The sequence below is a fragment of the Mobula birostris genome, chromosome 10 (genome assembly GCF_030028105.1).
Source record: "Mobula birostris isolate sMobBir1 chromosome 10, sMobBir1.hap1, whole genome shotgun sequence".
Classification (NCBI taxonomy): Eukaryota; Metazoa; Chordata; class Chondrichthyes; order Myliobatiformes; family Myliobatidae; genus Mobula; species Mobula birostris.
Genome location: NC_092379.1, coordinates 22,009,932 through 22,154,110, shown reverse-complemented (window position 1 = coordinate 22,154,110; position 144,179 = coordinate 22,009,932). Strand labels below are relative to the sequence as shown.

General features: G+C 45.4%; 1 protein-coding gene and 1 gene segment (V, D, J or C); one reads left to right on the top strand and one right to left on the bottom strand.

Moving 5' to 3' along the window:
• Positions 1-28,611: 28,611 nt before the first annotated feature.
• Positions 28,612-75,081, bottom strand: LOC140203910 (Ig gamma chain C region-like). The segment is given in 8 exon segments: positions 28,612-29,153; positions 51,311-51,453; positions 53,617-53,940; positions 54,024-54,326; positions 63,262-63,579; positions 63,668-63,970; positions 67,572-67,883; positions 74,972-75,081. Coding segments are annotated over 7 exon segments (1,419 nt in total).
• A 6,274-nt stretch (positions 75,082-81,355) lies between these two features.
• LOC140203908 (uncharacterized) lies at positions 81,356-143,541 on the top strand. 2 transcript variants are annotated; one of them, XM_072270044.1, is made up of 3 exons: positions 81,356-89,020; positions 98,313-98,478; positions 143,350-143,541. In XM_072270044.1, exon 1 carries the CDS (start codon positions 85,276-85,278, stop codon positions 87,112-87,114), a length of 1,839 nt encoding a protein of 612 aa, XP_072126145.1. In that variant the 5' UTR covers positions 81,356-85,275; the 3' UTR covers positions 87,115-89,020; positions 98,313-98,478; positions 143,350-143,541. The 2 variants fall into 2 exon arrangements, with proteins under 2 accessions (XP_072126145.1, XP_072126146.1); XM_072270045.1 differs by lacking the exons at positions 98,313-98,478; positions 143,350-143,541 and adding an exon at positions 91,038-91,533.
• The last annotated feature ends 638 nt before the right edge of the window (positions 143,542-144,179 follow it).

Genomic DNA, 144,179 nt, shown 5'->3' with positions numbered 1-144,179 from the left:
CTTCTACCAAAGAGCATGAGCATACAATTGCTGACACTGTATTCCATCTGTCAGTTCTTTGCCCAGTCTGCTAATCTGCTTCAGTCTTTCTGTAGCCTCTCTAAAAACTACCTGCCCCTCCCCCATGACAAACTCGCCAATAACTTCCTTTCTTCTGTCTCTCTCCCTTCTTGAAGAGTGGAGTGACATTTGCAATTTTCCAGTCCTCCATTCCAGAATCCAGTGCTTCTTGAAAGATCATTACTAATGCCTCTATATTGTCTTCAGCCACCTCTTTCTGAATGTTGTGGTGTGTACCATCTGCTCCAGGTGACTCATCTCCCTCAGTTTCTCAAGAATCTTCTCCATGGTAATGGTAGCACACTTCATGACCCCTGACACCTGGAACTTCTACCATGCTGCTTGTGTCTTCCACAGTGAAGACTGATGAAATGTATTTATTCAGTTCTTCAGCTATTTCCTTGTCCCTCATTACCACCCTCCCAGCATCGTTTTCCAGTGGGCCGATATGACCTCTCACCTCTCTTTTACAGTTCATATATCTGAAGAGACTGTTGGTATCCTCATTAATATTATTGGCTAGCTTACTTTCGTATTCCACCTTTACCTTCTTACAGACTTTTTCAGTTACCTTATGCTAGTTCTCAAAAGCTTCCCATTCCTCCAGCTGTCGTGGCCTTTGTCCGTGAAGTCTGCATTCCAGTTCACGGTCTGTTCAATCGATCCATATTCCGGGTTTTCCCTGTTTTCCCCAGTTCTATTGGGTGCCTTAACTGAGGCACCTGATTCTCGTTTTGGGCTGGCACATAAATACCTCTCAAACCAAGAATTCCCTACTGGACTGTTCCCTTCCCCTTCCTTCTGAAGCCCTGCCTGCATCCCCGTCAAGTTCAACTGCCAGAGTGAGACCGGAGCCTTGTCATGCCAAGATAAGGAACTATTTATTGTTGAGTTTGGAACTATCTCTTTGTGTCCCCGTGTTTTGTGTCTGTGTCAAAGAAGAGTCCCGGCCCTTGGTACTGTTCCCAAGGAGGGGTCCCGGCTCTGTGTTCTGTGTTCCAAGTTCCAGGCGCTGTTTTCCAGTCCTGTCCAAGTCCAGGCTTCGTGTTCTCATCCAGTCCAGGAGTCCCTTGGCAGTTTACCTCGGCAGTTCCCTTGGCAGGTATCCTCAGCAGAAAGGGTCCCGGCCCCGCGTCCCAGAGCCTAACAAAGCCGAGTCCAAGAGCCGAGCCAGAGCTAGTCCAAGAGCCACGTCCTGCCCTGGAGTACCTCACGTCCAAGGCTCTGAGTGCCCAGTTGAAGTCCAATGCTCTGTGTTCCAAGACCAAGCCTGGTCCAAATCTGAGCTTTGTGTCCTCAACTAGTTCTGGTTCCTCAGCCAGCCCAGGGGTTCCTCACCCACCATTGGGGTACCTCGTCCTGACCTGTAGCCACGTCCTGCCCTTGCCAAGATCCTAGTCCCGAGTCCTAGCCCAGACCCGGGTTCCAGTTCTGAGTCCAAGTCCAAACCAAGACCCAGGTTCCGGGTCCTTGTCCAGGTTCTGGTTCCGGAGTTCCGTGTTCCTAGTCCAGGCTCCTCGTTCCTAGTTCCCTGTCCGGGTCCTGTGTTTCTAGTCCAAGTCCCAGCCCTGGCCCTGAACCCTAGACTCATCCAGGGACTGTGTCAATTTCAAGCATTGTCTCTTCCTTACTCACCTTCCTATCTCGATAAACCTAGTCCCTGTGTTGCTTTTGGGTCCGCCATCCATGCCCAGCTTATAACACTAACTTCCCAATAACTTCTGCTCAGTTATATGCCCTCTCTTTGGTTTTATGTTGGCCTTGACTTTCCTTGTTCAGCATGGCTGAGTCACCTTGCCTTCAGAATACTTTTCAAAGTTGCTGGTGAACGCAGCAGGCCAGGCAGCATCTCTAGGAAGAGGTGTAGTCGACGTTTCAGGCCGAGACCCTTCGTCAGGACTAACTGAAGGAAGAGTGAGTCAGAGATTTGAAAGTGGGAGGGGGAGGGGGAGATCCAAAATGATAGGAGAAGACAGGAGGGGGATGGATGGAGCCAGGAGCTGGACAGGTGATTGGCAAAAGGGATACGAGAGGATCATGGGTCAGGAGGTCCGGGAAGCAAGAGAAGGCGGGGGAACCCAGAGGATGGGCAAGGGGTATATTCAGAGGGACAGAGGGAGAAAAAGGAGAGTGAGAGAAAGAATGTGTGTATAAAAATAAGTAACAGATGGGGTTCGAGGGGGAGGTGGGGCATTAGCGGAAGTTAGAGAAGTCGATGTTCATGCCATCAGGTTGGAGGCTACCCAGACGGAATATAAGGTGTTGTTCCTCCAACCTGAGTGTGGCTTCATCTTTACAGTAGAGGAGGCCGTGGATAGACGTGTCAGAATGGGAATGGGATGTGGAATTAAAATGTGTGGTCACTGGGAGATCCTGCGTTCTCTGGCGGACGGAGCGTAGGTGTTCAGCAAAGCGGTCTCCCAGTCTGCGTCGGGTCTTGCCAATATATAAGAGGCCACATCGGGAGCACCGGACACAGCAACTTTGATGTGTGTTGCTTAAATTTACAGCATCTGCAGAATTCCTGTTGTTACCAGCAACTTTGATGTGTGTTGCTTAAATTTACAGCATCTGCAGAATTCCTGTTGTTACCAGCAACCTTGATGTGTGTTGCTTAAATTTACAGCATCTGCAGAATTCCTGTTGTTCTGATGGCATGAACATCGACTTCTCTAACCTCCGCTAATGCCCCACCTCCCCCTCGTACCCCATCTGTTACTTATTTTTATTCACACATTCTTTCTCTTACTCTCCTTTTTCTCCCTCTGTCCCTCTGAATATACCCCTTGCCCATCCTCTGGGTTCCCCCCCCGACCTGTCCTCTCGTATCCCTTTTACCAAATACCTGTCCAGCTCCTGGCTCCATCCCTCCCCCTCCTGTCTTCTCCTATCATTTTGGATCTCCCCCTCCCCCTCCCACTTTCAAATCCCTTACTCACTCTTCCTTCAGTTAGTCCTGACGAAGGGTCTCGGCCTGAAACTTCGACTGCACCTCTCCCTAGAGATACTGCCTGGCCTGCTGCGTTCAGCAGCATCTTTGATGTGTGTTGCAAATATTTTCCATCAGTCTTCACTGTGGAAGGCACGAGCAGTATGGTGGAACTTCGAGAGTGTCGGGAGCAGGAGTGGGTGATGCTTCCGTTACTTGGCTGAAGAGACTGTGGAGGCATGAGTAATGATCTTTCACGAATCAATAGATTCTGGAATAATTCTGGAAGACTGGAAATTTCCAAAAGTCACTCCACTTTTCAAGAAGCAAAGAGGCAGAAGAAAGGAAATTGTAGGCCAGTTATTCTGACCTCAGGGGTTGGGAAGAAGTTGGAGTCGATTGCGAAGGTTGTGGTTTCCAGATACTTGGAGGCACTTGATAAAATAGGCTGTAGTCAGCATGGTTTTCTCAAGCAACACCTTGCCTTAGAAATTTGTTGGAATTCTTTGAAGAAATATCAAGTAGAACAGACAAAGAAGAATTGGTGGATATTGTGTACTTGGATTTTCAGAAGGGCTTTGACAAGTTGCTACACATGAGGCTGCTTAACAAGTTACGCAATCAAGATATTACAGCAAAGACACTGGCATGGATAAAGTGGCTGATTGATATGAGGCAAAGAATGGGAATAAAGGGAGCCTTTTCTGTTTGGCTGCCGATGACTAGTGGCGGGACTGCTCCCTTTAACATGAAATGTCAGAGTCTTGGATGACAGGATTGGTGGCTTTGTTGCAATGTCTGCACATGATACAAGATGGGTGGAGGGGCAGGTAGTTTTGAGGAAGTACAGAGGCTACAGAAGGACGAAGCCAGATTGGTAGAATGGGCAATGAACTGGCAGATGGAATACAACGTTCGGTATTGAACGGTCATGCACTTTGCTAGAAGAAATAAAAGGACAGACAATTTTCTAAATGGACAGAAAATTGAAAAATCTGAGGTGCAAATGAACTTGGGAGTCATTGTGTGGGCTTCCCTAAAGGTTAATTTGCAGGTTGAGTGGGTGGTGAGGAAGGCAAAAGTGATGTCAGCATTCATTTGAAGAGGACTACAAGATAAAAGCAAGGATGTAATGTTGAGGCTTTACAAAGCACTGGTGAGGCCTAACGGAGTACTGTGAGCAATTTTGGGCCCCTTATCTGAGAAAAAATGTGCTGACATAGTGGGGAGTTCAAAGGAGATTCTCAAAAATGATTCTGGGATTGAAAGGCTCGTCACATGATGAGCATTTCACGTGCTCACTGGAATTCAGAAGAATGAGGGGTGACCTATTGAAACCGATCAAATGTTGAAAAGCCATGTTAAGAGTGGATGTGGAGAGGATGTTTCCCATGACCGGAGAGTCTAAGACCAGATGATACAGCCTCAGAAAATAGGGGTTTATTTTAGAAGATGAATTCACTGCCACAGGCGGCTGCGGAGGCCAAGTCTCGGCATATTCAAGGTAGAGGTTGATAGATTCTTGATTAATCAGGGTATGAAGAGATATGGGTAGCAGACAGACAATTGGGGTTGAGAGGGAAAATGGATCAGCCATGATAAAATGGCGAAACAGACTCGATGGGCCAAATGGCCTTGGGGTAGATTAGGATTAGTGAGCAAGGCTCTGTGTGTGAGAGATTATGTCTCATGGATTTCCTCTGTTTAGTCCTGCTCCACCTTCCATAAGACCATAAGGTTTCTCTCTTTCTGTTCCCATTAGTTCATTCCTCATCTATTAGGGCATAGTAGGTTAGTAGGAATGGCTCCAGGGGCAGTGTTTTGCACTCTGTGTGGGATGTGGGAAGTCTGGGAGACTCCAGTCTCCCAGGTGAACACATCTGCTCCAGGTGCACTGAGTTGCAGCAACTGACAGAATGTATTAAGGAATTAGAGCTGCAGCTCGATGACCTTCAACTCATACGGGAAAATGAGGAGGTGATCGACAGGAGGTACAAGGAAGTAGTTACCCTTAGTATGGGGAAGACAAATAACTGGGCGAATGTCAGGCAAAGAAGAGGAAATGGACAGCTTCTGCAGAGAACACCTGTGGCTGTTCCCCTCAATAATAAGTATTTAACTTCAGATAATATTGGGGGGCTGACCTGCCAGCGGGGAGCCAGAGGGACCGGGTCTCTGGCACTGATCTCGTGATGGGGCGCAGAAAAGCAGAGAGGTGAAGAGGAATGCAGTGATGATAGGAGATTCCTCAGACAGCGGGACAGAGACGAGGTTCTGTGGGCACGATTGAATGTCCCAGGCTGCAACTATCAGGACTGCTAAGACCGTCCAGTATCGGGAGGACTGTGACGGTATCAGTCACTACTCCCAATCCCATTGATTCATCGGTCAGTTCAACATCCAGAATCAGAATTAGAATCAGGTTTATTATCACCGGCATGTGTCGTGAAATTTATTGACTTAGCAGCAGCAGTTCAATGCAATACATAATATAAAAGAAAAAATAAATACTTTATACTTTATTGTCACCAAATAATTGATACTAGAACACACAATCATCACAGCGATATTTGATTCTGCACTTCCCACTCCCTGGAGTACAAATTGATAGTAAATATTAAAAATTTAAATTATAAATCATAAATAGAAAATAGAAAATGGAAAGTAAGGTAGTGCAAAAAATCCGAGAGGCAGGACCGGATATTTGGAGGGTATGGCCCAGATCCGGGTCGTAATGAATAAATAAATTTCAGTGTATGTATATTGAATAGATTAAAAATCATGCAAAAACAGAAATAATATATATTAAACAAGTGAGGGAGGGTTCAATGTCCATTTAGGAATCGGATGGTAGAGGAGAAGAAGCTGTTCCTGAATCGCTGAGTGTGAGCCTTCAGGCTCTGTACCTCCCACTGATGGTAAAAGTGAGAAAAGGGAATGGTCTGGGTGCTGGGTGTCCTTAACAATGGACGCTGTCTTTCTGAGACACCACACCTTGAAGATATCCTGGGTACGTTGTAGGCTCATACCCAAGTTGGATCCAACTAAATTTACGACCCTTCTTTCGGTCCTGTGCAGTTTGTCGAAGATGGCGCCGGTAACTGGCGACTTTGTGTCAGCTGTCCCGAGCAAACTGCCCTCTCCACTGTCCTGTAACCGAGAAACCCTTCTAAAACTCCAATTTAGCAAGATCAAGATCAACAGCACTCTGGCGAAGATACTGACCCAGATGGAGACCACCGTGCCAGACCTGCTTCTTAAACTCCGGACCGCACCTGGACCCGACCACGTTCCCGGAGACCCGCGGTCTGCTACCGTGCCGGAGCGCTTGGAGACACGGCCCATTCCGACCAGCACCTCTCCGGAGCAGACGACCACACAGAAGTGTCGGCGGAGACCTCAAGGTGCCCCAGACGATTCCCCGGAGCGACCACCGTAAAGCCCCGTTGGTGGCCATCCACAGCTGCTGGAAGATGAGACCTCCACCGTCAAACTCGGAAATCGAGCCCGAGGCTCGGCTGGAGTGGAGGCCTCCGCAACCGTGAGTCGGTTTACAGACTTGTTTCAGCCAGGAGCCCGGCCATCCGGGATTAAGTGTCGGCTTCGGGGTCCGACCCAATCGACAGCCCTGGCCCCCAGCAGCTGGAAGTGGCAGTGAAGACTCCCCCACTCGGCCCGACCTGGAGTGTCCAACGACGCGACCAGCCGATCGATCCCCGCAGGATGCCTCCACCTATCTCAAACAGCTGACAACAACACACTGCATCGATGGAAACCTGGAAAGATGCACTATTTACCGAGGAAGCGTGGGAAAAGAGCTGGGCTGCTGGTCAGATTGAAGTTGAGGGGCTTCATGGTCCCTATGCCCACCATCCTACTAGCTAATGTGCAAGCCATAGAGAAGAAGGTGGATGATCTTAAAGTGAGATTCACCTACTGCAGGGAGATGAGGAACTGCTGTGTATTCTGTTTCACTGAGACCTGCCTCTCCCCTGCCACACCCGACTGTGCCATCTGACTGGAGGGATTTTCGGTCCATCGGATGGACCGCATGGCGTCTTCGGGCAAGACGAGGGGAGGTGGTGTCTGCCTACTGATCAACACTGGGTGGTGATCGGACACAGTGGCACTGACAAGCTCCTGCAGCTTCCACTGCTTCATTAGGCATTGAATTCACAGAGATTCACCACTCTCTGGGATAAACAGTTCCTCCTCATTTCCATCCTAAATCTACTCCCCCAAATCTTGAGGCTGCGTCCCCAAGTTCAATCCCATCAGTGTGATTGTACCCTGCCTGTTCTTGAGTTTCACTCAAATGGACTCAGTTTCTGACCTCGCCATTATGTCTCCTCTGCGTGCAGCTGCGATATTGTCCCTGACTGTTAATGCAATACCCCCACTTTATCTCCTCCTCTATCTTTTCTAAAACTTCAAAAACCTGGTACATTAATCACCCATTCCTGCCCCTCACTCAACCAAATTTCAGTAATGGCTACAACATTGTAGTTCCATGTACTGATCCATGCTCTCATTTCATCACCCTTAACCATAATACTCCTTGGTATACCCTGAATTATTCTACACCTTCCCATCCTATGTCACCTCTTTCGAATGATTTCATTTAATTTTTTGCCAACACAGGCACACCACAATTTTTTTGCCAACACAGGCACACCTCGCCTTCTGCCAACCTGCCTGTCCTTTCGATACAATGTGTATCCCTGGATATCAAGCTCCCAACTATAATCTTCTTTCAGCCACAATTCAGTGATGCCCACACTGTCATACATGCCAATCTGTAGCTGTGCTACAAGTTAATCTATCTTATTCTGTATACTGTCTGAATTCAAGGATAACACTTTCAATCCAGTATTCATCACCTGTTTTTGATTTTTGGCCCCCTTTTGCATCCCATTGACTGCAGTTTTGCCCTGTCATCAGCCTCTACTTGCCAGCAGTCTCACTAAAGACTGCCTTTGTTTGAAAATCAACAACTCGATCCTCAGCCTTATCTCTACATTTAATTGATTATCAATTAAAATTAGAAACTGCAGAGCCTTTTAAATTTTTAGGAATTTGGTTTGATAAAAAACTCACATGGTCAACATGTATTAAAGAAATAAAAACCCAAAGTAAGAAAGTAAGGTTAATCAGTGGGGCAATGAGGACAACACCAGTGGTGGCAATGCAGGTGGAGTTGGGAGAGACACCTCTGGAACTGAGAAGATCACAGCTTGTGTTAACATATTGGGTAAACGTACAAGGGCCTGGAGAAAATCATCCAAGTTAACAGGTTTTAGATCGATGCTGTGAAAAGGAAAGAAGGAAATTAAGAGATTTTGCACGGACTATTGAAGGGAAAGCAGAAATGACAGGAATTAGTAATAAGGCCCTGAGTGATACAGTGTCTTTTCCTGGGCTGACTCCATGACTGTGTGAAGCACCAGAGGTGGATCCTAAATTATTCAGAAAGAGATGGAAAAGTAGAGAAGTCTACTTAAATCAAGATATAGTTGAATGTTATGTAAATAATAATAATTCGGGATATTTACAAATTTACACAGATGTTTCAAAAACGGTAATACTGTTGTTGATTAGGGGTAGGATTGGTAGTGCCTGATTTTAACATGAAAATGCAGGAGAGGATAAATGATGATTTCTCAGTGTATACAGGTGAAATGACAACTGGACTATTGGCTTTGCAGTGGGTGGAGAAAATGAGACCATGCGAGTTGTAATATTGTCTGATTCAAGCACAACAATCCAGAGTCTAAAAGATTTGCATTCAGTGGGAAAACCAGAGGTTGTATGTGGGATAATACAAACCTTATTTCAATTTAAAATGGTATCCAGAGAGAAGTGGGGTAGTTTAGGAATGCAGGAAAGAGTAGGAAGGAGGAGGTTATAATATCGAGACTGAGGTTTGGGCACGCAGGGTTAAAGTACCATACATCAAAGTTGCTGATGAACGCAGCAGGCCAGGCAGCATCTCTCGGAGGAGGTAGAGTCGACGTTTCGGGCCGAGACCCTTCGTCAGGACATTGTACGGGGTTAAAGTACATTGTTTTTCATAAAGAAACACAACAATGGGACGTGTGAATATTGTAATCAACAAGACATAATCAACAGGGGATGGACAATTTAAAAGTTATCTCAATACGATTTAACATTAACAGCATTTTGCAGGAAGGATCAGAGGATTATTGCTTTAAATAATAGTTCTATTACTTCAGAGCACAGATCTTTTTATATAAAAATGATATATAAATGATAGTGGGTGAGGATCTGGGGGACAGTGACCACCGCTCCCTGGCCTTTATAATTATCATGGAAAAGGATAGAATCAAACGGACAGGAAAATTTTTAATTGGGGAAAGGCAAATTATGAGGCTATAAGGCTAGAACTTGCAGGTGTGAATTGGGATGACGTTTTTGCAGGGAAATGTACTATGGACATGTGGTCGATGTTTAGAGATCTCTTGCGGGATGTAAGGGATAAATTTGTCCCGGTGAGGAAGATAAAGAATGGGAGGGTGAAGGAACCATGGGTGACAAGTGAGGTGGAAAATCTAGTCAGGAGGAAGAAGGCAGCATACATGAGGTTTAGGAAGCAAGGATCAGATGGGTCTATTGAGGAATATAGAGAAGCAAGAAAGGAGCTTAAGAAGGGGCTGAGAAGAGCAAGAAGGGGGCATGAGAAGGCCTTGGCAAGTAGGGTAAAGGAAAACCCCAAGGCGTTCTTCAATTATGTGAAGAAAAAAAGGATGACAGGAGTGAAGGTAGGACCGATTAGAGATAAAGGTGGGAAGATGTGCCTGGAGGCTGTGGAAGTGAGCGAGGTCCTCAATGAATACTTCTGTTCGGTATTCACCAATGAGAGGGAACTTGATGATGGTGAGGACAATATGAGTGAGGTTGATGTTCTGGATCATGCTGATATTAAGGGAGAGGAGGTGTTGGAGTTATTAAAATACATTAGGACAGATAAGTCCCCGGGGCCTGACGGAATATTCCCCAGGCTGCTCCACGAGGTGAGAGAAGAGACTGCTGAGCCTCTGGCTAGGATCTTTATGTCCTTGTTGTCCATGGGAATGGTACCGGAGGATTGGAGGGAGGTGAATGTTGTTCCCTTGTTCAGAAAAGGTAGTAGGGATAGTCCGGGTAATTATAGACCAGTGAACCTTACGTCTGTGGTGGGAAAGCTGTTGGAAAAGATTCTTAGAGATAGGATCCATAGGCATTTAGAGAATCATGGTCTGATCAGGGACAGTCAGCTTGGCTTTGTGAAGGGCAGATCGTGTCTAACAAGCCTGATAGAATTCTTTGAGGTGGTGACCAGGCATATAGATGAGGGTAGTGCAGTGGATGTGATCTATATGGATTTTAGTAAGGCATTTGACAAGGTTCCACACGGTAGGCTTATTCAGAAAGTTAGAAGGCATGGGATCCAGGGAAGTTTGGCCAGGTGGATTCAGAATTGACTTGCCTGCAGAAGGCAGAGGGTGGTGGTGGAGGGAGTACATTCAGATTGGAGGATTGTGACTAGTGGTGTCCCACAAGGATCTGTTGTGGGACCTCTACTTTTCGTGATTTTTATTAATGACCTGGATGTCGGGGTAGAAGGGTGGGTTGGCAAGTTTGCAGACGACACAAAGGTTGGTGGTGTTGTAGATAGTGTAGAGGATTGTGGAAGATTGCAGAGAGACATTGATAGGATGCAGAAGTGGGCTGAGAAATGGCAGATGGAGTTCAACCTGGAGAAGTGTGAGGTGGTACACTTTGGAAGGACAAACTCCAAGGCAGAGTACAAAGTAAATGGCAGGATACTTGGTAGTGTGGAGGAGCAGAGGGATCTCGGGGTACATGTCCACAGATCCCTGAAAGTTGCCTCACAGGTGGATAGGGTAGTTAAGAAAGCTTATGGGGTGTTAGCTTTCATAAGTCGAGGAATAGAGTTTAAGAGTCGCAATGTCATGGTGCAGCTCTATAAAACTCTGGTTAGGCCACACTTGGAGTACTGTGTCCAGTTCTGGTCACCTCACTATAGGAAGGATGTGGAAGCATTGGAAAGGGTACAGAGGAGATTTACCAGGATGTTGCCTGGTTTAGAAAGTATGCATTATGATCAGAGATTAAGGGAGCTCGGGCTTTACTGTTTGGAGAGAAGGAGGATGAGAGGAGACATGATAGAGGTGTACAAGATAATAAGAGGAATAGACAGAGTAATTGCCAGCGCCTCTTCCCCAGGGCACCACTGCTCAATACAAGAGGACATGGCTTTAAGGTGAGGAGTGGGAAGTTCAAGGGGGATATTAGAGGAAGGTTTTTTACTCAGAGAGTGGTTGGTGCATGGAATGCACTGCCTGAGTCTGTGGTGGAGGCAGATACACGAGTGAAGTTTAAGAGACTACTAGACAGGTATATGGAGGAATCTAAGGTGGGGGCTTATATGGTAGGCAGGGTTTGAGGGTCGGCAGAACATTGTGGGCACACACACAAACATATTTAGTGAATCAGACGTCCCACCTTCCTGTTTCTATCCTTGCCGCCGTTGGTTAAAAGGACCGACGGTCCTCCCACCCATCTTTCACGGGATTAGAGAAACATGCAGACCGCCTGTCGCTATTGGTTGATTGGTGGTCCGCATGTTCCCACCCATTGGTTTGCGCGCATAGCCGTCATTCGACGTGCTCTACCATTGGTCAATTTTTTTTTAAAAACGTGCTGAGATTGAATCGCATGAAAACATTTCGGAAAGGTCCATTTTGTTCACAAAATTAAAGTGGATGGTTCATCAAAGCTGTAAAATTTTGGAGGTTATAAATTTTATGATTGAACACAGAAAACTTTGGGAACAAATGCGTAGCAGCCTTATGCCTGCACCGAATGGTGATGTTTACCGGTCATTGCCGTATAAATTATTATTTCCGTACGGTATCTCTGAAGCCTCGGGGAACATTGGGAACGAATTTGCTATTTCACGGTCACATGCTTTGATGTTTTGAAAAAAGAAAACGATGCTTAATGGCAGTTGCGATCGTCTTTCAAATAATGAAATGGAGACACTACGTACCCAAGCGCCTCTGCGCGTAGAATAAGCTCTATCTCGAATGGAACTGGAGACGAAGTAGGGTTGAGATCTTTCATGTGGACTGAAAGACAGAGGGGAGGTGACCGGGGTAAAGAGGCGAGGGAAGGGGTAGAGCAGGTGCTGTCAGGTGATAGGGGCTGCCAGGTGAGCGGGTGGACGGGCAGATGGGGAATGGAATAGTGGCAAAAGGCTGAAGATAATGGAATCTGATGGGAGAGGAAGGTGGAGCATGAACTAAAGGGAGGGAGGTGCGGAGGGCAGAGGGGAGTAGTGGGGACGGGAACCAGTGGGATGAGTGTGTGGGTTGTGTCACGGACTGGTATGGAAACACCCTTGAATAGAAAAGCCTACAAAAATTTATGGATACAGACTAGGCCATCACAGGTAAAGCCCTTGTTGTTACTGTGAACGAAGTCACCAGAGAGACAGTGAAGCTGGTGGTGATAGAAGTCTTTATTCAGCAAAACAAGCAGCAGGCATCATACTCAGACTCTCTTGGAAGAAGAGGCCTGCCTGACCCAATATTACATGACATTTTTATATGCTAAATATGAAACGTAACAGCAGGACAATTCTGTAGTTACAATGTTATTTAGCATACTCCCTTTGAATTACATATAATTTTCAAATACCTCCATCTTCACATCCACACTCCATGCACATAAAATGAATGTTAATTCCCACTGACTGTGGACCACATTCATGCACAAGCAGGTATCTGTGGTCGAACTTATCTGAGGGCAAGGAGTTATAGTGAGAGGGACAGAGGGAGAAAAAAAGAGAGAGGAAAAAAATCAGTAAGTAAGAAATAAACAAACAAACAAATAAGGGATGGGAGGTAGGGCATTAACGGAAGTTAGAGAAGTCAATGTTCATGCCATCAGGTTGGAGGCTACCCAGATGGAATATAAGGTGTTGTTCCTCCAACCTGAGTGTGGCTTCATCTTGATAGTAAAGGAGGCTGTGGATAGACATATCAGAATGAGAATGGGACGTTGAATTAAAATGTGTGGCCACTGGGAGATCCTGCTTTCTCTGGTGGACAGCCTTGCTTATCCTCTGGGCTCCCCTCCCCCTTTCTTTCTCCCTAGGCCTCATGTCCCCTGATCCTCTCCCTTCTCTGGCCTCGTATCCCTTTTGCCAATCAACTTTCCAGCTCTGAGCTCAATCCCTCCCCCTCCTGTCTTCTCCTATCATTTCGGATCTCCCCCTCCCCCTCCCACTTTCAAATCTCTCACTATCTCTTCTTTCAGTTTGCCCTGACGAAGTGTCTCAGCCCGAAACGTCGACTGTACCTCTTCCTATAGATGCTGCCTGGTCTGCTGCGTTTACCAGCATTTTTTGTGTGTGTTGCTTGAATTTCCAGCATCTGCAGATTTCCTCGTGTTTCCGTGGTGTCTCAGGAAGGCAGCGTCCATTATTAAAGACCTGCAGCACCCAGGGCTTGCACTTTTCTCACTGTTATCATCAGGTAGGAGATACAGAAGCCTGAAGGCGCACACTCACCGATTCAGGAACAGCTTCTTCCACTCTGCCGTCCGATTCCTAAATGGACATTAAAGCTTTGGACGCTACCTCACTTTTTCATATACAGTATTTCTGTTTTTGCGCATTTTTTAATAATCTATTCAATATACGTAATTGATTTACTTGTTTGTTTATTATGTTTTATTTTATTTATTATTATATTTTTCTCTCTCTGCTAGATTATGTATTGCATTGAACTGCTGCTGTGAAGATAACAAGTTTCACGTCACATGCTGGTGATAACAAACCCGATTCTGATTCTGATTCTGAACTGGAGGTGATCAGGGAGTTTAAGGTAAAGAACCCTTAGGAACTAGTGATCACTATGTGATTGAGATCAACTTGAAATTGGATAGGGAGAAAGTAAAGTCTGACATAGCAATATTTCAGTGGAGTAGGGGAAATTACAGTGGTACGAGGAGTTCGCCAAAGTAAATTGGAAGGATCTGCGAGCAGGGATGTCAGCAGAGCAGCAATGTCATGTGTCTCTGGGAAAAATGAGGAAGGTGCAGGACATGTGTATTCCAAATATGAAGAAATTCTCAAATGGTAAAATAGTACAACTGTGGCTGACGAGGGAATTCAAAGCTGATGTAAAAACAAAAGAGAGGGCATACAACAAAGCAAAATTATTGGGAAGACAGAGGATTGAGAAGTTTTTAAAAACCTACAGAGAACAACGAAAAGAATCATTAGAAGGGAAAAGATAAAATATAAAAGCAAGCTAGCAGTAATATCAAAGTGGATAGCGAAAGCTTTTTCTAGTATGTAGAAATTAAAAGAGAAATAAGAGTGGATATAGGACCGCTACCAAATGAGGCAGGAGAAGTAATAATGGGGAACAAGTAGATGGCAGGTGAATTAAATGAAAATTTTGCATCAGTCTTCACTGTGGAAGACACCAGCAGTATGCCCGATGTTGTAGTGTGGGAAGGAAGAGAAGTGGGTGCTGTTACTATTACAAGGGAGAAGGCTGAAGACCTAAAAGATCATAAGTCACCCAGACCAGAGAAACTGCACCCTAGCATTCTGAAAGAGGGAGCATTAGAGATTGTGGTGGCAGTGGAAATGATCCTTTCAAAATCATTGGACTCTGGCATGGTGCCAGAGGACTGGAAAATTGCAAATGTCAGTCCACTCTTTAAGAAAGGAGGAAAGGAGAGAAAGGAAATTATAGACAAGTTAGCCTGACCTCAATGGTTGGGAAGATGTTCGAGTCAATTGTCAAGGATGAGGTGACGGAATACTCGGTGACCAAGGACAAGATAGGACAAAGTCAGCGTGGTTTCCATCAGGGAAAACCCTGCCTGACAAACCTGTTGAAATTCTTTGAGGAGATTACAAGTAGGATGGATAAACGGGATGTAGTGGATTTCGTATATTTGGACTTTCAGAAGGCCTTTTACAAGGTGCCACACATGAGGCCGCTTAGCAAGTTAAGAGCCCATGGTATTTCAGGAATGTTACTAGGATGGTTGGAGCATTGGCTGATTGGAAGAAGTCAGCGAGTGGGAATAAAAGTGGCCTGGGCTGGTTGGCTGCCAGTGACTAGTGGTGTTCCGCAGGGGTCAGTGTTGGGCCCACATTTTTTATACTGTGTATAAATGATTTAGATAACGAAATAGATGGCTTTGTTGCCAAGTTTGCAGATGACACAAAGACTGGTGGAGGAACAGGTGGTGTTGAGGAAACGGGTATGATGCAGAAGGACAGACGGATTTGGAGAATGGGCGAGAAAATGTCAAATGAAATATAATACTGGAAAATGAATGATCATGCACTTTGGTAGTAGAAATAAATGTGTGGAGTATTTTCTAAACGGAGAAAATCCAAAAATCTGAGATGAAAGGGACTTGAAAGGCCTTTTGCAGAACACCCTATAACCATATAACAATTACAGCACGGAAACAGGCCATCTCGGTCCTTCTGGTCCATGCCGAACGCTTACTCTCACCTCGTCCCACCAACCTGCACTCAGCCCATAACCCTCCATTCCTTTCCTGTCCATATACCTATCCAATTTTGCTTTAAATGACAATATCGAACCTGCCTCTACCACTTCTACTGGAAGCTCATTCCACACAGCCACCACTCTCTGAGTAAAGAAGTTCCCCCTTGTGTTACCCCTAAACTTTTGCCCCCTAACTCTCAACTCATGTCCTCTTATTTGAATCTCTCCTACTCTCAATGGAAAAAGCTTATCCACGTTAACTCTATCTGTCCCACTCATAATTTTAAATACCTCTATGAAGTCCCCACTCAACCTTCTACGCTCCAAAGAATAAACACCTAACTTGTTCAACCTTTCTTTGTAAATCAGGTGCTGAAACCCAGGTAACATTCTAGTAACTCTTCTCTGTACTCTACTCAGTGCTCTGATTTATAAAGGCCAGCACCAAAAGCTTTCTTCACCACCCTATCCACATGAGATTCTACCTTCAGGGAACTATGCACCATTATTCCTGGATCACTCTGTTCTACTGCATTCTTCAATGCCGTACCATTTACCATGTATGCCCCATTTTGATTACTCCTATCAAAATATAAAGGTTAACTTTCAAGCAAGTCAAGTCAAGTCACTTTTTATTGTCATTTCGACCATAACTGCTGGTACAGTACACAGTGAAAACAAGACAACGTTTTTCAGGACCATGGTGCTACATGAAACAATACAAAAACCACACTGAACTACGTAAAACAACACAAAAACTACACTAGACTACAGACCTACCCAGGACTGCATAAAGTGCACAAAACAGTGCAGGCATTACAATAACTAATAAACAAGACAATAGGCACAGTAGAGGGCAGTAGGTTGGTGCCAGTCCAGGCTCCGGGTATTGAGGAGTCTGATGGCTTGGGGGAAGAAACTGTTACATCGTCTGGTCGTGAGAGCCTGATCGCTTCGGTGCCTTTTGCCAGATTGCAGAAGGGAGAAGAGTTTGTATGAGGGGTGCGTGTGGTCTTTCATAATGCTGTTTGCTTTACGGATGCAGCGTGTGGTGTAAATGTCTGTATTGGCGGGAAGAGAGACCCCGATGTCCTGAAAACTGTGCCCCCTGGTAGGTGATGGGTGGGAGTGACAAAAGGCTGAATATAATAGAATCTGGTGGAAGATGAAGTGAGGCCTCAACAGTGTTTTATAAAGTCTCAACATTATATCCTTGTTTTAATATTCCAGTCCTCTGGAAATGAATGCTAACATCACATTTGCCTTCCTCACCACAGACTCAACCTGCAAAATAACCTTTTGAGAATCCTGCTGAAGGGCTCTCAAATTCCTTTGTGCCTCAGAGTTTTGTATTTTCTGTCCACCTGGTCAAAAGTTAAAGCTTTAATTTCTTCTACCAAAGAGCATGACCATGTATTTGCTGACACTGTATTCCATCTGTCAGTTCTTTGCCCAGTCTGCTAATCTGCTTCAGTCTTTCTGTAGCCTCCCTAAAAACTACCTGCCGCTCCCCCATGACAAACTCGCCAATAATTTCCTTTCTTCTGTCTCTCTCCCTTCTTGAAGAGTGGAGTGACATTTGCAATTTTCCAGTCCTCCATTCCAGAATCCAGTGCTTCTTGAAAGATCATTACTAATGCCTCTATATTGTCTTCAGCCACCTCTTTCTGAATGTTGTGGTGTGTACCATCTGCTCCAGGTGACTCATCTACCTCAGTTTCTCAAGAATCTTCTCCATGGTAATGGTAGCACACTTCATGACCCCTGACACCTGGAACTTCTACCATGCTGATTGTGTCTTCCACAGTGAAGACTGATGAAATGTATTTATTCAGTTCTTCGGCCATTTCCTTGTCCCTCATTACCACCCTCCCAGCATCGTTTTCCAGTGGGCCGATATGACCTCTCACCTCTCTTTTACAGTTCATATATCTGAAGAGACTGTTGGTATCCTCATTAATATTATTGGCTAGCTTACTTTCGTATTCCACCTTTAACTTCTTACAGACTTTTTCAGTTAACTTATGCTGGTTCTCAAAAGCTTCCCAGTCCTCCAACTGTCATGGTCTTGTCCGTGAAGTCCACATTCCAGTTCATTGTCCGGTCCTTCGATCCATATTCTGGGTTTTCCCTGTTTTCCCAGGTTCTATTGGGTGCCTTAATTGAGGCACCTGATTCTCGTTTTGGGCTGGCACATAAATACCTCTCAAACCAAGGATTCCCTGCTGGACTGTTCCCTTCCCCTTCCTTCTGAAGCCCTGCCTGCATCCCCGTCAAGTTCAACTGCCAGAGTGAGACCGGAGCCTTGCCATGCCAAGATAAGGAACTATTTATTGTTGAGTGTGGAACTATCTCTTTGTGTCCCTGTGTTTTGTGTCTGTGTCAAAGAAGAGTCCTGGCCCTTGCTCCTGTTCCCAAGGAGGGGTCCTGACTCTGTGTAAAGTCCCGGCCCTAAGTCCTGTTCCCAAGGAGGTGTCCTGGCTCTGTGTTCTGTGTTCCAGGCGCTGTGTTCCAGTCCTGTCCAAGTCAAGACTTTGTGTTCTCATCCAGTCCAGGAGTCCCTTGGCAGTTTACCTCGGCAGTTCCCTCGGCAAGTGTCCTCAGCAGAAAGGGTCCTGGCCCCGCGTCCCAGAAAGGGTCCCGGCCCCGCGTCCCAGAGCCTAACAAAGCTGAGTCCAAAGGCCGAGCCAGACCTAGTCCAAGAGCCACGTCCTGCCCTGGAGTATCTCAAGTCCAAGGCTCTGAGCGTCCAGTTCAAGTCCAAGGCTCTGTGTTCCAAGACCAAGCCTGGTCCAAATCTGAGCTTCGTGTCCTCATCTAGTTCCAGTTCATCGGCTAGCCCAGGGGTTCCTCGTCCTGTCCTGTAGCCATGTCCTGTCCTTGCCAAGATCTTAGTCCCGAGTCCTAGCCCAGACCCGGGTTCCGGTTCTGAGTCCGAGTCCAAACCAAGACCCAGGTTCCGGGTTCTTGTCCAGGTTCTCGTTCCAGAGTTCCATGTTCCTAGTCCAGGCTGCTCGTTCCTATTTCCCTGTCCGGGTCCTGTGTTTCTAGTCCAAGTCCTAGCCTGGGCCCTGAATCCTAGTCTCATCCAGGGCCTGTGTCAATGTCCAGCGTTGCTTCTTCCTTACTCACCTTCCTATCTCGATAAACCTAGTCTCTGTCTTGCTTTTGGGTCCGCCATCCATGCCCAGCTTATAACACTAACTTCTCAATAATTTCTGCTCAGTTATATGCCCTCTCTTTGGCTTTATGTTGGCCTTGACTTTCCTTCTTCAGCATGGCTGAGTCACCTTGCCTTTAGAATACTTTTTCCTTTTTGGAATGTATAGGTCTTTTGCCCTCTGAATTGCTTCCAGAAATTCCAGCTACTGTTGTTCGACCATCATCCCTGCCAGTGTTCTTTTCCAATCCATTATAGCAATCAACTCCTCTCTCATGCCTCTATAACTTCCTTTGCTCCACTGTAATAATGATACATCTAACTTTAGCTTCTTCTTCTCAGATTTCACTAATCAATTCCAGTTCATTGTAGAATACCCAATACAGAATAGTCAATCTGCCTGCAAGGATATGGGACCTCTCAGGCTCAGGCGTAACCTATCTCTTTTGTACGTGTTATATCTTCCCCAGAAAAGGTCCTGATAATCCATAAATCGGAACCCATGCCTCCTGCACCAGTTCCTGAGCCAGACATTCACCTGCAAATCAGCCTATTCTTACCCTCATTGACATGTGGCTCAGGCAGCAATCCAATGATTACTACCCTGGAGGTTCTGTTCCTCAGCTTTGTACCTTGCTTCCTAATATCTCTCTTTGGGACCACCTCACCTTATTTACCTATGTCATTTGTGCCAATATGTACAAAGACTGTGATGAGAGTCCTTGATGAGGATGGTTTGGACTCAATTGCTGGGGTATCTTTGTGCCCAAAACATCGTTACCAATTAGCAGGACCATCCAGAATCCTTAAGGAGGCCGCACCAGCTATCTGCACTGCGAAGAGTCAGAGTCGAAATTACGGAAGCAGGGACTGTTGGGGGTGCCTCGTAACAGGACCTATTATGTACGCTGATTCCTGCCGACCCTGGCTACTTGGAGAGGCAGTGATGAGAGTTGTGGAAGAGAGCAGGATCTCAGATATCTCTATCAGGCACCCAGCACCTCTCCTGGAGTCCGAATACTTCCCAGTCCATGAGGTATTGTCAAATACCCAGAGCAGTACGCAAGTACAAAAGTCTTCTCAGCGGGGCAGCGGGGCTGATGGTGGTGGGGCTAAGGGGCTGATGCAGACAGGTTTTAATTTAGAGATTTGGAAGGTGGGATTGATCTTTGGAGTTTTGGGGAGCTGCAAAGTTTCCCTTGTCCTAATCCATTTCTGCTTGCAGCGTTGGATGAAATCTTCAGCCTCAGGGACCCCGACCTCTACCTCCTTGTGTGTAAAGAGAGGCAGAGGATAACCAAACTTACTTGAACGGTGACAACCCATGCGCGGAATGCTGTAAGGTGTTGTAACGGCCCACATCAATGGTCTATATTCATGAGTGGTAGGAGATAGTGATTTCTGACCATCATGCAGTTGAATTCCCTATAATTAATGCATTGTTGCAGGCTCCCATCGTTCTTTTGTGCAAAGAAGAAGCCTGTGCCAGCAGGTGTGGTGGAGGGCTGAATGAAGCCTGTGGCAAGAGCCCCCTTGATATAATCTTCCAATACACTTCTCTCTGGGCCCAAGAGCACATACAATCAACCCCTTGGGGGACAGGTACCGGGCAGCAGGTCTATCGCACAGTTGTGGGGTTGGTGTGGTGGAAGAGTTCATGCTTTTCCCTTGCTGAAGACCTCCTCCATGTCCTTGTAGATGGAAGCACTTTCGACGGGTTTGGGTGTGCTAACCCCTCGGGACCTTCTTTCGAGGATGACCCCCTTGTTTTTTTAGGTGACAGGGTGACTCAACCAACTTCAGAGTCTGCTCCCTGGGCTCACGAAGCTCATTTGTGGAAACAGGCCAAATTAGAGTCCAAATCCCAATCGGAATCCTCAGGCGACGGCAGCAAGACTTTACACAGGGTACGTTCCCTCCAGCAAATAGGCTTCAAAGCTCGGCATAATGGAGTCTGTTCCATTACTTGAGACCTGGTGACTGTGTTCTTAAGCTTAGCTGCAAGTTCCCCAGAATGTTGGGGCGTCTCTTTGGTCCTCTCTTCCACATGATCCCATATCCTCATCTTCAAATCCACAGTGTGTTGCTGGATCCGCCTGGAACCGAGTGGGCAACCGTCCAAGACAGTTACAGGCATGGGTTAGCTCGACTTTTGCAGTGAGAGATAAGTTACAGAACCTGGGCCTGTGTACCTCCCTCTGCAATTAGATGCTCAACTTCTTAACTGGAAGACCAATCTGTGCAGATTGACAATAATGTGTCCTCCTCGCTGATGATCAACACTGGGGCACCTCAGGGGTGTGTGCTTAGCTCACTGCTCTACCCTCTCTATACCCATGACTGTGGCTCAGCATTGCTCAAATACCATCCATAAATTTGCTGATGATACAACCATTGTATTGTTGGTAGAATCTCAGATGGAGGTAAGGGGGCGTACAGGAGCGAGATACACCAACCAGGGGAGTAGTGTCACAGCAACAACCTTGCACTCAACATCAGTAAGATTAAAAAGCTGATTGTGGACTTCAGGAAGGGTAAGACGTAGGAACACATACCAATCCGCATAGAGGGAGCAGAAGTGGAGAGACTGAGCGGTTTCAAGTTCCTGACTGTCAAGATCTCTGAGGATCTAACCTGGTCCCAACATATTGGTGCAGCTACAATGAAGGCAATACAGTGAATATACTTGAAGAGATTTTGTTTGAAGAGATTTACTTGAAGAGTTTGAAGAGATTTGGTCTGTCAACAAAATCACTCAGAAACTTCTATTGATGTACTGTGGAGAGCAGTCTGACAGACTGTATCACTGTCTGGTATTGGGGGGAGTACTGCACCGGACCGAAAGAAGGGTCGTAAATTTAGTCAGCTCCAACTTGGGTACGAGCCTACAAAGCACCCAGGACATCTTCAATGAGCGGTGTCTCAGAAAGACAGCGTCCATTATTAAGGACATTCAGCACCCAGGGCATTCCCTTTTCTCACTTTTACCATCAGGTGGGAGGTACAGAAGCCTGAAGGCTCACACTCAGCGATTCAAGAACAGCTTCTTCTCCTCTACCATCCAATTCCTAAACGGCCATTGAACCCTCGAACACTCCCTCACTTGGTTAATATATATTATTTCTGTTTTTGCATGATTTTTAATCTATTCAATGTACACATACTGAAATTTATTTATTTATTACGACCCGGATCTGGGCCGTACCCTCCAAATATCCGGTCCTGCCTCTCGTTTTTTTTGCACTACCTTACTTTCCATTTTCTATTTTCTATTCATGATTTATAATTTCAATTTTTAAAATTTACTATCAATTTGTACTCCAGGGAGCGGAAGCGCAGAATCAAATATCACTGTGATGATTGTGTGTTCTAGTATCAATTGTTTGGTGACAATAAAGTATAAAGTAATTATTTTTTCTTTTATATTATGTATTGCATTGAACTGCTGCTGCTAAGTCAACAAATTTCACGACACATGCCGGTGATAATAAACCTGATTCTAATTCTGATTCTGGATGTCGAACTGACCGATGAATCAATGGGACTGGGAGTAGTGACTGATACCGTCACAGTCCTCCCGATACTGGACGGTCCTAGTAGTCCTGATAGTTACAGCCTGGGACATTCAATCATGCCCACAGAACCTTGTCTCTGTCCTGCTCTCTGAGGAATCTCCTATCATCACTGCATTCCAGTTCCTGAATACATTCTCTCAGTTGCTGCAACTCGGTGCACCTGGAGCGGATGTGTTCACCTGGGAGACTGGAGTCTCCCAGACTTCCCATATCCCCACAGAGTGCAAAACACTGCCCCTGGAGCCATTCCTACTAAACTACTATGCCCTAATAGATGAGGAATGAACTAATGGGAACAGAAAGAGAGAAACCTTATGGTCTTATGGAAGGTGGAGCAGGACTAAACAGAGGAAATCCATGAGGCATAATCTGTCACACACAGAGCCTTGTTCACTAATCCTAATCTACCCCAAGACCATTTGGCCCATCGAGTCATTTTATCATGGCTGATCCATTTTCCCTCTCAGCCCCAATTGTCTGTCTGCTACCCATATCTCTTCATACCCTGATTAATCAAGAATCTATCAACCTCTACCTTGACTATACCGAGACTTGGCCTCCGCAGCCGCCTGTGGCAGTGAATTCATCTTCTAAAATAAACCCCTCTATTCTGAGGCTGTGCCATCTGGTCTTAGACTCTCCAGTCATGGGAAACATCCTATCCACATCCACTCTTAACATGGCTATTCAACATTTGATCGGTTTCAATAAGGTCACCCTTCATTCTTCTGAATTCCAGTGAGCACGTGAAATGCTCATCATGTGACGAGCCTTTCAATCCCAGAATCATTTTTGAGAATCTCCTTTGAACTCCCCACTATGTCAGCACATTTTTTCTCAGATAAGGGGCCCAAAATTGCTCACAGTACTCCGTTAGGCCTCACCAGTGCTTTGTAAAGCCTCAACATTACATCCTTGCTTTTATCTTGTAGTCCTCTTCAAATGAATGCTGACATCACTTTTGCCTTCCTCACCACCCACTCAACCTGCAAATTAACCTTTAGGGAAGCCCACACAATGACTCCCAAGTTCATTTGCACCTCAGATTTTTGAATTTTCTGTCCATTTTGAAAATTGTCTTTCCTTTTTATTTCTTCTTCCAAAGTGCATGACCGTACAATTCTGAACATTGTATTCCATCTGCCAGTTCATTGCCCATTCTACCAATCTGGCTTCGTCCTTCTGTAGCCTCTGTACTTCCTCAAAACTACCTGCCCCTCCACCCATCTAGTATCATGTGCAAACATTGCAACAAAGCCACCAATCCTGTCATCCAAGACTTTGACATTTTATGTTAAAGGGAGCAGTCCCACCACTGGTCACCAGCAGCCAAACAGAAAAGGCTCCCTTTATTCCCATTCTTTTCCTCTTGCCACTTTATCCCTGCTACTGTCTTTCATGTAATACCATGAGCTCTTAACTTGTTAAGCAGCCTTATGTACTGCACATTGTCAAAGGCCTTCTGAAGATCCAAGTACACAATATCCACCAATTCTCCTTTGTCTGTTCTACTTGATATTTCTTCAAAGAATTCCAACAGATTTCTATGGCAAGGTGTTCCTTGAGAAAACCATGCTGACTACAGCTGATTTTATCGTGTGCCTCCAAGTACCCGGAAACCACAACCTTAGCAATCGACTCCAACTTCTTCCCAAGCCCTGAGGTCAGAATAACTGGCCTACAATTTCCTTTCTTCTGCCTCTTTGCTTCTTGAAAAGTGGAGTGACTTTTGGAAATTTCCAGTCTTCTAGAATTATTCCAGAATCTATTGATTCGTGATAGATCGTTACTAATGCCTCCACAGTCTCTTCAGCCAAGTAGCAGGAGCATCACCCACTCCTGCCCCCAACACTCTGGAAGTTCCACCATACTGCTCATGCCTTCCACAGTGAAGACTGATGGAAAATACTTGTTCAGTTTGTCCATCATTTCTTTGTCCCTGATTACTACGTCTCCAGCAATGTTTTCCAGTGGTCTAATATCCATCCTCACCTCTCTTTTACACTTTATGTATCTGTAGAATCTTTTGGTAACCTCTTCAATATTATTGGCTAACTTACTTTTGTATTCGATGTTTTGCCTCTTTGTTTTTGTAAATTGCCTTCTGATGTTTCTAAAATCTTCCCATTCTAATTTCTCACCAGTTTTTGCTCTGTTATATTAGCTTCCTACCATAGATATTGGGTTTGCTCATCTATAGTTCCCAACATTTTATTTTTAATTGTAACCCTTCTTGAATTGCTGAACTGAACTGAATTCCTGCTCCCTGTGCAAGGTTTCAGCAATGTACTAATCTATGATATGTTCAGTTTTCAACTTCACCTGCACATGGTACTGGGAATAATCTAGTGATGACCACTGTTGGGGTCTTACATTTAAACATCTTTTCTTTCTCCCTATATTCACTGCACAGCAGTACATCCATTTTTTCTTCCTATTCTCATTTGATCCAATGTGTGCAACCACTTCTGTTTGCTCACCCTCCTCACTGAGAATGTTCTGCAATCGCTCTGAGACATCCTCATCTGAATAATACTCTATTTGTAATTCCTCATCTCACCTACCCAGCTGATCAAGATCCCACTGTAATTGTTGCTAACCTTCTTCTCTCCCCACAATACCATCTGTTTTCGTGTCAGCTGTCATCTAATACTCAGGAATATGGGATCGATTCCCATCAATGAGAGGCTTCCTTCATCCAGGTAAGAGCAGTCATTTGGATGAGATTGAAAGGAATAATTCTCAGTCCGTCGCTGTGGGAATGCCCCCAAATGCAGTATTGTGCAAAAATATACTTGGATCAGATTTTGGAGAGCCACAAAGTCGTGGAGATTCCCAGTGTCTGGAACACAGGGTGCAGAGCAGGAAGTGAGGAACATGGCACAGATTTGGATATTAGTCTGGTATCCAGGCCTTGGAGAGTCTCTCCCTCTTACACTGTGATCTCTCTGTCCTTGTCCTTCCTGCTTCTCTCTCTCTCCTTCCACCTTCCCTTAGCTCATTTCAAACTTTTCAAACCTCTAATCTGCTGCCTCATTTCTCCCTCCCACCCCACAGAGCACAGGGTCAGATACTGGCTCTGACAAGCTGCCTGCACTTTGTACAAGCTGCCTGCCTTCTTATCCACAGAGTCAACCTGCGTAACAGCTTTGAGTGTCCTCTGGACTCGGACCCCAAGAGCCCTCTGATCCTCCACACTGCCAAGAGTCTTACAATTAATACTATATTCTGCCATGATATTTGACCTACCAAAATGAACCACCTCACACTTATCTGGGTTGAACTCCATCTGCTACTTCTCAGCCCAGTTTTGCATCCTATCAATGTCCCGTTGTAAACTCTGACAGACCTCCACACTAACCAGAACACCCCCAAACTTTGTGTCATCAGCAAACTTCATAACCCATCCCTCCATTCCTCATCCAGGTCATTTTTAAATATCACGGAGTAAGGGTCCCAGAACAGATCCCTGAAGCATACCACTGGTCACCGACCTCCATGCAGAATGTGACCTGTCTCTAACCACTCTTTGCCTTCTGTGGGCAAGCCAGTTCTGGATTCACAAAGCAATGCCCCCTTGGATCCCATGCCTCCTTACTTTCTCAATAAGCCTTGCATGGAGTACCTTATCAAATGCCTTGCTGAAATCCATATGCACTACATCTACTGCTCTTCCTACATCAATGTGTTTAGTCACATCCTCAAAAAATTCAATTAGGCTTGTAAGGCACGACCTGCCCTTGACAAAGCCATGCTGACTATTCCTAATCATATTATACCTCTCCAAATGTTCATAGATCCTGCCTGTCAGGATCTTCTCCATCAACTTACCAACCACTGAAGTAAGACTCACTGGTCTATAATTTCCTGGGCTATCTCTACTCCCTTTCTTGAATAAGGGAACAACAACTGCCACCCTCCAGTCCTCCGGAACCTCTCTCGTCCTCATTGATGATGCAAAGATCATTGCAGAGGCTCAGCAATCTCCTTCCTCGCCTCCCAAAGTAGTCTGGGGTACATCTCATCCGGTCCCAGCGACTTATCCAACTTGATGCTTCCCAAAAGCTCCAGCACATCCTCTTTCTTAATATCCACATTCTCAAGCTTTTCAGTCCACTGCAAGTCATCCCTACAATCACCAAGATCCTTTTCTGTAGTGAATACTGACTAGTGAACCCAAGCCTGTAGACCCCAGCCTCCATGTCTGAAGACCAAGACCCCAGCCTGCAGTCCCAAGCCTCTAGACCCCAGCCACGTCCTGCCTGTAGTCATGTCATGTTCTTGCCTGGTTCTGGAGCCCGAGCCCGAGGCAAGACCCAGGTTCTGGCTCCTTGTCCAGTCTCTAGCTCGGGGCCCAAGCCCAAGTCTGCGTTCTTGTCCCTGCTCCTTGTCTGTACCCTGTCACATCCCTAATCTAGTCAAGTCCTGTTCCTTGCCTGTGTCTTGCATTTGGGTCCATTCCCAACGCCCCCATTGTGACAACCACTGAGAGACCTGACACCTGACCAGGTTCATTTCCCAATACCAGATCAAGTACAGCCTCTCCTCTTGTAGGCTTGTCTACATATTGTGTCAAGAAACCTTCCTGAACACACCTAACAAACTCCACCCCGTCTAAACCCCTCACTCGAGGGAGATGCCAATCAATGTTTGGGAAATTATAATCTCCCGCCACAACAATCCTGTTATTATTACTCCTTTCCAGAATCTGTCTCCCTATCTGTTCCTTGATGTCCCTGTTACTATTGGGTGGTCTATAAAAACACCCAGTTGAGTTATTGACCCCTTCCTATTCCTAATTTCCACCCACAGAGACTCCGTAGACAAACCCTCCATGACTTCCTCCTTTTCTGCAGCCATGACTCTATCTCTGATCAGCAGTGCCACACCCCCACCTCTTTTGCCACCCTCCCTATCCTTTCTGAAACATCTAAAGCCTGGCACTTGAAGTAGTCATTCCTGCTCCTGCATCATCCAAGTCTCTGTAATGGCCACAACATCTTAACTTCAAGTGCTGATCCATGCTTTAAGCTCTTCCACTTTATTCATAATACTCCTCACATTAAAATAGACACATCTCAAACCATTGGAGTGAGTGCATCCCTTCTCTATCACCAGCCTATTCTCTCTTTCTCACTCTCTCCAAACTTTCTCTATTTGTGACCCAACCTCTCTTTCCCCCGTCACTTCAGTTCGGTTCCCGCCCCCAGCAATTCTAGTTTAAGTTCTCCCCAATAGCCTCAGCAAACCTTCCCACCAGAATATTGGTCCCCCTTGGATTCAAGTGTAACCCGTTCTGTTTGTACAGATCACACCTGCCCCAGAAGAGGTCCCAATGATCCAGAAATCTGAATACCTGCCCATTGTCTATTCCTGGAGTACATTCCTTCAATATCTGTGCCTTCCTCCAATGTCTGTCCCTTGGACTTACTCTGCTCAAATAAATGCTGGTGTTCATCACTGAGACAGCTGTTGTATTCTCTTCTATTCTTGGTTTGCATTAAATAGTAACCGTTTATGTTTTCTGCTTTGAATGTGTTTACCCCAGTATCTGTTGTATTTTCCTGCACTGGCATATTTTTTCAGAATGCTCTCTCCTGCTGACATTGCATTAAAACATGTACATGGTCGATCTCCAGTTCTGAGTCACCTGTACTTGTACCAACAGCTCCACACTCTCTGATGGTGGATGCTGCAGGATGCACAAAGTTTCCTTCAGCTAAACACCGAGCAGGCCAAAGCCTTTGGTCCCCACAGTGAGTTCTGTTCCAGGGCACTGATGCTGTTGAGTCACTTTTCAGTGATGTGAGAACAGAAATTCAGGCTGACTTGGCAGTTCACTGTCGTACAGAGGGACAGAGCTGCTGCCTTTCAGCTGAGACATTGAAGGGAGATTGTGTGTGCAATGGAGAAGCTCCTGTACTCACATTTTTCTGGGGCATGGAGTGGGGAGAATTCGGATAATGTGTTGAAATACGGATTGAGACACTCATTATGAAACATTCCATCAACATCTTGCTCTGGGATGTATAACAAGGTTCTGATAAACTCTTCCAATGAGCCTCTGTGCTTTCCTGAGTATCTTTCTCGGGGTGCAGCACCCCAGTGTTCCCACTGTGAGAAATCCCTTATGAACATGAGCAGTACGTGTGGGGCTACACTCATATATTACTGGCTGGAAATCTCTCCGATATTTGTCCCGGGATGCATTACCCACTCGTACGTGGAGGCAGATGGAATCTCTGCAGTGATGAGGGAACTAAGATGGGCTGAATGGCTTCCCTCCGTTTTATCAACTCCAGTCACTTCATGTTCTCCTTTTCTTTGTTTTTAATGAATACAATTTCAAATCATGACATGACATAAACTCCAGTGGAAAACTGGAAGAAAAGCTATAGGCAATGACTTCCACAACATTTGATTTACAGAATTTGACAGAACATCCTCCACCACACTCCCCCTCCCCATGTCAACTTCTTGCTCCATAACAATAACAACCACTTCCTCAACTCCCTCTTCTCCATCACTAAACACACCCCCATTCCCCTGCTCCCCATTCCCAAGCCTTAACCCTGCCTTCCTCTCCCCTCCTGTAAACCCCCTCCAGTGTCACATATCCTGCCATTTTCCCAATGTATCATCCACCGCTGTCCCTCCGCCCACCGAACCGGCTCTGTGCCCCCATTTCCCATCTGGCATCCCCGGTACATTTAGAGGTTTATTTCCTGAAATGAGCAGTTGCAGTGCAGTAGCCTCGGATTGCCGAGTGAGTGAGATGGAGACTCCATTTCCAAACATCGCAGCCACACGGGGATCTCTTGACTGAATGTGGGGCGTGTGTCTGCTGGTCACTGCTGAACCTGAAATACAGACAGGAGAGTATGATATTGTGTGTGACAAGGTGCAGCACAGACATTAACCTGTGAGGACCACATTGATGATGTACAGGTCATTGCAGAGGCTCAGCAATCTCCTCTCTCGCCTCCCACAGTAGTCTGGGGTACATCTCATCCGGTCCCGGCGACTTATCCAACTTGATGCTTTCCAAAAGCTCCAGCACATCCTCTTTCTTAATATCTACATTCTCAAGCTTTTCAGTCCACTGCACGTCATCCCTATAATCATCTGCTCTCAGGATGAGGCTTTTCATTCTAGGACAAGGGAGATGTCCTCCTTTTTTAAAGAAAGGGGCTTCCCTTCCTCCACTATCAACTCTGCCCTTAAACGCATCTCCCCCATTTCACGTACATCTGCTCTCACTCCATCCTCCTGCCACCCCACTAGGAATAGGGTTCCCCTGGTCGTCACCTACCACCCCACCAGCCTCCGGGTCCAACATATTATTCTTCGTAACTTCCGCCACCTCCAATGGGATCCCACCACTAAGCACGTCTTTCTCTCCCCACCCTCTGTGCTTTCCTCAGGGATCACGCCCTACGCGACTCCCTTGTCCATTCGTCCCCCCATCCCTCCCCACTGATCTCCCTCCTGGCACTTATCCGTGTAATCGGAACAAGTGTTACACATGCCCTTACACTTCCTCCCTTACCACCATTCAGGGCCCCAAACAGTCCTTCCAGGTGAGGCGACACTTCACCTGTGAGTCGGCTGGGGTGATATACTGCGTCCGGTGCCCCCGATGTGGCCTTTTATGCATTGGCGAGACCCGACGCAGACTGGGAGACCGCTTTGCTGAACACCTACGCTCTGTCCGCCAGAGAAAGCAGGATCTCCCAGTGGCCACACATTTTAATTCCACATCCCATTCCCATTCTGACATGTCTATCCACGGCCTCTTCTACTGTAAAGATGAAGCCACACTCAGGTTGGAGGAACAACACCTTATATTCCGTCTGGGTAGCCTCCAACCTGATGGCATGAACATCGACTTCTCTAACTTCCGCTAATGCCCCACCTCCCCCTCGTACCCCATCTGTTACTTATTTTTATACACACATTCTTTCTCTCACTCTCCTTTTTCTCCCTCTGTCTCTCTGAATATACCCCTTGCCCATGCTCTGGGTTCCCCCCTCTCATTTTCTTTCTTCCCGGACCTCCTGTCCCATGATCCTCTTGTATCCCTTTTGCCAATCACCTATGCAGCTCTTGGCTCCATCCCTCCCCCTCCTGTCTTCTCCTATCATTTTGGATCTCTCCCTCCCCCTCCAACTTTCAAATCTCTTACTCACTCTTCCTTCAGTTAGTCCTGACGAAGGGTCTTGGCCTGAAACTTCGACTGCACCTCTTCCTAGAGATGCTGCCTGGCCTGCTGCATTCACCAGCGACTTTGGTGTGTGTTGCTTGAATTTCCAGCATCTGCAGAATTCCTGTTGTTTGCGCCTATAATCACCAAGATCCTTTTCTGTAGTGAATACTGAAGCTAAGTATTCATTAAGTACCTGTGCTATTTCCTCCGGTTCCATACACACTTTCCCACTGTCACATTTGATAGGTCCTATTCATTCACGTCTTATCCTCTTGCTCTTCACATACTTGTAGAATGCCTTGGGATTTTCCTTAATCCTGCCCGCCAAGGCCTTCTCATAGCCCCTTCTGGCTCTCCTAATTTCCTTCTTAAGCTCTTTCCTGTTAGCCTTATAATCTTCTAGATCTCTAACATTACCTAGCTCTCTGAACCTTTCATAAGCTTTTCTTTTCTTCTTGACTAGATTTACTGCAGCCTTTGTACACCACGGTTCCTGAACCCTACCATAACTTCCCTGTCCCATTGGAATGTACCTATGCAGAACTCTACACAAATATCCCCTGAACATTTGCCACATTTCTTCCATACCTTTCCCGAGAACATCTGTTCCCAATTTAAGCTTCCAAGTTCCTGCCTGATAACCTCCTAATTCTCCTTACTCCAATTAAACACTTTTCTAACTTGCAACACACATAAAAGTTGCTGGTGAACGCAGCAGGCCAGGCAGCATCTTCTAGGAAGAGGTGCAGTCGACGTTTCAGGCTGAGACCCGTCGTCAGGACTTTTCTAACTTTTTCCTTTTTCTCGCCAATACTATTGTAAATGAGATAGAATAATGATCACTATCTCCAAAATGCTCTCCCACTGAGAGATCTGACACCTGACCAGGTTCATTTCCCAATACCAAATCAAGTAGTCTCTCCTCTTGTAGGCTCATCTACATATTGTGTCTAGAAACCCTCCTGAACACACCTAACAAACTACACCCCATTTAAACCCTTTGCTCTGGGGAGATGCCAATCGATATTTGGGAAATTAAAATCAACCACCACGATAACTATGTTATGATTACACCTTTCCAGGATCTGTTTCCCTACCTGCTCCTCGATATCCCTGTTATTATTGGGTGACCGAAAAAAACACCCAGTAGAGTTATTGACCCCTTCCTGTTCCTAACTTCCACCCACAGAGACTCCGTAGACAATCCCTCCATGACATCCACCTTTTTTGCAACCGTGACACTATCTCTGATCAACAGTGCCACGCCCTCACCTCTTTTGCCTCCCTCCCTGTCCTTTCTGAAACATCTAAAACCCGGCACTTGAAGTAACCATTCCTGTCCCTGAACCATCCAAGTCTCTGTAATGGCCAACATATCATAGCTCGAAGTACTGATCCACGCTCTAAGCTCATCCGCTTTGTTCACAATACTTCTTTCATTAAAATAGACACATCTCAAACTGTCGGTCTGAGCGCGTCCCTTCTCTATCACCTGCCTTTCCTCCCTCACACACTGTCTCCAAGCTTTCTCTATTTGTGAGCCAATCGCCTCTTCCCCAGTCTCTTCAGTTCGGTTCCCACCCCCGAAAAATTCTAGTTTAAACTCTCCCCAGTAGCCTTAGCAAACCTCCCCGCCAGGGTATTAGTCCCCTGGGATTCAAGTGCAACCTGTCATTTTTGTACAGGTCACACCTGCCCCAAAAGAGGTCCCAATGATCCAGAAATCTGAATTCCTGCCCCCGCTCCAATCCCTCAGCCACGCATTTTTCCTCCACCTCATTCTATTCCTATACTCACTGTCACATGGCACAGGCAGTAATCCTGAGATTACATAGAACATAGAATAGTACAGCACATTACAGGCCCTTCGGCCCACAATGTTGTGCCGACCCTCAAACCCTGCCTCCCATATAATCCCCTACCTTACATTCCTCCATATACCTGTCCAGTAGTTTCTTAAACTTCACGAGTGTACCTGCCTCCACCACTGACTCAGGCAGTGCATTCCACACACCAACCACTCTGTGAGTAAAAAACCTTCCTCTAATATCCCCCTTGAACTTCCCACCCCTTACCTTAAAGCCATGTCCTCTTGTAATCAGCAGTGGTGCCCTGGGAAAGGGGTGCTGGCTATCCACTCTATCTATTCCTCTTAATATCTTGTACACCTCTATCATGTCTCCTCTCATCCTCCTTCTCTCCAAAGAGTAAAGCCCTAGCTCCCTTAAACTCTGATCATAATCCGTACTTTCTAAACCAGGGAGCATCCTGGTAAATCTCCTCTGTACCCTTTCCAATGCTTCCACATCCTTCCTATAGTGAGGCGACCAGAACTGGACACAGTACTCCATGTGTGGCCTAACCAGAGTTTTATAGAGCTGCATCATTACATCGCGACTCTTAAACTCTATCCCTTGACTTATGAAAGCGAACACCCCATAAGCTTTCTTTATTACCCTGTCTACCTGTGAGGCAACTTTCAGGGATCTGTGGACATGTGCCCCCAGATCCCTCTGCTCCTCCACACTACCAAGTATCCTGCCATTTACTTTGTACTCTGCCTTGGAGTTTGGCCTTCCAAAGTGTACCCCCTCTAACTTTGCGGTCCTGCTTCTCAACTTCCTTCCTAACTCCCTGTAATTTGTTTTCAGGACAATATGTACCACGACCTCTGGCTGTTCTCCCTCCCACTGCAGGATATCGTGGACGCGATCTGAAACATCCCGGACCTTGGCACCTAGGAGGCAAACTACCATCCCAGTTTCTTTCCTGCGTCCACAGAATCGCCTGTCTGAACCCCTAACTATAGAGTCCCCTATCACTACTGCCTTTCTCTTCCTTTCCCTACCCTTCTGATCCACAGGGCCAGACTCTGTGCCAGAGGCATGGCCACTGTTGCTTCCCCCAACAGTAATCAAACAGGAGTACTTATTGTTCAGAGGGACAGCCACAGGGGTACTCTCGAGTACCTGGCTCTTCCCCTTCCCTCTCCTGACTGTGACCCACTTGCCTGGCTCCTGTGGCCTTGGTGTGATCACCGGCCTATAACTATTTCTATCACCTCCTTGCTCTCCCTGACCAGACGAAGGTCATCAAGCTGCAACTCCAGTTCCCTAACGCGGTCCCTTAGGAGCTGCAGCTCGACACACCGGGTGCAGATATGGCCGTCCGGGAAGCTGGCAGACTCCAGGACCTCCCACATCTGACACCGAGCACAGAACACCGGCTTCACACACATACCTCCTTTCTACAATTAACACAGGTAAACCTACCTCACCTCATCCCGTTACTGCCTAAGCCCGTTGAGCTTAAGCCCTCTCACTCCGCTGCCCGCTGGATATGGCAGTCTTTAAACATTTCCCGCTCTACCGGCAGACATCACGCGCCTGCGCAGTCTTGCCTCTCTTTACCCTGAGTAGTAAAACGCCTTCGCTCCAGAAATCCTCAGCCGTTCCACTCGCAGCCTTCTTGCTTAGAAAGTAGTCTACACTTTATCATATCTGCCACTTCTTTGCCCATTTTTAAAATCTAAGTATTTCTGTAGCCTCTCTGCTTTCTCAACTCTATCTGCCTTTCCACCTCTCTCAGTATCATCCACAAACTTGGCCATAAAAGCCATCAATTTTGTAATCCAATTCACTGACATTTTACATGAAAAGATGCAGTCCAAACACAGACCCTTGTGGAACATCACGAGTCACCAGCAGCTAACCAGAAAAGGCTCCCTTTATTCCTACTTTTTGCCTCCTACCAATCAGAGAATGTTCTATCCAGGTTCGTATCTCTCCTGTAGAACTATGGGTCATTTGGCAACACACACACTGTGCTGGAAGAGTTCAGCAGGCCTGGTAGCACCTACAATAAAGAGTAAACCATCAAAGTTTCAGACTGATGAAGGGTCTTGGTCTGAATCATTGTTTGTTAACTCTTTTCCATAGATGTTGCCTGGCATGATCCTGCCTTTAGAATATTTCTTCTTTGGGGTCCATCTGTATTGTGCCTTTCAAATTGATCCCAGATAATCCAGCCATTTCTGCTGTGCCGTCATCCCTTCTAGTGTCCCCTTCCAATCAATTTTGGCCCACTCCTCCCTCATACCTCTGTAATTCCCTTCACTCCACTGTAATACTGACTTTAGATTCTCCTTTTCAAATTAATTGCAGGGTGCATTACATCATATTATGATCACTGGCTCCCAAGTGTTCCCTTACCTAAAACTGCCCACTCTATTCTGGTTCATTGCACAACGCCCAATCCAGAGTAATTGCCAAGTGGGCTCATTCACCCCTAATCTAAAAAAAAACTCGTAGGAATTCGACAAATTCTTTCCCTTGGGATGCGGCACCAAAATAATTTACTACAGCTTGGGCCATTTTGGCTGCACTGGTGAGCCAAACCAGCTACAAAGTAAATCAAAAACACCCAAGCACCAATCCCTACCACCTACACCATGTCCATATCCCCCCTTCTTCCCTACATCCACTTGCCTCTCCAAACATCTCTAATGTACTTGCGTCTACCACCACACTAGGCAGCGCATTCCAGACATCCTCCACTCTCTGCATATAAAACTCACCCCTCATATCCCCTTCGACCTACACCCCTTTACCTAAAATTCATTCCCTCTGGTATTACATGTTTCAACCCAGGGAAAGAGATACTCTCTGTCCACACAACACACACAAAATGCTGGTGCAACGCAGCAGGCCAGGCAGCATCCAAAGGAAGAAGTACAGTCAACATTTCAGGTTGAAACTCTTCGTCAGGACAGGAGGGGGAGGGATGAAGTCAAGAGCTGGGAAGTTGATTGGAAAAAGGGATACAAGGCTGGGGAAGGGGGAGTATCATGGGACAGAAGGCCTTGGAAGAAAGAAGAGGGGAGGGGAGCACCAGAGCAAGATGGAGAACAGGCAAGGAGTTGTTGTGAGAGGGAAAGAGAGAAAAAAATTATAATAATGATAATAAATAATAAGGGATGGAGTAAGAAGGGGAGGAGGGGTATTAACAGAAGTTAGAGAAATCAATGTTCATGCCATCAGGTTGGAGGCTACCCAGACGGAATATAATGTGTTGTTCCTCCAACCTAAGTGTGGCTTCATCTCGAGAGTAGAAGAGGCCATAGATTGACATATCGGAATGGGAATGGGACGTAGGATTAAAATGTGTGGCCACAGGGAGATCCTGCTTCCTCTGGCGGACAGAGTGTAGGTGTTCAGTGAAGCAGTCTCCCAATCTGCGTCGGGTCTCACCAATATATAGAAGGCCACACTGGGAGCACGGAATACAGTATATCACACCAGCAGACTCACAGGTGAAGAGTCATCTCACCTGGAAGGACTGTCTGGGGCCCTGAATGGTGGTGAGGGAGGAAGTGTAAGGGCAGGTGTAGAACTTGTTCCGCTTACCAAGGTAAGTGCCAGGAGGGAGATCAGTGGGAAGGGATAGGGGGGATGAATGGACAAAGGAGTCGTGTAGGGAGCGATCCCTGTGGAAAGCAGAAAGTGGGGGGGGGTAGGGAAAAATGTGCTTGATGCTGGGGTCCCATTGTAGATGGCGGAAGTTATGGAGAATTATATGTTGGACACGGAGGCTGGTGGGGTGGTAGATGAGGACAAGAGGAACCCTATCCCTAGTGGGGTGGTGGGAGGATGGGGTGAGAGCGGGTGTGCGTGAAATGAGAGAGATGCATTTGAGGGTTGAGTCGATGGTGGAGAAAGGGAAGCCCCTTTCTTTAAAAAAGGAAGACATCTCCTTCATCCTGGAATGGAAAGCCTCATTCTGAGAGCAGATGCGGTGGAGACGGAGAAATTGAGAGAAGGGGGTGACACTTTTACAAGTAACAGTGTGGGAAGAGGAATAGTCCAGGTAGCTTTGAGAGACGTGGGCTTATAGTAGACATCATTAGACCCAAACTCTCTGTCCACTTTATCGTTGTCTCTCATAATCTTGCAAACCTCTATCAGATTCTGCCACCCCTCAGCCTCCAACGCTCCAGAGAAAACAACCCAAGTTTATGTGGCCTCTCCTGCTTGCATGTTCCCTCGAAACCAGGCAGCATCCTGGCAAACTTCTTCTACACCCTCTCCAAAGCCTCAACTTCCTTCCAACGGTGGGGCAACCAGAACTGCATGCAGTACTTCAGTGTGGTCTAACCTGACTTTTATAAAAGTTGCAACATAACCTCCTGACTTTCGAACTCAATGCCTCGAATATTAAAAGCAAGCATTCCTTAAACCTTGTTAACCATCTTATTGACCTGTGTAGCCACTTTCAAGGAGTATGAACTTGGAACGCAAGATTTCTCTGCTCAACAACACTGTAAAAGGCCTTGCTGTTAAAGGTGTACTGTCTCTTTTCATTTGCCCTCCCGGGGTGTAACACCTCACATTTATCTGGATTAGACTCCATTCTGCCATTTCTCAGTCCACATCTGCAGCTGATCAATGTTGTGCTGTATTCTTTGCCAGTCTTCTACACTGCCAACAACTCCACCATTCTTGGTATCATTCACAAATTTACAAACCCACCCGTCCACATTTTCATCCAGATCATTTATATACATTACAGACAGCAGAAGTCCCAGCACAGATACCTACGGAACTCCACTAATTACAGACCTCCAGCTTGAACAAGTCCCCTAAACCATTACCCTCTGTCTTCTATTCACAAGCCAGTTCTGAATCCAACAGCAAATTTGCTACGGATCCCATGTATGTTAATCTTCTGGATTAGCCTCCCATGGGGGACTTTGTCAAATGCCCTCCTAAAATCCATGTAGACAACAACCACTGCCCCACCCTCATCAATCTGTCTTGTCACCTTGTCAAAAAACTCTATCAAGTTGGTAAGGCACAACCTACCACGCTTAAAGCCATGCTGTCTCGCCCCAATTAGGCCATGGGTTTCCAAATGCTCAGATATCCTATCCTTATGATTTTTATTGGGCAATTTCCCTTCAGTTGAAGTGAGATTTACTGGTCCATAGTTCCCACAATTCTCCCTTTTTCCCTTCTTAAATCGAGGTACAATATTAGCCACTCGCCAGTCTTCAGGGACCTCACCTGTGGCGAGAGAGGACACAAAGATGCTGGTCAAGGGCCCAGCAAGCTCACCTCTTGCATCCTTCAATAACCTGGAGTCAATTACATCTGGCCCTGAGGAGTTATCCATCTTAATCCTGATCAGGAGGTCCAACACTTCTTTCTCCTTGACCTCTAAATGCCCGAATGTATTTATATACTCAGCACTGATCTCCTGGTCCTCCATATCGTTTTCCTTGGTAAGTACTGAACCAAAGTACTCACTTGGCACCTCACTCACATTCTCTGCATTCAAGCAAATGTCCTCTCTCCCCATTCTTGAGTGGTCCCACCCTGTTCTAAGTTATCATCAGATTCACCTTAATCCCACTTGCCAAGGACTTTTCATGGCCCTTGCTGGCTTTCCTCATTCCCTTTACTTCCTTTCTCGTTTCTTTACACTCCTCATGTGCTTCCTTTGATCCAAACATCTGAAACTTTACATACTTCTTTTCCTTCTTGACTAAATTCATCACCTCTCTGGATATCCAAGGTTCTCTTATATTTCCATCCCCATCCTTCCTTCTAACAGGTACATACCTTTCCTGTACTCTGTGCAATTGCTCTTTAAACACCCTCCATTCTTTAAGAAGGGAGGAAGGCAAAATAAAGGAAATTATAGGCGAGTTATCCAAAACTCAGTGGTTGGGAAGTGTTGAAGTCTCTTTCTTTAGGATGAGGTTTGGGGTATTTGGAGACGAATGATAACACTTGTCAAAGTCAGCGTCGTTTCTGCAATGGGAAATCTTGCCTGACAAATCTGTTAGAGTTCTTCGAGGAACTAACAAGCAGGCTGGACAAAGGAGAGGCAGTGAATGGTATTTACTTGGATTTTGAAAAGTTATTTGATAAAGAACAACACATGAGGCTGCTTTACAAGATAAAATTGAATGGTGTTACAGGAGAGATATTGGCATGGACAGAGGAATGACTGACAGGTGGGAGGCAGCAAGTGGGAATAAAAAGGCCCTTCTCTGGTTGGTTGCCATTGACTAGTGATGTTCCTCAGTATTGAGACCGCTACTTTTCACATTGTTTGGTTATGATTCAGATAATGGAATTAATGGCTCTGTAGCAAAGTTTGTGGATGATACAAAGATAGGTGGAGGGGTAGGTAGTCCTGAGGAAGCAATGCAATTGCAGTAGGACTTAGATAAATTGGAAGAATGGGCAAAAAGTGGCAGATGGAATACAATCTTGGGAAATACATGGTAATGCATTTTGGTAAATGAAACTATAGTGCAGACTACAATCTAAATGGGGAGAAGGTTCAAACAACAGAGGTGCAAGGGGACTTAGGAGTCCTCATGTAAGACTCTCAGAAGTTTAATTTACAGGTTGAGTCTGTGGTGAAGAAGGCAAATGCAATATTAGCATTTATTTCATGGGAATAAAATATAAAGGCAAGGAGATATTGCTGAGGCTTTAAAAGACACTAATCAGGCTGCACTTGGAGTATTGTCAACAGTTTTGGGCCCCTTATCTCAGAAAGGGTGTGTTTTCATTGGAGAGAGTCACGAGGATAATTCCAGAAATGAAGGGGTTAACATATGAGGAGAGTTTGGCAGTGTTGGGCCTGTACTCGCTGGAACTTAGCAGAATGCAGACAGATCTCATTGAAACCTAGTGAATGTTGAAAGGACGAGATAGGGTGGAGTAGAGAGGATGATTCCTATGGTGGGAGTATGCAGAACAAGAGTGCACAGTCTCAAAATTGAGGGGGATCTTTCAGAACAGAGGTAAGGAGGATTTTTTTTTAGCCTGAGAGTAGTGAATTTGTGTGTTGGCGTGTGGCCAACTGGTGAAGGCATCTGTCTAGTGATCTGAAGATCACTGGTTTGAGCCTCAGCTAAGGCAGTGTGTTGTGTCCTTGAGCAAGGCACTTAACCACACATTGCTCTGCGACGACACTGGTGCCAATCTGTATTGGCCCGAGTCCCTTCCTTTGGACAACATCAGTGGCATGGAGAGGGGAGACTTGCAGCATGGGCAACTGCCGGTCTTTGATACAACCTTGCCCAGGCCAAATCCATGGTTTCACGAGACTACAGATGCCTAAAGTGAAACTGTGGAATGGTCTGTCACAGACTGCAGTGGAGGCCAATTCTGTGGGCATATTTAAGGCACGTTGATATTTTCCTGATCAGTCAGGGCATCTAAGGATATGGTGAGAAGGCAGGTTTATGGGGTTGAGTGGAATCCAGGATCAGCCATGATGGAATGGCAGTACAGCCTTGATGGGCAGAATGGCCTAATACTGCTCCTGTCTCACGGTCTTATGTCTGATGTGGACTTGCCAGAGAAAAGGTGTTCCCAATTAACGCTTCTTCGTTCTTGCCTAATGCCCTTGTAAATTGCCCTGTGTCAATTTAAATCTCTTCCACAAGGACCATACCTATTCTTGTCGATAACTATCCTGAAAGTTAACAAGTTGTGGTCATGATTCCCGAACTGTTCACCCACTGAAAGGTTAATCACCTGGCCAGGGTCATTCCCCAAAACCAGGAACAGTATGGCCAACCGCCATAAAAAACTCAGAAACCTATTGACCATTGAAAGGCCCAGATGGGGTTGATGCAGAGAGGATGTCTGCGAGAGTGTCGGGATGTAAGTATACACAGGCCATTCCCACCGGAGGCTGTTTGCGGAGGGAAGACAGAGAAGGGAAACGTCAGAGAAAATGTCAGGTAGACACAGTGAACCAGACCTCCCACCTACCTGTTTCTATCCCTGCAGCCATTGATTAAAAGGTCTGCTGGTCCTCCCACCTGTCTTTTATCTGGTTAGAGAAACATGCCGACCGCCTGTCTCTATTGGTTGGAGGTCTGCATGTTGCCACCCTCGCTTTTTATCTCCATCGGTTTGCCTGCAGATCCGACACACAGCTTGCCTCACCATTGGTGACATTTGTTTAAAATAGTGGCAGGGGCTGAATGGCACGAAAATTTTTCAGAAAGGTCCATTTCGTTCATAAAATTAAAGTGGAAGTTTCAGCAAAGCTGTAAAATTGTGAAAAGGACAAGACTTGTGATTGAACACAGAAAACTTTGGGAACAAAAGCGCAGCAGCTTTACGCCTGCGCTGAACGGCGATGTTTACCGTTCGTTGCCGTTTAAATTATCAACATTACATCCTTGATTTTATATTCTAGTCCTCTACATCACATTTGCCTTCCTCACCACCGACTACAAATTAACCTTTCGGGTATCCTGCACGAGGACTTGCAAAACACTTTGTGTCTCAGTGTTTCGTATTTTCTGTCTATTTTGAAAATAGTCAACCCTTTCATTTCTTCTGCCAAAGAGCATGACCATACACTTCCCGAATTGTATTCCGTCTGCCTCTTCTTTGCCCATTCTTCTAATCTGCCTATCTTTCTGTAGCCTCTCTACTTCCTCAAAATGACCTGCCTCTCGACCTGTCTTCATATCGTCTGCAAACTTTGCAACAAAGCCATCAAGCCCAACATCCAAATCGTTGACATATAATGTAAAAAGAATCATTCCGAACAAAGACCTCTGTGGAACACCACTAGTCACCTGCAGCCAACCATAAAAGTCTCCCTTTATTCCCACTCTTTGCCTCCAACCAATCAGTCACTGCTTTAAACATCCTGGAAATTTTCCTGTCGTACCATGGGCTCGTAGCTTGTTAAGCAGCCTCATGTGTGGCAGCTTGTTGAAGGCTTTCTGAAAATCCAAGCACACAACATCAACTGATTCTCCTTTGTCTATCTTGCTTTTTATTTCTACAATGAATTCCAACATATTTGTCATGAAAGATTTTCCTTTGAGAAAACCATGCTGACTTCTGCCTATCTTACCATGTGCCTTCAAGTACCCCAAAACCACAACTTAACAATCAATTCCAACATCTTCTCAACCACTTAAGTCAGACTAACTGGCCTATACGTTCCTTCCTTCTGTCTCTCTCCCTTCTTGAAGAGCAGAATGGCACTTGTAATTTCCCAGAATTCTGGAACTATTCCAGAATCTAGGGATTCTTGAAAAATCACAGTAAATGCCTCTACAATCTCCAAAGCTACCTCCTTCTGAACCCTCGTGTGTACACCATCAGGTCCAGGTGATTTATCTACCTTCAGACCTTTCTATTTCTCAAAAATCTTTTCCGTAGTAATGGCAGCTTCACACACGTCATGACCCCGATGCCCGGATGTTCTATCAGACTGCTCATGTCTTCCTCAGCGAAGAGTGATGCAAAATATTTATTCAGTTCCTCCTGCATTTCCTTGTCCCCTATTACTACCTTTCCAGCATTGATTTCCACTCTTGCCTCTCTTCTACACTTTATGTATCTGAAGCGACTTTTGGTGTTTCTTTAATATTATTGAGTAGCTTACTTTAGCATTCCATCTGATTCTCCTTATTGACTTTTTTAGTTGCCTTCTGTTGATTTTAAATGCTTACCAACCCTCCAAATTCCCACCAATTCCAGCTCAATTATATGCCCTCTCTTTGGCTGTTATGTTGCCTTTGAGTTCCCTTGATACCATAATTGTGTCATCTTGCCTTTTGAACACTTCTTCCTCTTCAAATCCCCGTCTGAATCCTCAGGCAACAGCAATAAGGCATTACTGAGGGTTATTTCCCTCTTGGAAAAAGACTTCAAGGGTCAGCGTAAAGGAGTCTTATCCCTTCCTTTGGAACTGGCAGCTGGATTCCATAAGCTTGGCTGCAAGTTCCCCAGACTGTTCAGGTATTTGCTTTGTCCTGTCCTGATCGAGAGGACATGACTAGATAGTGTTTGGACTCACAGAGTCCTATTGACTGGAAATGGCTTGTTTGTCCTTGAGGGCAGGACTTGGTCTCTAGGAGGTCTCAGGTTACCTCACACTGAAGGCTGCCCTCTAATTAGTTCTTGGTCACAGCAGTGTTTGCGTCTCGGAATACCATGGTGCAAATAAAACCTCTTACGATGAATGGACGAAGCAATGATTCTGCCCTTTCTCCAGTCCACGGATGGGTTATACTGGGACAGCCCAGGGTACCTGAGGATCAGTGATATGAGTGAAGAGTCAATAATGTGGAAGCTAGTGTCTTCCACATGACCCCTATCCTCATCTGTAAATCCACAATCTGTTGCTGGATCTGCCCGGAACCGAGTGGGCGACCGTCCAAGACAGTTGCGGGCATGTGTTGGCTCAACTCTCACAGCGGTATGTCGAACCGATGGGTGGTTCTTAAATCCAGAAAATAACCCACTGTCCCAGAGTCCAGGCAGCTCTCACCTGCCTTAAGTTTTTACCCCGGGTGAACTCTGCCTTCAGCATGAACCCAGAGTCAGTTGTACTGGGAGTAGTGACTGCAACCGTCACAGTCCTCCTGATACTGGATGATCTTAGCAGTCTCGACGGTTGCAGCCTGGGACACTCGGCTCACCAGTGACATACTCCCCCACAGTAAAAGCAGCGACTCTGACACCGGGACCTTTCATCAGCGGAGAGCCCAGCACAACCGACCTGCATGAGTTCGACTGGATCTTGAGCAGCGACGGGCTGGTTATGGTCCGACGTTGTGGGGTGGAACTGTGTTGCATGGGGACTGGGCTCAAACTGGCTCACTTTGATTTCCTGAAGTGGTCCCACTTTCGCTCTGCCAGACGATTGTTGAGACAGACGGACTGGTCACTCAAAGCCTCGAAGATCTCAGCTGGCTCTCCCAAGACGAGGCATCCTTTAGTTCTTCTGTGGTGGTAGAGCATGGCCATGGCCTCTCCATTCCAACCACTCTTCTGGGACAAGGTCCAAAATTCGATTGCGTTGTCGGCCGTGGACCATCCCCCCTGTCGAATCTTCATCAGCCGGTCTGAGTCTCAGCTGGCTCCAGTGAGGTGATTAAACACCTTCCTCATGGCAGCCATGAATTCCTCTGAATCCGAGCAGATCTCAGACCGATGTTCCCAATGCGCAGTGGCCAAGGCCAGGACTTTTCCAGTCCTGGAGAGAAAATGAAGGCCACCTTTCCTCGCTCTGAAAGGAACTGGGACAGCTGTAGTTCAAACACGAGTGAGCATTGGCTGAGGAAGCCACGGTAAGAACCCGAGTCACTGTCGAACCTCTGCAGGGTTGGGAGACCTGCTGGCTCCACAGAAGCACCAACTGGCTCTCCCGAGTGACCTTGGCTTCCTCCCTGAGAAAGTTGATGAACAGGTACCAGGAGGTCGTTAATCTCCAGGCCTTGTCTGGAAATCCTTTCACTGTGGCTCACCACAGTGAACGAAAGACTTTGATATTGCACTGGGTCCATGTTGGCTCAATCGTACTGAGGTGAGAGTCCTTGATAAGGCTGGTTTGGACCTAATTGCCGGGGTAAATGAAGCAAGGTTCTAGTCAGGGTATCAAATCAGAGCTGAGCACAATACTAAGCTGGATGATAGCACAAAGCAGCTTACGATTGAGCGCTGAACTTCTGTTCAGTTGTTCCTTCAATACTCAATTCTTGGCACACAAACATGATTATCAATTAGCAGGACCGTCCTGATCCCTTCAAGGGGCCGTGCCAGCTATCCATACTCCCGGAATCTGGTGCAGTTGGGAGTGTCTCATAACAAAGACTTCTGGCTGTTCATGCTCGCCATTGAGAATGCCATGGACACAATCTGTGATATCCCTGATCCTGACAGCAGGGATGCAGCATACCATCTGTGTGTCAGTATCGCACCCACAGAACCTCATCCTGATCCTCTGTCTGAGGAATCTCCTATCATCACTGCATTCCTCTTCGCCTCTCTCCTCTTCTGAGCCACATCACCTGACTCAGTGCCAGAGACCCAGTCACTCTGGCTCCCCTTCAATATTATATAAATTTATAGATTTATTATTGAGGGGAACAGCCACAGGTGTTCTCTGCACTTCTTGTACATTTGCCCTCCTTCTCCTGACAGTCACCCAGACACCTGTCTCCTGCAACCTTGGGGTGATCTCCTCCCTGTAGCCCCTGTCTATCACCTCCTCATATCTGCCACTTCTTCGACCATTCTTCTGATATTTCTTAGTATTTCTGTAGCCTCTCTGCTTCCTCAACTCTGCCTTCCCCTCCACCTCTCTTTGTATCATCTGCAAACTTGGACATAAAAGCCATCAATGCCATTATCCAAATTATTGACAATTGACATGAAAAGAAGCAGTTGCAACACAGACCCTTGTGGAGCACACTATTCACTGGCAGCTAACCAGAAAAGACCCTCTTTTCTTTGCCTCCTGCCAATCAGCCAGTGTTCCATCCATGCCAGTGTCTTTCCTGGAATACCATGGCTTCTAACACACATAAAATGCTGAAGGAGCTCAGCAGACCTGGCAGCATCTGTGAAAAAGAGTCAATCATCAATGTTTCAGTCTGATGAAGGCTCTTGGCCCAAGATATTGTTTGTTTACTCTTTTCCATAGTTACCGCCTGGCGTCATCCCACCTTTAGAATATTTCTTCTTTGGGATGCATCTATCTTGCGCCTTCTGATTTGCACTCAGAATCACCAGCCATTGCAGCCCTGCCATCATCCCTGCAAGTGTCCCCTTCCAATCAATTTTGGCCTGCTCCTCTCAGTGTCTTCTGCCCTATCCACAACTCCACCAGCCTTGGAATCATGCACAAATTTACCAACCAACCTATCTACACTTTCATCCAGATCATTTATATACATTACAAACAACGATAGTCCCAGTACAGACACCTATGGAACTCCACTAATCACAGCCCTCCAGGTTGAACATGTCCCTTCAACCACTAGCCACTCTCTTTTATGTGTAAGCCAGTTCTGAATCCAAAAAGATGATTAGACAATAGACAACAGACAACAGGTGCAGGAGTAGGCCATTCAGCCCTTTGAGCCAGCATCACCATTCACTGTGATCATGGCTGATCATCCACAATCAGTACCCTTTTCCTGCCTTCTCCCCATATCCCTTCACTCCACTATCTTTAAGAGCTCTATCTAACTCTTTTTTGAAAGAATCCAGAGAATTGGCCTCCACTGTCTTCTGAGGCAGAGCATTCCACAGAACCACAGCTCTCTGTGTGAAGAAGTTTTTCCTCAACATTCTAAATTGTCTACCCCTTATTCTTAAACTGTGGCCTCTGGCTCTGGACTCCCCCAACATGGGGAACATGCTTCCTGCCTCTAGCGTGTCCAATCCCTTAATAATCTTACATGTTTCAATCAAATCCCCCCCTCATCCTTCTAAATTCCAGTGTATACAACCCCAGTCGCTCCAGTCTTTCAACATATGACAGTACCGCCAACCCAGGAATTAACCTCGTGAACCTACGCTGCACTCCCTCAATAGCAAGTATGTCCTTCCTCAAATTTGGAGAGGAAAACTGCACACAGTACTCCAGGTGTGGTCTCACCAGGGCCCTGTACAACTGCAGAAGGACCTCCTTGCTCCTATACTCAATTCCCCTTGTTATGAAGGCCAGCATGCCATTAGCTTTCTTCACTGCCTGCTGTACCTGCACGCTTACTTTCAGTGACTGATGAACAAGGACTTCCCCTTTTCCTAACTTGACACCATTCAGATAGTAATCTGCCTTCCTGTTCTTGCCACCAAAGTGGATAACCTCACATTTATCCACATTAAACTGCACCTGCCATGCATCTGCCCACTCACCCAAGCTGTCCAAGTCACCCTGCATTCTCATAACACCCTCCTCACATTTCACACTGCCAGCCAGCTTTGTGTCATCTGCAAATTTGCTAATGTTACTTTTAATCCCTTCATCTAAATCATTAATGTATATTGTAAATAGCTGCGGTCCCAGCACCGAGCCTTGCGGTACCCCACTTGTCACTGCCTGACATTCTGAAAAAGACCTATTAATCTCTGCTCTTTGTTTCCTGTCTGCCAACCAATTTTCTATCCATGTCAGTACCCTATCCCCAATACCATTTGCTCTAATTTTGCACACTAACCTCCTATGTGGGACCTTATCAAAGGCTTTCTGAAAGTCCAGGTACACTACATCCACTGGCTTTCCCATATCCATTTTCATAGTCACGTTCTCAAGCATGATTTCCTCTTCATAAATCTATGCTGACTTGGACCTATCCTGCCACTGCTATCCAAATATGTCACTATTACATCTTTTATAATTGATTCCAGTATCTTCCCCACCACTGATGTCAGACTAACTGGTCTACAATTGCTTGTCTTCTCTCTCTCTCCTTCTTTAAAAGGTGGGATAACATTAGCTACCCTCCAATTTGTAAGAACTGATCCTGAATCTATAGAACATTGGAAAATAATTACCAATGCATCCACGATTTCGAGAGCCACCTCCTTAAGTACCCTGGGATGCAGACCATCAGGCCCTGGGGATTTATCAACCTTCAGTCCGATCAGTTTACTCAACACCATTTTGTGCCTGATATGAATTTCCCTCGGTTCCTCTGTTACCCTAGGTCCTCTGGCCACTATTACATCTGGGAGATTGTTCGTAACTTCCCTAGTGAAGACAGATCCAAACCACCTGTTCAGCTCGTCTGCCATTTCCTTGTTCCTCATAATAATTTCCCCATTTCTGCCTTCAAGGGCTCAACTTTGGTCTTAACTATTTTTTCCCTCTTCACATACCTAAAGAAGCTATGACTATCCTCCTTTATATTTTTGGCTAGTTTACCTTCGTATCTCATCTTTTCCCCCCATATTGCCTTTTTAGTTATCTTCTGTTGCTCCTTAAAAGTCTCCCAATGCTATGGCTTCCCACTCATCCTTGCTATGTTATACTTCCTCTCTTTTATTTTTATAATTTACCACGTATCCCATGCATCTTAATCTTCTGGATTAGCCTCCCATGGGGGACTTCGTCAAATGCCTTGTTAAAATCCATGTGGACAGTATCCACTGCCTTGCCTTCATCAATCTGGCTTGGCAGCTTGTCAAAAAACCCAATTAAGTTGGTAATGCACAACTTGTGCCACAGAAAGTCGTGCTAGCTCTCCCTTCTTAGGCCTTGGGTTTCCAAATACTCAGATAATCTTTCTCCAAGATTTTTCCTTAGCAATTTCCCTTCAATTTACGTGAGACTCACCAGTCTATAGTTCACAGGATTTTGCCTTGTTCCCTTCTTAAGTAGAGGTACAACATTAGACTCTATGGATTTCAGCGAGGCATTTGATAAAGTACCCCACGCAAGGCTTACTGAGAAGGTAAGGTGGCATGGTATCCAAGGGGACCTTGCTTTGTGGATCTAGAACTGGCTTGCCCACAGAAGGCAGAGGGTTGTTTAGACAGGTCATATTCTGTATGGAGGTTGGTGACCGGTGGTGTGCCTCATCTGGGACCTCATCTCTTCGTGATTTTTATAAATGACTTGGATGAGGGATGGGTTAGTAAATTTGCTGATGACACAAAGGTTGGGGGTGTTGTGGATAGTGTGGAGGGCTGTCAGAGTTTACAGCAGGACATCAATAGGATGTAAAACTGGGCTGAGAAGTGGCAGTTGGAGTTAAACCCCGGTAAGTGTGAGCTGGTTTATTTTGGTAGGTCAAGTATCATGGCAGAATATAGTATTAATAGTAAGACTCTTGGCAGTGTGGAGGATCAGAGGAATCTTGGGCTCCATGTCCACAGGACACTCAAAGCTGCGACACAGGTTGACAGTGTGGTTAAGAAGGCATATGGTACGTTGGCCTTCATCATCTGTGGGATTGAGTTCAAGAGCTGAGAGATAATGTTGCAGCTGTATAGGACCGTGCTCAGACCCCACAGAGTACTGTGCTCAGTTCTGGTCACCTCACTAGAGGAAGGATGTGGAAAATATAGAAAGGGTGCAGAGGTAATTTACAAGGATGTTGCCTGGATTGGGGAGCACGCCTTACGAGAATAGGTTTAGCAAATTTAGCCTTTTCTCCTTGGAGTGACGAAGGATGAGAGGTGACCTGATAGAGGTGTACAAGATGATGAGAGACATTAATTGTGTGGATAGTCAGAGGCTTTTCCCCAGAACTGAAATGGTTAACAAGAGAGGGCACAGTTTTAAGGTCAGAGGAGATGTCAGGGGTAAGTTTTTACACAGAGAGTGGTGAGTGTGTGGAATAGGCTGCCGACGATGGAGGTGAAGGCGGATACAATAAGGTCTTTTAAGAGGCTGCTGGATAGGTCCATGGATCTTAGAAAAATAGAGGGCTCTGGGTAACCTACGTAATTTCTAAAGTAAGAACATGTTCGGCACAGCATTGTGGGCCACAGGGCCTGTATTGTGCTGTAAGTTTTCTAAGTTTCTATGTAACATTAGTCCTGAGGACTTATCCATCTTAATCCTTTTTTGGAGGCCCAACACTTCCTCTGCCTTTACCTCTAAATTCCCTAATTTATTTACACACTCAGCACTGTTCTTCTGGTCCTCCACATCTTTTCCCTTTGTAAATACTGAAGCAAAGAACTTATTAAGTTCCTCACTCACATTCTCTGCATCCAAGCAAATGTTCCCCCCTTTATCATTGAGTTGTCCCACCATCTCCTGAGTTATCCTCTTGGTCTTGATGTATGTATAAAACGCCTTGGGATTCTCCTTAATCCAACTTATCAAGGACTTTTCATGGCCTCTCCTGGCTTTCCTAATTCCCTAATTCCCTTTAGTTCCTTTCTGGCTTCTTTATACCCCTCATGTGCTTTGTTTGATTCAACCTTCTGAAGCCCTACAAACTTTATCTTTTTTTCTTGACTAAATTCATCACTTCTCTGGACATGCAGGGTTCCCTTATCTTTCCATGCCCATCCTTCCTTCTGACAGGAACATACCTTTCCTGCATTCTGCGCAATTGCTCTTTAAACACACTCCACATGTCTGATGTGGACTTGCCAGAGAAAAGGTGTTTCCAATTAACTCTTCTTAGTTCCTGCTGAATGCCCTTGTTCCCTTACTGTTCACCCACTGAAAGGTCAGTCACCTGGCCAGGCTCATTCCCCAACACCTGTAACAGAATGGCCCCCTCCTTTCATTGGACTGTGCACATACTGATTTAAGAAACCTTCCTGGACGCACATACACTAAGATAGTCCCAGTTGATATTAGGGAAGTTGAAACCCTCCATGACGACAACAAAAATATTATTTTTATACTTTTGGTGAACCTAATTACATATCCATTCCTCAATGTCCTGGTGGCTTTTAAGGGGTCTGCAGTACAATCCCATTAGTGTGATTGCACCCTCCTTAAAGAACCTGGTACATTAATCACCCATTCCTGCCCCTCTCTTGACCAGGTTTCTGAAATGTCTATAAGATTGTAGTTCCACAAACTGATCCATGCTCTAATTTCATCTTGGCTAAAGGATGGCTGCCATTGGGAGCTGAACGTCCAAGGATATATGGTGTATCGGAAAGATAGGTTAGTAGGCAGAAGGGGTGGTGCGGCCCTGTTCATAAGAAATAATATTAAGTCATTAGAAAGGGGTGACATAGAATCGGAAGGTGTAGAGTCTCTACGGGTTGAGTTAAGGAATGGCAAGGGTAAAAGGAACCCAGTGGCAGTTGTAGACAGGCCTCCAAACAGCAGCCAGGATGTGGATTAAAAATTACAGCAGGAGAAAGAAAAGACATATGCAGTATATTGGACAAGTAGATGCAGTGAAAATTACGACTGAGAAGGTGCTCAGGAAGCTGAATGGTCTGAGGTTGGATAAATCTCCTGGACCTGATGGAATGTACCCTCGGGTTCTGAAGGAAGTAGCCTTTCAATACCTTTCCTGACATCTAACTTCTGGTCAGGTCCTTCCCCTACTGACCTGGGGTTCTGGCTCTCAGCCCCTGCAAGACGAGCTTAAACTCTCCCAAGTAGCATCAGCAAAGCCAGGATATTGGTTCCACTCCAGTTCAATCAACGTGAATATTGAAATTCACGATGACTATCTCAACATTGCACTTTTGACATGCACTTTCTGTCCGCGGTTGTAATTTGTAGACCACATCTTTGCTATACTGTTTGCAGGTCTGTATATAACTCCCATCAGGGTCTTTCACTCTTCCAGATTCTGAGCTCTACCCAGAACGATTCTACACCTTCCGATCCTGTGTCACCTCTTTCTAATGATTTAATTTAATTTTTTACCAATACTGCCACACCACGCCTTCTGCCTACCTCCCTGTCCTCTCGATACAATGTGTATCCTTTGAAATTAAGCTCACAGCTATAATCTTTCAGCCACAATTCGGTGATGCCCAGAAAGTCAATATGTAGCTGGGCTTCAAGTTCATCGAGTTTATTCCATACCCTGCGTGCATTCAAATATAACACCTTCAGTCCTGTATTCATCACATTTTAAATTTGCGTCCTCTTTTACATTGCAACTCATCCTGTTAACTGTAATTTTACCTGATCATCAGCTTCTTCTTAGTAGCAGTCTCACTACACACTGCTCCTGTTTGTAAACATAACGATTTGATCCTCATCCCTATCACTTCATTTCCCATCCCCCTGCCAGATTTGTTTAATCTCTTCTGAACAGCTCCAGCAAACCTGTCTGCAAGGATATTTGTCCCCTGTGGATTCAGGTGTAACCTATCCCTTTTGTACAGGTCATAACTTCTGCTTATCAAGGCCCAGAGGCTCGGAGTAAAGAGGAAAGGTGTAAAGTCCCAGGGGTTGTGAAGGCCTCAGACTGCGTTGTCTGTTGATTGTGCTGTCGTTGGGATTGCAGTGTCAGAGAATGCAATGTGAGATAAGGAAGCTGAAAGTTTGTGTTTCATGGGATGTCTCTGTTAGTCAATTAGTTACCTTGACAACGGTGACTAAGGTGCTGTAGAGGAAACTGATGATGAACAGAATGACAAAGGCAACAACTGTAAGCACATTGTCATCTCCATCCACGTGTCCCTGTTCTTCCTTCCCCTCCTCTCCTGTCAAGTCTGTGCAGGTTTCTGAAAGAATAGAGAAAGTGAGAAGGTTAGTTTCTTGTCGTTGTTTCTTGAAGATCAACATGGCAATAAAGTTGAGTAAACTTGATGACTTGTTTCTTCACAGCATGTCATTTGTAACCTGTGAGCCCCTGGACAGAACTAAATGAACTAGTTTCTCTGAATCAACTATGTTCGCTCTGCTAAAAATATTGACCAGGTCTTCACTTAATGTTCATTAACCATCATCCCAACTTGTAATTTGCTCTGGGGTGTGCATGTATGTTCAGCAGTCCCTCCAAGACAGTTTGTCCAAAGACCTGGAGTTGGTTCCTGCCTATTCATTTCATCGATTATTATCTCTGTAGTTAAAGCTTTCCAGATGCTGACAGGTCTGCCAGCCTTGTGTGAGTGGCAAAAATTAGTCATCTGTGTTTCTACCCAATATCTAAACCATGAATAAATCTAGTGAATAGTGTCATCACTGAACACATTGCTGCAGGTCAGAGGACATCACTGTCTACATATTGTCCCTTCTTTCTGTAACTCTCCACTTTCTGAATGAGTTCACCAATTGTCTTCACACAGTTGATAAAATACCTTTCCCTGTCTATTAAACTTTGAAATTGTGGACCAATCCAAAATTTTCTATCATTTGCACAGTGGAAACGATAGTACACATTTACCAAAATCTACTTGAATGTCTGTCTGTCTGTCTGTACAATGAAGGACAGAACCAACCAGGCAACACTTCCAGCCCCTCAGGTTTAAGTCACACAATTTTATCCCAAAACATACCGGCACGGAACACTGGCAGCCGAATGCTTTCCATACCTTCGTTATTGAACTTTGATTACACAAACACAGGCTGACTTTTAACCTGTCAAGTAGTCTACACAAGTTTCCAACAGGATCAGACCTGACACAAGGAAGTTTTAACAAAATCCGCAGGATCTCAGAAATGTTGGTAATTTATTTTGATGTACTTAGTCATGGAATATATATTTCCATTTTGAGCCAATGAGAAAGGACTTGCAGGTAACCTTCCTTGTTTCAGAGACGTAAACCACACTGTTGGAGGATCAACCATCAGTTGAAGGTTGACAACTGGAGTTGTTGGCCACTCTGTCCATGGGAATCTCTGCTGCAGAGAACCCAGTGACCCAACTTCTTTCCGTCTCATCTGGTGGGGAAGGGTAACTTCAGAGGGTTCATATTGGGAATGGACTTTTTCATTTGCATGATGTTTTCCTGGAATATTCTGTTCTTACACCATCGAGGCCAATGTTTACACCACTAGTGATCTCTCCACATCTAAAATGTAGAAGTTTTTACTTTTGGAAATGAAAGATAAATTGTGGAAAGTGTTCAGTGGGTTAGAGAACACTTGTGAACAGAGAAAGGGATAACACTGAGATAGCATCACAAGTGTACTCTGTACCATTGCTTCAGCACTAGTTCTGTGCCTGGCTGAGTACTGTGCATCTCTCTGGTTTACTGGAACTCAACAACTGTCTGATGTCCAGTTACATTCCACAATGCCTGCTCCAGTGGAACTCAGTTCCTCCAGTTCTGCTGACAGATAGACTTGCTTCATGTCTCTGAGACGTTGGTGTGGAAACATTGACCCTGCAGTCATTATTTCATCATTCCCTCACTGACAAGGCCAGCATTCCTTACTCTGCTCCAGCAGGTCCATCAGAGAGCAATGAAGAGTTTGATGTGAGACTGATGGATACGGGTAAACAGGGTAGGAAGGCCAGGGTCCTTCACCAAAGAACATCAGTGAAATAGTTTGTAATCTAAAGCTACAATCTTTCACAGTCACCTCTGGTTGTGTGTTCACGCCATTGTCCTGAGGCTTGGGAACAGACTGTAGGTCAGTGATCCTGGTACTAGTACTGAGTGGATGCTACACTCTTGCACATCTGTCTGAGATGCGACAGAGGGGCCCAGATGGGTATTTACTGATGGACAGACAGACCTTGTGTTGGTAGTTTAGAAGAGAGTTAAGTTTTGAAAGCATTGGATGAATTCTGATTCTTTCCCACTCTCTGCCTCTGCATTATTAATCCACTCACACAACTACAACAATGCCAGACTTGCCGTTACCTATTGACCTTGCTTGTCCCTGGGTTGTGACTGTGGCAGAGGATGTCAACAGTGGAGTGAATCTCAGAATCATACCTTGAATGTTTTTCACATCCTGCCTGACACTGGTCTTGGAGGGGGGATGAGACACTGTGCATCTGAAAACTGAGCCTTCCTTCCACTCCTCTGTGCTCACAGTCAGGACGTAGCTGGCAATGAAAGTCCCTGCCTGTTCCAGAGCAGTTGGTCTCACACTGGTGTTGGAAGAGATCAGAGAGTCCCCTTTCTCCCAGGTGACGTTTATTTGGTCCGGGTAGAATCCAGAAGCAACACACTCGAGGGTGACCGTGTTCCCAATCTTGGTCTCTCCCTCTGGCGGTGGCAGCAGTCTGACTTTGGGACCTTTTGTCTCCAGTGGAACTGATGGGCAAACAATGGAAATGTCAAACATTTTTACTGAGGTAACCAACGTTGTCCATTTTAATCGCTGACCTCTTGCCCACCTTTGGTACTTTTTGTCCGTGCTGATACTGGTGAGGTTGCAGAAGGTTGTTGGGCAGAGCAAGTGTACTCCACCCCACTGGTCCACTCCTCCACACTGGCCTGGAGTTGGCTGATCACTGTGTCTTGGGTTCCTTCCTCTCTCAGTTTTTTGGTGACATTTGCTTTGATTTTCTCCCTCTCATTCACCTTCCAGTGGATTTGGACCTGGCTCAGATCAGCACCCACAATCATACACACCAGAGTAGCGGTCTGGTTGATCCACATCTCTTCAATGGAGGGATTTTGGATAAAGACAGACAACTCTGTAGATTAGAAATAGAAAATTTACAAACTGGACAATATCTGCCGTCAGCTGGCTTGACAACTTCAGCTCAGACTTATCCTGTGCAGAATTGTACAACGGAATGAAATCAGGTTTGTTTACAGAGTGGGTTGCTCATCTCTGCTTACAACCTCTGACTGAGAAAACAAAATCAAACATCAAGGAGCTTATTTCATCGGGACCCAGTTGGGTCACAGCTTGAACTGTGGGACATTTGCCCAGCTACATGACATTTAGCTGCTAGAATGCCAATAAAATGTGCTATTGGAGCTGTGAATTGCAATGAGAAATGCAGTTTCTGATCAAAGACAGCATTTCCTGCAATCTTCTTGTCTCAGTGCAGGTGAGAGTCTGTAGATCCATTTGTGACATTGACCTGAATCAATGAGCTGCCTCATATCTGTTCAGACTGATCCTGGGATTCCTCCAGATTGAAAATTCTGATACTGACTTTCGAATCCCTCATGAAAAATCTCTCTTTTCATCTCTGTCACTTGCCTGCCCCAGTCAATGATCTCACTTTGTTCCATAGACATGGCTTTGTGTCCCATCATCCACATCATTAGTAATATCAGTGAATAGTTGCAGGGCCGACAAAGATCATTGCAGGGCACTGCTCACGATTAAATCCTGCTGGGTTCAGTCCCCTGTCACATGACACAGTGATAATGAAGTTGTTGATGAATGATTGCAAACAATTTCAGTCCATTAGTCTACAGCAGATCCAGGCATGGTGTGGGGGCAGCCACCTCAGGCCAGCATCGGACAGTCACTGGAAGAGCTGAGCACTGTGATCAGTAGACACGAAATAGCACACCTGGATTTGAACCACGACATCTTGAAGATCTCTCTGAACAATGACCACTAACATATCTCCTGTGGAACCAGAGGAGCCAACACTTGACCACTGTGATACCACCATCAACAACGGTTACCGTGCCAGCACATGGCCACACTTTGGTGAGGCCAATCACCTGGCTGTACTTCAACTCCCAGCATATAGGCAGAGACTAAAGACCACAGTGCTGGTAGTAAGGACCAAGAAGATATGGTCAAGGAAGTCACAAGTGCGCTTACAGGAGTTTGAGCTGGTGAACTAGACAATATTCAGAGACCTTTCTTCCAATCTGATGAATATGCCACAGTTGTCACTGATTTCATCAAGACCTGTGTGGATGAGTGTGTCCCTTCGAGAACATCCCGGATATCCCAAACCAAAAGCTGTGGATGGACCTGGAGATTTGTACTCTGCTGAGGCCTCGATTTATGGCAGTCTAGGCTGGTGACTCAACATAGGACAAGAAGCCCAGATACGAACTGCGGTAGGCTACTGGTTAAGATGGTGCCAGAGTGCAATGCTCCCTCAGTCAACGTCTTCCAGATAGCTCACAAAAATATCCTTTTCTGGTCCTTTGCGTCTGTTTTTCTCCTTAAATATGTTTCTCAGACTGTTAGATTTCGAGACTGTGATTTAGATTGGATATTGTTTCAGTGATCCAGTGCTTTGCTATCTCCAAAAAGATTCCGAGTATGTACTCAGATGGCTTTGATGCAATGAAACTTCAAGACAGCGTGTGAGCCGACGATTGACTCCATTTCGCCATTTAAAGCATCCATTAAGTGAGCGACAGTTTCATCGCCGATGCCTGTCTTTTTGTGGCTATCTGGAGAACACAAATTTCAAGTTGTATGTGGATACAGGCTTTGATAATAATGAACCTTTGAACAATTCCAATTGAACTTAGAGAAGGAATCAGATCCCTTCAGCTCTGGCAGACTTTTCAGGCCATTACTTCCTACAAGGTGAAACCAAACAACATGAATGGCAGTGATGCTTCATTCCCAGATGAGCTCAACGCCATTTAAGCACACTTTGAAATGGAGAATGAAACTACATGTGGGTAAATCCCTGCAGTGTCTGGTGACCCTGTCATCTCTGTCTCGGATGCCAATGTCAGAGCAGCTTTCAAGAGGGTGAATCCTCACACTGAATCAGGCTCTGATGCTGTGCCTGGTACGGAATTGAAAACCTGTGCAACCAACTGGTGGGAGTGTTCAGGAACATCTTCAATATCTCACTGCTGCAGTCAGAGGTTCCCATCTGTTTCAAAAGAGTGAGAATCATACCAGTGCCCAAGAAGAGCAGGGTGAGCTGCCTCCATGACCATCGCTCAGTTGCACCCACATCTACTGTGAGGAAATGCTTTGAGAGGTTGGTCACGGCCAGAATCAACTCCTGCTTAAGCAAGGACCTGGACCCCTGCAATTTGCCTGTTGCCACAATAGGTCTACAGCAGATGGAATCTAACTGGCTCTCCACTCGGCCTTGGATCACCTGGACAATAACAATACCTGCTGAACGTCCGGATGTTGTTTACTGATTACAGCTCAGTGTTCAACACAATCATAACCTCAGTTCAAATCAACAAACTCCAAAACCTGGGCCTCCAGACCTCCCTCCACAACTGGATCATTGACATCCTCACTGGGAGACCACAGTCAGTGTGGATCAGAATGAGCATCTCCTCCTCACTGACAATCAACACTGGAGCACGTCAAGGATGTGTGCTTAACCCACTGCTCTACTCTCTCTGCACCCACAACGGTGCGACTAGGTAGAACTCAAGTGGCATTTATAAATTTACTGTTGAGCTATTGTGGGCTGAGTTTCAGGGTGATGAGGAGGCATACAAGAGCAGGATAGATCAGTTGGGTTCATGGCGTTTCAACAACAACCTTACTTTCAACGTCGGTAAGACGAAGCAATTGATTGCAGACTTCAGGAAGGGGAAGTCATAGGAACACACATCAGTCTTCATTGAGGGATCAGCAGTGGAAAGGTTGAGCAGTTTCAAGTTCCTGGGTGTCAAAATCTTTGAAGATCAATCCTGGGTCCAACACACCTATTTCTTTATTTGCATAGTTCTGGTCTCATCCTTTGTCTCTTCTTCTAATCCTCTCTGTCTCTGTCTCCACTGAACTCACAAGAAGAAAACAGGAGGAAGTGCAGACCACCAGATTCCATCTTCTGGGCTGAGATTTCTGGGAATTCATTCCATCTGAGGGAAGAAATCTCTGCACCACAGTTTCAAATGTCCTGCTCCTTACTTTGTAACTCTGTCCCCTTGTTCGTTGCTGTATGACAGGTGAAATTCTCCCAACATCTACCCTCTCGTGCCCCTTTTACATCTGATATGTTTGTCCAGAAATCTGGATTCTTCTCAACTGCAAGCAATGCAGACACAAACTGTCTGGTCTTGGTCATTGTCTGACAGTCACAGAGTCACAGAAAAGTACAGCACAGAAACAGGCCCTTTGGCCCATCTGGTCTGTGCCGAGCCATTTGAGCTGCCAAGTCCCATTGACTTGCACCCAGACCATTGCCCTTCATACCCCTCCCATCCATGTAACATCCAAACTTGTCTTAAACATTGAAATTGAGCTTGCAAGCACCACTTGCTCTGGCAGTTCATTCCACACTCTCACAAAACTCTGAGTGAAGAAATTTCCCCTCAGGTTTCCCTTAAACATTTCACCTTTCACTCTTAACCCATGATCTCTAGTTGTAGTTCCAGCCAACCTCAGTGGAAAAAGCCTGCTTGCATTTACCCTATCTATACCCCTGATAATTTTCTATACCGCCATCAAATCTCCCCTCAACCTTCTACGTTGCAAGGAATAAAGTCCTAACCTGTGTAATCTTTCCTTATAACTCAGTTTCTCAGTCCTGGCTGCATCCTCTTAAACCTTCCCTGTACTCTTTCAAGCTTATTTACACCTTTCCTGCAGATGTGACCAAAGCTGAACAGGTAAAGATTTTTCCTCCTCATGTATATGAAGGATGTAGGTAATAAAGTCAATTCAATTCAATTCAATTCAAATTAGGCCTCAAGAATGTCTTATACAACTTTAACATAACACCCCATCTCCTGTACTCAGTACTTTGATTTATGAAGGCCAGTATGCCAAAAGATTTCATTATGATCCTATCTACCTGTGCCTCCATTTTCAATTAATTATGAACCTGTGTTCCCACATCTCTTTGTTCTACTGCACTCCTCAGTGTCCCATCGTTCACTGTGTAAGACCTACCTCAGCTGGTCCTACCTAAGTGCAACACCTTGCACTTGTCTGCATTAAATTCCATCAGCCATTTTTCAGACTATTTTACCAACTGGCCCAGATCCCACTACAAGCTCTGATAGTCTTTCTTGCTGTCCACAACACTTGCTGTCCAGCATCACTCTTCCTTCAGTTAGTCCTGACAAAGGGTCTCGGCCTGAAACGTCGACTGCACCCCTTCCTAGAGATGCTGCCTGGCCTGCTGCGTTCACCAGCAACTTTGATCTGTGTTGCTTAAATTTACAGCATCTGTAGAATTCCTGTTGTTTACATTCGTTCATTCTTTTAGCCGTTCTTATTTCTTTCTTAGGTGTTTTCTTCATATTTCTTACACTCCATAAGTACCTCATTTGTCCCTACCTGCCTATACCTGCTGTGCACTTCCTTGTACTTCTTAACCAGGGCCTCAATATCAAATATCATCCTTGCCTTTTCTTCTGACAGGCACATACAAGCAACGTGCTCTCAAAATTTCACTTTTGAAGGCTTCTCACTTACCAAGTACACCTTTGCCAGAAAACAGCCTGTCCCAATTCACGCTTACCAGATCCTTTCTGATATCATCAGAACTGGCCTTTCTCCAATTTAGATTCTGAACCTGGGAACGAGATCTATTTTTTTCCAAATTTATTTTGAAACTAATGGCATTATGATCAGTTGATGCAAAGTGTTTCCGTACACAATCTTCTGTCACCTGCCCTGTCTCATTCCTGAATAAGATATCAAGTATTGCACACACTCTGTTGGGATTTCTATCTACTGATTAAGGAAACTTTCTTGAATACATTTGACAGACTCCATCCCTTTTGTAGTCTGGGTGTCCAAGTCAATTTGTGGAAAGTTGAAATCACCTCCTATCGCAACCTTGTGTTTCTTGCAATAGCCTGTGATGTCCCGACAATTTGTGCCTCTAGGTCCTGCAGGGCGATCTATAATATAGCCCCATTAACAGAGCCATACTTTTCTTAGTCCCCATTTCCACCTGTAAAGTCTCAGAAGAGGAGTTCTCCAGTCTCTCCTGACTGAACACTGCCGTCACATTTGCACTTTAATCCCTCCCATTCTGTGCATCTAAAAAATGGAACCCCAGAATATTGAGCTACCAGTCCTGCTTCTCCTGCAACCAAGTCTCACTAATGGTCACCATATCATAATTCCATGTATTGATCTCTGCCCTGAGTTCATCTGCCTTTCCTACAGTAATACTTGCTTTGAGATATACGCAGCTCAGAACATTACTCACACCATGCTCAACATCTTGATTCCTGACTTTGTCTAATGTCTCAACAACATCTGCCTCCACAACGTCTCCACAATCTGTTCTGACACTCTGGTTCTCACCCCCTGCAACTCTAGTTTAACCGGCATCCCCTGCCACCCCCACCATGCAGCACAAGCAAACCTTCTCACTGGGATATTAGTCCCCCTTCAGTCCAGATGCAAACCGTCTGCCCTGACAGACAGATGTTTAACTGTGCCATTGCAACAGAACAGTTCCCAACAATGATATGTTTCATTTAGTTAGTGACACACAGACACCAGATGAGGAGCAGAAATGTTAGTGGGGACAAGGAGCCCTCAAACAGTGATCCAACATCTTTGACACCGATATGACGTTTGGTCACTGGTTTCAACTCTCAACTCTTTGTCAGATTGCCGTACATTCTAATCTCTCTGACCATCAGTTGACAGCTGATCAGTGGGAGACCCGATGCAGGAAGGGTTCAGACACTAGAGAAACAAAGATTACTATTTCTCCCTGACTGTGTGTCACGTGCCACGCCTCATGTTGAAAGTTCCTTTTTTCTCATCACCAAAAATCACAATGAATACATTTTCATGTCATATTTATTGAACTTGGATCGGTACATTGACACGTACAAGGATTTAATACATTGTGCAGTCCCACTCAGGGCTGAAATCCATTCAAATGTGGCAGAAGAAGGTCTAAGAATGTACACACAAACTCAGAGATTTGTGGTGAATGATGTTTGTAGTTTAATTTGGTTCTTGATCTTAATTTCATTCTTAATTATGTTAAAAGGTCCAGATTTTAATCATGTTTTAATCAGCTAAATAATCCTCTGTGATAATTAATAGTCATAAAACTAACAAAACTGGGGTTTCATGGATTGAATCACACAGTATTACACACAAGATTTAAAACTATCAGTCAGAACGAGTGAGACATTGACCAGGGTGGGTTTGCTGTGAGATTTATTGATGCTTCGGAACAGGTTGGTTGGGAGCGACTCATGACCCACCACACAGGAGAAAGTGGTGCCGCTATTCCACTCCTCAGGAGAAACCTTCAGCTGACTGGTCATTGTGTTCCAGCCATTTCTGGGGTCCTTGGTCACTGGCTGGTTCACAAACCCTGTATTCAGAAGGGTGTCATTGGCCATCCAGGCCACATAGATGTCTGCAGGAGAGAACTTGGTGATCAGACACGTCAAGGTCACAGTCTGATCGGTGTCTACCTCATCTGATGAAGGGAGGAGGAGGTAGACATGAGGACGAGTCAGAACACCACCTGGAACGGAGAGAATCTCAGTTAGAATGAATCTTCCAATAATTCCCTACTTACCCGACACATTCTGGTCTTCACCAACATGAACAATTTCTAAATCTGAGGGGCTTCACTTGATCTGAAACTGAAGGCTTTTCCCTTTCTGCTCATCGTTGGGATTTGTGGAGTGGAAATCTTGGACCTGCTGCATTTTACAGCTTCCAGTGAGGTTAGTCTATTCAGTTTAATCAATGGGAGTCGCTGAACACAGCAACTCGACAGAAAGTGGAACTCAGCCCCTGGACTTGCATCATCCTGTGCTGTTTGTTCCATCTCCCCTGGAGCAGGGGTGGCAGTCTAAGCTGTGTACGTGTGAGAAGGAGTGAGAACCTGTGGAACTCTCTCCCACAGAAAGCACTTGAAGAATTATCATCTAACATATTCAAGAATGGGTTGAATATACTTCTTCGGGTGAAAGTGTCAAAGGATATCTGGAGAAAACAGGAACAGGGATTGAATTTGGATGATCAGCTGAGACCAGATTGAATGGTTGAGCAGTGCTGGATGGTGATTAATCTGTCCAATTTCTAAGATCAGACTCACACTGAATTCTGTCCACACGTACCTGTGTCCTTCCTGATGGATTTCTTCACCGGTGTTGGCAAACTCTTGTCCTCTATCACACACGAGTACTCAGCCCCACTGTTCCACTCTGCAGCAGGGACTGTCAGACTGCTGGTGATCACCTCTTCACCTCCGTTGCCGTCTGGACCCAGAGTCCTCACCCCATCTTCCCTCTTCCTTCCGTCCACTTGCCAGGTTACACTGAATCCCTGTAAATCACTGTGAACCACCTCACACAGAATGGTCGCTGTCCTCTTTGTCCAGATCTCTTCGAAGGGAGGTTTGCTTAAAGTTACTGAGAGGGGGGTATCTGAGCAGTCAACTGGGAGAAACGTCACAATTATTATTTCAAAATTCCCAAATGGATGAGTTTGTCTCTGACGACCAACATTTCCTGTTCATTCCTGGTCAATGATTTGCCAGTCCCATCAAGATGAGATGAGACCAATCTACATTGGTGAAGAAAGGAATCTCCCCTTTTGAGCAGACAGGGTAATACCCTGAGCAAACGTAAATGAACAAGATTGGCCCGCAGATTGTCTTTTGCAGTTTCATGGTTACTTAAACTGTTACCAGAGACTTATTAAAACAAATACAGAAAATCCCCTGTATTTCAGAATGTGTCGGTGGAACAAGAAACAGAGCAAAATTTCACATGAAAATCTTCCAGAAAATACACTTAATATTTCAAAATTTCTGAGAAATATTTAGTTTTTGTTACAAATATTAAAATGCACTCTTTTTGTCTATCAGGTGTAACTAACATTTGCTGCTGCTTTGTCAGAATGTAGTGTGTTCAGGCCGCCCTCCTGAGGCTTCTACACATTGTCCAGGCTGACTATTCCCACACAGGAGCAGAGGGAGAGCTGCTCTGCTGGAAATTCAGTCACATCTGAGGCACTGATCGGAGGCCGGGATTAGGTTCAAAGGTAGAGGGAAGGAGCATTTTGAAGACGAGTATCAGCGAGTTGCAGAGAGTCTGTCGAGTGAAATGGTCTGGATTCTCCTCCAGTTATGAAAGTATTTTCTGGGATACTCTTATTTCTATGGTGAAAGTGTGGATTATGTTGGTTGAGAGTGGAAAACAAACCGTTGATTGGCCGATTTAAGTGCCAAGAGAGATTAAAAAGATGAAGGCATTGAGGCTGAGTCAATGGACAAACCGGTATTCAGCTCACTTCTCGATGAGGCTTCACTCGCCTCAGCACTGAACTGACTCTGCGGCTGCGGCCTGCAGCCATCGGCACTCAGCTCAGCACTGAGCCTGGCTCCACGGCCGTGGCCTGCAGCCATCGGTCTCCTGGACCGGTTGCAGTGCTGAACTGGCAACGTGGCTGTGGATTTACTTCAGGGGGCTCTGCGGTTCAGTTTCTGTGGATTGTTTGTTTGAATTTTTTTATTGTTTGCACAATCTTTTTTCACACATTGGATGTTTGACTCTGAATTCTATTGTGTTTCTTTGTTTTGTGACTGCCTGGAAGAAGAGAATCTCACAGTTGTATATGGTGCACATACTTTGATAATAAGTGTACTTTGTACTTTGAACTTTATCAGTTCACGCACTTAACTAAACCTGGGCTGCACCATGATTAGGTGTTTACCTTGAATTCATAGCCTAATGTGAACAATTTCAATAATGGGATGCATCCCAGGACCCTACCTTGGACGTTCTTCACTTGCTTCTTGATACGGGTGTTGGAGGGGGGATGAGTCACTGTACAGCTGAAGACTGATTCTGTCTTCCACTCCTGTAAACTCACGGTCAGGAAGTGTCTGGCACTGAAAGTCCACCCCTGCTCCAGAGTGGTCGGTGTCGCGCTGGTGTTGGAGGTGATCACGGTGCTGCCTTTCTCCCAGGTGACATTTATTTGGTCCGGGTAGAATCCAGACACGACACACTCCAGTGTGGCTGTTTTCGAATTCTTGGTCTCTTCCTGAGGTGGAGGCAGCAGTCTGACCTTGGGACTTCTTATCTTGACTGGAATAGAAAAGAAAACAAAGGAAATGTCAAACATTTTGACTCAGGTAACTAATGCTGGCCATTTAATCACTGGTCTCTTGCCCACCTTTGGTACTATTGGTCCGTGCTGACACTCGGGAAGATGAAGGAGATTCCTGAGCAGAGCACTCGTACTCCACCCCACTGAACCACTCCTCCACACTGATCTGGAGTTCGCTGAGCACTCTGTATCGGGACCCGTCCATCTCCGCTTGATGGGTGTGAATTCCTTTAGTTTTCTCCTTCCCGCCCACGTGCCAAGAGATGTGGATATCTTTGGGATCTGTACAGATAACTGTGCACTTCACGGTAGCAGACTTGTCGATCCACATCTCTTCAATGTCGGGATTTTGAATAAAGAGAGACAATTCTGTGGGTTAGAAATGGAAATGCTCAGAATCTTACTGGAGATATTTCCATTGGTTGTGTTAGGTCCAGGCAGATCATCAGTACTTGACAGCTGCATTTAATGCAAACAGAATAACAGGAACACCCAGGGCTGAGTCACGTGCCTCATATTCCTATACGTTTGATTGAGAAAAGAAATTCAGAACAAAGGATGTGCTAACGAGGTTTAGAATCCCTTTCTAATAACTATACCAATCGGTTCACTGTGAGACGGAGCTCTGTGAGACAGAGAAGCATGCAGATTTCTCAGCAGAGACACAGCTCAGTATATTCTTTGCTTGGAGACTCGGTGTCATTGATTAGTAACAGTGAACACTGTGAATCAGTGACAATCCCTTTCTCCATCTGGGCTGAGCCTGGGATTCACTCAGTTTAATAACTTCACATCCCGACATTCCAGTCTCACTGTGGCTGTGCCTCTCCTCATCTCTGCAGCCTTCACCACCCACACAAACTTCAGACAACATTGTATTCTTTCAACTCTGCTCACTCATACACTGCACTACTTCTGCTGGTGCCTGTGGTTTTAGCATTCTTGCTGACAAACACTGAAGCCTCTGTCTCTCTTGAAATGAGCAGCCATGGTCAGAGTGTATCTATAAGTTAGGGACTGATGAACTGGCAAAATGGGTTCAAATCCCAACCTGGTGGATGGGAGTTTAAATTCAATTCATCAATGCTTTTTGGAGTAAAAAGAAGACTACGGAGGTATTTGTAGTGTTATTTTCTGTGGTAACTTCCAGAGAGAAGTCTCGTCTGGTCTGGCTGGTTTGCGACTCCAGACCTGCAGCAACACGGCTGGAGCTGAATCACCATCAGGAATGAGGCAGCAAGCCCTCAGTTCCAGAGAGATCAGTGATTGATGGGAAATGATAAATGAATAAAACAGCTCTTTGATCAAGTGTTGGGTCACCTGTCCTCTGGGTTAGTGTCAGTTTTGTGTGATTGCGGTCAAGTGAAGTTGTTGAGGTCGTCTCCCACTGCACGATCGTCAGTTCACTTACATTGCAGCTCCCTGCACTTTGTGTTCACCATTTACACACTCGGTCACCTTCAGGCACGTGGGGTGTTTCTGCTCTTTGACATTTAGTGTGCAGGCTGATTGTGTTTGTGTCATGGCTGAGACCTTCAATGAGACTGTGAGTCAGTGTCTTTGTCTGAAGAAAGAGCAGACGTAACACACACAGTTCCAGTCTAACTGGCCCGGATCATCCGACAAGGTGTGATGTGTATTTCTTCACCTTTCTCATGTCAGTAAGATTATGAGCAATTTTCTTTTAAAACAGAAAGTCCGTGGGTATAGTCCAGATGACCATTGTTGTCGAGTAATACCACAAATATGCAAACCTAGGTGTATACTGAATGCTCATTGAATTGTGAATCTTAGTTTAATCAGCACTGTGATGTTGTTAAACATGTTTTCTGCAGGTTTCTCAGTTATGTCCCATATCAGCACAGTCTTGATGTTCAGCAGTCCCTGGGAAATGCGGTCCCCTCATAAAACCTGACCGTGTCAAGTTCGCTCCCCTTATTACTGAATGCTGGTGTTATTCCACAAGAAGCATATAATTCTGTCAATGCTTGGGTAATTCTAACAAAACATCCTCCTTTGTGACATTCCTTAGAGTCACTGAATTTCCCTCTTGGACTGAATTCACTGTCCGGCACGTGGATCAATGTAACTTTAGCAATTTGTCTGATCCAGGATTTACACACAAAGCATGTCAGATTGGACAGGAGACTGGTTAGACCCCTGAGTCTTCTCTCACCAATTTGTCTTGTTCCCAGAATTATCAAAGGGTCATCCGTCCTTTGACTGAGTCAGCCCCGTTCACCTTCATCACCTCGTGCCTCACAGCCATTGGGTGAAAAACAGGTTCCAGTTCTTGTTGACTGGAGTTAGACAAGAGGGAATCTGGCCAAGGAAACTGGAATTGGGATCTGAGTCACACTGAAGCAACAATGTACACAAATGAATGAGTGTATGGACAACCAGAAACACAAGAGGTTCTACAGATGCTGGAAATCTTGAACAACACACTCAAAATGCTGGAGGAACTGGGCAAGTCAGGCAGCATCTGTGGATGGAAATAAGCAGTCGACATTTTGGGCTGAGAGATTTCACTGGTACTGGAAAGGAAGTGGGCAGAAGCCAGAATAAGAAGGTGGGTGGAGTAGGGAGGAATACATTCTGTCAGATGAGAGGTGATACCAGGTGAGGGGGAAAGTGTGTGGACGGGAGAGAGGTATGAAATAAGAAGCTGGTAGGGGATAAGTGGAAGAGATAAATGGCTGAAACAGAAGGAATCTGACAGGACAGTGGACCATGGAGGAAAGTGCAGGAGGAGGGGAACCAAATGGAGATGATGGGCAGGTGAGGAGAAGTGAAGGGATGAGGGGGTGTCTAGTATGGGGAATAGAATAAAATGGAGAATAAAGGAGTGGGGACTATTACTGCAAGTTAGGGAATAAGCATTCATGGGATCGGGTTGGCATATGAAGTGTTGCTACTCCAACCTGAATTTGGCCTCACCATGGCAGTAGAGGAGGCCATGGACAGACATGTCAGGATGGGAATGGGAAGTCAAATTGAAATAGGTGGCCACGAGGATATAGAAATGCGATTGGAGAGGTAGTCAGTTTGAATCGTGTTTTCTTCTCTCTCTGTTAAACTTCAATCCCAATGGATACCAGAGGCAGGTCTGGAATCCAGTAAATGGAGTGTAATAAAATTCAATGACGAATTGTAGACAGCCAATCACTTTATTTCACAATTTATTGCTGAACAATGATACTGTTGGGTAGAACCATCGGAGAATGTTGCATTGAGATTACTCTGTTGAAACAACATTGCCACTGGCTTCGAAAGACAGTCGGGACCTGGAAACGGAAGATTCATAGATTTAATTGTTAGATATTTTCACCTCTTTTCCCATGCTTGGGAAAAAGGGAGCCCCACATATTCCCACTCTGTATCCTCTGTATATCACATCCTGTCAGGATGAGGTTTTGTCAGCCATGATAAATGAATGTGCTCTCTGAACCTGGTCGAGGATCTGAGGACACAAGGTCACAACATTCACTTGAGGATTGGGCATCAATTCAAAATTAATCCCGCCACCTACATTTCAGTGAGTGGACAATTGACAGAAGAGTCTCTCAGGAAACACTGGAAATAGACTCTGGAGACTGAAACAAATACAAAAATGCAGAGATATTTTTTTGAGGAACTAACACTGAGAGGACAGTGAAAAGGGAACAGGGAGATTTTCTCTAGAAGGTAAAACATGGGATGTGAGCTTTGCTCACTAATTTATTTTCATTATAACTACAAACATAGACAACTAAAATTATTGAGACGGAATGGACAGGTGACCTGATCTTACCCCTTTCCTGCCCAGTAGATGGGGTTAAAGCTGCTGGTGATATGAGTTGATTCAAGGTGCAAAGATCATCTGTACATCACTCAACTAGATCGACAGTAGGGACAGGAATTGGGTGGGAGTATTAGTTCAGTATTTTAGTACTCTAAGTTACTTAATTTTTCTTCTGATATCACTTACCCCCTTGATACATCATGTTGACCTGACCACTGAAATGGGAAGGTGCGTGATTCACTTCACAAGTATATTTCTGTTCCTTGGTCCATTCCTGCACAGGCACTGTCAGGTAAGTGATTGTTTCAAATCTACCACCTGAACTCGAAGTGGAAGGGAGAATGATCCCTTTTTGGGCAGATCCAGCTTTTTTCCAGGATACTTCAACGTTGTCAGGAGTGAATCCAGATATCACACAGGCCAGGACAACATTTGCTTGACTGTGGATTGCCTCCCGGGATGGAACAAGGGAGCTGAGCTTCGGAGCTATAGCAGTAGCTGTAACACATTTAATATCTGTCAGTACATGATTGCTTTGCCCATGTTTTTGACTTCATTCTCCCTCATCCCAGGCAAGTTCCCCAATTCCAGCCCTCTCAAGAATGTTGTTAATTTACAGCTGATCTGATGATCTGATGGCTCACACCAGTGAGTGGGAGGGCTGGGTGTATAACTTGGGCCTCCCAGCAGTGTGTCCCACTGTGCTATGATAATGCGGAGAGGTGGGTCATGGGGTTGAGGTGCAGACCTGCCATGATCTAATTGTTTACTGGAGAATGACTGATACCAGCTCCTGTGAGCAGGAGTACATGGTGTGGGACTGTTTCCATTGGCAAGTTTGGGAAACACAATTTTACTTTTAATGAGAAAGGAGAACAGATGGACAGAAGGAAATTATTTTGTTGTAACTGCAGAGGCTTGTTCAGATCTGTGAGAAGCTGGTTAAAGAAGGGCAGTGGAGTGGATTCCTCCATCACATTCACAAGGGATTGCTTTTACCAGAAGAGGGGCAGCTGCAGGGTGGGGGGGGGGGGAAGTGCAGGAGGAGTGGGGTAAAGTTTAAATTGTTGTTCTGTGTGCAGGGGCATGATGGGCCAGCGGTCTCTGTATGTGTACAGGAGCTGATCTGTAGGGAGGGTTTAGTGGGAGGCGGTGGTGGAGAGGCTCCTGAAGTTAGACAACGGAGTGGATACAATGGAGGCAGATCCTGATACAGAGTTTCACTGCCCATATTGACTTTTATACATTTTCTCACTGTTGTTGTAAGAGCAGAATAAAGGAATTCATTGCCATGCTGCTACATTATCTGACAAAGCTTCCTACTCCAGATTTATGCTCTGACATCAGTGCAGCTTTCAATATAAATTATTTCTGATACTAACGTTGAGGTTGATGTTTCTGCCACTCCACTGTCACAATCTTGTTTGGCTTGTACCCTGCCTTGCAGGAGCAGACTTTATTCTTCCAGTCCGCCGCAGAGACTTCGAGCAAGCTGCTCATCGTGTACTTTGAATTTTGCCCCAACACCGCCGGGTATTTCTTAGTTTTTCAGCATGTCGTACCAGACATTTAGCCATTCTTGTCTGGCACGTGGTGTCAGAATTAACCAGGTCACGTTATGAACGTTCCTGACTTGACTCTTACATATTTCTTATGAGGCCAAGTGGCTATCTCAACACTCAAGCCAGAATGATGAAGAGCATGCTCGGGAGTGGCCTAACCAGGATTCGAACTCGGGAACCTTCGCTCCAGAGTCCGGTGCTAATCTCACTGCGCCACCAGCCGGCCTGGAATTTCCTAAGTCCAGCGGTGATGTCCCTACTGTTAGTGACCAGGTCTGACTGATGCTCCCAGGCTGATCATCCTTGACCAGACAGAGGAGCCTGATGCCTTAGTCACATTCTATGTTGCAGGAAGGAGTGATGAAGACTGAAGGCTAGGACTTGACCTCTGAAATGGAAAGAAATTCACAAATGGTTCTCCGAGTACATGCATTACTGGCAGAGAAAGGAGACGTTTTGTAAAGCAGTAATTTTCAAAATGTTTCACCCCATTAAGACCGATGTCACTTTAACACTCAGCTGTGAGTCTGTGTCGCTGAGGTAGGAGGGTGTGGATCAATCCCACAGTGGCAACTTGGACTCACAATCCAGGCCAACACTTCAGTGCAGGACTGAGGCAGTGACCCAATGTCCAATGGGTCAGATCTCAGTCAAAATACCAAAATGACAATCTGTCTCTCCTCCAAATACAATCCCTGATTCTGAGAAGTCTGGTAGCACCTAATCAGCAGAGTTTACAAAAAAATTCAGATTTAGAAGTAACTTATTGGAATAATTCTGATCTGTTCAGTGTTGCTGGTGATGAGAGGAGTGATCGGTGTGGATATTGTGGTACCCAGTCTCCAGCACCATGTGTGCAATATAGTGGAGGTTGGGAAATAAACTCTGCTTCTGAAATTCAACTCAACAGACGACATGATACAGCTGACACTGTCTCACATATTTACCGTGTGTGACTGAGCAAGAATTCCAACCCCACTGAGTCTGTGGAAACTACTGGCTAACCGGGAGGGAATGGTAACGTGCATCAGAAAGGACAGAGGAACTGTGGAAATACATTAGCCCAGACTCTGTGGAGAAGTGTCGGCCAATACAACCGACAGTGACGATGAGGCTCCTGGGCAGATGGAGAAATCTCAAACTGCCGTTAGATGTAGTTGATATTCTCAGTGAACGACCAGCCCAGAGAGGAAATGCAGGTTGTAGCAATTCCCAACCACTTAAGGTGTAAAATACACTTGAAAGCACTGTTTCTTAATTCATTTCACTGGAAAAAGAGGCGCGTTGATTTACTAAGGTAGTTAAAGGTGCAAAGATCAATTTGCTAATTGACCAATTGACAGCTTTGACAAGTGTATATGTTAAGGAAATGTGGTTTGACCAGTTGTCAGAAGTACCTTGAGCAGTGTTGTGGACAGGGTTTGCTCTGATCTACCTACGTGACATCATTTACCTCATGATTGACTCTGTGGATGACAGATTGTTGCTGGTGGATGAGGTTTAAATCACCCAAAAAGACTGTGTGGACACAGCAGAACATGCAGGAACTCTGGGAGTAGGAGATTAGCGGGAGAGTATGTGTCAGACAGTGTGAATTGCAGTAGATGAGGGCTTTGTTGTCCAACAGTAAGATGGTCAACAGACACACACAGGCTTCAGATCGATTCTGCTATTGGAAGTGCAGCAAACTCAACATTTGGAGTGGAAGTGGAGTGGTGGGAAGGTCACAATTTCATTTGGGGGCAAAATAATGAAATATTCACTTCACAGTAATCACTCTGGGACAAAGGGCAAAAAATATTGAAATCTGGGCTTCAAATAGAATAGGTGTAAATAAATAAATATAACAAGTAAATAGGAATGAATATTATTTAACTGGTCAATAATAACATCTGCATTGTTTGGAACCATTTCCAAGTGACACTGGGGACTGTGAGCTAAGAACATTTGCCTTCCTGAGCAAATACAGGTGATTCAGGTTAACAGGACAGGCAGAGCAGTAAAATGGTCCCTTTCTCATACCTTTCAACACTGAGCCTGAAACAACCAGTAAAATGCTGATGTCAGACTCCCCATCGGGGACACAACTTCTGTGAAACAGCGGGACAAGCTGACCTGTGCTGTGGGTGAAGTGTCACAGGAGAGAAAGCACAGGGCACGGTGCCAACTGGACCATGTCCACACAGACCGGGCTGAATGGTGCTGGTTCAAACCTGCTAGGACTCTCCCCACACTCCTACACTGGGAAAGGTGGGACCTCACTGGGTTTCTAGATGCTGGCGGCTTGTGTTGAGGTGTATCAGGGCCTTAGCATTAAATAGCCTCAGGCAACACCCTGCTGGGACTCTGGGTCCAGAACACCCTGATGCTTGGAAGTTGTGGGGAGGGGTTTGTCTTGTGTTAATGCTGTCATGTAATTTAACAGGTTCAAAATGACTTGGAAACATTAAAATTAATGTAAATTCCTATGGCAACAATTAACTTTGCATATTTTGTTTAAAATAATAAATCTGAAATGCATTAAAACATAATAATCAGACAGAAATCATTCCTGAATAAATCCCTACCCAAGGCCCAGAACCCCCAGTCAGATGAATGGGAAATGTGATCCTTTGTCAGGTCCGGCCAATGAGGGAAATGTGGAGGTGGATTTCCTAGTGTTACCCTGGGAATTCCAGTGGGACCCAGTGCCATGTGGTAGAGTGTGGTAACAGCTCTGGAGGCATATGTCACTCAGTAAATCCTGGGTTACAGTGGTCTGTGGAACTGTGAGATTGACTCTAGTGTAAGTGGCTGAACACTAGTTGTCTCCTTCAGACTGCCAGCCACAACCAGCACTATTTCACCCACAGTAACCTCAGCTTCCCAGGTACACAGCAGCTCAGGAATGGGCTGGTCAGCTGATGTCTGAGGAATCTCACTGCTCCTTATCAATATCAACCCCTGACAACAGAGAAGTTGCTGGACCAAAGACCTGGGACCATCTAGATTGCCTACAACCAACTCGTGTCTGTCTATTCATTTACTGCACAGTCAGAATTCAGATTTGGAGTTCCCAGTGGTGGGGAGCTTTAGGAATTGTAGGCTAAAAGTGACCATTCCCTTCCAACATCACCCAGACTAGATAGTCATGTTGTAGTTCAGTTTGTGGGAACAAGATGCAGACAAGTTGGAGGTTTAGTCCCCCCATATGCAGTGACACACTGCAGAAGTACTTGCTGGGTTGGGAAAGGCTCTGGGATGTTCTGGGGTTGTAGAAGTCAATGAAAAATAAATTGTTTTCATCAAAATAAATTCAGTAAAATAAAACTGGAAACCGTAGTTGCCAGAAATCAGACTGACAGATTTTGGTGAAAGGTCACTGAAGTGAAACATTAACTCTGTTTCTCACCCCACAGATGTTCCCTGAGCTGCTCAGTGTCGGCAGTGCAGGAGGCACAATAATGTCAGTCGGTGAGATTTGCAGCTGAGGATTTTTTACATCCCGGGACCAGCAGGTGGTAAGTACAGTTCTGTCTAGATCAGTGTTCCTCTGGATCTTTATAAAAACACCCATCAAACTGACTGCAGGGTGCTGGGGTGAAGAGGGGAACTGGATCTGGGTGGGTCACAGGGTGTTGGGGTGAAGAGGGGAACTGGATCTGGGTGGGTCACAGGGTGCTGGGGTGAAGAGAGGAACTGGATCTGGGTGGGTCACAGGGAGCTGGGGTGAAGAGGGGAACTGGATCTGGGTGGGCCACAGGGTGCTGGGGTGAAGAGAGGAACTGGATCTGGGTGGATCAGCTCAGAAGAAATTTGCAATGAAATAACACTTGGGAATTTGCACGAAATGATCGATGGTGAATCAGTAGATTGGGGGAGACTCGGTTGGATTTTAGTCTGTATTGTAGTAAGTGGATGGAACATCGGGTAGTATGAACAAAAGGTGGGCAATTTTGTTTATTCATCCTTTGGGATCTGAGCTTTTCCAGGAAAGTCTGAATGAATTACACATCTGAGCTGCCATTCAGAGGGCATTGGGAGACAAACACATTGATGAGTCAGGAGTTATAAATAGGCTCGAAGGGTAAGGATGAGAGATCTCCTTCCCTGAGGGACATCAGTAAAACTGAAGGGTTATCGTTACTAATGACTAGATTTAAAAACAATACCAATTATTAAGTTGTTGGAAATCTGACCACAGATCCAAATCTGTTGCAGATTATTATGAACTGAGTTTAAATTTGTCAGTTTTGTTGTGGTGGTATCCGTGGACTGTTCATCCATCCCTCTGCACTACTCATCTGCTTTGATGTACTGCCCTGTTTCCCATCACACTGAATCCAACCTTGTGCCTGTCCATTGGATCACTGTGTCCACGGAGTCCTGGACAATACTTCTCCTTCAATAACATCACCAGAACAGACTGTCTGATTGTTCTCACCTTGCAGTTTGTGGATTCTGCTGTGTGCAGAGTGGCTCCACATTCCCGACTCTACAACAGGGCTGTACTTTGAAACTACTTCATTGCCTGTGAAGAGCTCGGGGACACCATGAAAGGTGCTCTGTAAATGTCAGCACTTTATCTCACAATCACTTTTACTGAATCACCAGCAACAGTGGTTAATGGAGGTTAAACAAACCCAGTCGGGGGATGGAGGAGGGCAAGAAATTAGAGCAGTTGCTCTGTCTGTGAACTGAGAATAAGCAGTTCATTTGAACAGTAAAGTTCAACTCGTGTCCCGTGAGTGTGTGATGGGACAGGTTGGGGGAAGCTTCACTCTGTGTCTAACCTCTGCTGCCCCTGCCCTGGGAGGGATGGGACAGTGCAGAAGGATCTTTGTATCTAATCCATGGCTGCCAGGACAGGACATGGGAGCTGTCATCTGCATTTAACTCATGCTCTGTGTACTCTGGGTGCTTGTTGGAATCCCTTCGAGGAAGAATTTCCCAGATTTACAAGATAAATACTGATTCCATTGAATGACAGAGCAGAGAGTGAGGCCATTCATCCGATAGTGTCTGTGCTTCCCTTTAGCTGAGCAAACCCAACAAACCCATTGGTCTCTCTGCTCTTCCCAGTATCCCGACAAAAGGTAGATCTCCTCCTGTTCCCTCTCTACACTCACAATTGGCCAATACCATCATTCAGGCAGTGTGTTCCAGATCACAAACCTTCAACAACAAACCTTCCCTTATATGCTCGCCTATTACACATTATTGACTTGAACGCTTCCCTCCCCACCCCACCTGCACCACTCCCCACTCCCCCACCCACTAATGCAAGACTGTGTGAAGGAATTGTGATTCCAATTCCCTGCCTTACCTTTCCCGCACCACTTCCCCACTGCCTTCCCAACTCCAAAATTCTTCCCCACCGCACCCCACCTCTTTACCCATCAGGGAATAAAACTAAAACCTTAATCCCATCAATTAATCCTGGGATATCGCCGATACTTTTGCCGTATCCCGGGACGGACCTCACTCCGGACATTACATGATGGGACTGACACCCACCTGTACCCTGGGGATATTGAGCCATCAACCAGATCATACATGTGTACACCATTCCCTCAGATTATGTCTGAATCCCATTACCTTCAACATGAAAGCAGCCGACAGTAAAACCCGATCCCAATAACTGGACACTGAACAGATCCATTGTTGTCGCTGACAGGGAACAAGTTCAACTGCACTGAAACGCTCAGCCCCTGACCGTGGCTTCAGTTGGTGCTGAGGATCAGAAGCCAGACTTGAACCAAACACTGAGCTCACTCAGCACAGTCGGCCGGTGTCAAGACACAGTCTGGTGACAAGATCCGACCCCATTCCCCTGAGCCTGTTCCCGGTCGGTGGACAGTTCACTGGTGGGTGGGGTATGTACCCTTGTACTGTTACTGGGCTCTAGAGAAACCCGCCGGTTCAGGGAGATTCATGTACTTGCTTTAGATATCTCACTGATTTCGGGTGAATCACTGAATTCGCCAGAACCGTAAATAAATAAAATACCAGTGCGTGAAGATACAATTGAGAAGTTGGTCTTACCTGAAGTCACTGTCAGCGAGGTTCCTCCGCCCCAGTGGTCAACATAGTCACGGTGCTCCGTCTCCCCATTCACCCAGTGCAGTAACTTCACTTGCCTGTCACATCCAATAATCTCAGCAAAATGTCAACATGATCCCTGTCCGGACCGGGAGCAGCCGCTTCCTGGATTTCCATCCCAAACTCCGTCCTTGTCTCTTCCTGGTGTGTGAATAAAAGAGGCATTTTCACAGTTTTCCTGTCTGCGGACACCGGCTCCCGCCATCACCCAGAATGAGAGTCGAATCCTTTTTGGCTTTATTTGTCCAGAAATGGACATTTGCGCCCAGCAGTCCGAGTGAATCTTCATGGATTTGACTCTGGGAGGCAGCAATGCGGAATCCGTGGAGACAGACTGCGCTGCAGACGCTCCTTTGTCGGGACCAGTTTCTGTTCAGCTCCCCATCACCGTGGTCCATATCACGGTGCTTCACCGCAGGTCACAAACCGTCTTCATCACATCCAATCCGAAATCCAGTGGATCCCAGAGCCGGCCAGCGGATTTATTAAACCCTCCCGCTGTGTTCGGGTGTCCCACACAGCGGGTCTCAATCTCGGCCATCCCAGTGCTGAAGTGGAGATGATATAACCCCCCGGGACCTTTCACTGGGCTTCCACTGACAGCTCCTCCTCGGTGGTCCCGTTCCCTTCCGGACACATCTCCAGTGGAACTTGTACCCACTCCCGGATTATCCACTCGGGATCTGATTTATATCCACGGGTCCCGGGGTAAAGGCCGGTGGAAGCGCCCGAAGAGCCCGATTTAAAGAGCTTTGTTGCGGTAGGTTTGTGTATGGAGGGAGCCGCCATCTCTCACACTGTGCCACCCAGCATAGTCACAGTGATACACCGCCGTACGATAACCTCCGCCCCTCTCACTGTCTCCCAGCACAGTCACTCCTCAGTCAAACCGCACCAGAACACCAAAGTGTCTCTGATCATTAATGTTCCTCACAGCCCGACGTGTAGACGAAGGACCGACACCTGACCAGGTCGATCGGTGATCCCATTCCCACTTACAGCGCTTGGCTCCGAGCTGCCCTCTGAAGTGATCCGCTGAGCCCCTCGATCCATCTGGCCAGCATCTCTTCTCGGGACTCCCCGCTGACAACCCGCCTTCCATTGCGTGGACGAGCGGATGTGGCCCAGAACGACCGAGATACAGCTGTGGCGATCACTGCTGTCCTTTCCCTCAGCGCCCGAAGGACAGGCGCTCTCGCTGGGTTTTTGTCCCGGTCCAGTCTCGGTCTGTCTCACTGTGTATACGCACAGTAATAGGTGGCCGTGTCGTCCGGTCTCAGGTTGTTCATTTGCAGGTAGACGGCGCTGCTGTCCTTGGAAATAGTGAACCGGCTCTCGACTCCAGTCGCGTAGTATGTGTCACCATCAGAGTCAATCGCTGCCAGGCACTCCCGCTCACTCCCGGAGACCTGTTTCGCCCAGCCCATGCCATAGCTGCTGAGGCTGATCCCACTGACCGCACAGGTCAGTCTGTAGGACTGTCCGAGCTTTACCACCGCTGACTCGGGCTGTGTCAGCACGACGGCGGACCGCACGCCTGTCAATAAAAAAGAGCAGAAATTAATAAAATGTTCCACGGGCAGAGATTCACAAAGCCTCCGAGAAACAGCCGGCCCCGGGAGGGCGACAAGCCGCGGGACACCCACCTGCCAGACAAGACAGGAGGAGACAGAGATAAGGAACGACCCCCATCGCCCTGAACACTGAGCCGGACTTGGACACTGTTGAGATCGGCGACTGCAGCTCAGGCCGTCTTTGTCCGGAGCCGCAGTGAGCGCTGTTTAAATAGGGACGTGGGCTGTGAGTGAGAGAGGGAGCCGCGGTTTGAACAGGCTCTCACACACTGAAACCAGAGGCGCGGCTTCCTGTCCCCACCCACAGCAGCGATTTCAATTCCCCAAAAGATGTTTGTCTCTGCAACAGGCGGCAGGTCAGCGGCCGTGACCAGAACCGGATTAAAGATCTGTCACACTCTGTTCGATCCATCAATTTCAACGATGAACAGTTTGTGTAAACTGAAACACACAGAATCCCAGCGAGAGATTATCGGTCAGTGGACAGATACCCCAGGGACTGAGAGACTAGTCAGTGGACAGATATCTTCTTGAGAGACAGGGACTGAGAGACACCAGTCGGTGGACAAATATTCTCCTTAGAGACACAGTCTGAGACTGTCTTTGCAGGAAAATGTATGGAGCAACAAAAAGAGTTACCACACAATATTCTCACTGCTCCCACACCGCGAGAATCAATGTTAAACAGGCATTCCTGGTGGAAATGCGTGTAATTTACACTTATAAGGTATTTTCTCTTTCAGGGACCTGGCACCATAAATTTTAGTGCCAAGCCCTCAGCAGTTCTCCCCACAAAATCTCTTTGACCTGTTTCAGCCGGTGAGAGGAACAGGGTGTTTGATACAGGGAACTCGGGAGCTGAAGCCACACAACAGAAGTTGTTGCTGGTAACAGGATGCTCCCCAGTAGGTTGGCAGACAAGCGCTGCTGAATGGTCCGTATTGAAAGGTCTAGATCAGCAAGGTGGGTAATTCTCTTACCCACCTGGTGATGGGAATACTGTGTGCTCCAAATCTTGCATCCTCAGTAAAGTATAAACCACACTGTTTGAATAATTAATTAAAGCAAAACTCCCCCCCCCCCCCCGGGTGATTTGTCATCACTCAAGAGCTTTCATGACTCCAGGCCAAACCAGAGCGGTTTCTGCAGACAATGAAGTACTTTTGAAGTGGAGTCTCTGTTGTCACGGATGGAAGGTGGGACCCAAGTTTCATAGAGCAATCTCTCTGAGACAGCAATGAGGTATAAAGAGATCTGACATTCTGTGATGCTGGTTGAGGGATCAATGTTGGGACAGATAGTGGAGAATTTCCAAACCTTTTATGTCCACCTGACACACCAATCCCAACATGGCACCAATCAAAATGGTGAAACTTTTTTTTCCTCCAAGAGAACCACAATCTTGTCAAAGAGTATAGTGGTGTGTGTGCCTCAGTGAACCAGAGATCTATGTTGGATTGAATCAGGGTCTTCTGATTTAGCTCTAGGTAGGGTCACCCATGCCAAACATGTCAAAGGGTAGAGACAAAACAAAGAACTATTCACCGTTCCTCCAGGTTTGGAGTTTCAGCTCAGGGTTAGGGAACCTGACTCATCATAAAGAAAATTGTAATTGTTAGGAGATGCTCCCAACCGTGCCAGCTTCCAGGATTTAGACTCTCCAACTCTCCGGAGTACAGATAGCTGGTAGCAGCCCCTTTAAGGTTCAGGATGATCTCGCTAATTGATAATCATGTTTTGGGCACCAAGAATTAAGTATGAAAGAACACCTGAACTGATGTTCAGTGCTCAGTGGTAAACCCTACTAGTGATATTGTCTAGCATTTGTTTTGTGCTCAAATCTCGATCCAGTTTGATACTGTGTCTCGATCTTTGCTTCAGATACTCCAGCATTTGGGTCCAAACCATCCTCATCAAGGACTCTCATCACAGTTATGGAACCAGCAATGAAAAATCCTTCTACATTTGAGTGTGATGGTATTCCCTAGTCACCACCCGGGACTTGCATGGCTGACGGGAGTGAAAACAGAGAGGAAGCTACGAGCATGGTGAAGGGAGCCATGAACTTTGCTGAGACCAAGACCAAAAATGTTTTTTGGAATTGTGAAACCATGTACAACACTGGCAAGCTCACACAAATAACCACTGTAATGTGTCATTACAGCCAACATACACTGGGGTCAGTGAAAGCAGATGGACAGGGTCTGGCAGACTAACGGCAACAACTGGTGAAACAGTTTTATATTCAGGAAGGGAAGATGGTCAGCATCATGATGGTGTAGCTGTCATTTTGAAGAAAGGCATTGAGAAGTGCCCGCTGGAGTGAAAGCCAATCAACAGTCGGCTGGTGAGAGTCCGGCTGAGAGTGAAGGAAGTGAACATGACTGTGATCCAGTGCTATGCGCCAAATAACAATAGTGACATTGAAGAAAAGGACATCTTCTACAAACAGCAGAGGTAGAGTTAACACCACGCCATGACATAATCATCATGGGAGAGCTAAATGGCAAAGTGGGAAATAACAACTCACACTTCACTAGGGTCATGGGTACATAGGGATGTAGAATGATCAATAACAATGGTGAAAGACTGGTGGAATTCTGTGCCATGAACAATCTGGTCACAGGAGGGACCCTCTTTCCACACCATGAAATAAACAAACTGACATGGAGCTTACCCAATGGACGTGACAAGATCCAGATTGACCATTTGATGATAAATGGTATGTGGAGACGATCCTTGCAGGATGTAAGGGTGAAGAGGAGCAGATACAGGAAGTAATCACCACCTTGCTGTAGCAGTGATGAAACTCATGCTGAGAGGCACTGGGACTAAAGCACATGTACAAAGATGTTTAGATGTTGAGAAACTCAAGGACACCAGTGTGAGATCTGCCATCACCATTCAGCTTAAGGAGGGATTTCAGACATTGGCGGGGATGTGTCAGTGTACAAGCTCAACAGGATGTGGAAATAGATTGTGTCAGTGTTCAAGGAGATCAGTGAGGCTTGTCTACATTACAGAGCTGGAAAAAAAAACAAAGCATGGATACAGCAGGAAACATGGACAACCTTAGAAGAAAGATGGAAAATTAGGAAGAAAGTGTTCAATGCAAAGTCAACATGAATTAAGGTGAAACTTCAATTGGCATTCACTGAAGCTAGCAAGAAAGTGAAGAGCTTCTAAGAATGGATAAGAGAGTCTACATAGGAGACCTTGCAGTGGTGGCCACAGCAGTGCCAGTTGACGTGATCAGGAAAATATATACAAGATTTCAAAATTGATATGTGGAAAGTTCCAAGCCAGATCCAGTAGCCTCATAGAGGTAAGAACGGTCTGCTTTTGACAAGAGCATGAAGCACGATGGACAGGGTATTTCAGAGATTTACTGAGTAGACACAGAGGACCCTGACATCAATGCAGATCCACCCAAGAAAGAAGAGATTGTTACTGTGATTAAATCATTAAGAAACAGCAAAGCTACAGAACATGACAATTTGGAGCTGAACTGTTCAAAGCTGAACCAAAAGTTGCAGCAGTCATCCTGCAACCACTGTTCATTATAATCTGGGAATGGGGACAAGTGCCCACGGACTGGACAAAGGGAGTTAGGATCCCCAAGAAAGGAGCACTAAGTGATTGCAACAACTGGTGAGGTATCACACTTTTTTCTCACCAAAGTCATTGTCCAATGGATTACAGATGCTGTAGATGTGTGCTTGAAGAAAGAGCAAGTTGGCTTCAGGAAGAATGGAGGCTCTGTCAACCAGATATTCATGCTGTGTAACATCATGGAACAGTGCACAGAGTGGCAGAGACAACTGTACATACATTTCATGGACTTTGAAAAAGCTTTTGACAGCATCCACAGGGAGAACCTCTGCTGAATTCTCAGATCATACGGGATCCCTTCCAAAATTGTCCAGCTTATCTTGAGTTTGTATGCTAATTTCACATTTGGAGCAGGTAAAGTTCCAGTCATTGCATTACTGGAATGATGTGGATGCTTTGGCGAGGGTGAAAAGTAGATTCAGTAGAGTGTTGTTTGGATTGGAGCATATTAGCTGCGAGGAAAGGTTGGATAAACTTGGACTGTTTTTGCTGGAGCATTGGAGACTGTGGGATGGACTGAGAGAAGTATGTAAATTTATGAGAAGCATAGATAGTCACAGACTTTTCTCTAGAGCAGAAATATCAAATGCCAGAGGGCAGAGATTTCAGATGAGAGAGGAAAAGTACAAATGAAATTTGAAGCAAAATTGTGGTCGATATCTGGAATGTTGCCAGAGGCATTGACAGCAACAGATAAGACAACAAGATTGATCAAGGAGAAACCAAGTGGTCCCAGTAAAGCCTAAACTGGTCACTAGTGATTAGGTTATTTGGTGAGTAAGTGCCACTTTCCAACACTGTCGACTATGGCTTCCATCACTTTACTAAACATTGAGTAGACAAATTCGGCCATTATTGTCAGATTAAATTTGTCCTGTATTCAAGAATGGACATACTGGGCAATTTTTCCCATCCTCGTGTAGATGTCAGTATTGCATCTGTACTGGAGCAGTTTAATTGGAACCATCTGCCATGATCCGGTCTGCCAACTCCGCATTCCAGTTCACTGTCCGGTCCGTGGACTCAGGACTCTGGGTCTTCCAGCTGCCTCTCGTTTCGGTTGGATTAATCATAGGCATCTGCTTGGGGCTTGGAATATAAGTAGCCTCAAGACCCCAAGACCCCAGCCCCGTCCTGTAGCCATGTCATGTCCTTGCCTTGTTCTGGGGTCTGAGCCTGGGGCAAGACCCAGGTTCTGGGTCCTTGTCCGGTCTCTGGCTCAGAGTCCAAGCCCAGGCTCCTAGTTCATGGTTCCTAGTCCTGGTCCCACCTTCCCAAGCCCAGGCTCCTAGTTCATGATTCCTTGTCCAGGTTCCCTGTCTAGTCCATGTCCTAGCCCTAGTCTGCATTCTTGTCCCTGCTCTTTGTCTGTATCCTGTCATGTCCCTACTCTAGTGAAGTCCTGTACCTAGTACTTCAGTGTCTGTGCCTTGCATTTGGGTCCGTTCCCAATGCTCCCCATTGTGACACCATCAGTTTAATGGCATTGGGCCAGAGCACAAATTTCCTGCTTGCAGCATAAATAAGTACCACCTTCAATCTGAGACAATCTCTGTTTTCCTCCCATAGAACCCGATATTTAAGATTGGTTGAAGTCAGGTTCATGTTGTTACTTCCCAGAGGACAGATGTCTCCATACTTGCATGGACCCCTTCTCCCTTCAGACTTTCAGCCCATGAGTCAATCCGCTTTTCCAAAAATACAGGAATTGTTTATTGGTATTGACCCCTGAATTGTTTATTGGTATTGGCCCCTGAATCAAAAAAGTATTTCCATGCCTTGAGCAGCGAGGTTATTCTTTCTAGCAAGCCTATTTCCTCTGGAAGGCTCCCTGCTTGGATTAAGTCAAGCCATTTCTCCGACAGGAAGCTGAGAGGGAAGTACCCCCTATATCGCTGCCCAGTTTCATCCACCTGTCAAGAATGAGAATATGAAATGTGTTTCTGGTAAATCAACAGCTGCACACAGAGATTCTGTTCAAATTTATCCCGTGCACTGAGTGTCAGAAGGAGATTGCTCAGCCCTTCCGTCTATTCCCTCCAAAGCTGACCTACGTCCGATCTCCATTTACCCTCCTTGGCTCATATTTTAATAACTGAACTCAAACAAAATTCTATTAATTTTGATATTTCAACTGACACCTCCCACCCGCCCACCCAGTCTTGACCATTTCCCAGGGAGAGTTCCAGATTTCCAATGCCCTGTATATCTTGAAGTAACAGATGCTTCTTTTGCACCATTCTTGAATGTTTTTAAACTCCCCAATTACACTGGCCTTCAATTTTCCACACTCCAGGGAACAAGAGACCAGACCTAATATTCTATCACAGTCCCAGCAGCACTTCACTGTGCCTCACCCACACAACTCCTCTCCAAGGAAAAAACATCCTTCCTGAGGGGTGATGTCAACAATCACAGCCAGTGCTCCAGATGTGGTCTAGTTTGATCTCTACTCCATAGCAGTGTAATATCCACCCATGTGTATCCCTATTTTCCCCATTAACTGTAGCACACTGAGACATTCAGCTTAAATTCATCCTTAGGATTAATTAGAACCCACACCCACCAGGGATCTCTCACCCAAAGTAAACCTTCCACATTCCCTCTCTGTCCATTGGGATTGGTTATTCCCTTATGGAATCTGTGTCAGTCAGCTGACACAGCAGAAACAAGACCTCTCTTGAAACACGAGCTCACCAAACAATAACCTCTGTGACTGTGGACAGTTTACCTCCTTATGTTTCTCAGCACACCTGAGTATTTTCATATGTTCCTGCCTTGACCTACCATTGGCTTGTATTTATTGTGTGTGTGTCGTCGGGGCACCGTCATGACAAGCTTTCTCGGTATGCTTATCGTACGGCGTGTATTGGGCATCTGAAACTTGGTGGAGCCCATCCCCCTCCAGGATTTTTTTTATGAGGTCGAGTTGTTAGCTCGACACTCGACCGTGCAAGGGAGCCGGCCGGATTCGAACTCAGGACCTCTCACCCTGAAGTCCAGCACTGATGCCACTACTCCACCAGCTGGCCATTCCAGGTTGTTCAAACTTTCTCAGCTTACAGCCGCAAGTTGAACGTCTCACAGCTGGCTATCCCACTCCAGCTCCCACTGCCTCTGTCCCATTCTGAAGTGAGATATGGGGCATGCTCCACTCTACTCTCTCTACACCCATGACTGTGTGGCTCGGCACAGCTCAAATGCCATCTTCACATTTGTCTGTTGTTGGCAGAATCTCAGATGGTGATGAGGAGGGGTACAGAAGTGAGATCGATTGGCTGGTTGAGTGGTGTCACACTGACGACCTTCACTCAATGTCGGTCAGAATAATGAATTGACTGTGGCCTTTGGAAAGGGAATGTGGGGAGACACACACCAGGTATCATTGAGGGATCAGCAGTGGAAAGGGTGAGCAGTTTCAAATTCCTGGCTGTCAACATCGCTAAAGATCTATCCTGGGTCCAACTTATTGATGAAATGACAAAGAAAGAACATTAGAGGTTAAATTTCATTAGGAGTTTGAGATGATTTGGTGTTTCATCAAATACTCTAACAAATTTCTACAGATGTACCATGGAGAGCATTGGATGTGGTTGCCTCACTGTCTGGTACAGACAGGCCACTGCACAGGATCAGAAAAAGCTGCAGAGAGTTGCAAACTCAGCCAGCTCCATCACGGGCACCATCTTCCCCAGCACTGAGGACATCTTCAAAAGGCAATGCCTCAAAAAGCCACATCCATCATTAAAGACCCACATCATACCGGACATGTTCTCCTCTTATTACTACCATCAGAGAGGAGGTACAGGAGCCTGGAGACACACACTCAACATTTCAGGAACAGCTTCTTCCCCTCTGCCATCAGATTTCTGAACAGACACTGAACCAACTTATGAACACTACCTCCTATTTTTGCTCTGGATTTGCATGAGTTATATATACATGTATCTCATTGTAATTTATGATTTTTATGTGTTGCACTGTGTTGCTGCCACAACACAACACATTTCGCGACATATATCAGTGATATTAAACCTGCTTCTGATACTGATGGGAGTGAAGGCAGAAACTAGTTGATTCTGACGATCTGATATACCTGACCATAGGTGACCGGTGTGACAACAGACCAAGTTATCAGAAGATGCCGATAAGAGAGAGACAAATGGGGGAAACATTCAAAATGCTAATAAGAGAGAGACGAGAGGGATTAACAAAAAGGAGACACAGTTCCGAGTATTGTCAGAGACCGGTTGCTTTGAACCTGAACTGTTTGAAGTTTGATGGACAGGCGATACCCCAGCAAGGGTACAAAAGGAACAGGTTCGCTAAGGCAAAACACACACCACAACACCACGACACCACGAGACCCTGGAAGTGCGGTGTGCCCCCACAAGTTGGTGGGAGTTTTGGAGGTCTGGTCGTGGGACCAACCATAGACGCACAGGGTGAGACGGTACGATCGGCAGGAACCTGGTGTGTGTGTCCACCCTTGCCTGGGTGCCGGGTTCACCGCAGAAGAACGATTGTATCTGGAACGGAGGGGTCACAGTTGGTGACCTCAGAAGACATTAAAAAGGGCTTGCGCCGAAAGCTAACTGTGAGGAATATCAAAGGTCTGTTGAATCCGATTTGAATATCAGCATTCGCTCTCTCTCTCTCTCTCTCTCTCTCTCCCCAACGGCATGACGGCGATTACTGTGAACTGAAACTGAACTGAACTCTGTGTCACTGTAAGACTGATCATTTTACCCCTAGACTGCGATAGAGCTTGATTGATCCTATTATCCTAGTTCTGTGCACATGTGTCTTTATTCATTACTAACCTGTTGCATTTATATCCTTACTATTAGAGTACTGTGTTACTTATTTATTTAATAAAACTTTCTTAGTTCCAATAATCCAGACTCCAACTAAGTGGTCCATTTCTGCTGGTTTGGCAACCCAGTTACGGGGTACGTAACATAAGTGGGGTTCTCGTCCGCGATTTTGAATGCTAAATTTGGGACGGGGTAAATTGATTGGGTTAAAATTCCCGAAAGAAAGAAAAGGCAAACAGCAGAAATGGAGATTGAGGAATTTCTAAAGGTGCCGACCTCGGAGGCATTAGAGGATGCCAGGAAAGCGGAATTGGCAGCTGTGGCCAAACGATTGAATCTTTTTAAGGGGAAGTCGACAATGAGGAGAGAGAAGATGCACAGAGCTATCATGGAGCATTATGTGTCGAAAGGTGTGTTTCCCCAAGGGGAGCTGGAGGTGATATCTATTGGAAAACCTGGTGGAGACGCAGTACAGGTGCAGCTTGAAAAATTGAGACTTGAGCACGAGTTCCGGGTACGGCAGCTAGAACACGAAGAGAAACAGTTAGAACGACAAGAGAGAGAGAGACAGTTAGAACGGCAAGAGAGAGAGAGACAGTTAGAACGGCAAGAGAGAGAGAGACAGTTAGAACGGCAAGAGAGACAGAGGCAGTTGGAGCGAGAAGAGAGGGACAAACAGTTGGAGCGAGAAGAGAAACAGAGGGAAAGGGAATTCGAGCTGGAGAGGATAAAGATGAGGGCAGCGCAGGGGCCCATGCCGAACCAAGGTGGAGGGTTTAGGGCGACCCAGGAGGTTAGGCTGGTTCCCCCATTTGACGAGACCGATGTTGATCGATACTTTCTACATTTTGAAAAAGTTGCTGTAAGTCAGGACTGGCCGAGGGATAAGTGGGCTGTTTTGCTTCAGAGTGTACTTAAAGGAAAAGCCCAACAAGCTTACTCGGCTTTGTCCGCAGAAGATGCCCAGAAGTATGAGGTGGTGAAAAAGGCCATCCTCAGGATTTATGAGTTGGTCCCGGAGGCATACCGGCAGAGGTTCCGGAATGCGAGGAAGCAGTGGGGCCGCACGTATTTAGAGTTTGCCCATGAGCTGCAGACTTATTGTGAGCGTTGGTCCGCCTCGAAAGGGGTCAACGGGGATTATGACAGACTGCTACAGCTAATCCCGATTGAGCAGTTTAAAGGTTGTGTCCCTGAAGGTATGAGACCCTACCTAGATGAGAAAGAGGCAGACACTTTAGCCGCAACTGCTAAGTTAGCGGATGAGTACGCGTTGACACATAAAACGAAGTTTGCCCCGAGTAAAGGCTACCAGAAGGGTAGTCAGGACGGCGGGGAGAGTTTGCCAGAAGTGTCAGAAAGTAAACTGGGGACTAGTGAGAAGGATAAGGTAGACTGGGAGCAGTTTGGTAGGAAGTCTCCTGGGGTCGTATGTTATAATTGTGGGAAAGTCCGACACTTTGCGTCCAGGTGCTTTGCCCCAAAGAAGGAGGTGGGGAAAGGCAAAACGGCGGTTCCGACTGGCTGTATTGAGCTGGTAAGCAAACCACTAGGAGAGAAGAGGTCTGACAAAGTTCAGGAAGGGCGCGAGAGGTTTATCTCGGCCAGATTGGTGTCGGTGAAGGAGGGGTTAAACCCGGTTCCAGTACGGATCTGGAGAGACACTGGAGCTTGTCAGTCACTGATCTTAAGGAGTGTTTTAGACTTTAGTTCAGAGACCGAGACTGGGGAGGTCAGGGTGATAAAAGGCATTGGGAAAGGGACTGAAGCAGTACCTTTGCACCAGATACACCTAAAAAGCGACTTGGTCTCCGGACTGGTCATGATCGGGGTGAGGCCCGAACTACCGATGAGAGACGTGGAGGTCTTACTCGGTAATGACCTCGCCGGCGGAAATGTGTTCTCAGCAGTAAAACTGACAGGCCAGCCTGCCAGGATTGAGGCCCCGCCCATGGACTCACAGGTTTATCCCGTTTGCGCAGTGACTCGGCCTGTGTCCAGAAAGGCTGCCGAAGTAACTATAGAATTGGCTGAGACGTTTTTACCAGCCTTGTACCGGGGGGAGGGGGGGTTTAGAAAGTGAAAAGAAGGAGCGTAGTGAAACAAGAGGAAGTGAGGGAGTTGAGGCAGACTTAGCATTAGCAAGGAAGGGCTTTGTACAGACACAGGAGCGAGACGAGGAGCTGATAGTTTTGGCGGAAACACTTTCTCTGAAGCAGAATTAAAAAGGGAGCCAGTAGGCTATCGTGTGGAGGAGGGAGTGCTGAGGAAGAAAGGGAGACCAAGTACCATGCCCGCAGATGAGGAATGAGGGATGGTGCCAAAAATTTATGGGGATGAGATTCTTAACCTGGCCCACAAGATACCCCTCGGTGGACATTTTGGGGGGAGGAAAACAGTCGGCGGAATCATGAAAGAGTTTTACTGACTGCACAGGAGGAAGGATGATATTGACTATTGCAGACGTGAGCTGATACAGTTACAGGCTTTTGATATGCCAACAGCTTGCCACGATAGGCGAACAAACTTAGTCGGTGTTATCACAAAAATTAATGAGGCTAGGGTGCCACCTGATAAGGGGAAAACCCATTTTGAAAAGATAAGTATGAGGCCGACCAGATGGAAGATGTCTATTGTTTTGACCAGTTTTGCTGATAAGGTCTCTCCCTTAATCCCCGAACAAAGCGACCCATTAAGAGAGCTAATTAAACGGCACGCACACGTAGTTCCAGATGTCCCGAGGTGATGCAAAGAGCTGGGACATGGAGTTGTTGTCACATCAGGTCAGCCTAGTGTGCAACTCCCCTATAGAATGATTAATTCAGTGACAAAAGGGCTAAAGAACACAGAAGTGTATATTGGCGATGTAGTGGTCTGGAGTGACACGTGGGAAGAGCACATTGTGGCACTGTTTAAACGGGTGTCTAAAGCCAGCCTGACAGTGAACCTCGCAAAAAGTGAATTCGGCCACGGAAAAATCACTTATCTGGGATTTGTGGTAAGACAGAGGCAGCTGGCACCGATACAAGTTAACGTGCAGGCTATCTCCGATGTCCCAACCCCGACAGACAAGAGAGCCCTGAGAAGATTCTTGGAGATGGTGGGGTACTATAGGAAGTTTTGCAAGAACTTTGCGGATATTACCCACCCTCTTACTAAACTCTTGCCAAAGAATGCTAAGTTGGTATGGGATGACCCTTGTTATCTGTGTCCGGGACGAAAACCACTGAGAAGTTACACTGATCACAACTCATTAGTATTTTTGGCCACTATGAAATTTGTTAAGTTGGAGCCTGGTTTTAGAGGATTATTAAAATAACACATATGAAAGGAACGGAAAATGTGATTGCTGACTGTCTGTCAAGGTGTTGGCAACTTAAAATTCTCTGTATTAGCCAAATAGCTGATGAACATGTATACTTGTGTGTATCTAATACTGTATTCATGCCTATAATTTTTACCCCGGTAAAAATCCTTTGAAGGGTAGGGGTGTGACAACAGACCAAGTTATCAGAAGATGCCGATAAGAGAGAGACAAATGGGGGAAACATTCAAAATGCTAATAAGAGAGAGACGAGAGGGATTAATGAAAAGGAGACACAGTTCCGAGTATTGTCAGAGACCGGTTGCTTTGAACCTGAACTGTTTGAAGTTTGATGGACAGGCGATACCCCAGCAAGGGGATAAAAGGAACAGGTTCGCTAAGGCAAAACACACACCACAACACCACGACACCACGAGACCCTGGAAGTGCGGTGCGCCCCCACAAGTTGGTGGGAGTTTTGAAGGTCTGGTCGCGGGACCAACCATAGACGCACAGGGTGAGACGGTACGATTGGCGGGAACCTGGTGTGTGTGTCCACCCTTGCCTGGGTGCCGGGTTCACCGCAGAAGAACGATTGTATCTGGAACGGAAGGGTCACAGTTGGTGACCTCAGAAGACATTAAAAAGGGCTTGCGCCGAAAGCTAACTGCGAGGAATATCAAAGGTCTGTTGAATCCGTTTTGAATATCAGCATTCGCTCTCTCTCTCTCTCTCTCTCTCTCTCTCTCTCTCCCCCCCCATGGCACGACGGCGATTACTGCGAACTGAAACTGAACTGAACTCTGTGTCACTGTAAGACTGATCATTTTACCCCTAGACTGCGATAGAGCTTGATTGATTCCTATTATCCTAGTTCTGTGCACATGTGTCTTTATTCATTACTAACCTGTTGCATTTATATCCTTACTATTAGAGTACTGTGTTACTTATTTATTTAATAAAACTTTCTTAGTTCCAGTAATCCAGACTCCAACTAAGTGGTCCATTTCTGCTGGTTTGGCAACCCAGTTACAGGGTACGTAACACCAGTCTGGGCCCAACTGCTGCCACTGAGAAACAACAGTTCCTGAGAAAGAGTTTGGGATTGGGTGATGGACAGAAAGGTGAAGGGAAAATAAAGAGAGAGGAACATACAGAGAGAGTGAAGGAGGAAGAGGATAAGAGACATGAAGTGGAAAAGAATGAAATGGGGAGGAATTGATGAGGGGAGGTGAGGGAAAGTGGAAAGACGAAATGAGAGAGAATGTCGATATGCAGAACGTGTGGGAGGAACAGGAGAGTGGAAGCCTCAGGAACAGATAAAGAGAGTGGGAAAGGAACATGGTGAAGGAAAGGAAACGATAAATTTTGTTTCTCTCCTGTGACTCTGGTACAACACAGAGTTAAATGAAACATACAGCACAGGAGCAGATTCAGACCAATTATTTCATGCCATTGTTTATTGTCCACACAAACCTCCAGTCACTCCATCTTTGTGCAACTGGGTTAATTTCTCCTTCTGTTCCCTTTCCCCACATTCACTTCTGTGGGAGAGATCCACATCCTCTCCATCCTCTGGATGAATAATCCAAGTTGGAGATTATTTACAATAGTTGTAATCCCCCTGAAGACTTTCGCCTCCACCCTATCAGGTATTTTTATCATCTGTGACGTGAAAATATGCTTTACCCTTCAACCTTCTCATGACCCTCCTATCCAGGGTGTATTTGAGCAACTAAACCTGTCACATATTACTAATGAGGCCAAAAATGACCCCTTTTTTTCACAGGAACAAGCCCAAAAGTTGAACTGAGAACATTCCAGCATCAAGGAGACAGATTCCCTGCTGGGAGAATTTCATGGGACTGCATAGGAGGAGAGTGCAGATTGCTTTTTGTCCAAGTTAAAGCATAGTTTTTCATGCCTGCATTAAACTGAGTGAAACTTCATGAACCCTCAGTTCTGGTTGCTCCATTGAAAGAAGGATGTGGAGGCTTTGGAGAGGGTGTAAAAGACATTCACAAGTATGTTGCCTGGATTGGAGAATATTAGCTGTAAGGTGTAGTTGAACAATCTTTGACTGTTTACTCTGGTGCGTAGGCTGAGAGGCAACCTAATAGAGGCTTAAAAAAGTATAAGAGTCATCAATAGGGTCGACAGTCAGAGTCATTTTCCCAGGGTAAAATGTCATTTCCAAAAGGACAAAGATTTAAGGTGAGGGGTGTAACATTCAAAGGAGATTTGTGGGTTATATTTTTACACAGAGAGTGATAGGTGCCTGGAATGCACTGGCAGGAGAGGTGGTGAATCAGCATGATAGTGCAGTTGAGATACATTTGAAAAGGCACAAGACCATTCAGGATACGGAGGGATATGGATTCTGTGCAGATAGTTCGGTTTAGATTAATTGGGCATTGTGGTTGTCACAGTCATCATGGGCTGAAGGGCCTGTTCATGTGCTGTACTGTTCTGTGTTGTAGGTTTACTTGAAGCTCAGTAACATTTGTTATTAATAGCTGACAGATGTCTGAAACTCTGCGATAACATTAACACTCAGTCCTTACACTTCCTCTCAGGTTTCACAGGCAGGTTTAATTTGAGCAGGGGGCCCTCCCAGTGGAGCTGTGTTACTAAAAAGAATAAACACACTGCTTTACATATGGAAATACAATTCTAATGTTGTGCTTTGCACCAACCAACAGGTTCACGTTTACCACACAGAATGAGACAAAATGAATCAAAACCAAAGGGGAAAATATGCAGAGACAGCAAGACCCTCTCCTCATTACAGAGCATTTGTCACATGTCAGAAACAGGCTCACTGTAATGATGATTGACTGTTACTGATTGATTTATTGATTACGTTATAGGAATGAGCAGTTCAAATGTATGTACACCTGCATTTTATGTTCTGAAGCAGTTGGGAGACTCCCACCAACAACTGAAAGTGTGTTTTCTCAGACTGAGCACAGAAGTCCATCCTGATGACTGTAGTTCAGGTGATCAGATGATTGTGAATTGGCAGCAATAAAGTGGAAAATAAGGAGAAACTAAAAGACGTCACAGACTGCCTTGTCAACATTCCATCAATGGGCAGAGTCCCGGTGTGACAAACTGGAGCTGATGTCTGCTGATGAGAACGCAGGCTGCCCGGTGAATCAAGTTTAGACTGAAACAGCAACACAGACAACAATCACTGTGGATCACTGTGGGAGCTGGGGGGTGGGGGGTTATTATTGACCTGAAAACTCTCAGGCCCTGAAGATCAAGGATAATAAACCTGCGTATTCAGGGAGGATGAATAATCTGGCATTGAAAGTTTGTCAGCTGATGAGGTCTGCAAGTACATATATATATACTAAACCTTTCTTTCTGACATCTGGACAATAAAATGTGTAGTTTTATTCCTATAAGAGCCTTGGACCAGTAGCTTGCTATTTGATTTTTCTGTTTACCTTAAATAAAATAACATTACCTGAATTGGATTTGTGTCTCCTTAAACTCTGAATCAATTCTGATTGATAGATCTCACAATACCTGCAAATAACTGTGCTGAGGAGGGTAGTGTGATGATACTACCTTATTATTTGGGGAATTTTGCCCTTTCAGTTGTTGGATTGGACTGTATGATTGTTATTTGGCTTGTAGTTTAACTTTTTTATGTTTGTTTGTTTTTAAATAATTACCTATATACATGTAATTGTTCAGTGGGTTGCCATTGCCAGTGTATCTCCTGTAAACTCTCAGTTTCAGTGGCGGGTGTCACATTGCTCGAATAGGGACTATCTCACTGGTTAATTTAAGCAATGGGATGTTAACGGAATGTCTGCTACCAGTATTCAACAGTCATAAGCAATGGGTTTTAATGTCCCTTCTTGACTGCTGAAGAACTCTGGGTTACAAAAACATCAGGACCCAACTCAAGTTTAAGTTTTGATCAATGAATCCATCAGATAGGCTGGGGAACTCAGCATTCAGGGCGGCATGGTAGTGGTGAAGTATGTAAAGGGTTAACATGGTCTGTTAAGCATAGCAGGCTGTTTTCTCTGAAAGAATCCGTTGATGATCGACAGATGTGCTATTCAATGCTGATCAATATTTCTTCTCGAAGTTAGCCAGCTAGTGTTTCAGGGTCCTTGTCCTTGTGCAATTTGGTGCAGAGATAAGACCAGCCTGTTCTGTGTATGAGACCTTTTGCCTATTCTGTAATTTATCTTTCAGGAATGTCATGTAGCAGATAAGTTTGACTCCAGCCTGTCATGTGTAGGGGTATCTGAATGAATATACCCATGTTGTAAGGGGAATTGTGAGTTAGTTGGTGGACTGTTCCTGTTTGGATGACTAACTGAGTAAGCCCCGGGTGCTTTAAATAAAGAATTTGGACTTATACGGTCTCTGAGTGACTTTATCCAGATTCCACTTCCACAGTAGTGTAGTGGTTAGCAGAATGCTTTCCTGTGCAGGTGACCTGGGGTTCAATTCCTGTCGCTGCCTGTAAGGAATTTGTAATTTCTCCCCGAGAATGTGTGGGTTTCCACCGGGTACTCCAGTTTCCTCTCACAGTCCAAAGACATACCAGTTGGTACTTTAATTAGTCATTGTAAATTGTGCTGTGATTACACTAGGATTAAATCGGGTTTCCTGGGCAGTGTGGCTCGAAGGGCCAGAAGGGCCTATTCTATACTGTTTGCCAATAAATAAATGAATTAAATAATTTACATGAACTTTACTGATTTTTTGCCATGAAATCATTCTAAAATTATTCTGGAGTTTCCTTTCACTCTCCTTCATATGGGAGTTCAGTCCTACTGTCAATTACTCTGTCTGAGGGGCTTCCTCTACAAAGCCCACAGATTCATTCTAATGAATTTAAACCTGCAGTACTGTGTCTTTCTCTTCCTCTTTAATTTAAATCTATCTTATGGATGTCATTTCGGTTCCCTGTACTCTTCCATCTCTCTGTGTCTGACGTCTCAGTGAGTGAGTAAATTGTGGTGCAAACCATTTCAGCACATCATCCTATTGGACTGAGGCATTGCTTCCAGATTCCTCCTCTGACCAGACACTTCCTCACCTGCCATTCCCTCTCCTTCTATGACCTGACGTCTCATTTATGCTCCTGTGAAACACCTTCTGATGATTTCCTATATTAAGGCCACACTGTAAATGCAAGTGGTTGCTTTTGGATAAAATTGTCCAATTGTTTTGCATTGCAGACCAACCATGTCCACAAATGAGCCACAAAAGTTCTTGATGATGAACGGGGGCTGAGTCCCAAGGAAGTCACATTTTGTATTAGAATGTGCAAGTGTGCAGAAAATAAAATCAGAAAACAGTGAGGTAGACAGTGTCTGGGAAAGAACATCAATCACTGGGGATTCAGGTCTGCATTCCCCTTCAGATTGCAGTGGGGTCACACTTACCTCTCTTGATGGTTAGTCCCGGGGACACTTACAAGGGCTTCCGTACTCGGTCTGTACTGTTTCCTGTGCAGATAGAGAGACACAGCACAGAAACAGGCCCATCATCACACTGAGTCTGTACTAACCATTAACCACCGAGTCTGTACGAACCATTAACTACTGTGCCTGCACTAACCATAAACTATCTGGCATGTGATTTCCTTTCTTCTGCCTCTGTGCCTTCTTTAAAAGTGGAGTGACATTTGTAATTTTCAGTCCTCTGGAACCATTTCAGAATCTAGTGATTGTTCAAAGATCATTACTAATGCCTCCACAGTCTCTTCAGCTACCTCGCTCAGAGCCCTGAGGTGTTGTCCATCTCATCCAGGCTACTTAAGTGCCTTCAGACTTTTCAGCATCCCAAGCACCTTCTCCTTAGTAATAGAAATGACACTCACTTCTGCCCCCTGACACTCTTGCATTTCTAGCATTCTGCTGGTGATTTCCACAGTGAAGACTGACACAAAATATTTACTAAGTTCACCTGCTATTTCTTTGTCCCACTTTGCTACCTCTCCAGCACAATTTTCCAGTGGTCTGATATCCACTCTGGTCTCTCACTGACTTGATACATATCTGAATAAAATGTTGGCATCGTCTTTTATGTTATTGTCTTGCTTACCTTCATATTTCATCTCTTCTGTCTTTATCTCCTTTTATAGTTGCCTTCAAATTTAAGTTCAAATTTATTATCATTCATCTGGGCATGAATGCCCATCAATACAGACAAACAAAGCAGCATTTCTGCGGAGCCAAGGTGTAAAACACAGTACCAACAGTCATAACAGTGCAAGCTACATATAGCACATGCCAGATAGGAAGCCTTCTGTTTGTTTTGGCTATATTATATGCCCTGTCTTTTCCTTTTTGCTGTCCTTGACTTCATTTGATAGCTATGTTGTCTCATCCTCCCTTCAGAATACTTCTTCATCCTTGGGATGCAACTTTTCTGTGCCTTCCACATTTCTCCCAGAAACTCCAGCCATTGCAGTTCTGCCATCACACCTGTTACTGACCCCTTCAAATCAACTGTGGCCAGGTCCTCTCTCATGTGTCTTTAATTCCCTTTACTCCAGTGTAATACTGATTTTAGCTTCTCCTTTTCAAACTGCAGGCTGAATTTCATTATATTATGATCACTTACTCCTAAGTGCTCCTTTACCTTAAGCTCCCAAATCAATTCTAGTTCATTACCTTGCACCCAATCCAGAATTCCTGTTCCACTTTTGAGTCAACCACAAGCTGCTCTAAAAACAATCTCATAGGCATTCTACAAATTTCTTCTCTTGGGATCCAGCACAATCTTCATTTTCCCAATCTACCTACATATTAAAATCCCCATGGGTATTGTAACTTTCCCCTTTTTACATGACTTTCCTGTCTCCCAATGTAATGTGTAGCCGTCATCCTGGCTGCTGTTCAGAGGCCTGTGAATAACTCCCATTAGGATCTTTTTACCCTTGCAGTTTCATAACTCTGCCTACAATGATACTACATCTTCCCATACTATGGCACCTCTTTATAGGGATTTGATTTCATTTTTTTTTAGATTATGAGAACACTCAGTCCTCTTTTATTGTCATTTAGAAATGTATACATGCATTAAGAAATGATACAATGTTTCTCCGGAGTGATATCACAGAAAGCAGGACAAACCAAAGACTAACACTAACAGAACCACGTAATTATAACATACAGTTACAGCAGTGGAAAACAATACCATAATTTGATGAAGAACAAACCATGGACACGGTAAAAAAAAGTCTCAGAAGTCCCCGAGTCGATCGACTCCTGAGTCAACTTCGAGCCTCTGACCAGCCCCTCCGATACAGCCTGCTGAGCGCCATCCTCTGCCAAGCGCCTTCAAACTCGCCCCGGCCACTGAAACAAGCAAAGCCGTGGATTTTGGGGCCTTCTGCTCCCGCGATTCTGGTTACCACACAGTAGCAATGGTAGCGAAGCGGGAATTTCAGAAGATTTCCAGATGTTCCTCCGTACTCTCACGTCTGTCTCCATCAAATCAGGATTGTGCACGGTCCCCTACTTGACAGATAACAGATATTCATCAACGGAACCACCTCATCCCCTCTGCCTACCTGCCTATCCTTTTGATACTATGTGTATCTTTGGATGTTAAGCTCCCAACTAAGATCTTCTTTCAGCCACGACTCAGTGATGCTCAGAACGACATACCTGCCACTCTCTAAATGTACTACAAGACCTTATTCCATATAAGCACAAAATAATCTGCAGATGCTGTGGTCAAAACAACACTCACAACACGCTGGATGAGCTCAGCAGGTCGGGCAGCATCCGTGGAAAAGATCAGTCCACGTTTCGGGCTGGAACTCTTCGTCAGGACTGGCATGTATCCCAGCGTGTTGTGAGTGTTACCTTATTCCATATACTGTGTGCATTCCAATATAACACCTTCAGTCCTGTATTCATCACTCATTTTGATTTTGGCCCCTGTTACACTTTCACATGACTTCAAGTGCCCCATCCTCAGCCCTATCACTCTGGTTCCCATCCCCTGCCAAATTAGTTTTAACCCTCTCGAACAGCTCTAGCAAACTTGCCTGCAAGGATATTGGACCCCCTCGGTTTAGGTGTAACCTGTCCTTTTTGTACAGGTCTTACATTCCCCAGAAGAGATCACAATGTTCCAGAAATCTGAAACACTGCCCCTGCACCAATTCTTCTGCCAACTCATCCTATTGTTACCCTCACTGGTGCATGGCACAAGCAGGAATCTAGTGATTACTATCCTGGAGGTCCAGTTCTTCAGCTTTCCATCTAACTCCCTATATTCTCTCTTCAGGACCTCCTCCCTTTTCCTACCTATGTCTTTGGTACTAATATATACCATGTCTTCCAGCTGTTCACCCTCCCCCTTTGGAATGCTCCTGACCTGATCCGAGACGTCCCTGACCCTGGCACCTGTGAAGCAACACCATCTGTGTGTCTCTTTCACATCCATAGAATCTGCTGTCTGCTCCTCAGGGGATTCCATAGTCAATAACTGCTGCACTCCCCTTCCACACCCCCATCATCCCTTCTGAGCCATTGGGACAGACTCAGTGCCAGAGAACATCTTGCTGTGGCTGCGCACTGGTAGGTCATCCCCTCCAACTGTATCCAAAGCAGTATACCTATTATTGAGGTGAATGGCCACAGGGGTACTCTGAACTGGCTACCTATTCCCTTTCCCTCTCCTGACAGTCACCCAAGTATCTGCCTCCTGCAACTTAGGGGTGACTACCTCCCGGTGGCTCTTATCTATCACTTCCTCATTTTCCCATTTGAACCAAAGGTCATCAAGCTGCAGCTCCAGTTCCTTAACCCAATTTCTCTGAGGAGCTGCAGCCCAGTGCACTTCATGCCGATGTAGTTCTCAGGGAGACAGGAGGCCTCCCAAAGTTTCCACATCTTACAGAAGGAACATCTCATTAACTCTGGACCCATTGTCAGAGAACTGGCTGTGTACTAACAGAAAAAATATGCTTACTATTAACTTACTTAGAACTGTGTTTGCCCAAACCAGTTTTCAAGGAAGCCTGTTTCATCAAACCTGACCACTCTAACACTGTTCACTCACACAATGGCCACTCCACTTTCACCTTGCTTCTTTTTATTCATCCCTGCCGAGTGCCTAATCGATTGTATTGACTGCAGTCCCAAAAAAACCTGAGCACTTTTTAAACCTTGCACTGTGTCACCCTCGAATGACCTTTCACATGGATTGCAGCCCACCATAAAGTTCCAAAAGCATCTGATCTCTTTTTAAACCTTGCACTGCATCACCAACGAATGACATCTTGTGCTGGTTATGAACCATTGTAAAGTCCTGAAAACACCTGAGCTCTTTTTAAACCTTGCGCTGTATCCCCAGTGAATGACCGCTCACACTGATTGTAGTCCGCTGAAAAATAAGTGGTAAAGTCAAGAGTGAAGGTTATCAAAGTTATAGTGGGATCTTGTTCCGCTGAATAAGTGGACTGAAAAGTGGCAAAAAGAGTTATATACAGGGAAGTTCAAGGTGTAATACTTTGAAAAGTTAAACCAGGTAGGACTTCCACAGTGAACAATAGGGTCCTGAAGGGTGTTGTGGAACAGACAGGTCTTGGAGTGTGGGAAAACATTTTAACTCTGTTTTCTAAGTGTTCTTTTAAGTATGTTTTTATTGCGTATCCGGTGTTTATTCAGATATTGACCACGCCTTTACAATGCATTAAGTGTCTGTTACTGAGTGTGTGGGATTGCTGTGGTATTTGGGATATAACGATTGAATGAAACCTGTGTACTCTTAACCCCTCGAGAAAAACGAATGTAGCTAAGCAAGAGAGATAAGAGTAATTGATTTATTAGCTAGAGTAATGCTGTTAACGCAGAAGGGGGCTATAAAGAATGTTGTGTGAAAACGAAAAATGGACAGTCAGTGACAGACTTACACAGCCTAGTCCACTGTCTGTCTCAGCTTTACTTTGCAAATTAAAGTTTAAACATCTCTTGAAGAATCTTCGGCGCTTCCTTGTCCTTTGTAAAACCACGACAAAACTGGTGTAGTCGAGCAGGATCGGGAGGAGACCCGTGGAAGAATGAAACAGCAAATTGAGGGCGCTTCCCGGTCCCTGGGGGACCTCCACAGAGCTAACAGAATTCAGAGTGCACCCGAACAAAGGTAAGTGCTTCTTAGCCACAATTTGGACTAAGAATTCTGTTGGTTTTTGGGGAGATCTCGGGGACTGAGAAGTGTGAAACAACTGCCGAAGGGTCTCTCCGATTCAAAGAATCTGGCAGAATTGAGGGTTAAAAAGGAGGCTCGGAGGATTAATCAAGAACACTGCAGTGAGGGGGGTAAGTATGAATAAAGTAATAAGAAGTTAAGTGAGGAAAATTCCACGTGCTGTTGGTAAGTCCCTCTGGATGCCGCTTCGTACGAGACGAAGGTCTGAACGGACAGGGAAAGAAAGAAAAGAGAAAATCCTCATGAATACCGCCTTAAGAAAAGTTAAGGGTCTGAATAGGCGAGGTGCAAAAAGAAGGTTCTGCAGATACTGCCCGAGAAAGGGGTCTGCACGGGCAGAACAGAATAAAAGATAAGGATAGCTTAAGTAGATAATTTAGACGCGGGTGAGAAGAAACCATAAGGCTAGAAAGAAAATAGGTAACAGAAAATAGTATTACTTTGGTATGAGACGCCAAGAATACCTTAAAAAGGGGAAGAACAATATGACAGGGAAAGGAACAGCAGTAGAAATATTGAGTAGAATATTCCCGGTGTGTCAAGGTAAGATCGTGGAAATTTCAGAAAAATGGGAAAAAAGAACCAAAAAGCTGGTCACGAAGTGGCCGAAAGAAGGAACATTTGATGTAAGTTTATGTCAGGAAATGGAGGCGCTGACTAAAAATTATAAACCAAGAGATAAATCTGAAAAAGGGAGAAAAAAAGAAAACAGGAGATAGAAGTGTTAAAACTCTTTAGGATGGAGGGAGAAAGATTGAGAAGGAAAGGACGAATATCAATAGCAAGTAAAGAAGACACTGAGAAACAAGAAAAGCAGTTTGGTAAATCACAGGAGAAACCGAATAAAGAGCCGACTCTATACCCAGACCTGAGAAATGTAGAAACCCCTCCCCGTTATTAGGAGAAGGAGACTCTTAAACAGTGCCCTGTATTAACAGGAGAACTAGAACTGGAGGGAAAGTTTAAAGTCTGGGAGGCCGAGGAGGAAAGAAGGAAATATGAGGAGGAGAGAGGGGCACTGTGGAAGGAGATGCAGGAAGATAAGAAAAAAGTAGAACGAGAAAGTAAGATAATAAGAGAGCGTATCAAAGAGTTGCAGGAATTGAGGCTGAGGAAAATTCAGGAGGAATTCCTGTTATAGGAACACAACACTGAAAAGGCTGAAAAAGAAGATGATTTATCAGAAGAGCAAGAGTCAAGTAATGAGTATGAGGGTATAAGAGAGTGTAGACAGGGGAGAGAAGAGGAGTTCTTTGAAGGGGAAAAACAGAGAGAGAGATAGAGGGGCTGTGTTGGGGGTGTAACCAGCCAGGACATATGAGAAGAGACTGTCCACTCAGGTTATGGCCCGTCACGTACCAACAGGGGCCGATGAGAAGGGAACCGCAGGTTAGCCAAGGACCAGCCCCCACAGGCTCAGGTGGACGCGTGAACCCCTATGCAAGATGCTAGGGGTACCCAGAGAACCCAGGTGGGAAGGGACATTACCCAGTGATAACAAGGGAGGCGGAAGAGGAACCCATTGTTCAGGTTATGTTAGAAGGGCAACTGACACCCATGATGATAGACACCGGAGCCACGTATACCTGTGTACAGCCACAGTATGCACTTCACCTTCCCATGTCAGGAAAATTTTTTAAGACTGTAGGGTTCTCGGGGAAAACACAGTTAACACAATATACAGCTCCAGTACGGTTGGGGATGGGCAGTAAAAAAATAGTTCTGCCAGTATTAGTGTCCAAAGGAACCCCGATGAATTTGCTAGGCAGAGATGCACTATTAAAACTAGAATTAAAATTAGAATGCACTGGAAATGGGTTGAGTGTGGAAAGAGCGAATACTCAGTTACTAGTGCGGGAAATCAAGAAAGCTAATGTTTTTTGGATAGGAGACATAGAAGATCAGATCGGGGAAACCTGGGAAAAATGGAAAAAGGGCGTGCAGGCCATATTGCCCAAGGTGGAAGTGCCTAAGTCTGAGTTACATTGCACAGTAATTTTTGACGAGACTCAGTAAAGAGTTAGAGGAGAGATGGCACAAGGGGACATGTACCCGGCAGCACCTAAGAGGAGAGGCTATAATAATTGGAAAGCAAGGGGCAGCCCTACAAGTCAGGTGGAATACCTTCTTGGAGAAATGGTATAGAATACCGGAGGCTGTGCCCCACATAACATTGCTGGTGAATGAAGGATACCAGTCTCTAGACCTAGGATCCGTAGTAAAACGCGCTAGAACCGTAATGGTTTGGAGGAAAATCATGCCGGAGGTATGGGCATCGGGAGACAATAACTACATCAAAATAATGGTAGATATAGATATGACAGGAACTATAAAGGAGGTCGAAGTAATTCCTCAGCTGCACATGTCACTGTTGTAAAAGGAGAAAGGTCAGGGAAAAGATAACAGGGTAGATCAGTTACCATCTATTCTGTGGTCGCAACATGACATGGATGTAGGGAGAATAAAAACAGCAAGTCCGGTAGAAATAAAACTGAAAAAGGGAGCAGTTCCACCCTGAAGACCACAATACCCTCTAAGACCAGAAGCAGAGGAGGGAATAGCGCCCACGATACAGGGGTTGCTCGAAGCAGGCGTACTTAAGAGGATAGATAGTCCGTGTAATACTCCGCTGTTGCCCGTCTTAAAAGCGGACAAATCCAAATGGAGACTGGTACATGATTTACGAATGGTAAATGAGGTAGTGGAGGACTGGCCAGCCGTAGTCCCCAACCCACACACGCTTTTGACTAACGTTCCGCCAGAATCAAGCTATTTTTCAGTGATTGATTTGTGTTCAGCTTTCTTCAGCATTCCCCCGGCCGATCAGTGTCAGTATTTATTTGTACTTACACACAGAGGTAACAAGTATACCTATACCAGAATGCCACAAGGATTTAAGCACTCACCGCACATTTTTAATCAAGTATTAAAGGCAGACTTAGAGCGTATACAATTGGAAAGTACATTAATACGGTATGTGGATGATTTGTTAATTTGCTCCGAAAGTGAGGAGCAGTGTGAACAGGATACCGTAACCCTTTCAGAAAGACTGGCGTATGGGGGACATAAGGTATCCAAAAAGAAGTTGCAATTCTGTAAGCAACAGGTAGAATACCTAGGTAGGGTAATCTCCAAGGGAATGAAGGCGATAGCGCCGAGTCAAATTGTGGCAATAGCTAAAGCTCCTAAACTCCAGACAGTAAAGCAGATGATGACGCTTTTAAGACTAACAGGATACAGTTCAGATTGGATTGGGGAATATGCTGAAATCGTAATGCCATTAAGGAAAATAATGAAGGAGGCAGGACATACAAGTGTGAAATGTGGCTTACAGTGGAACGAGGAGGCAGAAATAGCGTTTAATACTATTAAACAGGAATTGCAGTCAGCCCCAGCGTTAGCTTTGCCTGACTATGAAAAGGACTTTCATTTGTATGTATCCAGCCGGCAGGAAGGCTATGCCGCAGCGGTTCTAACACAAGAGGCGGGCACAGGAAAAGCAAAACAACCAATAGCATACTATAGTGCGAAATTGGATGAAGTGGCTCGGGTACCCCCCCCCCCCCCCTTTATCAGGGATTAGCAGCATTATACTATGCCTATGAAAAGGCATCATCCATGACCATGGGCTACCCTGTGATCCTGTACACACACCACAAGGTAACAGAATTACTGGAAAGAGGTAAATTTGTGTTGACACTAGCCAGAATAACAGCATATCAGATGTTATTGACATTTCCAGATATAACTGTACAGAGATGTACTACCAGTAATATAGCTGATTACGTCCCCTTGGGTCATGAAGGAGAAACCCATGACTGTGTAAGGGAAACAATGGTATTTGCCAAATCGAGAGCAGATTTACGATCCGAACCACTGGAAGAGGAAGATAAAAAGGTTTTGTTTGTAGGTGGCTCCTGTTATAGGGATTATGATGGAAATCATGCAGGTTTCTCAGTAGTGCAGCAGGATCAGACAAGTTTAAAAACTATTAGAATGGAAGCTTGCCCCCAACCGTGTTCCGCTCAATTAGCGGAAATCAAAGCCTTGACAGCAGTGTGTGAAATGATGGAAGGTGAGAAAGTAGACATTTATACTGATTCGGCATATGTGCATGGGATGGATCATTGTGCAAGGAGGGACGTGATAAGGAAAATAAAAAAGGAGGGTTTTTGGTCACCTTATTTACAGGCTTCAGTAGACCATGTGCTGTCGCAGTGCGAGGTATGTTCACCGAATAATGTTCGGAAAGGAATTATAACCCCAATAGGTCATATACCAGTGCCCGAAGGGCCATTTAGACATTTAGTGATTGACTACGTAGACATGATAAGGACAGTAAGAGGGAAAAGATACATGTTAGTAGTAATTGACAGATTCAGTAGATGGGTAGAGGCAGTACCCTCGAAAGATCAAGGGGCAGGAACAGTGGTAAAATTCCTGACAAACGAAGGAATCCCAAGATTCGGAATACCTACAGAAGTCAGCTCAGACAATGGTTCAGCGTTTATCCAAAGAGTGGTCAAATTAGTATTGCAAGCACTAAGAATAAAGCAGAGGTTTGGATGCGTGTATCACCCTCAGTCGCAGGGCATGGTGGAAAGAATTAACGGGACTCTAAATACCAAACTAAATAAAATTTGTGTGGGTACTAAACTCAACTGGATTGACGCACTGCCATTAGCGTTAATGAGTTACCGCATGCAAACTAATCGAGTGACATGTCTAACCACATGAAATGCTAACCGGAAGGCCCATGCCAGTGCCCCAGTGGAGAGGACCACATAAAGGGCCTAGCTTGGAACAATTGGAAGTAGAACTAAAACAATACATGCAGCAACTCACCGTGCTGCATAAGGCTATAAATGCACAGGAAAAACGGAAAGAGCCGGAGATCGTGCAAAAGGAAAGACCAATCAAGCCAGGAGATCAGGTCTATGTGCGAGCGTTTCGAAGAAAGTGTAACGAACCAAGAAGGGAAGGGCCTTTTATGGTAACCAAGGCGTCACCCACCGCAGTTCAAGTAGAGGGACGCTCCACCTGGTACCACCTCAATCACTGCACCAGAGCAGTCCCGCAGGTACAGTCAGGTGTGAAGCCCAAGGTAAGTGGTGAAGAGGAACGGATAGCAGGGGACAGACAAGAGGAACAAGAAGTTGTCACTGTACCACAGGAGTTTGATCAGACCATAAGGGAAGTTTTTGGGTTTGAGAACCCGTCTGATGACCCAAAGGATGGAGTTGTGGATAGTAGTACTCCTTCAGACAGTGAGGATGACTTGGGAGCAACCAGTTTTGCCCCTTGGTATGATACACCCACAAACCCCCTGTATGGACTTGGAAACCATTAATTTGGCCGATATAACATAGGAATGTTAGGACTCCGCAAACCTTAAAAGAAAGGAGTAAGCGGAGCACAACAGTTACCTCATTGCAGTGGCAACAGACGCGTTCTAGCCAGTGGTACCAATGGGCACAATACACAGCAGGAATGATGGAGAGACAGAATTGTTATCTGTGCTCCAGGGCGAAGCCCATGCAACACGTAGCCCCCATGCCTTATGACCCCTCCACCTGCACACAATGGCAAAAGGAGCAGAGGGGGCAGTGTGCGTGGCACTGTCCAAGTGTAGTCAAGACTTGCAGCATGGGAATTTGTAGCGGGATGGATCCTTGTTCTCAGAAATGTATTGATAACAGCCCATATTGCCCTTATTGGTGTATGCTATCCCAAGCCTCCTTGCAATTCGATCAAAATGTGCTCGCCCATAAATGTAATTATAACAGACCCTGGACTGTTAGTAAAAGAAGTCAGACCCCCATAGTGGGAAAACTGATAATGCAGGATCATTTGAATTATGAATGCTTTACACGGACAGGTGCTTTTTTGGTTGGCCATTTTAGGGGTAACTTTGTGCAGACTTGGTATGTAACCCCAGGCCGAAGATACATAGTAGGTACCCCTCCACCGGAAGGTGCGTTGGATGTCCAGGACATTCCATTAGCGGACACTTGGTGGTTGTATGGAATGGAGGAAGGCCTGAGTTCCACACTTCCCCTTAGTTGGGCAGGTACATGTACACCACGAGTTATGCTGATTCAAGAAGCTGTAGTATCCCGAGGTACAATTTGGCACTCCGAAGCAGCAGACACTGCGGCGGAAGAGGCTAAAATATGAACCTGATCCAATGATCCAAATCGACAGTATAGGACAGCCGAGAGGTATACCTAACGAGTTTAAGGCAAGAAACGAGATTGCTGCTGGCTGGGAAGCGATTATACCTGTGATAGGGGTTAGCAAAAATGTTGAATGGATAAATTATATATATTATAATCAACAGAGATTCGTTAACTACACCGATGATGCGCTGGAGGCACCAGGACAACAGCTGGATGCAACCAGTAGAGTGGTGTGGCAGAATAGACAGGTGTTAGACTGGCTGTTGGCAGAAAAAGGAGGAGTTTGTGTAATGTTTGGAGAACAGTGCTGTACTTTTATACCAAATAACACTAGTACGGAGGGATCACTTACCAGAGCAATGAAGAAATTGAAAAGTCTGAGAAGAGAAGTTAGACAGAATGCAGGGTTCGGACATCAGTTATTTGACTGGTTAGATAGTAAACTAGGGGGATGGGGAGCATGGCTGACCAAGATAGTGATAACTGTAGGTATTGTATTGGTAAGCTGTGCGATTGTTTTGTGCTGTTTTCTTCCGTGTCTCAAGTCTCTTATAGTGCAGGCCGCAACAAAATGCTTCCCGATGCTCCTGGAAATTGCTGAATCAAGCCCAGTGGAAAAAGAAACACCGATGATGTACTGTTACAGCTTACATGACATGCAAGATGTACAGGAGGGAAATGATAATGTGGCAGTAGACTGTAAAGGCTCCTGAGTCTTTTTTCCTGTCTCAGACATGAAGGGACAGGTTTTTTGCTCAGTGGCCTAGGAAGGTAGGGAGAGAACACTTTGAGTTCTAAGCACAAGAAATTATAGTTTGGCCCAGATTTGGGAGTAAATTCTGGAGTTTATTTGAGCTTTTGTGTGTGTACTCGAAGTTTCCTCTCTCTATGTGAGACTTTGTAAGTCTCAAAGGAGGGATTATATTGGAAAACATTTTAACTCTAAGTGTTTATTTTAAGTATGTTTTTATTGCGTATCAGGTGTTTATTCAGATGTTGACAACACCGTTACTATGAATTAAGTGTCTGTTACTGAGAGTGTGGGATTGCTGTGGTATTTGGGATATAACCATTGAATGAAACCTGTGTACTTTTAACCCCTCAAGAAAAACGAATGTGGCCAAGTAAGAGAGATAAGAGTAATTGATTTATTAGCTAGAGTAATGCTGTTAACGCAGAAGAGGGCTATAAAGAATGCTGTGTGAAAACGAAAAAAGGACAGTCAGTGACAGACTTACACAGGCCAGTCCGCTGTCTGTCTCAGCTTTACTTTGCAAATTAAAGTTTAAACATCTCTTGAAGAATCTTCGGCGCTTCCTTGTCAGTTGTAAAACCACGACAGGAGTTCATATAGAAAGCTGACAATAGGACCTCCAGTGCAGTAATCTTTGGATTTCTGCCTGTGTCACATGCCTGTGAAGATAAAAATAGCATGAGTCGGCAGATGAAACTATGGCGGAGAAACTCATACAAAGGGCAGGATTTCAGACATCTGGATAAAAGAAGATTATAGTTCGGAGCTTAACATCCAAGGATACACATTGTATCAGAAGGATAGGCAGGTAGGCAGAGGGGGTGGCATGGAAGATGTTGAATCATTGTGGGTAGAATTAAGGAACTGCAAGGGTAAAAAGATCCTGAAGGGAGTTATATACAGGCCTCCAAACAGCAGCCAGGATGTGGGCTGCAAATTACAATGGGAAATGGAAAACTCAAGTCAAAAGAGCAAAGTTATGATAGTTATGGAGGATTTCAAAATGCAGGTAGATTGGGAAAATTAGGTTTGTTGCTGATTTTCGATTCCAAGAGAGAGAATTGGTGGAATGTGTACAAGATGGATTTTTAGAGCAGCTCATGCTTAAGCCAGCTTGGGGATCAGCTATCCTGGATTGGGTGTTGTGTATGAACCAGATTGGATTTGGGAGCTCAAGGTAAAGGAACCCTTAGGAGCCAGTTATCAAATTATGATAGAATTCACCCCACAACTTGAAAGGGAGAAGCTAAAGTCACATTTATCAGAACAGAACAGTACAGCACAGGAACAGACCCTTCAGCCCACAATGTTGTGCTGAACCAGCTAAAAAGTAAATCAAAGATCCCCTAAAACTAATCCCTCCTGCCTACACAATGTCCATATCCATCCATTTCCTCATATTCATGTGCCTATCCAAATGTCTCTCAGAAATCTCTAATGTATTTGCCTCCACCACCATACCAGGCAACACATTCCAGACATCCACCACTCTCTGAGTAAAAAAACTTACCCCTCACATCCCCTTTGAACCTATGTCCTCTCACCTTCAATGCATGCCCTCTGGTATTAGACATCTCTACCCTGGGAAAAAGATACCCTGTTGACTCTATCTATGCCTCTCATAACCTTTTAAACCACTATCAGACCTCCCCTTGGCCACCACCCCTCCAAAGAAAACAGCCCATGTTTGTTTAGCCTCTCATGATAGCACATTCCCTCAAAACCAGACAGCAACCTGTTAAACCTCTTTTGACCCTCCCCAAAGCCTCAACATCCTTCCTATAGTGGGGTGACCAGAACTGTATCCAATCCTCCAGTGTGGCCGAACCAGAATTTCATAAAATTGCAACATAACCCCTTGACTTTTGAACTCAGTGTCTCAACTGATAAAAGCAAGCATTCCATTAACCTTCTTAACCACCCTATCCACCTTTGTAGCCACTTTCAAGGAGCTATGAACTTGGACCCCAAGATCTCTCTGCTCAGCAACACTGTTAAGGGTCTCGCCCTAAACAATGTACTGTCTCCTTGCATTTGCCCTACCAAGGTGCAACACCTCATATTTATCTGGGTTAAACTCCATCTGCAATTTCTCTGCCCATATCTGCAAATGATCTATATCGTGCTGTATTCTTTGCCAGTCTTTTACACTATCCACAACTCCACCGATCTTGGTATCATCTGCAAACTTACTAACCCACCCATCTACATTTCCATCCAGGTCATTTATATACATCACAAACAGCAGAAGTACCAGCACAGATCCCTGCGGAACATCACGAGTTACAGACCTCCAGCTCGAATATGTCCCTTTGATCAAAACCCTCAGTCTTCTCTGTGCAAGCTAGTTCTGAATCGAAACACCCAATTCACCACGGACCCCATGCATCCTAATTTTCTTGATTAGACTCCCAGTAGAGACATTGTCAAATGCCTTACTAAAATCCATGGACAGAACATCCCCTGCCCATCATCATCAATCTATCGTCACCCCGTAAAAATTCAGTCAAGTTGGTAAGACATGACCTGCCCTACACAAAACCATGCTGGCCCTCCCGAGTTAGGCAATGGATTTCCACATACTCATATATCCTATCCATAAGAAGTTCCCTACAACTGACATGAGACTCCCTGTTCTATAGTTCCCAGGATTTTCCCTTGTTCCCTTCTTAAATAGAGGTACAACATTAGCTAATTGCCAGTGATCTGGGACCTTGCCTGTGCCTAGAAAAGAAACAAAGATACTGGTTAAGGGCCCAGCAATCTCATCTCTTGCCTCCATCAATAACCTGGGGTAAATCCCATCATCCACCCTAATACTCATTAGGAGATCCAACACTTCCTTTTCCTTAACCTCCAAACACCCTAACATATCTACACACTCAGCTCTGATCTCCTGCTCCTCCATGTCATTTTCCTTGGGAAATACTGTAGCAAAGTACTCAATAAGTACCTCAGACACCTTCTCCACATCCAATCTAATGTTTCCCTCTTTATCCATGAGTAGCCCTACCTTCTCCCTAGTTATCCTCTTGTTCTTGATGTATGTGCGGAATACCTTGGGATTCAGCTTAATCCTACTTCCCAAGGCTTTCCTTGGCCCCTCCTAGCTTTCCTAATTCCTTTCTTTAGTTCATTTCTGGTTTATTTATACTCCTCATGTGCTTCGTTTGATCCGAACTTCTGAATCAGAGGAGCGATGGCAACTGTTCTGGAGGTAGGATGACATTCCCATGGCTGACAAGGGAAGTCAAAGGCAACGTAAAAGCAAAAGAAAGGGCATATGATAGAGCAACAACTAGTGGGAATTTAGAGGATTGGGATGCTTTAAAAAACCAACAGAAGGTAACTAAAAAAGCTGTAAGTAGTGAAAAGATGAAATATGAAGGTAAGCTAGCCAATAATATCAAAGGGGATACCAAAAGATTTTTCAGATATATAAAGTGTAAAAGTGAGGCGAGGGTTGATATCGGACCACTGGAAAATAACACTGGAGAGGTAGTAATGGGGACAAGGAAATGGCAGACGAACTGAATAGATATTTTCCATCAGTCTTCACTGTGGAACACGCTCACAGTTTGCCGGAGGTTTGAGAGTGCCATGGGGCATAAGGGAAAAGGTGCTTGGGAAACTGAAAGGTCTGAAGGTAAATAAGTCACCTGGACCAGATGGATTACACCCTAGATTTCTGAAAGAGGCAGCTGAAGTGATTGTGGAGGTATTAACAATGATTTTCAAGAATCACTAGATTCTGGCATGGTTCTAGAGGACTGGAAAGTTGAAAATGTCACTCCACTCTTCAAGAAGGGAGAGAGGCAGAAGAAAGAATATTATAGGCGAGTTAGCCTGGCCTGACTGGCTGTGAAGGTATTGGAGTCGATTGTTGGGAATGATGTTTCAAGGTCCTTGGAGGCATGTAATAAAATGGTCAAGTCAGCATGGTTTCCTTAAGGGGAAATCTTGTCTGACAAACCCATTGGAATTCTTTGAGGAAATAACAACAGGATAGACAAAGGAGAGCTGGTGGATATTGTGTGCTTGGATTTTTAAAAGACCTTTGACAAGGTGCCACACATGAGGCTGCTTAGTGAGATAAGAACCATGGTATTACAGGAAAGATACTAGCATGGATAGAGCATTGGCTGACTGGCAGGAGGCAGAGAGTAGGAATAAAGGGAACCTTTTCTGACTGGCTGCCAGTGACTAATGGTGTTCCTCAGGGGTCGGTATTGGGACCGCTTCTTTTTACATTGTGTCAATGATTTGGATGACAGAATTGATGGCTTTTTGTTCAAGTTTGTGGACAATATGAAGAAAGGTGGAGGGGCAGCTGTTGTTGAGGAAGCAGGTAGGCTGCAGAACGATTTAGATTAGTGAATGGGCACAGAAATGTTGATGGAATATACTGTTGGGAAATGTATGGTTATGTACCTTGGTAGAAGGAATAAAAGCGTAAACTATTTTTAAACGGGGAGAATACTCAAAAATCCAAGATGCAAAGGGACTTAGGAGTTCTCGTGCAGAATTCCCTGAAGTTTAAATTGTAGGTCAGTGGTGAGGAAAACAAATACAATGTTACCATTCATTTCAGAGGACTAGAATATAAAAACAAGGATGTAATTCTGGGGTTTTATAAGGCATTGGTGTAGTCTCACTCGGAGAGTTGAGAGCAGCTTTGGGCCCCTTACCTAAGTAAGGATGCGTTGACATTGGGCAGAGTTCAAAGGAGGTTCATGAAAATGACTCTGGGATTGAAAGGCTAATCGTATTTGGAGCATTTGATCGCTCTGGGCCTGTACTTGTTGGAATTTAGAAGAATGAGAGGGATCTCATTGAAACCTATCGAATGTTGAAAGGCCTAGATAAGAATACATATGCAGAGGATGTTCCCCATGGTGGGGGAGTCTAGGACCAAAGGGTACAACTTCAGAATAGAGGGACGTCCATTTAAAACAGAGATGAGGAACAATTTCTTCAGCCTAAGGGTGGTGAATCTGTAGAATTAGTTTTCACATGCAGTTATGGAGGCCAGGTCACTGAGTGTATTTAAAATGGAGGCTGATAAATTCCCGCTAAGTCAGGGTGTGAAAGGTTATGGGGAGAAGGTAAGAGAGTGGGATTGTGAGGGAAATGGATCAGCCATGATCAAAGCGCAGAATGGACCCAGTCCGCTGATGGCCTAGTTCCGCTCCAATATCTTATGGTCTATATGGTCACTGAAAGTGGAGTCACATGTAGACAGGGTGGTGAAGAAGACTGTTGGTATTGTGTGTAAAAATTGGGAGCACATGGTGACATTGTACAAGGTGCTGGTGAGGTTGTATTTGGAGTATTTTGTTCAGTTTTTATTCATCCTGCTGGTGAAAAGATGTTATTAATCTGGAAAGAGTACAGAAAAGATTTACAGGGATGTTGCCATGACTGAGTTAAAGGGTGAGGCTGTCTAAACTAGGACTTTCCTTGGAGTGAATATACAGATTGCAGAACATATAATTTATTCACAGTCACTGTGGGGAGTCAAAATAACAGTGAGATGGGATGTTCTTCGGATACTGTGCTTGTTTATTAAATCTCTAGCAATCTCCAGCTTAGGTCCGGTGAAAAACTTCGGCTTGCAGGAGACTGAGTGGAGATTTTGTAGAGATGCAAAAAATCGAGAGGGAAATGGATAGGAAAAGTTCCCACAAAATGCTGTCAATGTGACTAGCTTGGATAGGCATCTCGGTCAGCATGGACAAGTTGGGCCGAAGGGCCTGTTTCCATGCTCCTTGACTCTCTGACTCTCCAAATGCAAGTGCAATTTACTGTGGATAATTAACATACCAACAATCCTGCATTTAGGATGTGACAGAAAGACATATTTCAATGTGACATATTCATCTGAAGATCTCCTTTAGACTCAGGAACTGTGTTTGACCCACATCTTCCACCCTCTCTGTCTGACTGATACACTGACACCCAGTGGCTGTCGGTTAGTATTACAACAATCAGTTTGAATATTTGGAGGTGGTCCTCTGACCCCTAGTGGTTGCAGTTATTATTGCAGGGTAACAAATTGTTCCAATCAAATCGGCTTCAGACAAAATTAGCATCTGAACTGCAACAGGAAGAATGAAATCATCACTGATGGACAAATAACAGCACATTTTGCAAATAAGAGTTAAAAACTACTGAAATTACAGGACAGGCAGTGTCTGTGCAGAAAAACAAACAAATTTCACAAGCTTTTCACCAGAGCTGAGGAAATTTGACATCTTAAGGTTGAAAACTAAGTGCAGTATCAGAAAAAAGTCCACCTCACTCTAACGTCCACTCTCCACGATGACCAAGAGACCACGGCACTGCTGCTTGATCTCCCTTAAAATTTGCTTGTCAGAAATAAACAATTCCTCTGGGGTCACGTAGGGGTTGGGGAGTTGGGAAAGATGGATGTACATGAGAGGATCTGGATAGATCAGGATGAGAGAGAAAAGGGGACAGAGGAGGCGAAGTTGACCTGAAATTACAGTATTTGGGATATCGGACTGTAGATGTCTCAAATAGAACACGGGGTTCCATTCCTCTAGCTTGTATTTAGCCTCACCGTTGCACTGAATGATGCCAAGACCAGACAGCTTGCTGTGGCAATGGGGAGAGGAATTAAAATGGCTGCAAGTGGGAGCTATCGATGGCCATTGTGGCTGGAGTGCAGGTGTTTGTTAAAGTGGTTTCCCAGTCGGCACTTGGGTCACCTTGAGAGCACTGAATGCAATAGTCAACAATGGATGAGGTGCCTGGAAATCTGAGCCTCACTGGAAAGACTGTTTAAACATAGAACATAGAACAGTACAGCACATTACAGGCCCTTTGGCCCACAATGTTGTACCGACCATCAAACCCTGCCTCCCATATAACCGCCCACCTTAAATTCCTCCATATACCTGTCTAGTAGTCTCTTAAACTTCAGTAGTGTATCTGCCTCCACCACTGACTCAGGCAGTGCATTCCACGCACCAACCACTCTCTGAGTGAAAAACCTTCCTCTAATATCCCCTTTGAACTTCCCACCCCTTACCTTAAAGCCATGTCCTCTTGTATTGAGCAGTGGTGCCCTGGGGAAGAGGTGCTGGCTATCCACTCTATCTATTCCTCTTATTATCTTGTACACCCCTATCATGTCTCCTCTCATCCTCCTTCTCTCCAAAGAGTAAAGACCTAGCTCCCTTAATCTCCAATCATAATGCATACACTCTAAACCAGGCAGCATCCTGGTAAGTCTCCTCTGTAACCTTTCCGATGCTTCCACATCCTTCCTATAGTGAGGCGACCAGAACTGGACACAGTACTCCAAGTGTGGCCTAACCAGAGTTTTATAGAGCTGCATCATTACATCACGACTCTTAAACTCTATCCCTCAACTTATGAAAGCTAACACCTCATAAGCTTTCTTAACTACCCTATCTACCTGTGAGGCAATTTTCAGGGATCTGTGGACATGTACTCCCAGATCCCCCTGCTCCTCCACACTTACCAAGTATCCTGCCATTTACTTTGTACTCTGCCTTGGAGTTTGTCCTTCCAAAGTGTACCACCTCACACTTCTCCGGGTTGAACTCCATCTGCCACTTTTCAGTCCACTTCTGCATCACATCAATGTCTCTCTGCAATCTTCGACAATCTTCTGCACTATCTACAACACCACCAACCTTTGTGTCATCTGGAAACTTGCCAGCCCACCCTTCTACCCCCTCATCCAGGTCATTAGTAGAGGTCCCAGAACAGATCCTTGTGGGACACCACTAGTCACAATCCTCCAATCTGAATGTACTCCCTCCACCACCACCCTCTGTCTTCTGTAGGCAAGCCAATTCTGAATCCACCTGGCCAAACTTCCCTGGATCCCATGACTTCTGACTTTCTGAATAAGCCTACCATGTGGAACCTTGTCAAATGCCTTATTAAAATCCATATAGATCACACCCACTGCACTACCCTCATCTATATGCCTGGTCACCTCCTCAAAGTACTCTATCAGGCTTGTTAGACATGGTCTGCCCTTCACAAAGCCATGCTGACTGTCCCTGATCAGACCATGATTCTCTAAATGCCCATAGATCCTATCTCTAAGAATCTTTTCCAACAGCTTTCCCACCACAGACGTAAGGCTCACTGGTCTATAATTACCCGGACTATTCCTACTACCTTTCTTGAATAAGGGGACAACATTCCCCTCCCTACAAACCTCCGGTACCATTCCCGTGGACAACGAGGACATAAAGATCCTAGCCAGAGGCTCAGCAATCTCTTCCCTTGCCTCGTGGAGCAGCCTGGGGAATATTCTGTCAGGCCCTGGGGACTTATCTGTCCTAATGTATTTTAGCAACTCCGACACCTCTTCTCCCTTAATATCAACATGCTCCAGAACATCAACCTCACTCATATTGTCCTCACCATCATCAAGTTCCCTCTCATTGGTGAATACTGAAGAGAGGTATTCATTGAGGACCTCGCTCACTTCCACGGCCTCCAGGCACATCTTCTTACCTTCATCTCTAATCAGTCCTACCTTCACTCCTGACATCCTTTTTTTCTTCACATAATTGAAGAACGCCTTGGGGCTTTCCTTTACCCTACTCGCCAAGGCCTTCTCATGCCCCCTTCTTGCTCTTCTCAGCCCCTTCTTAAGCTCCTTTCTTGCTTCCCTATTTTCCTCAATAGACCCATCTGATCCTTGCTTCCTAAACCTCATGTATGCTGCCTTCTTCTACCTGACTAGATTTTCCACCACACTTGTCACCCATGGTTCCTTCACCCTACCATTCTTTATCCTCCTCACCGGGACAAATTTATCCCTAACATCCTGCAAGAGATCTCTAAACATCGACCACATATCCATAGTACATTTCCCTGCAAAGACATCGTCCCAATTCACACCCGCAAGTCCTAGCCTTATAGCCTCATAATTTGCCTTTCCCCAATTAAAAATTTTCCTGTCCTCTCTGATCCTTTTCCATGATAATGCTAAAGGCCAGGGAGTGGTGGTTACTGTCCCCCAGATGCTCACACACTGAGAGATCTCTGACCTGACCCAGTTCATTACTTAGTACTAGATCTAATATGGCATTCCCCCTCGTCGGCCTGTCCACATACTGTGACAGGAATCCATCCTGGACACACTTAACAAACTCTGCCCCATCTAAATCCTTGGAACTAATCAGGTGCCAATCAATATTAGGGAAGTTAAAGTCACCCATGATAACAACCCTGTTATTTTTGCACCTTTCCAAAATCTGCCTCCCAATCTGCTCCTCTGTATCTCTGCTGCTACCAGGGGGCCTATAGAATACCCCCAGTAGAGTAACTGCTCCCTTCCTGTTCCTGACTTCCCCCCTTATTGACTTAAAAGAGGATCCTGCTACATTACCCACAATTTCTGTAGCTGTAATAGTATCCCTCACCAGTAATGCCACCCCTCCTCCCCTTTCCACCCCTCTCTATCCCTTTTAATGCACTGAAATCCAGGAATATTGAGAATCCATTCCTGCCATGGTGCCAGCCAAGTCTCTGTAATGGCCACTACATCATAATTCCATGTATGTATCCAAGCTCTCAGTTCATCACCTTTGTTCCTGATGCTTCTTGCATTGAGGTTCACACATTTCAGCCCTTCTACCTTACTGTCTTTACACCGTTTATGCTGCTTCTCTTTCCTCAAAGCCTCTCTATATGTTAGATCTGGCTTTACTCCATGCACTTCTTTCACTGCTTTATCGCTCTGGGTCCCATCCCCCTCGCAAATTAGTTTAAACCCTCCCGAACCATGCTAGCAAACCTACCTGCAAGGATATTTCTCCCCCTCGAGTTCAGGTGCAACCCATCCAATCTGTACCGGTCCCACCTTCCCCCGAAGAGATCCCAATGATCCAAAAATCTAAAACCCTGCCCCCTGCACCAACTCCTCAGCCATGCACTCAACTGCCGTCTCCTCCAATTCTTACTATCACTATCACGTAGCACTGGCAGCAATCCTGAGAACGCCACCCTTGAGGTCCTATTTTTCAGCCTTCTGCCTAGTTTCCGAAACTCACACTTCAGGACCTCATCCCTCTTCCTGCCTATGTCGTTGGTGTCAACATGTATCACCACTTCTGCTTGCTTTCCCTCTTGTATCATGATGTTGTGCACCCGGTCAGATACATACCGGACCCTGGCACCCGGGAGGCAACAAACCATGCGGGTGTCCTTCTCATGTCCACAAAATCTCCTGTCTGCTCCCCTGACTATAGAGTCTCCAGTGACGACAGCTCTCCTCTTCTCCCTCCCACCCTTCTGCACTACAGGGTCAGACTGAGTGCCAGAGGCCCTGCCACCGTGGCTCACACCTGGTCGGTCATCCCCGCCAACCGTACCCAAGACGGTAAACTTATTATTCAGGGGAATGGCTACAGGGGTGCTCTGCACTACCTGTTTACTCACCTTCACTTTCCCCCCTCTGACTGTCACCCAACGACCTGCTTCTGGCAGCCTAGGTGTGACTACCTCCCTGTAGCTCTCATCTATGACTGCCTCATTCTCCCTTACGAATCGAAGGTCATCCAGCTGCTGCTCCAGATTCCTTACATGGTCTTCCAGATCACCCAGCCGCATGCACTTCTGGCAGATGTGACTCTGCGGGAGAGGGGAGTTCCCCCAAGATTGCCACATCTGACATGAGAGTAACATCACCATCTCAGGAGGCACTGCAATGCCTAACTGGGAGCAAGTCCATCCTCTGCCTCTTCTCGTCGAAGCCTCTCGAGTCAAAGCCTCAAAGCTCCACTCCTTCACTGGCCCCCTCACTCACTGGCCGCTCTGCTTGAGCTACCCCTCTATTTATTTGTTTGAGCTGTTCAAACTGCTTGGCCATCTGACCTCGATTGCCCAATCAGCTGCTTTCTGCTGTATGAGCTACTCAAACCTTGATTGTCTAATTAACTGCTTTCTGCTGAGCTATTCAGATCTTTTTTGACTTGATTGCACTGTCCAACTGCCAAAAACTGCTAGAATCTCTCGAGTCAAAGCCTCAAAGCTCCACTCCTTCACTGGCCCACTCACTCACTAGCCGCTATCCACATTTATAAGCTGAGAAACAGCACAATGGTACAAGGATTGTTGTGCAGTGTGAGGGAATGCCACAAAATAACACACTACATGGACAGAAACAGAATAAAGAAGGGAATGGTTTGAGAACGTGGCAACACCACCAGGAAGGAGATGTGAAAGAATTGATCAGCTCAGTAGAGTGATATCAAGGGGAAAAGATGTTCTTCAGTCCGAACGTTCCAATTTTCCAGCTTCTTGACATTCTCCAAAAGGTAGAAGACTGAAAAGGGAATGTTCAGCATGGTATGCAACCTTGACAATACCACGAGTCTCCCTGAGACAATGCACGATGAAGATGGACTGGATGAGAGGAATGAACAAGCCTCTGATGGACTGGGCTGTGTTTAGCACTCTCTTCAGGTTCAGACGGTCAGGAGCCGAGCAGCTGCCGTACAGGAGTGTGATGCAACCTGTCCAAATGCTTTCTATGTGAGTCTGTAGAAATTTGAGAGATTCCTGGCAGACATATTAAATATTTGACACCTACGAAAGGGAATATGCTAATGAGCTTTCTTGATCACGTCATCAGTGTGAAGGGACCTGGTGAGGTTGCTGGTGAATTGGGTGCCGAGGAACTTGAAGTTGTTGAATATTTCTACAGCAGCCCCGTTGATGAGTTGGTGCTGTACCTGGCCACAGAGTTGTGGGTCTACAGGGGGTAGGTCCAGACAAATGGTGTACCTCAGGGGTCAACATTGGGCCATTTGCTGTTTGTCATCCATATCAAAGATTTGGATAAGAATGTACAAGGTATCGTTAGTAAGTTTGTAGTTTACCTTAAAGTAAATTGTAGAATGAACTGTGAAGAAAATGATCAAAACTTACAGGAGTATGGTGATTAGCTGAGCAAATGGACAGACCAGTAGCATCTGGGTTTTAATTCAGATGAGTGTGAGGTATTGCATTTTGGAAAGTAAAACCAAGGTAGGACTTTCATGGTAAATGATGGGGCCCCAGATACTGCTGTAGAACAGAGGGACCTTGGAGATCAAGCTCATGGTTCACTGAGTGTGCTATCAGGGTTAGATAGGATGGTGAGGAATGGTTTTGGCATGCTGATCTTATTTAGACAGAACATTGATTCTGAATGTTGGGTGGTCATGGAGCAGTTGTACAAGGCACCGGTGAGGCTGCACTTGCAGTACTGTGTTCATTTCATTCACCAAGCTGCAAGAAATATATCATTATACTAGAAAGAATGCAGAAAAGGTTTACAAGGACACTGCCAAGACACCAGGGACTGAGTTATTGGGAGAGGTTAGACAGGCTACGGCTTTATTCCTTGGAGTGTAGGAGAATGAGGGGAGATTTGCTAAAATCCCGAGGACACAGCTGTGATGAATCCACTCAGTCTTTTACCAAAGATTGTGGAATCGAGAACTAGAGGGCTTAGGTTTCAGCTGAGAGGGGCAAGATTTAATAAGAACGTATAGGAGTTTTTAAACAGAGATGGTGGAAAATATGTGGAATATTCTACGAGAGGAAGTGGTTGAGTTAAGTTATTAGTAACTTTTAAAAGGCACTTGGACAGGTACATGGAGAGAAACATTTTGGAAGGTTATGGGCCAAACACTGGGAAATAGAAGTAGCCCAGATTGGCATCTTGGTCAGCATGGACGGCTTGTGCTAAAGGCCTGTTTCTATGCTGCAGGACTCTATATCAATCTTCACCAAGGGCAATTTACAGCAGCCAATTAACCTACCCACAAGCAAGTGTTTGGGGTGTGGGAGGAAAACGCATTACAATGTGACATATTCACTTGAAGATCTCCTGTAGTTTCAGGACTCCTTGGCACAATGGACTCTCCCTGTGCACTGTTTCACCCCAAGTCACCAGCAATCCCTCTGTAAACACGAGGAATTCTGCAGATGCTGGAAATTCAAGCAACACACATCAAAGATGCTGGTGAACGCAGCAGGCCAGGCAGCATCTCTAGGAAGAGGTACAGTCGACGTTTCTGTCCTGACAAAGGGTCTCGGCCCGAAACGTCGACTGTACCTCTTCCTAGAGATGCTGCCTGGCCTGCTGCGTTCACCAGCAACTTTGATGTGTGTTGCAACAATCCCTCTGTCTGTCTGTAACGCTGACACCCAGTGGCTTGAGGTTGATATTACAGCAGCCACTTTGACTGAATCCCCGGTACGTTATTTCAGAGGGGTTTCTCTGCCCCCCAGTGGTTGCAGTTTGTCACTGCAAGATACCAAATGCTTTCACTCAAGTCAACTTCAATCCAGACACAAGAGACTGCAGATGCTGGAATCTAGAGCAACGCACAATCTGTGCTGGAGAAACACAGCGATTTCAGCAGCATTGATGGCTGGAAAGAAACTGTCCAATCCTGCATCAGGTCAGTACAAATTAGCATCTGCACTACCACAGGCAGAATGTAATAATCACCAAACCAAAGTAAAACCAGTTCATAAGACCCATAAACAAGAGTCAGATCAAATCCATATTAAAGCCACTGTCTAAATGCATGAGTTTGTTGTTGAGTCACATTGTCCAATTGTTTCGCACTGAAGACTATCAATGGACACAAATGAGCCACTGTAATCCTTGCTGATGAACAGGGGCTGATATGCCAGAATAGTCTGTTTCAGATTGGAAAATGGGAGAGCAGTAACCATAATCAGAAAATAGTGAGGCAGTCAGTATTGTGTGACAAACAAGAGTTGCATTGAACTAACCACTCCAATACCAATGTGTCATTTCCAACAACATTTCCAAGTCACTGAATATTCCTTGGAGTACAGTTAAGTCAATCATCAAGAAATGGAAAGAATATGCCACAGCTGTAAATCTGCCTGGAGCAGTCTATCCTCAAAAACTGAATGACTCTGCAAGAAGGGGACTAGTGAGGGAGGTCACCAAGGAACATATAACAACACTGGAGGAGTTACAAGCTTCAGTGGCTGAGATGAGAGAGATTGTACTTACGATAACTGCTGCCTGGGTGCTTCACCAGTCGCATCTTTATAGGAGAGTGGCAAGGAGAAACCTATATGAAATCTTGGCTTGAGTTTCCCAGCAGGCAAGTGGGAGACTCTGAAGTCAGTTGGAAGAGGGTTCTGTGGTCTGATGAAACCAAAATTGAGCTACCTTGCCACCAGACTAAACATAATGTTTGGTATGGGGCAAGCACCGCACACAATCAAAAACACACCAGTCTACCGTGAAGCATGGCAGTGGCTGCATCATTGCTGTGGGGATGCTTCATTGCAGCAGGCCCTGTGAGGCTTGTGAAGGTAGACGGTAAAATGAATGCTTCAAAATGTAGGGAAATCCTAGAGGAAACCCTGATACAGTCTGCAAGAGAACTGCAACTTGGGAGAAGATTTGTTTTCCAGTAAGACAGTGACCCCAAGCATAAAGCCAAAGCTCTACAGGAATAGCTTAAAAACAACTAAGTTAAGGTCCTGGAGTGGCCAGACCTCAATCCAATTGAGAATTTGTGGCTGGACTTGCAAAGGGCTGTTCACTCACAATCTGATAGAGCTTCAGCAGTTTTGTAAAGAAGAATGGGGAAAAATGCAGTGTCCAGATGTGCAAAGATGATAGAGATCTATGCGCACAGACTCAAGGCACACAGATGCTGCCAAAGGTGCACCTACTAAATACTGATTTGAAGGGGGTGCATATTTATGCAATCAATTATTCTGAGTTTAATAATTGCAATAAATTTAGACCAATTTGTAGAAATGTATTATCACTTTGACACGAAAGAGATGCTTTTGATGGACAATGTCAAAAAATCCACCGTGATTCAATGTTGTAAAACATTAATACACAAAAACTCTCAAGGGGTTGAATACCTTTCATAGGCACTGTACCTAACCACACAGTGATGAGTATAAAGGGAGTAGAGCAGTGGGATAAGCACACATCCCTGTGCTGTGGCAGTGTTGATCATCAGCGAGGAGGAGATATTATCACCAACCCTCACAGATTGTAGTCTTCTGTTTAGGAAGTCAAGGATCCAATTGCAGAGGGAGGTACAGAGACCCAAGTTCTGAATCTTATCAATCAGGACTGTGGGAATGATGTTGTTAAACACTGAGCTACAGTAAACAGACAACATCCTGACATAGGTGTTTGCATTGTTCAGGTGATCTAAGGCTATATGATGAGCCATTGAGATTGTGTCTGCTGTTGACCTATTGTGGTGATAGGCAAATTGCAGTGGGTCCAGGTCCTTGCACAGGAGTTCATTTTTAGCCAGGACCAGCCTCGCAAATGTGAACGCTATTGGACGATAGTCATTAAGGCAGCTCACACTACTCTTCTTGGGCACTGCTATAACTGTTGCCTCTTTGAAGCAGCTGGAAACTTCTGACCGTAGCAGTGAGAGGTTGAAAATGTCCTTGAATACTCTTACCAGTTTGACCCAAATTTTTCAGTCCTTACCAGGTACTCCATTGAGGCCTGCTGCCTTGTGAGGGTTCACCCTCCTGAAAGACAGCCTGACATTGGCCTCTGAGACAGAAATCACAGGGTCACTGGGTGCAGCAGGGACCTTCCTGCAGAGAAGGCACTGAGTTCATCTGGTAGTGACACATCACTACCATTCATGCTGTTGGGTTTTGCTTTGTAGGATATAATGTCCTGCAAACCCTGCCAGAGTTGACGTCGCCTCGAACCTCACTCGCAATTGTTTCTTCATTCTTGAAATAACCGTCTGCAAGTTATACCCAGTTTCCTTGTACAGACCTGGATCACCAGACTTAAATGCCACAGATCTAGCCCTTAGCAGATGATAAATCTCTTGATTTATCGATGGATTTTGGTCTGGGAATGTACAGCAAAGCAAGTTTTCATAGGCACACACTCATTCACACAGGTTTAATGAAGTCTTTGTGGCAGCAGTACAATGCAATACATGATAATGGAGAGAAAAGAACAGTGAATTACAGAATATTATATACTATATACAATACTTAAATAAGTAGCGCAAAAATAGAGTCGTGAGGTCGTGTTCACGAGTTCAAAGTCCATTTGGAAATCAGATGGCTGAGAGGAAGAAGCTGTTCCCGAGTCCCTGAGTGTGTGCCTTCAGGCTTCTGTACTTCCTTCCTGATGGTAGCAATGAGAAGAGGGCATGTCCTTGACGATGGACCCTGCCTTTTTGAGGCATTTTCCTTGAAGAAGTCCTGGAAACTATGGAGGTTTGTGCCTTTTATGGAGCTGACTAATTTTAACTCTCTGCAGCTTACTTCAACTTGAGGACAAGTCACACCACCTGGAACAGAGGCAATCGCAGTTAGAATGAATCTTCCAATAAATCCCTACATAACTAACAGATTCTGGTTTTGCACCAACATGAACAATTTCTAAATCTGAGAGACTTCACTTGATCTGAAACTGAAGGCTTTTCCCTTTCTGCTCATCATTGGGATTTGTGGAGTGGAAATCTTGGACCTGCTGCATTTTACAGCTTCCAGCGAGGTTAGTCTATTCAGTTTAATCAATGGGAGTCGCTGAACACAGCAACTCGACAGAAAGTGGAACTCGGCCCCTGGACTTGCAAAATCCTGTGCTGTTTGTTCCATCTCCCCTGGAGCAGGGGTGGCAGTCTAAGCTGTGTACGTGTGAGAAGGAGTGAGAACCTGTGGAACTCTCTCCCACAGAAAGCACTTGAAGAATTATCATCTAATATATTCAAGAATGGGTTGTACATACTTCTTTGGGTGAATGAGTCAAAGGATACCTGGAGAAAGCAGGAACAGGGATTGAATTTGGATGATCAGCTGAGACCAGATTGAATGGTTGAGCAGATTGAGAAACCCAATGACCTGATCCTGTTCTCATTTTCTATAGTCTATCACAGTGCTGGATGGTGATAAATCTGTCAAATTGCTAAGATCAGACTCGTACTGAATTCTGTCCACACATACTCTTGGTCTTCCTGGTGGAAACAGGTATACAGGTAAACAGGAACAGGTATACTCCCTCTTCTCTGGCGTTGACAAATTCTTGTCCTCTACCACACACGTACAGTATCGGGAAGTGTATAGTCATGCACTTTGGTAGAAGAAATGAAAGGGTTGACTATTTTCTAAATGGAGAGAAAATACAAAAATCTGAAGCACAAAGGGACTTAGGAGTCCTTATGCAAGATTCCCTAAAGGTTAATTTGCAAGTTGAGTCTGTGGTGCGGAAGGCAAATGTGATGATAGCATTCATTTCAAGAGGACTAGAATGTAAAAGCTAGGATGTAAAGTTGATACTTTGTAAAGCACTGGTAAGGCCTCACGGGGAGTATTGTGAGCAGTTTTGGGCCCCTTATCTTTGAAAGGATGTGCTGAAACTGGAGAGGGTTCTAAGAGGCTCACAAAAATTACCTCAGGATTGAATGGCTTGTCATATGAAGAGCATTTGATGGCTCTGGGCCTGTATTCACTGGGATTTAGAAGAATGAGCAGTGACCTAATTCGTAACCTGTCTAAATGACTATCACCCAGTGGCACTTACATCCACATTGATGAAGTGTTTTGAGAGGCTGAAAGCATATTGGCTCCTGTCTGGTGACTTGGATCTGCTTCAATTCACCTACCGTAGCAACAGGTCTACAGCAGATGCTATCTCGTTGGCTCTTCACACAACCCTGGAACATCTGGACAGCAAAGATGCATACATCAGGATGCTCTTTATCGATTACAGCTTGGAATTTAATACCATCATCTCCTCAAAACTAATCAGTAGACCTGGGCCTCAATTGTGCAATTGTGCAATTTGATCGTTGATTTCCTTGCTTCCAGACCCTAGTCAGTTCAGACTGGCAAAAAGATCTCCTCCACAATCTCCGTCAGCACAGAAACACCACAGGGATGTGTTGTTAGCCCCTTTCTCTACTCACTTTGCTCCTCTGTCTGTGTGGCTATCTACAGCTCCAATACCATATCCGAGTTTGCTGATGACACCACTGTTGTGGACTGTATCAAAGCGGGTGATGAATCAGTGGACAAGAAGGAGATTGAAAACTTGGCTGAGTGGTGTAATAGAAACAATCTTTCACTCAATCTCGATAAGACCAAGGAACTGATTGTAGACTTCAGGAGAGGGAAACCAGAGGTCCATGAGCCAGTAATCATTGGAGGATCAGAGGTGAAGAGGGTCAGTAATTTTAAATTCCTGGGTGTCCCTATCTCAAAGAACATGTCCTGCACCCATCAATGCAAAGAAAGCACAACAGTGTCTCTACTTCCTGAGGAGTCTGCAAAGGTTTGGCATGTCATCGAAAGCTTTGACAAACTTTTATAGACGTGTGGTGGAAAGTGTGCTGACTGGCTCCATTGCAGCCTGGTATGGGAACACCAATGCTTTTGAGTGGAAAATCCCACAAAAGGTTGTGGATTCAACCCAGTACATCATGGGTAAAGACCTCCCAAACATTGAGAACATCTACATGAAACGGTGCCGTAGCAAAACACGAGGAAATCTGCAGATGCTGGAATTTCAAGCAACGCACATAAAAGTTGCTGGTGAACGCTGCAGGCCAGGCAGCATCTCTTGGAAGAGGTAGAGTCGACGTTTCGGGCCGAGACCCTTCGTCAGGACTAACTGAAAGAAGAGCTAGTAAGAGATTTGAAAGTGGGAGCGGGAGGGGGAGATCTGAAATGATAGGAGAAGACAGGAGGGGGAGGGATGGAGCCAAGAACTGGACAGTTGATTAGCAAAAGGGATATGTGAGGATCATGGGACAGGAGGCCTAGGGAGAAAGAAAAGTGGGAGGGGGGAAGCCCAGAGGATGGGCAAGGGGTATAGTGAGAGGGACAGAGGGAAAAAAAAGGAGAGAGAGAAAAAGAATGTGTGTATATAAAGAAATAAATAACGCATGGTGTGCGAGGGGGAGGTGGGGCATTAGCAGAAGCTTGAGAAGTCAATGTTCATGCCATCAGGTTGGAGGCTACCCAGACAGAATATAAGGTGTTGTTCCTCCAACCTGAGTGTGGCTTCATCTTGATAGTAGAGGAGGCCGTGGATAGACATATCAGAATGGGAATGGGACGTGGAATTAAAATGTGTGGCCTCTGGGAGATCCTGCTTTCTCTGGCGGACAGAGCATAGGTGTTCATCGAAACGATCTCCCAGTCTGCGTCGGGTCTCGCCAATATATAGAAGGCCACATCGAGAGCACTGGGCGCAGTATATCACCCCAATCGACTCACAGGTGAAGTGTCGTCTCACCTGGAAGAACTGTCTGGGGCCCTGAATGGTAGTGAGGGAGGAAGTGTAAGGGCAAGTGTCCCTGAATGGTAGTGAGGGAGGAAGTGTAAGGGCTGTGTCCTCAGCACTCAGGCCATTCTCTTTTCTCACTGCTGCCATCAGGTAGAGGGTACAGATGCCCCAGGACTCGCACCACCAGATAAAAGAGCAGTTACTACCCCTCAACCATCAGGCTCTTGAACAAAAGGGGATAGTTACACTCATGTACGGAGTGATTTAACGACGTTGTTACATTGTTATTTCAGGCTTGTTACTGATAGCTATTTATTTATATCTACATTTGCACAGTTTGTTCACAGTTTATAGTTATTGTTCAATAAATTTGCTCAGCATGTCTACAGAAAATTAATCTCAGGGTTGCATGTTTGTACTCTGATCATAAAATTTACTTTGAACTTTGAATGGCTTGCCATATGAAGAGCGTTTGATGCCTCTGGGCCTGTATTCACTGGAATTCATAAGAATGGAGGGATGACCTGATTGAAACCTATCTAATGGTGACAGGTCTTGATTGAGTGGATGTGAAGAGGATGTTTCCTATGGTGAGAGGGTCTCAGACCAGAGAACACAGCTTCAGAATAGAGGGCCGTCCTTTTAGAATAGAACTGAGGAGGAATTTCTTTAGCCAGAGAGTGGTGAATCTATGGAATTCTTTGCCACAGGTAGTTATGGATGCCAAATCTTTATGTATATTTAAGGTGTAAGTTGATAGGTTCTAGGTTGGTCAGAGAATGAAGGGATACAAGGAGAAGACAGGGGATTGGGGCTGAGAGGAAAATTGGATCAGCCATGATGAAGTGGTGGAACAGATTCCATGGGCCAAATGGATAAATTCTGCTTCTATCCCTTGTGGTCTTAAAGTCCCAATACTCAGCATCACTGTTTCACTCTGCACCAGGGACTGTCAGTCTGCTGGTGATCATGTCTTTACCTCTGTTGCTGTCTGGACCCAGACTCCTCAACTGTTCTTCCCTCTTCCTTCCGTCCACCTGCTAGGTTATACTGAATCCCTGTAAATCACTGTGAACCACCTCACACAGAATGGTCGCTGTCCTCTTTGTCCAGATCTCTTCGAAGGGAGGTTTGCTTAAAGTGACTGAGGGGCAGATGTCTAGACAGTCATCTGGGAGAAACGTCACAATTATTATTTTACCATTCCCCAATGGAGTTTGTCACTGCAACATTTCCTGTTCATCTCTGGTCAATGATTTGCCAATCCCATCAAGATGAGATGAGACCAATCTAGATTAGATTAGATTACATTAGATTCAACTTTATTGTCATTGTGCTAAATACAGATACAAAGCCAATGAAGCGCAATTAGCATCTGACCATAAGTGCAAAAGAATAGTGTTATTTACAAAATAACTGCGAATAAAAAGTAAGTGCTACAGCACACAAATATACAAGTACTGAGACAGTACAATATGGGTGCAATACTGCTTAGCGCCTTGATGTGAGGTTCAGCAGGGTCACAGCCTCAGGGAAGAAGCTCTTCCTGAGCCTGCTGGTGCGGGAGCGGAGGCTCCTGTAGTGCCTACCGGATGGGAGGAGAGTAAAAGGTCCATGGTTAGGGTGAGATGCATCCTTGATAATGCTTTTCGCCCTACCCAGGCAGCGTTTATGGTAGATGTTCTCAAGGGTGGGCGATTGGGTGCTGATAATCCGCTGGGAAGTTTTCACCACCCGATGGAATGCTTTGCGGTCTGATATAGGACAAATGCCATACCACACTGAGTATGCTCTCAATGGTACAGCAGTAAAAGTCCGTCAGTATCCTGGGTCAGAGGTGAGCTTTCTTGATGCTCCACAGGAAATAAAGACACTGTTGCACCTTCTTGATCAGGATGGAGAAGTTCAGGGACCAGGTGAGATCATCGGAAATGTGGACACCAAGGAATTTGAAGCTTGATACATGCTCCACTACAGCTCCATTGATGCAGATGGGGACATGAATGTTGTCATCTCCTCTGATCAGGCCAATCACCGTGGTGTCGTCTGTGAACTTGATTATGGAGTTAGAACCTTACAGGAACACAGTCATAGGTGAAAAGGGAGTACAGAAAAGGGCTCAGCACACAGCCCTGAGACACACAGGGTGAGAGTGGAGGAGGAGAGGTTGTCTAACTTAACTGATTGGGGTCTGTTAGTCAGAAAGTTCAAGGTCCAATTTCAGAGGGATAAGCTGATACCAAGCTGGCGAAGTTTGGCAATCAGCTTGGAGGGGATCACAGTATTGAATGCCGAACTAAAGTCAGTGATGAAGAAATGAATCGTCCCTATTGAGCAGAGAGGGTAAACACCCTGAGAGAATGTAAATGAACAGAATGAGCCCTTACATTGTTTCTGCAGTTTCATGATGGACACCGCCTTTTTGAGGCATCACTCCTTGAAGAAGTCCTGGATACTACGGACGCTGTGCTCATGATGGAGATGCCTAAGTTTACAACTCACTGCCACTTACTTCAATCCTGTGCAGTAGCCCCAATGATACCAGACGGTGATGCACCCAGTGAGAATGATCTCCACGGTACATCTGTAGAAATTTCCTAGTGTTTTTGATAACATACCTAATCTTATCAAACTCCCAATGAAATACAGCAGCTGTCATGCCTTCTTTGTAGCTGCATCAATATGTTGAGTCCAGGTTAGATTCTCAGAGATATGGACACACAAACTTGAAATTGCTCACCCTTTCCACTTCTGATCTCTCTATGAGAACTGTTGTGTGCTCCCTCGCCCTTTCTGAGGTCCATAATAAGTTCGCTGGACTTACCGACAGTGGCTGCAAGGTTGTTGTAGCAACACCACCCAACTAACTGATATATTTCACTCCTGCATGCCCTCTCGTCACCATCTGCAATACTGACAACATTGGCTGTATCATCAGCAAATGTATAGATGGCACTTGAGCTGTGCCTAGCCACACAGTCATGCGTGTAGAGAGAGTAGAGCAGTGGGCTAAGCACTGAGGTGTGCCAGTTGATTGTCAGTGAGGTGGAGATGCTGTTTGCAATCTGCACACGGTATCCAGTAACAGAGGGAGATACAGAGGCCCAGGTTCCGGAGCTTTTTGATCAGAACTGTAGGAGTGATTGTGTTAGATGCCGATCTGTAGTCAATAGACAGCACCCTGACACAGGTACTTGTATTTGTATGGTCCAGGTGATCTAAGGCCGTGTGAGGAGCCACTGAGATCGCATAGGCAAATTGCAGGGGTCCAGGCCCTTGCTGAGACAGGAGTTAACTCCAGCTATAACCAATTTCTCAAAGCACTTCCTCACCATAGAGGTAAGTACTTCTGGATGATAGTCATTAAGGCAGCTCACCATCCTTTGTTTATTTCTGCCAAACATATTTTAAGGGGGTCAAGCAGCAGTGCCGTGGTCTTCTGGTCATCGTGGACAGTGGAGGTTACAGTGAGATGGATCTTTTTCTGATACAGTACTTAGTTTTCAATCTTAAACTATCTAATTTCCTCAGCTCTGGTGAAAAGTTTGTGATATTAGTTTGTTTCTCTCTCCACAGATAGTGGCTGTCCTGTAATTTCGGTAGTTTTTAACTCTTATTTGCAACATGTGTAGTTATTTGTCCGTCAGTGATGATTTCATTCTTCCTGTTGGAGTTCAGATGCCAATTTTTTCTGAAGCCAATTTGATTCGAACAATTTGTTACTCTGCAATAATAATTGAAGCCACTAGGAGTCAGAGGATCACCTCCAGATATTAAGCCTTCAGTTCAACTGGCTGCTGTAATAGTAACTGACAGTCTCTGGGTGTCAGTGTAACAGTCAGGTACAGAAACACTACTGGACTGCGTGGGTGAAACAATGCACAGGAAGATTACACTGTGGCAGGAGGTACTGGGACTACAGGAATCTGCAGATTAATATGTCATATTGAAAGTGAGAGACAGGCAAAGGGCAAGGTTTTCATACATCAGTTAGTATCTCACTGATAGGACATTTTATACAATACCTGCTTTCTCTCATTGGCTTTTTCTGTCAATGCATCATTACCTCGCAATAATTTGCATTTACAGGGTGATTTCAATAGAGCTTTGACCTGAGATCTTGTTCATTGGACTCTGGTTTTGTTATTTTACAGTTGTGTTGACTTGATCGTTGACATCCATGAATGGGCACATTTGAAGATGTATATAGTCTACTCACCGACACTCCATTTCATTCCTTTAACTACAGATGTATAATGTATTCTGCCTGTCCAGTGCTTGCAAGAACTTTTCCTCTTGATTTGCGACATGAGCAGGTTTTCTTTATTTCAGTAATTTCATTCTGTCTGTTGTAACCCAGATGCTGATGTGGACTGTCCTCATTCAGGGATTCGACAGTTTCTTTCCATCGATGTTGCTCAACCTGCTGAGTTCCTCCAGTAGATTTTGTGCAGCTCCAGATCCCAGCGTCTGCAGGCTCTTGTGTCTGGATTCAAGACAATTTGACCGGAAGAACTTGTTAACTTGCAGTGATAAACTGTAAGCACTGGGGGTCAGAGGAACACCTCCAAATATTCAGGCTTCAGTCAAACTGACTGTTGTAATACTAACCGACAGCCACTGGGTGTCAGTGTATCAGTCAGACTGAGAGGGTGGAGGATGTGGGTGGAACAGTGCACGGGAGGATTCCAGAGCATCAGGAGTTTCTGAGTCTGCAGAAGCGCTTCAGATGAATTTGTCACATTGAAATTTATCTTCCTTCCACATCTTAAATGCATACTTGTTGGTATGTTAATTGGCCACTGTAAATTGCATTTGTGTTTGTAGAGTCAGAGGGTTAAGGATCATGGAAACAGGCCCTTCTGCCCAATTCATTGATGCCGACCAAGATGTCCATCCACGCTAGTCAGCTTGCCAACATTTTGTAGAAAATTTTCCTATCCAAGGTGCTCTTGATTTTATGCATCTCTATAAAATCATCACTCAGTATCATACAAGTCAAAGGTTTTCACCAAGCTGAGGAAGTTAGAGATTGTTAGAGATTTAATAAACAACTACAGTAGCAGGAAGTATCTCATCTCACTGTTACGTTGACTCTCCACAGTGACTGTGACTCCAAGATATAAATTATATTCTCTGTATGTTCACTCCAAGGAAAGTCCTTGCCCAGAAATGTCTCTCTTTAACTCAGTCATGGCAACATCCTTGTAATTTTTTTCTGCACTCTTTCCAAATTAATAACATTAATGCACCAGCAGGGTGAGTAAAAACTGAACACAATGCTCCCAATGCAACCTCACCAGCGCCTTCTACAATCACACCATGTGTTAGCAACCTTTCTACACAATGTTCTGACTGATGAAGGCCAGCATAACAACAGATTTCTTCACCACCCTGTCTATCTGTCACTCCACTTTCAGTGAACTATAAGACCATAAACATTGGAGCAGAAATTGGCTGTTCAGCCCATCAAGTCTTTTCTGCCATTTTGTCATGGCTGATCCATTTCCCTCTCAACCCCATTCTCCTGCCTTATGCCCGTCACCTTTCACAACCTGAATTATGAAGAATCTATCAACATCTGCTTTAAATACACTCAAAATGCTGGCCTCCATGGCTAAGTGTGACAACGAATTCCACAGATTTCCCACCCTCTGGCTAAAGAAATTTTTCCTCATCTTGTTCTAATCCTCTATTCTGAGTTTGTCCCTCGAGACCTAGGTTTCCCCACTATAGGAAACATCCTGTCCACATGCACTCTATCTAGGCCTTTCAACAATCAATAGGTTTCAATAAGATCCCCCTCATTCTTCTAAATTCCAGTGAGTACAGTTCCAGAGCCATCAAACACTCCTCATATGATAAGCCATTCAGTCCCAAAATCCTTTTCTTGAACCTCCTTTGAACCCTCTCCAATGTCAGCAAATCCTTTCTCACATAAAGGACCCCAAACTGCACACTATATTCCAAGCGAGGCCTCACTTGTGCCTTCTAACACCTCAGCATTACATGCTTGCTTTTATATTCCAGTCATCTTGAAATAAATGTTAATATTGTCTTTGCCTTCCTCGCCACTGACTCCCGTAAGTTAACCTGTTGAGAGGCCTGCATGAGGACTGCAAGTCCCTTTGTACTTTGGGTTTTTGAATTTTCTGCCCATTTAGAAAATAGCCTATGCTTTTATTGCTTCTACCAAAGTGCATGCCTTTAACGCTTCTCGACAAAGTATTCTATCTTTGCCCATTTTCCTAATCTGCCTAAGTCCTTCTGCAACCTCCCTGCTTCATCAACACCACTAGTCACTGGCAGCCAACCAGTGGGAATAAAAGGCTCCTTTTATTCCCACTCTCTGCCTCCTGTCAATCAGCCAATGCTCTATACATGTTGGTATCGTTCCTATAATACCACGGGGTCCTGTTTTGCTAAGCAGTCTCATTTCTGGCTCCTTGTCAAAGGCATTTTGAAAATCCAAGTACACAATATCTACCGATTTCTTTTTGTTAATCCTGCTTGTTATTTCCTCAAATAATTCCTACAGAATGTCAGGCAAGGTTTTTCCTTAAGCAAATAAGCGAACTACAGCCTATTTTATCATGTGCCTTCAAGTAATCTGAAATCTCATCTTTAACAATTGAGTCCAACATATTCCCAGCCACTGAGTCCAGTCGAACTGCCTATAAATTCCTTTCTTCTGCCTCTCTCCCTTCTTGAAGAGTGGAGTGACATTTGGAATTTTCCAGTCCTCCAGACCCATGCCAGAATCTGTTAAATCTTGAAAGATCAATGCTAATATTTCCAAAATCTATTCAACTACCTCTTTCAGAGCCCCAGGATTTAGTCCAGCTGGTCCACGTGACTGATCTACCTTCAGACCTATCAGCTTCCCAAGCGCCCACTCCCTAATAATAGCAACTGTACTCAGTTATGCCCCTGACACTCTCGAAGCTCCAGCATACTGCTAGTGTCTTCCACAGTGAAGGCTAATGCAAAATACTGATCAGTTTGTCTGCCATTTCCTTGTCCCCATTACATCTCCAACATCATTTTTCAGCAGTGCAATATATATTCTTACCTCTCTTTTATTCTTTATATATCTAAAAAAAATTTTTTGGTTTCCTTTTTGATATTATTAGCTATCTTACCTTCACCAAGAAAGTCCCATGTTGCTTTGATTTTCCAAAATGCAACACCTCACACTTACCTGAATTGAGACGCAGATGCTACTGCTCTGTCCATTTGCTCAGTGAATCAACACACTCCTGTCAGGTCTGATCGTCTTCTTCACAGTTCACTCTGCTGGTGACCTGGTGAGACGAAGGAGGGGCCAGGCCCAGAGTCACCCCATAGTGCCTGGAACCTCCAAGTGTTGCAAACTAATCCCTCGAACATGAAGTCTAACAGGAGGCCGATCAAATGGTCTGCAGCTAACATGACTTCACTGTGGAAGCAGTTTGATGAAGATGTTAACCAAATTCTGGAGGCAACGGCGAAGGGAGGGGTTGATAGGAAGCTGCAAGCCATGACGACAATTATTGTCAGTATCGCGGCTGAGCGGTTCGGAGAGGAAGAGAAGGAAGGCTCCAAACCATCTTACTCGAAGGACCAAAGAGCATTGAGGATCCACAACATCAGGCAGGAGATGAAAGCGCTGAAGTCCCAATACAAGGAGGCAGGAGAAGAGGAGCGCATTGGCTTGGCCCAGCTGATGTGCATACTACGAGAGAAGATCAGGGTCCTCCGCTGGGCAGAGTGGCATCGGAGACGGCGTTGTGAAAGGGCCCGAAAATGTGCTGCCTTTATCGCCAACCCCTTCAAGTTCACCAAGGAGTTGCTGGGGGAGAAGCGCGGTGGGAAACTGGCCTGTTCACAGGAAGACATAGACCAACATCTGAGAAAGATATATAATGATCCTGAAAGAGAGCAGGAGTTGGGAGAGTGCGACCCACCTGAACCGGATGTGCAGTTCGACATGTCAGAGCTGCAACTAAAGGAAGTCAGAGAGGTCGTCCGCAAAGCAAGGGCAAGCTCGGCTCCAGGACCAAGCAACACCTCATACAAAGTGTACAAGAATTGCCCCAAACTCCTGCTGCATCTGTGGAAGATCCTGAGAACCTTTTGGAGAAGGGGGTAATCCCAGAACAGTGGAGAGTGGCTGAAGGGGTGTGGATCCCGAAGGAGGAAAATGCCACCCAGATAGATCAGTTTCACATCATCTCCCTGCTGTGTGCCGAGGCGAAGATCTTCTTCAGTGCAGTTTCTAACCGGTTGTGCACCTACCTAGCAAAGAACACCTATACTGATACATCAGTCCAGAAGGGTGGCATTTCAGGGATGCCGGGCTGTCTGGAGCACATCGGTGTGGTGACACAGCTCATCAGGGAGGCCAAAGAGAACAAGGGCAACCTGTCAGTGTTGTGGCTCGACCTGGCAAATGCATATGGCTCCATTCCATACAAGCTGGGGCAGCTCACACTGACCAAATATCACGTCCCCAGCAGAATCAGAGACATTGTCGCTAATTAAGACAGCAACTTCAGGATGAGGGTCTCTTCAGGAGCAATTACATCAACCTGGCACAAGGTGGAGATCGGCATCATCACAAGTTGCACTATCTCAGTGACACTGTTCTCCCTAGCCATGAACATGCTCATTAAGTCTGCTGAACCACAGTGCAGATGGCCCAGAATGAATTCGCTCAATGGCAACCACCTATCAGGGCATTCATGGATGACCTCACAGTCCCAGGCTGCCGGAGGATTCTGCAAGGGCTCGAAAAGCTGGTGGAGTGGGCCCGGATGCATTTCAAACCTGCCAAATCAAGATCGATGGTGCTGAGGAAAGGGGAAGGTGGAGAACAAGTTCCGGTTCAGCATCACAGGCACAGCCATCCCAACCATCACAGAAAAGTCAGTCAAGAGCCTAGGCAAAGTTTTTGACAACTCTTTAAGGGACACAACACCCATTCAGGCAACCTGCACTGAGTTGGATGGCTGGCTGAAATCTGTGGACAAGTCTGGCCTACCTGGGAAGTTTAAAGCCTGGGTGTATCAGCATGGCATTCTTCCCAGAATCCTGTGGCCCCTCCTCGTCTATTCAGTTCCGATCTCGACAGTCGAAACCTTAGAGAGGAGGGTTAGCAACCACCTCAGGAGGTGGCTGGGGCTGCCAAAGAGCCTGAGCAGCATCGCACTCTATGGACACCACAACAAACTGCAACTGCCGTTCAAATCCTTGGAGGAAGAATTCAAGGTAACAAGAGCCAGAGAAGGGCTACAGTATAGGGACTCAAGTGACCCAATGGTGGCTAGAGCAGAGATCCAAGTAAGTACTGGCAGGAAGTGGAGGGCAGAGGAAGCTGTTCAGGAGGCAGAGGTGAGGCTGCGTCAGAGGAGGCTGGTGGGAGTGGTCACACGAGGCCGAGCTGGGCTAGGATCCTTTCCAACTCCCCAGATGGACACCAGAGGGAAGGAAAGGTGTTGTCTAGTTCAGGAGGAGGTGAGAGCAGTAGTGGAGGAGATGAAAGCCTGCAAGGCTGTGGGAATGAAGCAACAGGGAGCTTGGACAAGATGGGAGAATGCGGTTGAGAGGAAAGTGACCTGGGCTGATCTTTGGAAAGCCGAACCACACCACATCCAATTTCTCATCCAGGCAGTGTACGATGTGCTTCCAAGCCCATCAAACCTGCACACATAGGGCAAGGCAGAGTCATCTGCGTGCCCACTGTGCTCCAAGCGAGGAACCCTGGAGCACATCCTCAGTGGCTGTGCAAGGGCACTTGGTGAGGGACGGTACAGGTGGAGGCATGATCAGGTCCTGAAGACCATCGCTGAAGCTGTCAGCGCAGGAGTTGAGTGGGCGAAGTGGTCCCGACCCCCCAAGCAGACCATTGCCTTTGTCAGAGCTGGGGAGCAGCCAATACCTGACAAAAGAACATCTGCAGGCATTCTGACCTCTGCAAGGGACTGGCAGCTGTTGGTGGACCTCGAAGGGCAGTTGAAGTTCCCCAACCATATCGCAGCCACCACCCTGCGACCAGACATTGTCCTAGTGTCTGAGTCGAATAAGCAAGTGGTGCTGCTGGAGCTGACAGTCCCATAGGAAGATAGCTTAGAAGAGGCCTTTGAAAGGAAGCTCTCCAAGTATACAGGACTGGTCAGCAACTGTCAGCAGGCTGGATGGAGAGTGAGGTGTCTCCCAGTGGAGGTTGGTTGTAGGGGATTCGTAGCCCATTCTTCAGTTAGAGCCTTCAGCATCTTGGGCATCGAGGGAGAGACGAAGAGGAGAGCCATCTGCAGTACCACGGATACAGCAGAGAGGGCCTCAAGATGGCTGTGGCTCAAAAGACGGGAGCCATGGAGTCATAATTAGCTAGCCATCTGGACACAAGCTGGGGCCTGATCAGCCCCGGCTGGGTCACCTGGAAGAAGTTGTATGATGTTGAAAGACCCGAAACACCCGATGATTCCAGGAACATCACTGAAGCTGTGTCCAGAAGCATCAATAGATGTATGTACACAGCTGCAAGGTCATCTACAAACTTACTAATGATGCATTGTACATTCTTATCCAAATCTTTGATATGACAAACAGCAAATGGCCCAGAACTGACCCCTGAGGTCCAACATTTGTTTGGACCTACTCCCTGTAGACCCATAAATGCGTGGCCAGGTACAGCACCAACTCAATGATAGATTTGCTGTCGAAATATTCAACAGCTTCAAGTTCCCCCGCACCCATATCACCAGCAACCTCACTAGGTCCCTTCACGTTGATGTTGTGATCAAGAAAGCTCTTTAGCAAATTCCTTTTGTTACGTGTCTGAGATTTCGAGTGCATGCCGGGAATCTCTCAAATTTCTACAGACTCGCGTGAAAAGCACTTGGACATGTTTCATCACAGTCCGGTACGGCAGCTGCTCGGCTCTTGACCGTCTGTGTTGTAGTGTGAGCATTATTAAAAGTAAGTTAATACTAATTAGAATAATGAGGTTTTTTTGCTTCCGTTCTTTTTACTTTCTGTGTGCTCTGTATATATTGTGCCCGCCATGCCGTACGGGTTGTGAAAGCCTCTGTATATACATAACGGGTTTGACGTTTGAGATAAAGTTGTTTCTCTGGCATGAAGCTGCCGAGGTAGAAGGTAGAAGTTACCACATATTTTTGGCGACGAGGTGAACTGGCTTTGTGAACGTATCGGCAGGTTTTTCGAACGGGAGCTTCGCGTTTCAGATGGCTACGTTTGGAACTATCGGTGAGTTTCTGGAAGGAAACGAGGACTGGCCGGAGTACAAGGAAAGGTTGCGACACTTTTTCTGTGCGAATGGAATTACTGAGGAGGCTAGGAAGCGCTCTATTCTCCTGAGTGTGTGTGGGGCAAAGACGTACAAGCTCATAAGGAATTTAGCCGCACCGCGGAAACCGCGGGGATATTCCATATGACGAACTGGTCAAGCTCGTGGGGAACCACTGCAATCCGAAACCTTCTGTAATAGTCCAACGGTGTACGTTTCACAGCCGTTTCAGGAAGCCAGGTCAGTCTGTGGCCAATTTCGTGGCCGAACTTCGGCAGCTGTCGGAGCATTGTGATTTCGGAGCGGTGTTGGATGATATGCTCTGTGATCGATTGGTATGTGGCATTAATAACGACGGCTTACAACGCCGCCTGTTAAGGGAAACCCCACCGTTGACTTTCAAGAAAGACTTAGAGATTGCCCAAAGTATGGAGATGGCTACTAATAATGTCAGGGATTTCCAGAAAGGGCATGGGGAGTCGCAGTCGGCGGCAGTGCACCAAGTCAGGAGGGAGACTGGTAAACAGGTAAAGCGGGTGAAATGTTTCCGGTGAAGAGGGACGCACTGTGCAAATGATTGCAAGTTCAAAGACACTGTCTGCCATGCTTGTAGCAAAAATGGACATTTAGCTAAAAAGTGCAGAAGTTCAAAGGGTAAGATTAAGCCTGGGCAGGGGAAAGCTTAACAGGCTCAGGCAGCCACACACCATCTAGAAGAAGCAGATGAAGAGGCAGCGTGTGCCGACAACATGTTTGCAGTGGAAACAGATGAGGAGCCACCTGAACCATATTATGCCACAGTCACTGTCAGGGGAAAGGACATTAAGTTTGAGATTGATTCAGGGGCTACTGCATCAGTCATTAGTGAGAAGACCTACAAGAGGACATGGGGGTCCAACCTGCTCCCATTAGACCGTCAACGCTCAAACATAGGACCTATACGGGGCAGTCCATACCTCATTTAGGGGTGCCATATGTGGACATTTCAGCCGGGGGTCAGAAGGCTGAAGCCAGGCTAGTGATAGCTAAGAGCAGGGGGCCAGTCTTTTGGGTCGCGATTGGCTTCGCAAAATCCGGCTAAACTGGCATGAAATTAAAAATGCACACACGACAGAGAACATTCTTCAGCGGTTCAGTGACGTTTTCAGGGACGAGCTAAGAACACTGAAGGGCGTGACAGTGAAACTCCATGTCGACCCTGAGGCTACACCACGTTTTTTTAAGCCCAGGTCGGTGCCCTATGCCATGAAAGGCAAAGTCGAGGAGGAGCTGGAATGTTTACAGAGGCTGGGCATTATTGTGTCCGTCCAGTTTTCAAGGTGGGCGGCTCCCGTTGTTCCAGTATTAAGACAGACGAAACAGTGAGGATATGTGGGGATTATAAACTTACGGTGAATCAGGTCTCTAGGCTGGAGGAGTACCCATTGCCACGGGTGGATGACCTGTTTGCGACCCTGTCAGGAGGTAAGCTGTTCACAAAGCTGGACATGAGCCACGCCTACCAACAGCTGCTCGGTGAGGATTCAAAGGGGTACGTCACAATTAATACGCAGTACAATCGCCTGGTGTTTGGAGTGGCGTCCAGCCCTGCCATTTTCCAAAGAACAATGGCCACTTCGATGCAGGGGATTCCGCACGTAGCAGTGTACCTTGATGATATTTTGATCACGGGGGCTATGGAGGTAGATTTTCCTGGCATCGAGTGTGACTTACCTGCGACACAAGATTACAGCTGAGGGGCTTTGCCCTGTGGAGGACAATGTGAGAGCTATTAAGGAGGCCCCAAGCCCTAAGACCGTCACAGAACTCAGATCATTTTTGGGCATGGTGAATTATTATGGCAAGTTTCTTCCTGGCCTCTCCAGGGTTTTGACCCCACTGTATAAGCTGCTTCACAATGACACTAAGTGACAGTGGGGAGAAGAGAAGAGCAGGAGATACCTTTCATGGAAGTGGAAGACTCCTCCACTCAGCAAAGCTGCTTGTTCACTATGACCCAGACAAGGAGATCACCCTTGCATGCGATGCCTCGCCCTATGGAGTCGGGGCAGTTCTCTCACATGTAATGGAGGACCGTTCAGAGAAGCCTACTGGTTTTGCTTCGCGTACCCTGACAGCTGCGGAGAAGGGATATTCCCAGCTAGACAAAGAATGTCTGGCCATTATTTTTGCGGTCAAACGCTATCATCAGTACCTTTATGGACACGTATTTACAATTTATACAGAATGTAAACCACTGATGAGCCTGTTCAGTGAGACTGGATGCATCCCACCGCTAGCCTCAGCCAGGATACAGCATTGGGCTCTTACTTTGTCAGCCTGCCAGTACACTATAGTGTACAGAGCGGGTGGAAATAATGCAAATGCTGATGCACTGAGTCGACTACCTTTATCTGAGACACCTGTTACTACATATGTGCCTCCAGAGACTGTGTTTTCATTGGAGAGGCTGTCAGAGACGCCTGTAAGGCGGTCAGATCAGGCAGTGTAAAGAGACGGACCCAGTCCTGTCCCAAGTCAAAACTTTTCTTTTACAAGGTTGGCCCAGAGACGTGGAAGTAGGGGAACTGAGGCCTTATGCCAAACGCGAGACAGAACTCAGTCTGCAGGATGGCTGCATTTTCTGGGGGGCGAGGGTCATCGTGCCTACCCCTGGCCGTTCACAGATTGTGGAGGAAATTCATGAGACTCACCCAGGAGTGTCTCGAATGAAAAGCCTTGCAAGATCCTACGTTTGGTGACCAAGAATGGATCAGGATCTGGAGAACAAGGTAAAATCATGCACGCAGTGTCAGACTAATCAGAATATGCCACCACCAGCTCCTTTGCACTCATGGGAATGGCCAGACCACCTTGGTCTAGGCTACATTTGGACATTGCTGACCCTTTTATGGGGCAGATATTTCTTGTAATGGTAGATGCACATTCTAAATGGATCGAAGCTCACATCATGAGCAACAATACAGCCTCCTCAACATAGACAAACTCAGGCAAGTGTTTGCAGTCCACGGGTTGCCTGACATTCTGGTCACTGATAATAGCCCGGCGTTCACCACTGAGCTGTTCAGTGAGTTCATGCAGCAGAATGACATTCATCCCATTCGGACGGCCCCTTTCCACCCAGCCTCCAATGGTTTGGCTGAGCGGGCTGTTCAGACGGTGAAGGAAGGTCTGAAGCGAATGACGAGGGATCTCTTAGCATGCGGCTTTCACATTTCCTGTTTAAATACCGCCTCACACCACAGACTGTGACTGCCCGCACTCCAGCAGAGATGCTGATGGGGCGTAGGCCCAAGTGAAGATTGGACCTGCTACGCCCGGACGTGGTGAAAGTGGAGAGAAAGCAGGAAAAGCAGAAGGAGGGACATGATCAACATGCATGAGAGAGACAGTTAAAGCCAGATGATAATGTCTATGTGAGAAACAATCAGCAATGGCTGCCTGGGGTTATTCTTAAGCAGAGTGGTCCCGTCTCCTGTGTTGTTAAGCTGACTGATGGGCGTGTTTTCCGCAGACATCAGGACCATGTCCGCCTGCGTCATGATACCGGCTCAGAGGCAGACAGTTCCACGGAGTTTCCATTTGTGAGTCAGACTACGGTGGAAGCATATCCACTCGTGACTTTGCCAGAGGGCGAGACGCTGGCAGAGGGGTCAGGGCCCCCTGAAGAGAATGGACATTGTCACGCAGACACACAGACCCGCTCATGCCTTCCACACCAGACCCACTCAGAACGCCATCGCCAGCGATGCTTGCTGGGTCACCGGGGGTAGTGCGCAGATCGCAGCGCACTTTTAAACCTCCTGACAGACTGAATCTTTGACCGGACAGTTTATTTTTGTTGTTGTTAGATTGAATGTGGAATCTGTCATGTTTTCCAGAGGTGTGATATTGATAAACTGTTGCTGAGATACTAGTATAGGTTTTCAGGGGTATGCAAGTTAATAACACCACTGTTTTTTTATTTCCTAGCTTTTTACATTTCGGGATGTTGGATTTAAAGGAGGAGAAGTGTTGCAATGTGAACATTATTAAAAGTAATTTAATACTAATTAGGATAATGGGGGTTTTTACTTCCGTTCTTTTTACTTCCGGTGTGTTTTGTATATAGTGTCCCAGCCATTCCGTACGGGTTGTGAAAGTTTCTGTATGTACATAACGGTTTTGACGTTCGAGATAAAGTTGCTTCTTTGACATGAAGTTGTCGAGTGTGCCTTTTTCAAGGTAGAAGTTACCACAGTCTGTACCTGAAGAGAGTGCTAAACACAGCCCAGTTCATCAGAGGCTTGTTAATTCCTCCCATCCAGTCTGTCTTCACGGTGCACTGACTCAGGAAGACTCGTGGTAGTGTGAGGATGCATACCATGCTGACCATTCCATTTTCAGTCTGCTACCTTCTGGAGAATGTCGAGAAGCAGGAAAACCCAAATGTCCAGACTGAGGAATATCTTTTCCCTTTGATATCAGTCTACTGAGTTGATCAACTCTTTCACATCTCCTTCCTGGTGGTGTTGCCACGTTTTCATATCATTCTCTTCTTTATTCTGTTTCTGTCACTGTAGTGTGTTGTTTTGTGGCATTACCTCACACTGCATAACAATCCTTGTAGCATTGTGCTGTTACTTTGCTGATAATTTTATTTCCTAACATCATGTATATTGGCAGCTCTACCAGCTTCACGTGAAGAAGGAGTTTGATTTCACCCTGGTGCACATGGCCATAAACCGACCAAATCTAATCTGAACTGTTTCATACCGTATCTGAGGGAAGTTCATCACAAAGCATTCATGCCTCGTCTTCAGCTCTCATGTGCTGGGCTCCACCCTCCTGGAAGTTGGTTCTATTGGAGTCGACTCATTTCATTCGCTTTTAATGATCCAGCATCACTCACAGCTGCATGTAGCAGGACTGCAGAGGCTTGATCTGATCTCTTCCTGATGGGACTGTACTTTGGCCATTCCCTGCCTCCGTCGCTATCTTACTGATGTGTAGACTTGATCATTGGCACCTCATGTGCTGGCACATTTGGTGATGTATATGGTCTGTCCAACCACACCCCAGTTCATTCCCCCCACCACTGATATACCATGAATGCAGTGTATACTATCTACAAAATGTACCACACACTGCAGTGAAGAGTCTGTGACAGCAACTCCCACACTGCAGTCTCTGGCACAATGGAGGACAACTGTACTCAGGACATTGGGAATGCTCCTGTCTCTATGACATGCACCATCTGCACTTGGAAACAGATGTCTGCTCCTACATTGTCATTTCACCCACCTCATAGACACCAACAGTGATGTGAGCCCCACCCCGAACCAGCTAACAGTCTGGGTGTGCAAGTATCATATCACTGACAACAATCTGGAGTATTAAGATTATTTCTGTATCACTGACAGCCACGAGGATGTGAGAGTTATACTCATGGCACAGTATATATTATTCACACCATCTCCACAGCAAGAACAGCCAAAATGTACAGATAACCTGCTGATGACATCATCTCATTTGTTAGTAATCTCTTTACAGCTCAGATAATCGGGATGTAAGAGGGAAGGGAACAATGATGTCTATTCATATATAAAACTGATTGTGCCAAAAGGAGAATCAGTTTTATATTATCCCAATGTATTTATTATCCATAATTCAGGACACAGAATCAGAGGAGTGATGAGTCACCCTGAGAGAATATTAGGATGATTCCAGGAATAATGGACATTGGTTAGACAATGGAACAGCTGGAATTATTTTGTTTGGAAAGGAGGAAGTGGAGAGAACATCTGTGAAGGTATGTCTAATCACAAAGGCTCTAAGTCTCAAGATTCGGGATAGTTTAATGTGATTTCCTGTACACAAGTGTAAACGAGAATGTAATAATCGTTGCTCTGGATCTGATGCAGCAAAAATAAACACATTAAGATGAAGAACACTATAATAATAAAAACACAATAAATATAAATACATAAAATAGCTTATATTCAGAGGTAGATTGATTGTATACCATAAAGTGCTGCAAGGCTGTACATAAGGAGACTGAGAGGAAATAATAAAGCAGCGGTGGAGTTAGTGGGTGGGGGTGTCGATCAGACTTACTGCTTGGGGAAAGTAACTGGTTGTGAGTCTGGTGGTCCTGGCATGGATGCTGTGTAGCCTACTCCCTGATAGGAGTGGGACAAATGGTCCATGACACATGCTGGGTGGGATTCTTCGTGATGTTACTGGCCCTTTTTCAGAACCTTTCTGTTTCTATGTCTTTGACAGCAAGTAGGCTGATGTATTGAGCAGTGTTGCCTACCCATTGTAGAGCCTTCATATCCTCTGCAGTTCAGTTTCCATACCAAAGGAATCAGAATCATAATCAGGTTTAATGTTACTGGCAGATGTTGTGAAATTTGTTTTGCATCACCAAGCAGTGATGCACCTTATTAGAATGCTCTCTACTGAGCTTCTGTACAATGATGTGGGTGTGGATTTGCAAAATCCCAACTCTCTTCAGCCTCGTCAGAAATTAGCATTGGTGAGCTATCTCTACCGTTTAGGAGGAGTTTTGTGGACCATGAGAGGTTGTGTGTGATGTGCACTCCCAGGAGTTTAAAACTGCTTGCAGCTTCCACTGCTGTGTTGCCAAGATATAAATACAAAGCTAACGAAAGGAGGAGCTGAGAAACGATGCTAAGACTTGTATAGAAAAAAGAATAAAGAAGTCAGGATGGCACTTTAAAAAAGATCACTCAATTTTATAAACAAGGCAAAAAATTCCTTGGATAGAGAATAAGCTTGCTAGTAGATTACATAATTAAAACAACTGCATCACATGGGTAATGTGCTGATACTTAGCCAAAGAAAAATGAGAAAGGTGCTGAACCATTAGTTTAGCTGCTTTACTGCTTTCTGCCAGTGAGTGGTGATGACCCACCAGATAATGTAAAAAATACTTAACTTTGTTAAGAAATACAAATTTTATAAAAAGTATTATTAAAAATATGGTGGTTTCCAACAGTTCCCACTTTTCATTCTATAAGTACCCTGGCAGTTTCACATCAGATAATTCAGAGTAATCACTTTTAAATAAACACAAAAAATGCAGATTGTGATCATAATGTCCAATAATTATGTAACACCCTGGGAAAGGTTTCACTGCTAACGTAATGGTCTTTCTGTGGAAGCTGTATTTTGGTTATGGTTAGAGATAACGGGTGCTTTGAAATGTGAGATGTCCAATGAAGGGAGTGTGTTTTCGTGTTGTGTGCCTGACACGGTGTGAGCTGTGTCTTTTCTTCAGCGGGAGATGAAGGGCGAAGCTGCCAGAGAGAAGAGGTCGTAGGACTCGACCCGGAGCAGGGCCATAAGTTGACGAAACCTGGGGAGATTGAAGGAGGATCTGCGAAGGGGAAACTATGAGCTTCAACTTGTGCACATTCGACTGATTCAGTAAAATGGACTCTTTTCTTTTTATGCTTTTTCTTTACTAACCCTGTAGTCAGTTTAATAATAATAAAGCTAAATTGTTTAATTGTATACGGTGTACTGTCTGTTATTTCGTGGTACTTATTTGTAATGGGGTAACGGATCATGCAGCTTCTGCTTCAAGCTCCCACATTTGGCGGGGTTGGAGATTATCTTCCCTGGCCTTATGCAGCTGATGGAACTGGAGTGTTTCAATTATATTTGTGCTTGAAGCCTACCCACAGTATTTGTATTAATCTGGAGTCAATTCAACTCACTTGCAGTCGTTGGAATATATATCCACTTACTTTTACCTTCTACATTAACTGCTGAGTTGGTAATTAACAATACTTGGTAAGGACCTTCCCATCGAGCTCCCAGGGGTTCCTCATGTGTTCCCTTCACCAGGACCCACTCGCCAGGAATCAAGGTGTGTCCTCATTCCGATGCAGCACTACAACAAACAGAAACCTGTTGAGCAGCAGACTGAACAGCTTGTGTTAATTTTGCACAATAATCAACTAAACTATCTGACATGCATGACATAACAGCTTCTCTCAGATCGAGAGCACCCGGTAGTGATACAGGTCACCCCGTCACCATTTCATATGGACTCAGTTTTGTGTTCTTCTTTGGGGTTGCCCTGATGCTGCATAAAAGCATAGG

Bases quoted from the DNA above. Each gene is read 5' to 3' on its own strand.
- LOC140203908 (XM_072270044.1), top strand. From the start codon at position 85,276: ATGGAGATTGAGGAATTTCTAAAGGTGCCGACCTCGGAGGCATTAGAG.